This window comes from Phoenix dactylifera, unplaced genomic scaffold (assembly GCF_009389715.1).
Source record: "Phoenix dactylifera cultivar Barhee BC4 unplaced genomic scaffold, palm_55x_up_171113_PBpolish2nd_filt_p 000117F, whole genome shotgun sequence".
Lineage (NCBI taxonomy): Eukaryota > Viridiplantae > Streptophyta > Magnoliopsida > Arecales > Arecaceae > Phoenix > Phoenix dactylifera.
Genome location: NW_024067686.1, coordinates 98,671 through 242,849, shown reverse-complemented (window position 1 = coordinate 242,849; position 144,179 = coordinate 98,671). Strand labels below are relative to the sequence as shown.

The window sequence follows — 144,179 nt, the reverse complement described above, 5'->3', positions numbered from 1 at the left end:
GCCGACCCGAGCTATCTTCTTTCGTCCCCAACAAAAACACAAACTCTAGCCTCCATTTGCTCTCCACCACAAACCGAACCAAAATCTCTCCACATTTCCCTAGATTTCCAATCCATGGCACCTAAGAGAGCTAGACGAACGGGTGGGATGCGTCCTAGAGTAGCGAACGACGACGAGGAACGGAGGGAAGAGCCTTCCGCGCCGTCTCCTCCGGTTGCTCCGCCAACCGTGACCCTCTCCTGTGCAAATCGCACAGTAACCACGGGTAGGTACATTGATTTCCAATTTTTAGCTAGTGAGGGGTTCTCTATTGGAGAGAGACTCCGAGCCCAAGGTTGGGAATACCTATGTTCCCTAAATATGTCAACCTATCCCGGCCTAGTGAGAGAAATATTTAGCAATATGGCCTTAGGGGACTCGGGGTATACCGGATATGTCCGAGGGACATTGATAGAAATCAATGAGGATATCCTATCTAGCTTATTACAAATCCCTAAATACGGTGAGGCTCCGACTGTTGGAATTTGTATCCTAAATGCCAATCGTCAGCATATTGATGATTGAATTTTGTAAATAAATTGACAAATTAATAAAGTGTTATTTGGCATTATTCATCATTTCATTATCAAATGAACTCTTATATGATGAAGTCCTTAGGACTTATGTTATGATAAAGGAGGATTTATCTTTGAGTCCTTAAACTTGTTTGCGACGAAATGATATGTTGTTACTAGGACGACAACATTATCGAGATTAGGTCGTTGTGTGACATATACGTTGGTTGTCCTCTTAACCAAGAAGTGTGGAGACACTGGTATGCCACACAAGTGAAGTGTAGAAGTACATTTCACTAAACGTGACCAATTCCGGAACGCTCTACTGTCGAGAGATGTTCCGAGTGGATATGGGTATAAGTTTGGCCCTCTGACCTGAGACCGTAACCTGTGACTAGCAAGCAACTTACTGTACTTTGGTACCGGACTACCTGAATTTCTAATTCAGTGACGGAAGGTCATTGGGTGCAGTCAAGTACTTGCGTAGTCAGTTGTGAGTCAAGATGGAATTGACCCCTTCTGAAAATAGGAGATAATGTCTTGTGATTAATTTAGCAAAACCTTGGCCAAGGTAATCCCAGTGAGGAGTCACGAGATATCTAAAGTTAATCACATAATGGATGTACTAATTATAGGGTTGACAGTGAGCTCTAAGTCATCCTGGCATTAGGAGTCAAAGGGATTGAATTATACAGTAACCATAGTTCAGGGTTCCAGAATATTTGCTTCGCATATATTCGACCTATCCGGACGTCGGGTACCATTGCTAGATGGTCACATCGATTAGTATAGAAAATTGTTCCTATACTACCGGCTTAGGTTCGAACCTATGAGGTCACACGCATAGAAGATTCCTGATTGATCAAGAAAGCTGATGAATGATTAAGAATCATTCTGGGATAATTTGGTCAATTTGATTGGCAAATTATCTTATAAAATAATTAAAGTAATTATTGAAGGATTAATTAGTAATTAAATTACTAATAAACTCAATTTGATTGAGTAATTGTGCTAAGGATGAGCCAAATTGAATTGGATTCAAGTTTGGGCTCAATCAGGATTTTGACCTGATTGGATTAGGTCAGAACCAAAAAGGACTTAAGCTAATCAAATTAATTTTAAATTAATTTGTTCTTAATTGGGGATTGACCTAATTGAATTAGGTCCAACACAAAGTAATAATTCAATTTGATTGAGTTTGCATGAGCCAAAATTGAATTGGATTCAATTTGAGCTCAATCAAGGTCTGACCTGATTAGATTGGGTTCAACCAAATTGCTTTGTTTTAATTCGGGTTTGACCAAATTTGATTAGGTGCAACCCAAGGGGATTAGGCTCAGATGATGTGGCAATTATTGGTGACATGGAATTGGATTTCATGAATTTTAAATAAACCAAAATTATTGCATGGCACATGGACCCATTGCTTGACACATGGCGACATTGTTTGTTATTTGAATTTAAATTCAAACATTAAGCAATGTGTTAAATGATTTTAATCACTCAAACCATCAGCCAAGGTGGCGTCTGAGTTTTTGAATGGATTAAATTCAAATTTCAAGAGGTGATTTCGAAATTATGAAGTGTTTTACCTTGCCGCATGGATTTCAAATTCCTTCCCTCTTGCACATGTGTTTAAAATTTGAATTTAAATCAGATTTGGTTGAGATCTGATTTGGGTTGTTCCTATTCCTTTGCATGTGCCAACTAAAAGAGGTTTTCTGAAAATAAATTTCGAATTTTGAATGAAAATTTGGAGGCCATTAAAAGGGGTCAAACATGGGCACCAAAAACACATCCATTGCAGCCTTCTTCCTCACCCGCCTCCTCCTCCTCTTCTTCTCCATTTTAGATAGGGTTTTCAGGGTGAATATCTAGAAGATTCAAGATCAGATCTGAGTCCTCTACTTCCCTTACAAACCTCATCTCTATCTGCTTCAAGACGATTGATCAAGAGTTGATTGAATCCCGGCAGGCAGATTTCAGCTTTCAAGTGTTCTGCAGCTGCTAGCACTGTTGCGGAAGAAGATCCTTCAGGACTTCGCGTGTACTTCTCGTAGAGGCCATTCGTGTGCGTGGCTGCGAAGTCAAGAATCAGATTCACAACTTTCATCCATCATAAAAGGTATTAATCTAGCATTAATTATTTATTATGGTGTCAAGGTCTAGGTCTAATTCTCCGAGGTTTTACCCTCTTTTGGGGCTCCTCAAGGAGATATCTCCAGAATCCATTCGATGGATATTCGGAGATTAATTGGAATAGAGTTCTTAAGTTTCAGATCTGATAGTTAATCATGCATAAAAGTTTTAGCATAATTGTTTAAACGATTCCGGCATAATCCTATATGTTCTTAATGTGCTGATTTCTAGATTTGATCTTGTAAGCATGCATGAATTAAATTATTTGATTCGGTTTTTCCGCTGTGTTTTAAAACTTAAAAAGAACTACGTATGGCTTGATCCCCCTTATGAAGGGGTACGTAGGCAACCCGATCAGGTTCAGCCATGGTTTTCAAAAAAAAAAAAATTCAGCATGCTAAACACCGAAGAACCTAGGATTCACTTTCAGTGGTATTAGAGCAAAGGTCCAAGAGTTGTGACCGATCTCCGGAAACTCTCACGCGTGATCGTGTGACGAAGCGTGGCTCTCCGTCCGGAGGTGTATAGAGATGCGTGCTCTGATAGGTATACATGGGTGTCACCCTATTTTTAATAGGACCGAACCCATGTAGGAGTGGAGACTCCCCCTTCAGTGGTATCAGAGCCAGGTTTATGTTTAAACTTTTATGTTTTAATTCTTGCAATTAAATCTGAAATCATTAACATGTTTAGATTAGATCTAAAGTGCTTTTTATGATTGATTTAATTGCTGATTATGCATGATTAAGTAGATCTGAAATTTTGGATGCATATGATGCATGTTTGTGTTAGGATTAGTAACATGAATAAATCTGAAATCATAATATTGTTTAGATTAGATCTAAATAAAGTTTATGATTCATATGATCTTTGATTTTAATGAACAAATCAGATCTGAAAATAAAAGTGAAAAAAAAACAAATACATAAGATGTATGTTGTTTGTATTAATTCATGTTGTTATGTATATGTGCTGCATGAACATAAAACATAATGACTTAAACATGAATTAAATCTGATTACATGTGATTAATTACAAAAACTCAGATCTGAAAATGTGTTTTAAGAACTGAAAGATTGTAATTAATATGTAATTAAAAAGAAATATGCAATGATCAAAACTTTCATAAGTCTAAACTTAATTGAGAATTAAGTGTTATGAAATAGAATTGTAACTCAATTAATTGACATTGCATAATTCTTTGGGCATATGGGTTAGCTTGAATCAAGTTCTTAGGATTGGGTTAGACCTAAGGTTAGAATCAAACATGGTTGGTGCAAAAAATAAAACTGCTCTCCCAAGTGCAGGAGAATCGCACAAGTAATATAACTCAGGAGTCCGAGGTCGATTCCTTAGGGAACGATCTATATATTATTAGCGTAATTTTTAGATGTAATTTTTAGTTGATTTTCAAAATTTAAAAGCAGAGGATTCATAGATAATTAAACAAAGTTCAAGAATATAGAGAAGGCTAGGGATCCGGAATCCTCCTTAACAATATTACTTTCAACAAATAAACTCGGTGATTCTTGATTAAAGATTAATAAGATAGAGTAGTTCTAATCATGGAGTATACAATCTGAAAACATGAATTCAACATCTAAGTATTTATCGTGCCGGTTACGTCTACGACAAATCAAAAATCGAAACAATCCATGCATCAATACCTATATAAACCATAAAAGATCTATCAAATAAATATTCAAGAATTCAAAACATACCAATAGATATAAAACAATTAGAATAAAAGATTAGAGTATACTTGATGAAAGCAACATGACAAGGATTCATCCATCACCCTTTGCCTAAAGAGTTAGCAAGCCATTACAAACATCAACTCCCCTATTTTTTTTTTCCTTTTTCTTTTCCGAAACAGGGCATACCCTGTTTCTTTTTCTTTTTTTTTTTCTTCCCAAACGGCTGGAGCTCCTCCTCTGTTTCCTTCCTTCAACCGCAGCAGCCCCCCCCCCCCGCGCCTCTGTTCTTCCTCTTCTCCTCTGCTTTCGTGAGAGCAGCTTCTTATAACAGCCGAGATGCTCACGAGCGTTGGAAAGGAGGAGGATGCGGATGGCTGGGCGGTGATCGCGGCTGCTGCGGCGCTTCACGGGATCGGGCGTTGATCGCGGAAGGTGGGATGAACTGACGCTGGCCCAGAAGCATGGGATCTCGGTCTCGGGCGGAAGAAGAGGAGGCAGACGGCTAGGAGATCATAGGCTTGCGGACGTCGCGATGCTTCACGGCTGGCTGGGATGGATGGGATGAGTCGTAGATCTGGAAGACGCCTGGAAAGGAGTTGATTGCGGACGGCTAGAGCGGCTGTGAGGCGGGATCACATGCTGAAGAATGGACTCGGAATCTTTGAAACGGTGAGGGAGGCGGATGCTTGGGAGGTGATCGCGGCTGCTGTTCACGGGCTCGGGCGGACGCTGTGGATACGGGATGATGGATCTTGGACGGACGCTGGGAGAAGGAAGCTGAGAGGCGCCTTAAACGGGCGGAAGAGGCGGGCGGACGATGAAGGGAGTTGATCGCGGGTGCTTCGCCGACGCTAGGAGACGCGTGAGGCGGATGAAATTTGGGTGAGCAGAAATAGGGGATGCACGCGTGAGATGCTTGCGAGATGATGGGCTCGACTAGGCCATGGCGAGATCGGGTGCGTACAGCTTGGGCTATGCATCTTCCTGAACCAAATCTGTATCAAATATGCATTTTATTTCTGATTTACGATAACCTATACGAAACAAAAGTATAATATTAACTCGACGAAATTATCATCATCTGTTAACAATAAGACTAATTTAAGTGGTATGTAGATCGCACTTTTGTGCTCTCATCACACCCCCCAACTAGCTTATTGCTAGTCTCTAGCAATTAATGAGCAAATGATAACATGAGAGTACAAAAGATGTTGGTCAATCCTTTGACTTTTTATTAAAGCTAAAGACATAAAACTAAGAAATGTACCCACTTTCGTAGGGCATCACGACTGCACTTAGCACGTGCAACAAGCCGTTAAACCCCTAGGTTACCCTAGTGGACGAGTATTGTCTCGTGAGGATTTTTAGGGATGTTACCCACAAACATCATTCATAAAATGATATACAATGAAATCTAAGTCAATACACATGTGATATATGTTTTTTTTTTTTTTTTTTTTTCAAGCTTAGCAACTATCAAAGCAAGGGGAATACTAAAGTGTAGTATGCATAAACAGAATGACTTTCTTAGAGCACTAATACCTCCACCACAACATGGTACCGCTTGAATTTTAGGTGCACTACTCAAGTTCGCAAGTGTTTACTACAGTTTATTAGAACCTGATCTATCAAATTTTCAGAATATCACATGTTGTCTACATTCGTCAAGAATGGTTCGTATGTAAAGAAAGAGCTATCAATCCCAACTAAGTATCCAAAGTACACAAAGGTCCAATACAATGGAGTCAAACCAGCCATTACCACATGTCACTGGGTTCAGCCCGACCAACCCTATTCATGTTTTTTTTTTTTTTTTTGAAAAAAAACACATATGGTGATTACAATAGTCCAACCCCCTTAGGCTCTAGCAAGGTCCATGTAGCGAGTTTTCGGCCAATGACTCTTGATCCAGTTGGCTCAAGGCATTAGGTGAAAACACCCCTCGGGCTTAATTACTCGAACCAAACTACGCCACGAGGTTAGACTTGTCATCTCCTCATTTATCTATTTATTTAAATTTTTTTTTAAAATAGAGAAGGTAAACTGAACCATATAATGTGACTGCAACGTGACTATAGGTCAACCAAGATCGGAACATAAGGCACTTAGATGATCTAGCCGGGGTATTCAACCTCTATCTTTATGTGAAAACCAAATCAAGAACCTTATAGTACGGACAAGGATACTCGTACTTCTTTTACAGATATGGCTTAATAAAAATGCATTAAACAAATGTGAACTCCTGAGGCCTTCCTATAATCATTAAATACATGTGCGGGGATCTAATAATAGGTCTCTAATCAGTCATAGTACGCATGTATTCCTTGCCTTAATAGTTGCACAAACTCAATATGAAAATACATGTGCATTTGCTTAGAAAAGAATGCAAAAACATTTTTTTTTTTTTTTTTTTGCAAAATACTTCCCTCCCCCCAACTCAAACATTGCATTGTCCTCAATGTAATAGATACAAGAAAATTATAATGAAATACAGTAGAGAAAATAATATTGGAGAGAAGAGGAATACCTTGAGCTGTTGATATCCAAAAAATAAAACCTACAAAACTAAAAAAATAATCCTAACTAATATACACATACCTTTGCCTTCATGTTCAGTCATAAGAAGGCTCCCCCAAGAAAAAGGAGTCTTCTTCATCTGCAAAATTCTCAAGAAAAGGTTTAAATCTGTGTCCATTTACCTTAAAAATTCTACCATCCCGTGGATTCTCAATCTCAACCGCCCCATGTGGAAAAACAGTTTTTATAATATAAGGACCTGTCCATCTCGATCGCAACTTACCAGAAAACAGATGTAAGCGGGAATCATATAAAAGAACTTTTTGCAAAGGTTCAAAAAATTTTTTTAAAATTGATTTATCATGTAAGATCTTCATTCGTTCTTTGCAAATTTTAGCATTGTCATAAGCATCTCTGCGAATCTCATTAAGCTCATTCAATTGCAATTTTCTAGCTAGACCGGCATCTTGTAAATCAAAATTCAATTTTCTAATTGCCCAATACAATTTATGTTCTATTTCTACAGGCAGATGACACGCTTTTCCATAGACTAGACGGTAGGGAGACATGCCAAGAATGGTTTTGTATGCAGTACGATAGGCCCATAATGCATCTGATAGTTTCAAGGACCAATCTTTTCGTGATGGGTTCACCGTTTTCTCTAAAATACGCTTGATCTCCCTATTGGCTAATTCTACTTGGCCACTAGTTTGTGGGTGATATGGGGTAGCAACTTTGTGGGTGACACCATACTTTTTTAATAATGTCTCAAAAGGCTTATTACAAAAGTGTTTTCCACCATCACTAATTATGACCTTAGGCATCCCAAATCGTGAAAAAATATTTTCTTTTAAAAACTTCAGGACGGGTTTGTGATCATTGGTCTTACAAGCAACAGCTTCTACCCATTTGGACACATATTCGACACCGACTAAAATGTACTCATATCCAAAAGACGGTGGGAATGGGCCCATAAAATCGATACCCCAACAATCGAAAATTTCGATAATAGTAATGGGTTGAAGAGGCATCATTTGCCTACGAGTTAGACTTCCAATACGTTGACATGGATCACATGTCTTGCAGAACTCGTGGGCATCTTTGAACATAGTGGGCCAATAGAAACCACATTGCAAAACTTTTGCAACAGTTTTCTTAGAGGCAAAGTGTCCACCGCAAGCATCAGTGTGGCAGAAAGAAAGTACGCTTTGTATATCATGATCCGGTATGCATCGTCTAAAGATTTGATCATTGCAATATTTAAACAAATAGGGTTCGTCATAGTAATAATTCTTTACTTCGCGCAAGAAAATTTTTCTATCTGTCGACCCCCAATGCTCCGGCATCCGGCTAGTAACAAGAAAATTTACAATATCTGCATACCATGGTATACTAGAAAGTGCAAACAACTGCTCTTCAGGGAATGAGTCCTTGATGGAAAATTGTGGCACTGAATTATGAAAAACTAATCGTGATAAATGGTCAGCAACCACATTCTCTACTCCTTTTTTATCTTTGATAGTGATGTCAAATTCTTGGAGTAGAAGTATCCATCGTATTAAGCGTGGTTTGGCCTCTTTCTTATCCAACAAATATTTTAGTGCCGCATGGTCCGTGAAGATAACAATAGGAGCACCAAGGATATAAGAGCGAAATTTATCTAAGGCAAATACTACTGCAAGCAATTCCTTTTCGGTGGTAGTGTAATTCATTTGAGCATCGTTTAAGGTTTTGCTTGCATAGTAAATGACATATGGCTTATTATCCTTGCGTTGTCCTAAGACAGCTCCTATTGCATAGTCGCTAGCGTCGCACATAATCTCAAAAGGTAATGACCAATCAGGTGGTCGAACGATGGGTGCAGTGCTAAGCATAGACTTTAACTTCTCGAATGCATCTTGGCAAGTTTCAGTCCAATTGAACGGTGTATCAAGGGATAGGAGATTACATAATGGTCGAGATATGACACTAAAGTCCTTGATGAATCTCCTATAAAATCCGGCGTGACCCAAAAATAATCTAACATCTCTAACCGTCTTGGGTGCAGGTAGCTTAGCAATTAAATCAGTCTTTGCTCTATCTACTTCCATGCCCTTCGATGAAACAATATGTCCTAAGACAATTCCCTTTGGCACCATGAAGTGGCATTTCTCCCAATTCAGTATCAAATTCTTTTCCATACATCGAGCTAAGACAGCTTGTAAATGTGACAGGCAATCATCAAATGTGTCGCCAAAAACGGAGAAGTCGTCCATGAACACTTCCAAAAATTTCTCATTCATGTCTTCAAAGATGCTGAGCATGCATCTTTGGAATGTTGCAGGTGCATTACACAACCCGAATGGCATTCGTCGGAAAGCAAATGTGCCAAAAGGACAAGTGAAGGTAGTCTTCTCTTGATCTTCCGGTGAAATTTCAATTTGATAATATCCCGAATAGCCATCGAGAAAACAATAGAAATCATGCCCTCAACCCTCTCCAATACTTGGTCTAGGAAGGGTAGAGGAAAGTGATCCTTTCGTGTGACCAAATTCAGCTTTCGGTAGTCAACACACATGCGCCAACTCGTCGGGACACGAGTTGGAACTAGTTCACCTTGTTCATTTTCTACTACCGTCAAACCCGATTTCTTAGGAACGACTTGAGTAGGGCTTACCCACTTGCTGTCGGAAATTGGGTAAATAATACCCACGTCAAGCAACTTGAGGACTTCTGCCTTAACCACATCTCTCATTGTAGGATTTAACCTTCGTTGCATTTGCCTTGTGGTTTTGGCATTGTCCTCCAAATATATCCGGTGCGTGCAAATTAAGGGGCTAATTCCCTTCAAATCGGCAATAGACCACCCTAAGGCTCCTTTATGATTCTTTAAAACATCAATTAATTTTCTTTCTTGGGTATGATCAAGTCCAGACGAGATGATTACAGGAAAAGTATCTTCGGGTCCAAGAAAAGCATACTTAAGTTCCTTTGGTAAGGGTTTCAATTCGAGCTTGGGTGCTTGCTCATGGGATGGTACTATTTTCACCTCTTGAGGCGACAATCCCTCAAATTCTTCTACTTTTGGTCTCCACCCATTGACCATCTTGATATCCTGATTATCCATAATAGGTGTGACTGACAAATCACCATCATTGGTGCCATTAGGACACCAATCAATCAAGCTATCGTTGAATGGGTCGTTAATTGCTTTAGCTAACAAATAATCTTCTGCGATGGTTTCAACCCAATCAACCTCCTTACTCTCTTCGGGATCGTTGGGTTGTTTGCACACATTAAAAATATTCAGTTCTAAGGTCATGTTACCAAAAGAAAGCTTCATGACGCCATTCCTACAATTAATCAATGCATTAGAAGTTGCAAGAAATGGACGTCCTAAAATGACCAGAATCTGAGACTGTGAGTTCGAAGCCGGATGTGTGTCCAATACAATAAAATCGATAGGAAAGTAGAACTTGTCTACTTGGACTAATACATCCTCGATAATCCTCCTTGGAATTTTAACTGATCTGTCAACTAATTGCAAAGTGACGGAGGTTGGCTTCAACTCACCTAAACCAAGTTGCTCATATACAGAATATGGCAACAAATTCACACTCGCCCCTAAATCTAACAATGCTCGCTCTATCCTAAAGTCACCTATGATGCACGAGATGGTTGGGCAACCTGGATCTTTATATTTAGGGAGAATGTTGTGCTGTAAAATAGCACTCACATTTTCAGTTAAAAATGCCTTCTTCTTAATATTTAGTCGGCGCTTAACAGTACACAAGTCCTTCAAAAATTTGGCATATGAGGGTACTTGTTTGATTGCATCAAGAAGAGGTATGTTGATCTTTACTTGTTTAAAAAGTTCAAGAATTTCAGAATTAGGTTCGAGCTTTTGCAACGGCTTTAACCGTTGTGGAAAAGGTGGAGGAAAAGGACATTCAACTTTCTTAGTAGAAGTTGGGACCTCAACTTCTTCTTTGTCCCTTTCATCGACTTTGGGAGCATCAGAATTAGAAGTGACTTGCGGTCTCAATGGGACGGTTTGATCAATGACTTTCCCATTACGCAAAGTCATAATGCTTTTTGCATGCTCTGTATGCGAACTAGAAGGAGCCGTATTATTACTACCGTGCATTTGTGGGTTAGGTTGGGGTTGAGCTGGAAGCTTACCCTTCTCTTGAATACTTAGGACGGTAGTCAACATTGACAATTGGTTCCTTATATCTTCAAAATTTCGAGTATTTTGAGCATTGATATTAGCTTGACCTTGTAGAAAGGTTTGTATGGATTGCAAGGTATCCTCGATATTTGGCTTTTGAGAAGGTGATGGTGCATAAGTAGGATGTGCAGGTGGAGGAGCTGAATGGTGTGACTGTTGAGGATGATCGTTTCTCCACCTAAAGTTTGGATGATTCTTCCAACCAGGGTTATAGGTATTCGAGTATGGATCGTTATAAAGCTTTTGGTAGGAGTTCATAGCATTTGCTTGATCGTGCAAGACTTCTTTGAATGCCGGTATGGTGGGACAATCAGTAGTAGTATGACCCGACATATCGCAGATACCACAACACTCGTTTCTAAGCTCTAAAGTCTTGACAGGTTCAACCTTCCTAAGCTCAATTTCTTCTACCTTCCTAGTGAGGGCTGCCATTTTAGCATGAAGATCATCCTCAGTTCTAAGGTTGTAAAGGCCTCCCTGTACAGAGCTAGTAGGCTTAGGCAAAGACTTATTGTTTCTATCCCCGTTATCCCAAAGTTGGGCAGTCTCAGCAAGGGAATCCAAATACTCCCATGCCTCATCAGGTTGTTTTTCTAAAAATCTACCATTGCACATGGTCTCTACAAATTGTTTCAACTGTGGAGATAAACCTTCATAAAAGAAGCTAATGGTTCTCCAAGTTTCGAATCCGTGATGAGGGCATGAGAGAAGAAGGTCTTTAAATCTTTCCCAACATTCATAAAATGTTTCATTATCTTTTTGTTGGAAATTGCTGATATGTCTTTTCAAAAAGTTAGTCCTTTGTGTGGGGAAGAACTTCTTTAAAAATTCTCTCTGCATATCTTGCCAATTTCTTATTGATCTAGGTCGCAAAGAGTTTAGCCATGTTTTGGCCTTATCCTTTAGAGAGAAAGGAAACAATGTCAACTTGAGGACATCCTCGGTGACATTTGGCACTCTAAATGTAATGCTCAGTTCTTCAAAATCCTTTAAATGAAGATACGGACTCTCGGACTCTAACCCGTGGAACTTGGGCAGTAATTGAATTACTCCGGGTTTGATGTCAAAATGTCCTACATTATCAGGAAAAATTATGCATGAAGGTTGACTAGTCCTAGCCGGTTGTAGGTATTGTCTTAGGGTCATAACATTGGGTTCTCGTTCTCGATTGTGGTGACTTCCCGCATCTTCATTTAAATCAGCCATCTCACAAGGTGTGAGATACTGCGAAGGAATTTCAAGGGTATGTCCTAAGGGATGATCTAAAGTTGTACGACTTAATCGACCGGTGTCGTCCCTATTCCACTTTAGCATGCAAAATACTTTCCTCTTTTTTTTTCTTTTTTTTTTAAAAATAAAAGAAAATAAAAAAATAAATATAAGTACCAACTAAAGTTACCCTAAAACGATATCCTAAAACAAAAATTTTATTCACAATCAAACATGCAACAAAACATTACACCTCAATTTCTAATGTTTTTCTTAAATTTCTAGACAGCTCCTAACTGGTTTGAAGAGGGCACCTAAGCCTCCAATCCGGTCTAATGAACCGAGTTGACCAGGTAAGCTCCCAGGTAAGTGGAGGGGTCACGATGCGTTCGCAAAGGTCCCACTTAAAACCCACTTGCCTCGAACAGATGAACTGTCTCCTTTATAGGGACAAAGCTTGCCTAGACATCAACTAAGCCACAGAGCGAAATTGGTGCAACTTTCGGTGGTCTTCGTCCTATTGAGCTCGAATGTCCTTAGGGGCCAACGTCTAGTTGATTTTAGTTAAGCTTGGGACATTTATGCACTGGGGTGATTTTTGGGCTAAGGACGAGTGATGAAATCCCGACCTTATCTTTTTAAATGGGTTCAGCCCTTAGAATATTTTATGCTGATGCCTTATACTATATGCAACAATCAAGAGATTTTTTTTTTTTAATGTTTTATGACATGACATTAAATTTCATTGAATAGGTGTTCAAGCAAATTATTTATTTATTTTTTTTTAAAATTTTATGAGTTATAGTTTGAAATTTGAATTCTGAAATTTGAAATTTGAAATTTGAAATTTGAAATTTTAGGTTTTCCCTCTTTTTTTTTATTTTTGAATAATCACCCTTGATCTGTTCTTAAGGTTTCTTTTCTTCAATTTTTAATTAGCAACAAGGGTTAATGAGATATAATAACAATATAATTCTGATTCTAAAAAATAAATGCAGAAAATTCAAAACAGAAATCAGCAAGACTTTATATTAATCTAATGGGCTTAAAAGTCTCAGAATGTCAATCAGACCGTTCAGATTATTCAACAATGTGTCATGCACTATCTGACCAAATTTGCGTCAAATCAGACGGCTAATTTCTATGATATCAGAGTTTGATGCAAACTGTGCAGGGAATTAAAAATAGTAGTAAAGATGCATTTTTTTTTTCAAAAGAAAAATACTAACTACTAAGGTAAAAAATTAAATCTAAAATTATGCTAATAACTCAGCCGTTCCCCGGCAACGGCGCCAAAAACTTGGTGCAAAAAATAAAACTGCTCTCCCAAGTGCAGGAGAATCGCACAAGTAATATAACTCAAGAGTCCGAGGTCGATTCCTCAGGGAACGATCTATATATTATTAGCGTAATTTTTAGATGTAATTTTCAGTTGATTTTCAAAATTTAAAAGCAGAGGATTCATAGATAATTAAACAAAGTTCAAGAATATAGAGAAGGCTAGGGATCCGGAATCCTCCTTAACAATATTACTTTCAACAAATAAACTCGGTGATTCTTGATTAAAGATTAATAAGATAGAGTAGTTCTAATCATGGAGTATACAATCTGAAAACATGAATTCAACATCTAAGTATTTATCGTGCCGGTTACGTCTACGACAAATCAAAAATCGAAACAATCCATGCATCAATACCTATATAAACCATAAAAGATCTATCAAATAAATATTCAAGAATTCAAAACATACCAATAGATATAAAACAATTAGAATAAAAGATTAGAGTATACTTGATGAAAGCAACATGACAAGGATTCATCCATCACCCTTTGCCTAAAGAGTTAGCAAGCCATTACAAACATCAACTCCCCTATTTTTTTTCCTTTTTCTTTTCCGAAACAGGGCATACCCTGTTTCTTTTTCTTTTTTTTTTTCTTCCCAAACGGCTGGAGCTCCTCCTCTGTTTCCTTCCTTCAACCGCAGCAGCCCCCCCCCCCCCCCGCGGCTCTGTTCTTCCTCTTCTCCTCTACTTTCGTGAGAGCAGCTTCTTATAACAGTCGAGATGCTCACGAGCGTTGGAAAGGAGGAGGATGCGGATGGCTGGGCGGTGATCGCGGCTGCTGCGGCGCTTCACGGGATCGGGCGTTGATCGCGGAAGGTGGGATGAACTGACGCTGGCCCAGAAGCATGGGATCTCGGTCTCGGGCGGAAGAAGAGGAGGCAGACGGCTGGGAGATCATGGGCTTGCGGACGTCGCGATGCTTCACGGCTGGCTGGGATGGATGGGATGAGTCGTAGATCTGGAAGATGCCTGGAAAGGAGTTGATTGCGGACGGCTAGAGCGGCTGTGAGGCGGGATCACATGCTGAAGAATGGACTCGGAATCTTTGAAACGGTGAGGGAGGCGGATGCTTGGGAGGTGATCGCGGCTGCTGTTCACGGGCTCGGGCGGACGCTGTGGATACGGGATGATGGATCTTGGACGGACGCTGGGAGAAGGAAGCTGAGAGGCGCCTTAAACGGGCGGAAGAGGCGGGCGGACGATGAAGGGAGTTGATCGCGGGTGCTTCGCCGACGCTAGGAGACGCGTGAGGCGGATGAAATTTGGGTGAGCGGAAATAGGGGATGCACGCGTGAGATGCTTGCGAGATGATGGGCTCGACTAGGCCATGGCGAGATCAGGTGCGTACAGCTTGGGCTATGCATCTTCCTGAACCAAATCTGTATCAAATATGTATTTTATTTCTGATTTACGATAACCTATACGAAACAAAAGTATAATATTAACTCGACGAAATTATCATCATCTGTTAACAATAAGACTAATTTAAGTGGTATGTAGATCGCACTTTTGTGCTCTCATCAATGGTCTAATTAGAGTTAATTGATCAAATCTAATTAAGTAGTAACTAGATTAGGTCAAGAAAACTCTAGGTTAAATACAATAGTTGTAGATTGATCAATTCCATGTCTTTGATTAGACAAAGATGGAACTTGATTTAGGCTCAGAGGTGTAGCCCGAGTCATTTGAGTAATCAAATCGAAATTGATTAACCAGTCGGTGTCTAAGGTAAGTTTGGCAGTTTTGACTGGTGGTTTTTAATTGGGAGCTACTCGCACTGATTCGTCTTAGTCGAGTTAATGGCATATCCCTTCCACCGATCTCACTTACCTGGCCGACATGGTCAATCACATTTTGATTGGATCACTTAATGATTCGAGTTAGCCCATGCCTTAAGGAAAATCAGTATGACTGATTTAGGTGTCTCCTTAACTGGTTTGAGTCTAATCTGATTTGGTGAAGTCAGTGGGAGAAATTAGACTAACCGGATCTTCTCATCTATCCTAATTATGAAATCCTCTAAAATTATTAGGTCCTTAAAATGAAATGGTTATGGAGATAACTAGGTCATAGCCTCCCATTAAGTTGAGTGATAATGGGTCCAATATTTTGATAATTATTGGAGGCGCCACACGCCTGGTACTTATCAAGCATTGGAATTGTCATTCAATATATGATGAGTTAAGTGTACCTTCAATAGGCGGTCAGGTGAGCCGAGCCACACTCGGACTTGGTCGTCTATTAATTGATTAGACTTAACCCTATCATTTAATGGTTGGACCTGACTAGGGTATTCGGTGGAGGCGCCACACGCCTGTCGGAAAACCTAGGGCAAAATCATCACTAGAAGTTGCTTGGTGAAGCAATTGGTTAAGAACCTACCAATAGGTGCATATGGGTTGGCCGAGCCACACTCGGGCCTATATGGGATCTATTGGGTTCTAGTGCCCACTAAAGAATTAGGAGTAATTTTTCGAATTAGAGGTAGAGGCTACCAATTTGTATAAAATAGTGGGAATATCTTTAGACTAAAGTCCAAGTCTACTGTGTTTAGTCAATTCATATACTAATAGCCAAATTTTCTTTTTATGCAGAAATGGCCACTAATTTATCACTTCGCTCATTGTTGGACAATGACAAGTTGACTGGTCCAAATTTCAATAATTGGCATAGAAAACTGAAAATAGTGCTAGAGCATGAGAGGATCCTTTATGTGATAACGGATCAAGCACCTGAGCAGCCCGCTGCTAATGCATCAAGATCGGCCAGAGACACTTATCAAAAGTGGCTCAGTGACCGGATCACTGTTCGATGCATCATGTTGGCAGCAATGAGTGATGAGTTTAGTACGCGTTTTGAGAATACGCAGCCGGAAGATATCATTCAAGTGTTGAATGAATCATTCGGCGTTCCTGACGACGTTGAGAGGCACAAAACTAGTTGTGCCATCTTCAGCGCCCGAATGAAAGATGGGACCTCGGTAACTGATCATGTACTGTACATGATTGAGTTGATCGAGCGTCTAAGCTCTCTTGGCTTTCCCCTTCATGATCAATTGGGGAAGGATGCCATACTAAACTCATTACCTGGATCATACCGTCCTTTTCTCACTCATTTTCGTATGACGAAACCTGTAGTGAATTATCACCAATTGTTGGGGTTACTACAGACGTTTGAGAATGATCACCAACTTCTTAAGAAGACGGTGAATTTAGTGGGAGGTTCATCCAAGGGTCGCTCCTTTAAGAAAGGAAAAAAGAAAAATAAAATCCAAAAGAAACAGGTGCACCATGCTCAGCCTAGTCAGAAAAAGAATAAAAAGGCTGATCAGAGCAAGGCGGAGTGCTTCTTCTGCAAGAAGCAAGGACATTGGAAGAGGAACTGTCCTCTTTACATTGCATCCCTCGATCCGAACCGGCCTAAGAAAAGTGGGCAATCAGTTGCCAATCAAGGTACTTATATGATAACACCTTGCAATTTTTCTATTTGTGATAATTCGACCTGGGTATTGGATACCGGTAGTCCTTTTAATATTTGCAATTCGTTGCAGGGGCTACAAGTCAGTAAGAGGTTTGAAGAAGGAGAAAGGTTCCTGAATGTTGGAGATGGAAGACCAATTCCAGTTCTAGCTTTAGAAATTCTTAAACTTGAATTCAGCTCTCATGTAAATGTCCTTAGTGATTGTCACTATTGTCCAAGTTTTCTATTGAATATCATTTCTGTAGGCCTTTTGGCCAAAAATAGTTATGAAATATCAATAAAAAAGGATTATTGCAATGTCAGTTGGAATGGTGTTATTGTAATGAATGGAATTCTGAGTAATGGCATTTACATTTTGTCACAGCCTGTTCATGTAATGTATAAATCCAATAAGCGCCCTAGAATAGATAATGTCACGGATGTCTACCTTTGGCATCATAGGCTAGGTCATACTAACAAGAATAGGATGAACAGGTTAAGTAAAGAGGGAATCCTTGATGTTAATGATTGTGAATCATTGACAACCTGTGAATCATGTCTTCTTGGTAAAATGACCAAATCACCTTTTACCGAAAAAGGTGAACGAGCCAGTGATTTATTGACCCTTGTACATTCTGATGTATGTGGGCCAATGAGCACAGATGCTAGAGGTGGGTATTCATATTTCATTACGTTTACAGACGACCTTTCTAGGTATGGTTATGTCTATTTAATGAGACATAAATCTGAATCATTTGAAATGTTCAAATTATATCGTAATGAAGTAGAAAAACAAACTGGAAAGAGTATTAAAACTCTTCGATCAGATCGAGGAGGTGAATACCTCTCCAGTGAATTTTTGACATATCTAGGAGAAAATGGGATTCTCTCCCAATGGACTCCTCCTGGTACACCACAATATAATGGTGTGTCAGAAAGGAGAAATCGAACTCTGTTAGACATGGTTCGATCCATGATGGGGTTTGCTAATCTGCCCATATCCTTTTGGGGATATGCTCTTGAGTCAGCCTGCTATATTCTAAATAAGGTTCCAAGTAAGTCTGTAAATAAAACACCACATGAGATGTGGACTGGACGTAAGCCGATGCTCTCTCACCTTAGGATTTGGGGGTGTCCGGCGTACGTCAAACGTTTGAAGACAGACAAACTTGAACCCAAGTTTGACAAATGTTTCTTTGTTGGTTACCCTAAAGAAACTAAAGGATATTACTTCTACTTTGCTGAAGAACAAAAGTTGTTCGTAAGCAATAGAGCAATTTTCTTAGAAAAGGAATTTCTTGGTGAAGGAACAAATAGCTCTAATGTTGAGCTTAGAGAAGTTCAACATGTAGAAGATCCGACACCATCTACTGAACCAGTTGAGTCGGATTTGATTAGATCAGATCCAGAACCCATATTAGATGCACCATTAAGGCGATCGGGTAGAGTACCACGTCAGCCGGACAGATACTACGGTTTCTTGGTCCGGGATGGGGATCCTATCGAACTTGATGAAAATGATGAGGATCCGATCACATATATGGATGCAATGCAGAGGTATGACTCTGATAAATGGCTTGGAGCCATGCAATCCGAAATGGAATCCATGAAGGTCAATGATGTTTGGACATTAGTTGACCCACCCGAAGGAATTAAATCCATAGGGTGTAAGTGGATATTCAAAAGGAAACATGGCGCAGACGGAAAGGTAGAGACCTATAAAGTCCGTTTGGTTGCCAAGGGTTATCGTCAACGTTATGGTATTGACTATGACGAGACATTTTCTTCTGTGGCAATGCTCAAGTCCATTCGGATTGTGCTTGCGATAGCAGCACATTTAGACTATGAAATCTGGCAAATGGATGTAAAGACCACATTTCTAAATGGAGATTTATAAGAGGAAGTGTATATGATACAACCTAAATGTTTTACATCTGCAGATGAGTCTAAAGTGTGCAAGCTTCAAAAATCCATTTATGGATTAAAGCAAGCTTCACGGAGTTGGAATATACGTTTTGATAAGGTAATCAAAACATATGGCTTCATTAAGAATGAAGAGGAACCTTGCATTTATAAATGGGCAAATGGTTCAGTTATTATATTCCTTATTTTGTATGTGGATGACATTCTTTTAATCGGGAATGACATTCCTGCATTACAAGGAATAAAGGTTTGGCTATCATCTCAATTTGCCATGAAGGATTTGGGAGAAGCATCTTACATCCTAGGGATGAAGATCTATAGAGATAGATCTAGAAGATTGCTTGGATTATCCCAATCCACATACATTGATACTATACTGAAGAGGTTCAGTATGATTAATTCCAAGAAAGGCTATCTTCCGATGGGCCATGGAATTAACCTCTCTAAAAGGGATTGTCCGACAACCCCTCAAGAAAGAGAGTGTTGCCCAGATAGACAACCCAAGAGGGGGGGTGAATTGGGTTTTAAAATAATTTTAACTATTAAAGCGTTTGTGGGTGACTAATTAATGCTTTTTACAAGATGATTAATTAGTTGCTGTGATGTGTATGAAATGAGAGTAATGGTAAGAGACAAGCAATCACAAACACAAAGCTTTTATAGTGGTTCGGAGCTAACCCTTGCTCCTACGTCCACTCCCCAAGTCTCTCTTGGGAATTCACTATAACCCCTTGGATTACAGCCGGTTGTTTTCCAAGCTCACAACCAAACTTGTTGTTTTACGAGCTCACAACGAACTCGGTCGGTTTTCCCAGGCTCACCGACTAGAACCAACCCCGATTGTTTTTCCGGGATCACAATCGAACCCTTACACGTTGGTTTTACACTCGGCTCACCGACCAACCTCAATACTCTTGATTCAATGCCCCGATTGAACCAAGCAAAGACAAAGGTGTAGATAAAAGAGACAAACAGAAAAATACAGCTTCTCAAAAGCAGATAAATGGCAATATGAACAATAACGAAGTTAAGAGCCCTCAAACGCTTTTAAGTTGGAGAAGAGGAAGGGCTTCTTGAACTTCGGGTCTCCTCTTGAATGTGTAGTCGACTTGAATGCAGGAGGAGCTTCTTTAATTGCTGGGAAGATGTAGGTGGATGCAGTAAATGCAGATCTTCCCTTTTTCTCGTTGAAGAACAAGTTGCAGAGTTGAATGCTTAAATACTTGGAGTGGAATGGTTGTTCTCTGCCTTGCTACAGTCCTCTGTGGCTATTTAAACCAACCCCCACGGAAACTAGCCGTTAGAGAGCTTTTTCTGCCCGTTCTGCACACTCTGTACAGTCTGACAATGTGTTCGTTGGTGGGTTGGAGTCGACTCGCGCGATCAGGAGTCGACTCGTCTGTAGCGGGAGTCGACTCATACTCTTCCGGAGTCGACTCTGCAACTGTTCCAGATTTGAATTAAAGTTGCCTTCGCGACTGGGAGTCGACTCGTCTTGACCCAGAGTCGACTCGCCAACTTCTGGAGCTGACTTGGCTTTCTCGGAGTCGGCTCATCCCATGAAGTCCGTGGACGTATTTTTGAATTTGGTCCACTCGAGTCGACTCGACTGTCCTGGGAGTCGACTCGGCGCTCAGAGCCCGAACTCCCTATCTTCTGTCTTTTGGCTCGTCCAGTCTTGGAGTCGACTCGAGCTTCCTCGGAGTCGACTCGGCTCTCAGTTTCCGAAACTTGGTCTTCTGCCCTTTTGATGTGAAGCTGCCTTGGAGTCGACTCCAGCTGTCTGGGAGTCGACTCGAATCTCAGAGGCAGTAACTTGGTCTTCTGTCTTCTTTGTGGTCGCGGAGTCTCGGAGTCGACTCGCGTAATGCGGGAGTCGACTCGAATCTCAGAGTCCAGAATCTGCCCTCTGACTTTTCTTTGTGTACTGCTGAGAGTCGACTCTTGCTGTCTTTGGAGTCGACCTGCCAACCATCGGAGTCGACTCGCGTTCCACTGGAGTCGACTCGAATCTCACACCCGAAAACTGCTCTCTGACTTTTTCTTTGTATTCCTCTTGGAGTCGACTCTTACTACCCTGGAGTCGACTCGGTGAACATCGGAGTCGACTCGCACACTTCGGGAGTCGACTCGTTGACAGATTCTGAGTTGAAGCTTTCTGTTCGTCTGTCTGTTCTCAGTCGGAGTCGACTCGTACTGATCCGGAGTCGACTCGAGCTCGTGCCAGTGAACTTGATACGCTTGGAGTCGACTCGTGATACTCTGGAGTCGACTCGAGTCTCAGACTTTGGTTCAAGCTGACTTCTTAACTTATCCAAAAATTATGAACCAAGTCTTAAGACACTTAGACAAGATTTTCACTAAAACACTTAATTGAATTCATTAGTAAACAAGAAATATACTCAAATGCTTTGAGCTCATCAAAATCAAATAGGATTTTAATCAATCACTCCACAATCTCCCCCTTTTTGATGATGACAAAACATTGAGTATATGTAAAGTGAATTGCACAATAAACAATGAAATAAGATCCAAAAATGAATTCAAATGTCTGGTAGTTCAATTTATCCAAGCTTGAAAGGAGTGAAACAATAAATTTCGGAGTTAAAGCTCCCCCTTTCATTTGGAATTATATAAGCCTTCATCTCATGCAATCAATTGTTTGGCTTATATATATTTAATGATTTAGCTTTCTTAAAAATTCAGATTCTCCCCCTCAACATATGCATTCTACTTTGTTTTGATTCTTTGAATTTCCTTTTAATGCTTTGAAGTTTTTGAACTGAAATTTTGGTTTTTAGAGGGAAAATCTGTCAATTTGTTCTTGAGTAGGATTCAGCTAATCTCCGAATATCCCTTGAATAGATTCTGGAGATTACTCCATTAGGAGCCCCAAAAGAAAGATAATGAGCCTCGAGGTACCGAATCCACTTAGAACAAATTTGTGTGTTTTAAGAGTTTATCTTTTTATTGATTTCCATTGATTCCTTTTACATATTTTATACATATTTTTTCTTTTACATATTTTATACATATTTCTCCTTTTACATATTTTATACATATTTCTTTCCCTTTTACATATTTTATACATATTTTTCCCCCTTTTTGTCATCATATCAAAAAGGAGGTAAACAGAATACACAATCAAACATAGATCAAAAGGCACATTATTGAAGAAAAATGCGGCTACTCATTGTATTAATTTGTATGTAAGTACATTTCAGAATACAATAAGTAACGTAAAGCAATACATGTCAAAGCAAAATACAAAAAGTAGCTACGGTCTCCTCGAGGATGTAGGTCCTCCTCTCGAGGATGTATCTCCTCCTCTCGAGGATGTGACTCCTCCTCTCGAGGATGTGGCTCCTCCTCTCGAGGATGTATCTCCTCGAGGCATGCGCTCCACGAGTGATTGGACCGCATTGGTCACGTTCTCTAGCTGGCGAATGATGGCCTGGATGGCCCTGCTCTGTGTCATATCCAGCTCGAGTACTGACTTCTGCAGTCCGTCCAGCTTGTCGATGAGCACATTCAACAAGCGCTCGGCCCCTGCGGTGGTGGTGGACATGTCACGGCCGATGTCATCCCGCATCCGTCGAGTGGTGCTCGTGACCTCACTCATGCTGTGGAACTGGGCTTGTATCAAGGTCCTCATGTTGTATATCTCTTGCCGCACCTCAGCCGTCATGTCTGTCACGGCTGTCAGGGAAGGGACCAATGCGGAAGATGTGGGCGCAGGAGAGGGAGTAGGCACCGAACCTCGGAGCTCCCGAAGCAACTCATCCCTCAGATCTCGGACTATCTCCTGCCGCAGCTCCCGGAGCTGCTCAGACGAGATCCGGACCTCCATAGGCTGAGTGGGTGGAGCTGAGGAGGAGGGTCCGGCGGAGGTGGTAGGAGCAGAAGTGGATGGAAAGTCTGGTACGTCGGGAAAGTCAGAATCGGGCTCAGGGCTGGGGGAAGGTCTGGTGGTCTGTGTGGTGAGGGAAGACTTCCTAACCCAGATCCCCTCTCTCTTCCGAAATCCCATCCTGTGTAGGGTCCCTGCACGCGTGCGATCAGTCCATCGCAATGCGCGAAAGGGTTCCCCCTCAGGAATGGGAATCTCATACTCCCTAAACAGAAGAGTGAATAGCATGCCGTATGGGAGGGTGAGCCTAGGTCTATCTAGGGGCTCACACAGATACCTATAGATGAGTTTGGGGAAGTTGATTGGAGTGTCCTGAAGAATATAAAACATCAGAGCTAGGTCTCTCTCATTTACAAAATCAAATCTCCCTGTCTTAGGGAAGATGGACCTAGACAATATACTCAAGAGGATCCGCACCTCAATCGGTAGTGAGCTAGCGGATACCTCGTCTAGAGGTGACTGGGGTGGATGCCCTAGAACGGCCGTAAGGGCCTCAACCCTGTCCTCAGGGTGTGTGGGAGCCACCCCTACTTGTGGAAGGTGGAGGATGTGGGCAATGAGATCCTCCGTAACGAACAGAGGGACACCGGCTACTGTGCCCTCGATACCCCCATCTCCCCGATGGACGGTACCGTAAAACTCTCTAACAAGGCCAGGGTAAGTGGGGAGGTCTAATGTAAGGAAAAACTCTAAGCCCTGGACCCTAAGCCTATCACCTATGGTGAACCCTTCCCGGGAGAGATAGTCGAAGTCGACATATCTCCCGGTGGTGACGGCCTTCCCGGCTAATGGCCTCGCGGGAACCACCCTAGGCGGGGAACGAGCCGGAGGTTGTGGCCTCGCGGGATCGTGCCGAGCCTTGGAGCGCCGCTCGGGACGGGCCTCGGGTTGGGACCTCTTCCGGACTACGGTCTTACGCGGCATAATGACCTAAAATGGAAGAAAAACTTAATGAGCGGTGAAGAACCGACGGGAAAGTCTTGGGGACGACCGGGGACGACCTAGAAAGGGAGGAAAACCCTAAGGGACGGTGAAAGGTCGACGGAAAAGGGCTTGGAGACAATCGGGGACGACCTAGGAGTCGGCTCTAGGGCTTGTGAACAGTGGCGGCTGAGAAAGAAAGTGTTTTCGAAACGACAAAGCTAGGGTTAAAAAGTCGGATCCCGACTGCGAGTCGACTCCACTGAGTCGCGAGTCGACTCGACCTCGAGTCGACTCCAGAATATGCGCGAGTCGACTCTTCTTATGCGCCTGTAGACCTCGAGTCGACTCCCGACTATATGCGAGTCGACTCTCCCTCTGCTGCCATCTTTGCGAGTCGACTCCCGCAAATGCGCGAGTCGACTCCCCCTTAGGAGCCGACTCTGAAACTTACTCGAGTCGTCTCTAACTTTGGCACGCACCTAAAAATCATGCTATGTTCTTGCCGAATGAGGGAAAATCACTAAATTATGATCTGATTTGATGAACATTGAAAAGAAACTCTATTTTAACCACAATCTAATCATCAAAATCAACGAATCTAGTGGAAACTACCACTAGGATGGATCAATCACTCCTAATCCCCTCCTAAGCACACTAAACCTCTCTTCACTTAGGGGTTTTGTAAAAATGTCTGCTAATTGATCATCAGTACAAACAAATTGGAGTGTCACATCACCATTCAATACATGATCTCTTATGAAGTGATGTCTTATCTCAATATGTTTAGTTCTTGAATGCTGAATTGGATTTTTAGTTAGATTAATGGCACTTGTATTATCACAATTAATGGGAATTTTATCTTGTTTAATGCCATAATCTTTTAGTTGTTGTTTAATCCACAAGATTTGAGCACAACAACTCCCGGCTGCAACATATTCAGCTTCAGCAGTAGATAATGCAACCGAGTTTTGTTTCTTGCTAAACCATGAGATAAGGTTTTCTCCTAGAAATTGACACGACCCGCTAGTACTTTTTCTATCAAGCTTACATCCAGCGAAGTCTGAATCTGTGTATCCTATTAAGTTTAGGCTAGATTCTTTAGAGTACCATAGCCCTATATTCTTAGTTCCTATTAAATATTTAAAAATTCTCTTAACTGCAACTAGATGTGATTCTTTAGGATTAGCCTGATATCTAGCACACATGCAAACACTAAACATAATATCAGGTCTACTTGCAGTAAGATACAATAAGGATCCTATCATACCTCGATACAGTTTCTGATCTACAGATTTACCTGATTCATCTTGGTCTAATTTGCATGATGAACTCATGGGGGTGCTGATTGATTTGTTTCCCTCCATATCAAACTTCTTGAGCATCTCCTTGATATATTTGGCTTGATTGATGAAGATGCCTCCTTCAGATTGTTTGATTGGAGTCCAAGGAAGTAAGTCAGCTCTCCCATCATGCTCATCTCAAATTCACTCTGCATCAAGTTAGCAAATTCTTCGCAGAGACGATTGTTAGTAGCACCAAAAATAATATCATCAACATAAATCTGTACTAACAGCATATCTTGGTTTTTCTTTTTCAGAAATAGAGTTGTATCTACATTACCCCTAGAGAACTCATGTTCTAATAGGAATTTGCTAAGTCTCTCATACCATGCTCTAGGTGCTTGTTTCAAACCATAAAGTGCTTTGTTCAATTTATAAACATGATTAGGGTATTGATGATTTTTAAAACCAGGAGGTTGTTCTACATATACCTCCTCATTAATATACCCATTTAAAAATGCACTTTTTACATCCATTTGAAATAGTTTGAAGTCCTTAGAGCATGCATATGCTAATAATAATCTAATAGCCTCAAGTCTAGCTACAGGAGCAAAGGTTTCATCAAAATCTATACCTTCTTCTTGATTATACCCCTTTGCTACTAGTCTAGCCTTATTCCTTATTACGATTCCATTTTCATCTAGTTTATTTTTATAAATCCATTTTGTACCTATAATTGAATATTCAGAAGGTCTCTCAACTAGATTCCACACTTTGTTTCTAGTAAATTGGTTTAATTCTTCTTGCATTGCATTTATCCAATTTACATCATTTTCGGCTTCTTCTATATGTTTGGGCTCAAAGTGTGAGACAAAAGCTAAATGGTTATTTAAATTCCTAAGGGATGCTCTAGTCCTAACCGGTTGAGATGGGTCATCTAGAATTAGTTCCTTAGGATGCCCGTGAGCATACCTCCAAGCTTTAGTTAGCCCATGATCCACAAAAGCCTCTTGGCTTGATGATGCTCCTTCAATCAATTTTTGATTATCATCTTGTAATGTCATTTCATCTATCTTTTCTTCAAGAATTTCAGCATCATCATCAAAGTTAACTTTCTTACTAGAGGAGATATCACTAGAATCATCAAATATAATATGTATAGATTCTTCTATAACTAGGGTTCTTTTATTAAAGACTCTATAGGCTTTACTAGTTGTAGAGTAACCTAAGAATATGCCCTCATCAGATTTAGAGTCAAATTTACCTAGATTATCTTTCCCATTATTATGAACAAAACACCTACATCCAAAAACATGAAAGTAGTTTACCTTTGGTTTTCTGTTTTTCCAAAGTTCATAAGGTGTTTTCTTTATAATGGGTCTTAATAAAACTCTATTTAATATATGACAAGAAGTATTAATGGCTTCTCCCCAAAAGTACTTAGGGAGGTTACTTTCACATAACATAGTTCTAGCCATTTCCTCTAGAGTTCTATTTTTCCTCTCCACAACTCCATTTTGTTGTGGTGTCCTAGGTGCAGAAAAATTATGAGTTATTCCCTTTTTACTACAAAACTCATTGAATAACTGATTTTCAAATTCGGTACCATGGTCACTTCTAATGGCTATTACTGAAGTATCTCTAGCATTGGTTACTTCCTTATGAAACTTTTTAAATACTGAAAAAGCTTGATTTTTATGTGCTAAGAACATAACCCAAGTGTACCTAGAATAATCATCTACAATAACTAGACCATATTTATTTCCACCTAGGCTTGTTGTTCTAGTTGGTCTGAATAGGTCCATGTGTAATAATTCTAGAGGTCTAGAGGTAGAGACACATTTTATGGATTTAAATGAGTTCCTAGATTGTTTGCCAAATTGACATGCTTCACATATTTTGTTCTTTTCAAATTTTAATTTTGGCAAACCTATCACGGAATCTCTTTTAACTAGTTTAGTTATTGTGTCCATGCTTGCATGACCTAACTTACGGTGCCATAACCAACTAGCATCATTATCTTTAGTTTCATTAACAACTAAACATTGGTTATGTTTTGCAAGATCTTCAAGGTCTACAACATATACATTTCCACGTCTAATTCCTTTAAAGACTAAACTATTGTCATTAGGGTTTGTTATAATGCATAGTGATGGTTTAAACATAACATCATACCCTTTATCACATAATTGACTAATGCTTAACAAGTTATGCTTAAGACCATCAACATATCTAACATTATCAATAAAAGTAGAAGGGGTGATTTGAACTTTACCAATACCAATGATGTGACCTTGGTTGTTGTCTCCAAAAGTCACAGCACCTCCCTTCTTAGCTTCAAGGATGAAAAATTGATCCTTATCACCCATCATGTGTCTTGAGCAGCCACTATCCAAATACCAGCAGTTTTTGTTGACCTTGGCTGCAAGACACTCCTACACAAGCAAATCATGTCATCTTAGGTACCCAAGTTTTCTTGGGTCCTTCATGGTTAGTCAAGTTGGTTCCTTTTGGAACCCATACCCTTTTAATTTTTCTTTTTGTTTTACCTTTCCTAAAATTACACACATTTGCTTTATGACCTATAGTTCCACAACAAAAGCAGGTTATTTTCTTAGTTTTACTTTCTCCAGCTTTAACAAAGAAGTTACTAAGAAGTTTTTGTTTATTTCTTGGTTGATATCCTAAACCCGCTTTATTAAATACTGCTCGTTGACTATTTAGTATCATATTCAATTTTTCTGAGCTATATGTAAATTTTTCAACTAAGGGTTTGTATTTGTTAAGTTTTTTGGTTAGTGTTTGATTTTCTGCCTTTAGATCATTTAGTTCTTTTGTGAGATCCTTGTTTAAGATTTGTTTATGGTTTTTAAGTTCTGAGAGTTCCTTAGTTAGTTTTTCATTATCCTTAGTTAAGGTATTAGTCTTTTGAGTTAAAAGTTGGTTGCTTGTCTTAAGGTCTATATTTTCTTTGGTGATTAAACCCTTATCCTTAACTAATGAATCATACTTACGGATATAAGTTTGGTTAGTTACTTTTAATTCTCTGTTTTTAACATTTATAGCCTTATATTCAATCATTAGTTCATTAAAGGCATCATAAAGCTCATCAAAAGTAAAATCTAAAGGCGATTCGAGCGTTACCTCATTTTCATTGGCCATGAAGCAGAAATTGGCCTTTTCCTCTTGTTCCTCATCCGATGAAGAGGATGATGAGTCTGAGTCGGATAGTGTCGTGACAAGAGCCTTCTTCTTCTTGTACTTGCTCCCCTTCTTCAGTAAAGGGCACTCAGCTCTTATGTGACCCGGCTTCTTGCACTCGTAACACCCAATCCCCTCATTTTCCCTTTTCTTACCTTTGTCCTTGCGGTAGGAATTTGAGGGGCCTCTCCTTTGATGATAGGACTTCTTGTGGTTGATGAATTTTCTGAATTTGCGCACAAGAAGTGCCTCACCATCATCATCCTCATGTTCTTCTTCTTCACTGCTGCTACTGCAAGATAAGTCCTTGTTAGATGAAGTAGATTTTAGAGCTATTACCTTTTTCTTATGGGAGGACTCTTCCTCGTTGTGTTGTTTCATGGTTAGCTTGTGCGTCATTAAGGATCCAAGAAGCTCCTCAAGTGGTAATTTGTTCAGGTCCTTGGCTTCTTGGATTGCGGTCACTTTAGCTTCCCATGACCTTGGTAGACACCGAAGGATTTTCCTGACAAGCTCACTGTTAGTATAGTTCTTGCCAAGGCTTTTTAGGCCATTGACAATGTCAGTAAACCTAGTAAACATGCATGTAATTGTTTCATTAGAATCCATTTTAAATAGTTCATATTTATGAACCAAAATATTTATTTTGGATTCTTTGACTTGATTCGTGCCCTCATGGGTCACTTCAAGTCTGTCCCAAATCTCTTTTGCAGAATTGCAAGTAGAGACCCTATTAAATTCATTTCTATCTAAGGCACAATAAAGCACATTCATAGCTTTAGAGTTTAGTTGTGCCTTCCTCATGTCATGTTCATCCCAATCCTTTTCTAGTTTGGGTACCGTGACACCCTCTACATATATGGATGGGATGTATGGCCCATTTACTACAATGGTCCACATCTCATAGTCTTGGGCTTGGATGAATATTCTCATCCTAGCCTTCCAATATGAGTAGTCGGATCCATTAAAGAATGGGGGTCTTTGGGTGGACTGACCCTCAATGTGGGAAGATCCAAATGGGGTTGTCATTTTGATCTTTTACTCTTGGGTGGAAGAGTTTAGGCTCTGATACCACTTGTTGCCCAGATAGACAACCCAAGAGGGGGGGTGAATTGGGTTTTAAAATAATTTTAACTATTAAAGCATTTGTGGGTGACTAATTAATGCTTTTTACAAGATGATTAATTAGTTGCTGTGATGTGTATGAAATGAGAGTAATGGTAAGAGACAAGCAATCACAAACACAAAGCTTTTATAGTGGTTCAGAGCTAACCCTTGCTCCTACGTCCACTCCCCAAGTCTCTCTTGGGAATTCACTATAACCCCTTGGATTACAGCCGGTTGTTTTCCAAGCTCACAACCAAACTTGTTGTTTTACGAGCTCACAACGAACTCGGTCGGTTTTTCCAGGCTCACCGACTAGAACCAACCCCGATTGTTTTCCCGGGATCACAATCGAACCCTTACACGTTGGTTTTACACTCGGCTCACCGACCAACCTCAATACTCTTGATTCAATGCCCCGATTGAACCAAGCAAAGACAAAGGTGTAGATAAAAGAGACAAACAGAAAAATACAGCTTCTCAAAAGCAGATAAATGGCAATATGAACAATAACGAAGTTAAGAGCCCTCAAACGCTTTTAAGTTGGAGAAGAGGAAGGGCTTCTTGAACTTCGGGTCTCCTCTTGAATGTGTAGTCGACTTGAATGCAGGAGGAGCTTCTTTAATTGCTGGGAAGATGTAGGTGGATGCAGTAAATGCAGATCTTCCCTTTTTCTCGTTGAAGAACAAGTTGCAGAGTTGAATGCTTGAATACTTGGAGTGGAATGGTTGTTCTCTGCCTTGCTACAGTCCTCTGTAGCTATTTAAACCAACCCCCACGGAAACTAGCCGTTAGAGAGCTTTTTCTGCTCGTTCTGCACACTCTGTATAGTCTGACAATGTGTCCGTTGGTGGGTTGGAGTCGACTCGCGCGATCAGGAGTCGACTCGTCTGTAGCGGAAGTCGACTCATACTCTTCCGGAGTCGACTCTGCAACTGTTCCAGATTTGAATTAAAGTTGCCTTCGCGACTGGGAGTCGACTCGTCTTGACCCAGAGTCGACTCGCCAACTTCTGGAGCTGACTTGGCTTTCTCGGAGTCGGCTCATCCCATGAAGTCCGTGGACGTATTTTTGAATTTGGTCCACTCGAGTCGACTCGACTGTCCTGGGAGTCGACTCGGCGCTCAGAGCCCGAACTCCCTATCTTCTGTCTTTTGGCTCGTCGAGTCTTGGAGTCGACTCGAGCTTCCTCGGAGTCGACTCGGCTCTCAGTTTCCGAAACTTGGTCTTCTGCCCTTTTGATGTGAAGCTACCTTGGAGTCGACTCTAGCTGTCTGGGAGTCGACTCGAATCTCAGAGGCAGTAACTTGGTCTTCTGTCTTCTTTGTGGTCGCGGAGTCTCGGAGTCGACTCGCGTAATGCGGGAGTCGACTCGAATCTCAGAGTCCAGAATCTGCCCTCTGACTTTTTCTTTGTGTACTGCTGAGAGTCGACTCTTGCTGTCTTTGGAGTCGACCTGCCAACCATCGGAGTCGACTCGCGTTCCACTGGAGTCGACTCGAATCTCAGACCCGAAAACTGCTCTCTGACTTTTTCTTTGTATTCCTCTTGGAGTCGACTCTTACTACCCTGGAGTCGACTCGGTGAACATCGGAGTCGACTCGCACACTTCGGGAGTCGACTCGTTGACAGGTTCTGAGTTGAAGCTTTCTGTTCGTCTGTCTGTTCTCAGTCGGAGTCGACTCGAACTGATCCGGAGTCGACTCGAGCTCGTGCCAGTGAACTTGATACGCTTGGAGTCGACTCGTGATACTCTGGAGTCGACTCGAGTCTCGGACTTTGGTTCAAGCTAACTTCTTAACTTATCCAAAAATTATGAACCAAGTCTTGAGACACTTAGACAAGATTTTCACTGAAACACTTAATTGAATTCATTAGTAAACAAGAAATATACTCAAATGCTTTGAGCTCATCAAAATTAAATAGGGTTTTAATCAATCACTCCACAGAGAGAGTATGGATAGAATTCCATATGCTTCGGCAGTAGGATCTATAATGTATGCCATGACATGTACTAGACCAGACGTGGCATACTCACTAGGAGTAGTGAGCAGATACCAGTCTGATCCAGGTAGCAACCACTGGAAGGTTGTAAAAACCATCCTTAAGTATTTGAGAAATACTAAAGATCAGTGGCTTGTCTATGGTGATTCTGACTTAAAACTTGAGGGATATACTGATTCAAGTTTTCAGTCGGATCAAGATGATAGCAAGAGCGTGTCAGGATATATCTTCACTCTTAAGGGTGGGGCCATCTGCTGGAAGAGTTCCAAGCAGCATACAGTGGCAGATTCTACATGTGAAGCAGAATATATCGCAGCATCTGATGCCGCCAAGGAAGCTGTATGGTTGCGGAAGTTCATCACCGAGCTTGGAGTGACACCCTCCATTGATGGTCCAGTGCCTGTATTTTGTGACAATACTGGGGCCATAGCTCAAGCAAGAGAACCCAAAGCACATCAGCGGACCAAGCATATTCTACGTCGCTACCACCTGGTTCGAGAGATCATCGATCGAGGTGATATTGATCTTCAGAAGATTGACACAAAAAAAAATCTGGCTGACCCATTTACCAAAGTCCTCGGCATCAAAGAGTTCGACGAACACAAGTCGAAGATGGGTATTAGATACTGTGCCGATTGGCATTAGGCTAAGTGGGAGTTGTTGGAATTTGTATCCTAAATGTCAATCGTCAACATATTGATGATTGAATTTTGTAAATGAATTGACAAATTAATAAAGTGTTATTTGGCATTATTCATCATTTCATCTTCAAATGAACTCTTATATGATGAAGTCCTTAGGACTTATGTTATGATAAAGGAGGATTTATCTTTGAGTCCTTAAACTTGTTTGCGACGAAATGATATGTTGTTACTAGGACGACAACATTATCGAGATTAGGTCGTTGTGTGACATATACGTTGGTTGTCCTCTTAACCAAGGAGTGTGGAGACACTGGTATGCCACACAAGTGAAGTGTAGAAGTACATTTCACTAACGTGACCAATTCCGGAACGCTCTACTGTCGAGAGATGTTCCGAGTGGATATGGGTATAAGTTTGGCCCTCTGACCTGAGACCGCAACCTGTGACTAGCAAGCAACTCACTGTACTTTGGTACCGGACTACCTGAATTTCTAATTCAGTGACGGAAGGTCACTGGGTGCAGTCAAGTACTTGCGTAGTCAGTTGTGAGTCAAGATGGAATTGACCCCTTCTGAAAACAGGAGATAATGTCTTGTGATTAATTTAGCAAAACCTTGGCCAGGGTAATCCCAGTGAGGAGTCACGGGATATCTAAAGTTAATCACATAATGGATGTACTAATTATAGGGTTGACAGTGAGCTCTAAGTCATCCTGGCATTAGGAGTCAAAGGGATTGAATTATACAGTAACCATAGTTCAGGGTTCCAGAATATTTGCTTCGCATATATTCGACCTATCCGGACGTCGGGTACCATTGCTAGATGGTCACATCGATTAGTGTAGAAAATTGTTCCTATACTACCGGCTTAGGTTCGAACCTATGAGGTCACACGCATAGAAGATTCCTGATTGATCAAGAAAGCTGATGAATGATTAAGAATCATTCAGGAGTAATTTGGTCAATTTGATTGGCAAATTATTTTATAAAATAATTAAAGTAATTATTGAAGGATTAATTAGTAATTAAATTACTAATAAACTCAATTTGATTGAGTAATTGTGCTAAGGATGAGCCAAATTGAATTGGATTCAAGTTTGGGCTCAATCAGGGTTTTGACCTGATTGGATTAGGTCAGAACCAAAAAGGACTTAAGCTGATCAAATTAATTTTAAATTAATTTGTTCTTAATTAGAGATTGACCTAATTGAATTAGGTCCAACACAAAGTAATAATTCAATTTGATTGAGTTTGCATGAGCCAAAATTGAATTGGATTCAATTTGAGCTCAATCAGGGTCTGACCTGATTAGATTGGGTTCAACCAAATTGCTTTGTTTTAATTCGGGTTTGACCAAATTTGATTAGGTGCAACCCAAGGGGATTAGGCTCAGATGATGTGGCAATTATTGGTGACATGGAATTGGATTTCATGAATTTTAAATAAACCAAAATTATTGCATGGCACATGGACCCATTGCTTGACACATGGTGACATTGTTTGTTATTTGAATTTAAATTCAAACATTAAGCAATGTGTTAAATGATTTTAATCACTCAAACCATCAGCCAAGGTGGCGTCTGAGTTTTTGAATGGATTAAATTCGAATTTCAAGAGGTGATTTCGAAATTATGAAGCGTTTTACCTTGCCGCATGGATTTCAAATTCCTTCCCTCTTGCACATGTGTTTAAAATTTGAATTTAAATCAGATTTGGTTGAGATCTGATTTGGGTTGTTCCTATTCCTTTGCATGTGCCAACTAAAAGAGGTTTTCTGAAAATAAATTTCGAATTTTGAATGAAAATTCGGAGGCCATTAAAAGGGGTCAAACATAGGCACCAAAAACACATCCATTGCAGCCTTCTTCCTCACCCGCCTCCTCCTCCTCTTCTTCTCCATTTTAGATAGGGTTTTCAGGGTGAATATCTAGAAGATTCAAGATCAGATCTGAGTCCTCTACTTCTCTTACAAACCTCATCTCTATCTGCTTCAAGACGATTGATCAAGAGTTGATTGAATCCCGGCGGGCAGATTTCAGCTTTCAAGTGTTCTGCAGCTGCTAGCACTGTTGCGGAAGAAAATCCTTCAGGACTTCGCGTGTACTTCTCGTAGAGGCCATTCGTGTGCGTGGCTGCGAAGTCAAGAATCAGATTCACAACTTTCATCCATCATAAAAGGTATTAATCTAGCATTAATCATTTATTATGGTGTCAAGGTCTAGGTCCAATTCCCCGAGGTTTTACCCTCTTTTGGGGCTCCTCACGGAGATATCTCCAGAATCCATTCGATGGATATTTGGAGATTAATTGGAATAGAGTTCTTAAGTTTCAGATCTGATAGTTAATCATGCATAAAAATTTTAGCATAATTGTTTAAACGATTCCGGCATAATCCTATATGTTCTTAATGTGCTGATTTCTAGATTTGATCTTGTAAGCATGCATGAATTAAATTGTTTGATTCGGTTTTTCCGCTGCATTTTAAAACTTAAAAAGAACTACGTATGGCTTGATCCCCCTTATGAAGGGGTACGTAGGCAACCCGATCAGGTTCAGCCATGGTTTTCAAAAAAAAAAAAAAAAAATCAGCATGCTAAACACCGAAGAACCTAGGATTCACTTTCACCGACCTCACATCCCCAAAGGGAGATTGCCCTAAACCTACATTTAGGAAGAGAGGACTGCGGTCCTCTTGACATAGTTAACTCCCAAGACCTCAATGCCGAAATGAGATTGCTTTTGAGCATAGTTAACCGGGTCTTGTTTCCAAAAACAGGTCGCTTCGATTTCGTTTCAGAGCGAGACTTAGCTATTATGCACCATATCTTGCTAGGGATTCTCCTAAACCTACCTAGGCTCATGTTGAACTACATCTCCATATGTCATAGGTATTCCAGATTTAGCATACCATATGGGATGATTTTTACCCTACTGTTCAAACATTTTAAGGTTCCAATTCCAGAAAATGAGCCGGCAAAACCTTTAAGAAACACTGACTACTACAATGAGAGCACATTACATAGGATGGAGTTTCACAAGAAAAACGGATCTTGGGTTAAGGCCCCTAAAAGAAAATTCCAAACCATAGAGCCTGAGATCCCACATCAGGAGCCTGACCACCTCTCACCTCCACATAGTCCCATGGCTTTTCCTGATGTACCTTCCAGCTCGGCTGGACCATCCACCTCAGTGCCTCCTCCTCCAGTCAGTGGGTCATTCACTCTATCAGATAAGCAGATGCACACCCTAGCATCTGTGATATGCCAGCGGATGAGGGAAGAGATGAGATCAATAGTCTCTGCTGAGTTGGCTCCCATCCGTACCTCACATGAAGCACTTCTACAAGAATTGAAGGAAATCAAAGTTCAGATAGAAGCTACAGCATCAGAATTGGTTCATGTGGGAACAAGTCAAACTTTAAGATCAATTGAGATACAGGCTGACTTGAAGAACATATCAGATGGTCTTCAAGAGTTGACGAGCCCTGGAGGCAATGTGGGCACTGTGGTTGCCCAACTTAGAGGAAAAATTGAAAGGGCAAGTCTTGAGTTTGAAGCACTAGTGGCAGCCTTCCATCAATCTCAGGGAGATCAGTTTAGAACTCTACTGGATTCAATAAATGGATTTATAGAGGCAGCTGCTAGGGCTATTGAGCAACGTCGCCGGTGAAGGACATTTTGTAGACATCTAGGGTTCATCTTTTTGTAAAACCCTAGGCTTATTTGAAACTTCTTTTGTATTAGCAATCAATACTTGTAATGGTTTCCTTTTCAAACTTGTAATGACTTCAAATGATTGCAATGATATATGAATTTCATACACTTCCTTTTGAAACTTTGTGTATGCTTCTAATTCTGTAGTATCAAACTTTGTGTATGCTGCTAATTCTGTGATGTGCCATAAAAATATCATAACATACTTTAAGTGTTCAAATTTGACACTATCCTGCCAACTTATCAATGCATATGAAACAGGGGGAGCACAACTTGTGATAACTGCTTTCAAAAAGTCTGAAATGAATTCCAAACCAAAGGGGGAGTAAAATGAATGCTGAATTCATGGATGGCAATAACTTGGAAATCATTGATTGCTTTATCATAATATGAATGCTGAATTCTAATAAGAATTGCGTTTTAGGTACTTAAGAAAAATTTGTCCCCTTCATTGTTGATGACAAAAAGGGGGAGTAGAACCTAGAACCAATATATGGAAACCAATATATGGAAACCAATATATGGATATATGGAATGCAAAATACAAAATTTACACTCATACTTAAAAGTTGAATTAGAAAAGATAAAATTGAAGAATATTGGCTTTAAGATAATTGCCCTTCTGGAAAAGAAAGGGGGAGTCAAAAAGTATTTAGCTTTCAATTGTCTTTAGCATCAATATTTCATCAATTTACATTTTAACTTGATTCAAATTCAGTTGATATGCTAAAATTGCTCAAGAGCTACTAAGATCAATACTTATGCATAAGGATAGAACTGAAAGTTGACTATTTTGAATTATGCACACTGTGTCTAGCTCTAACCAAAACACAACACTTGTACATCTGATCAAATACTGTGTATATGTTTAAATTTCGAATTTTGCATATACTCAGTGTTTTGTCATCATCAAAAAGGGGGAGATTGTTGACCCTCTAATGGATTTTGATGAATACAAAACACTAGAGTATAATTTCCTTTATCTTAACAATTTATTTGAGGATTTCAGGTGTTTAATTAAGAATATTGTTAAGAAATGTCTAGGCAAGTTCCCATATTTTTCAAGGATTTATTGAAGAATTTTTGAGATGAAGAAAACAGATCAGGGACAGCCGAGACGTCTCCGGTTTGTCCCAGAGACGTCTCTGGCACGAACAGAAAGAATTGGCACGTCTGGAGACGTCTCCGGCACCTGGCGAGGCGTCTCGCAGGGTCGGAGTCGACTCCCGACTTTGCGGAGTCGACTCTCTCAGAGGCGGCAGAAAGACCAATTTCAAGGGATGCGCGCAAGTCGTCTCCGAAGGACGCGGAGTCGTCCCCACGCATAAAAAGCAAACTTCCCGAGACGTCCCCAGAAAGCGCGGAGTCGACTCTCTCAGGAAATTCCAGAGGACTTGTTTTTCGGTGATAAAACTACGGAGTCGTCCCCGACGTCGCGGAGTCGTCCCCATGCAAAAAGCGCAAACATCCCGAGACGTCCCCGTAAAGTACCGAGCCGACTCTCTCAGAAAAACAGAAAAACAAGCATTCAAGCTGCTCTTCTTCAGAGACGTCCTCGTAAAGCGCCGAGTCGACTCCAAACAACGTCAAAAGAAATTTTATACAGCCGAGACGTCTCGCGTTCAAGCGGAGACGTCTCCGGAGCGCCTGGGACGCGACTGACACACTTTTGCAGGTTTGTTTACATTTCAAACGTTCATATTTTTGTGTCTAATGGATCTATTGCTTTTTGGGCTATAAAAGGGAGCTTTTAAGTGCCTTCCAACAACTTCTCACCAACCAAACACAAGATCATTCAAGAGAGAAGAAAGAGAAAGAGGTTCAAGGGAGTTAGTGCTTTCAAGAGGAGAAATCAAGTGCATTCAAGCTTTCCCATCTGATTTCGTGCTCAACTACTCACTCCCACTCGGCATTCAAAGCTCACATTCAATCCAACGCGATCCACATCGGAAGAACCACCATTACCCACGCTTCCAACGGCAAAAAGGGTTCTTCCGGGTTTTGTTATTTCTCATTGATATATTTGCCTTCTTAAGAGCTTTCAAATCTTTGTGAAACACTCGTTTATTGTGCTTGTTCCAGTCAAGGGACTTGGAACAAGGGATAGGCGTCCCAAGCCTAGGTTAAATTGGGGGATTGTAGGGTTCGTTGTTAGCCCGGTGTAAAACAACGAGTTAGGTAGTGCACTCGCAAAACTACCGGACTGTAATCGCGAATTATAGTGAAATTCCCAAAGGTATTTGGGGAGTGGATGTAGGAGCAGTGGAAGCTCCGAACCACTATAAATCTTCGTGTTTGCGATTGACTGTGCTTATAGCTTTATCTTTACTTTAGCGCATACACTTGTGTGTTTTGTTTTTAATTAGACAAAAAGTTTAAAACACCCAATTCACCCCCCTCTTGGGTGACCATCTCTGGGCAACACCTCTCCCACCTCTCCTCCCTGAAGCGCGATGCTGTCGATGCCATTATCTCCCAGGCCATCGATCTCTGCCCTCTCGAGCATGTTGTAGCCCTCAACACCTCCCACCTCTCCGACTCCTCTCTCCTCCCCAATGACCTCAAATCCTGCTTCCGAAAGCTCAAATCTTTTCTTGGAGCCAATCCCCAGCATCCGCAGCAGCAGTCAAGAATCCCTCCTCGACATCTCGATCAAGGGAAGGAGAACATACCCCGAACCTTGAACCATTGCAAGAGCGTCCCCAACCCATCAATCGATTCCGACGAGCTAGAGGAGAAGAAGCCGAAGCCGAGACCTCTTCTTCTCCTCCTCTGAAACTAGAGGCCAAGAAGGATTCAGAAAAGCCGGAGCCAACAACTAGGCTTGCTTCGTCGCCTTCGATATCGCTTGCTTCTCCGAGAGACTCTCCGTCGCCGAAGAGGGTGCATAGGAGGGTGCAAAGGAGAAAGGGGAAGGGTGCAGAGGAGAAAGGGGAAAGGTGCTGCTTCGTGTTGTCGCCGAAGAGGGTGCAGAGAAGAAAGCCAGAAAGGAGAAAGGTGGGGCTCGAGCTTAGGCTCGGGCTCGGGCTCGGGTTCGTAATTGAAACAGGCTTTACGAGCTCAAACTCGAGCTTTTGCTTTGTCAAGCAAGTCCAAGCTCGAGCCCAATACAGAGCTCGGTACCGAGCTCGAACCTAAAATTTTGTAAAACGAGCCGAGCCGAGCTCAAGAAGGTTCGGGCTCGGCTCGGCTCGTTAACGGGCCTAGCTTTCACTAAACAGGGATGGCAATTTTCATTAAAAAAATCAGAAATATTTGGCAAATTGGCGCCTTTCTTTTTTCTTTTTCCTTCCGTTAATCTATTCAGGCGCGTTCTCGCGGCTTTTTAGCTCATCCTCTCCCCTCGTACTCCTCGTCGAGTTTCGGAGCCCGGCCACGAAAAATAAATCAGAAAAAGATCGTGTGGGGGAGGGCTCGCAACTCCGGCGATGAGATGACCGCCCTCGTCGCCGACTCGCCCCCGCTCGAGCTGGCTCCCATCGACTATCCTTAGCCCCACCTCCTTCGCTCTGCAGCCCGGTCACCCTCACCGGAGCGGTGAGCTGCCAGACAGCTTCGCCGGAGAGGTCGCTTAAGGTTCCGCGGCGAGATCTCCGAGGTAACATGCAATGCGTGCCTCTTCTTTCCCCCTTCCCCCCTTTTTTTGTTTGTTTTTTTCTAATACGCGTTTTCTTGCTCCTTTTTTTGGAATTTTTTGGTAAGTTTTGAAATTTTCCGTCAAGTTCTCCGTTTGGTTTCTTACCATCTTTATCATCGCATTCGAAGCTAATTTTGATCGATTCCTTTTTTAATTTGCTGTACTTTACTGAGTTTCTTTAAATGCCGCTTTATTCGTGGACCTTTCCGAAATCGTGATCCCCGCTTTATTTATCTGCGCCAGATATCAAGAAGCCCATTTCGTTCTTAAAAATATTGTTTGGATGGAAAGAAATGCGTTCTTGATGTTGTTATAAATCTATTCTTTTTGTGTCCATAGATTGAAAGGTGACGCGGTGAGGTAATGCGGGGATTGTGGTGAAGGGGAGGTGGGTTCCGCCAGCATACAGGGGAAGATGTTTGCAAGTCCTCTTCCACATCCTATTTCTGATTCGAATCGGAAGATCATCGAGACAAATGGTCCACACAAGCGGTTGTATCAAGTCTGGAAAGGAAGCAACGTGAGGAAACTTTAGGCTAATGCACTTCGTCATTGTTGTTCTGTAGCACCACCATAAATGCTAGTTTTATTGCATTCCTGCAGTCTTGTGTTTGCTGCTTCCTTAGTTACTTGATCCTTGCCTTAATTTACTGAATTTCTTGACGTAAAAGGACTGAACTTATGATAAACTTGGGAAGGTGGTTTGAAAGAGGTGTGAGTGGAGCTTAATAATCATTATCTGCAACAATTTATATCCCTGTTTAAACAACAACCGTTAACCAAAGCATGCACACGCACACGCACACGCACAGAGTACTTTGGTTTGACTTCCAAGTAGGAATTTCCTCATATAACAACTTCTGCCCTAGTTGCTTGAAGGTAGCTTGTTTTAAATAGATCCTTGTTATCATATGTAATGTAAAAGTTCATTACATTTACACTTTTCAAATTACTTAGAAAGGTCGGAGTGAATGATCGTTTTCATCTCCATGATTAATACCATGCAAGATGCAAATACAGTTGTAAATAGGGCTATATTGCTGGGTGTGGAACACGATTATCTCCTTCATCATCATCGTTGTTATCATCATCATCATCATACACTCCAAATCAAATCGATATTTCAAGCAGGTCGAATATTTGAACTCAAGTCTAATCCATCTTCCCTCAGTTGGGTCGGTTTAAGAATTATTTTATTTATCTACTAGGGTTTTGGGGTCAAATTAGGTCAATAACACTAGAGCTGAAACCATATTAAATATGTATAAATTGGTTATTTAGTTTTTTTCAAAACACTTTATGCAATTAAACAATTAAACATTAACAGGCAGCCATTATCTGCAAACCATGCCACAGTTTCAATCTGTATTCAGAAGGGGTCATGTTCTTAACAACTTTATCCAAATAACTTCTGTTTGGATTTCAATGGGTTATTTTTGAGTCGATCGTGGATCAGAAGTGAGTCAGTCCAATCCTCCTGCAGCCTTACTCAGCGACCAAAGCCCTTAGGTTTGAATAACTTTTGTAAGACATGTTAGGTTTTCATTTTTAAATTTCTCTTTTGCACAGTTAGGCTTCGGATCCTTCATCTCCTTTGCAGCTCCTTCAAGCTGGATTATTGAATAGTGGATTTATTTTCTTATGAAGGCTTTGGTAAGCAATAAATTAGTCAATTCAATTCTGTCAGCCCTCAAATCTGCATTGGTTGAATGAAGCAGTGAACTATCTTTCACTATATTGAGTGATGACAAGTCAGGTATGCCCTTATTTCTTCTGGTTGATAACTATCACGGGCTGTTCCCATACATATCATTGATGTAGAGTGGAGTAAGATGCATTTCGGCAACTGTACTGATGAGTCATGGAGGTTGAGACCTTGAGCAGCAATCTTGGATATATTTATTTTGAGAAGCTGGGATGCCATCACCATGTTTCAAACCCTGCTCTTAGACAAGTCTTGATACATAAGCAGTATCTGATTCAATGTTATTCTCATTTCGAAGTATGAATCTTTCTTGACCTTTTTTCTCCAAGAAATAACATAACTTAAATCTGGGTGACATCATCTCTTTGAGGACATAATTGCCATGCTTAGCTACAGTTTTTGAGACTTGTGTTTGTTGCATCATCTTGGCTTGCATAGGTCTGATATCTCTGCGCTGCATAGTGTGTTAAACGAGATGTTGTTGTCTGATTGTTGAATTTCTTCATGTTTTTGCGGTCAAATTATCTGCATCGTGCATTTGACTGGAAGTGAATTGATTACATCTTCTTAAAATTTTGCAGAGATTCTTCCTTGGAGGCAGGCTTATATTTGGTCCAGATGTGAGGTCACTGGTGTTGACAATATTTCTAATTGTAACTCCAGTAATCCTGTTTGCAGTGTTTGTTTCGCAAAGACTGGTTGATGAGTTCAAGCACCATCTTGGTCATATCATTGTAGCTATAGCTATTTCCTTAGCGGCATATGTGAGTTTCTTTTTTCTTATACTTTGTATTTGCCATGTTGTATTGCTTCGAGCGTATTTCAGACAGTTTATACATTTTTTAGTAATTATAACTAATTCTATAGAAATAATGGACACAAGCATAACCATAATGACTTGTTTTTCCTGAACAATTTTTTTAAAAAAAAACTATTTGAAGTCAGCATTCCTTAAACTTCAAAGATAAAAATTGCTGATATCAGGTTGAGAAATGTTCAAGCAACCTTTTTGGGACATAATGTTGATGAGCTTTCTACGTATAAGATTTCATTGCGAGAAGCAATTATAAGCTTGTGGTAGAAACATAAAATGAAGGATTTTATACTTGTCTTTTTGTTATAATCTCTTGCAATTTCATATAATATGAGTAACATGCCAAAGGAATTCATAATAAGAAATGGATTCAGAATACTGATTTTCATTCTAGCATCTTTTTGCTATACCCACCTTTTTCTCTTAATTAATTGGAGAATCTTGTTGATGAAAAGAGATGTTGATACAAGATACAGAATATAGCACGAATCAAGATATAAGTGCATGCTCAGTGATATCATATAATTCAAAGTCATCAGTTATTAAATAACTGTTGTATATATTAGGATAAGCCATTGCTAATAGAACTTAGGAAAGTATGAGGCTTTGGAACATGGGCTTATTCATTAAATTTTCATTAGCTGAATGATTCTCCAGACATTTCATTTGTTTCCTTTTAAATGCAAAGTTGGGGTTTCCACCTTCTGGTTTGATCCTGGAATTTCTTCCCAGTGCATGCACTTAGGAGAGGAGTGTGAACAGGTGGACCCCAGTCCCATTGGCAATTCTCCAGATATTTCTTGAATAGTCAAATTATTTGTGAGATGTTTTATGATTCATGCTAATCATTCATGAAACTGTACTCATGGATCGGTAGTAAAAGATGTGCCATCTACTGTTTTTGGAGGTGGTGATGCTACTTTTGCTATTGTTTTTTGGCCTCTTCCAAGCATTTTTTTCATGAATCAGTGATATAATACATACATGCGTGTGCACATATATACATACATATACATGTGCATGTATGTATATATACATATATGTAGTTTCATTTTTGTATGTAGACTAATGAGTATTTGGATGGACAAACTCAACATGTTAGGGTTGAAAATGGATCGAATATGGATTGGATATTGGTAATATCTATATTTGAACCCATTTTTTCAGCGAATATGGGTACAAATACAAATACTAAATGGATACCAAAATTGGTATGCATAATTTTTCTAAATAGATATGATACAAATCAGATAATAGTTATATCCATACCTTTTTCCTTATTTGAATACGGATATAGGTTGGATATTATTTGGGTATAATTTGGATCTTGGGCAGAATTCAACAATGAAAATTAACATAGATGACATAATCATAAAAGATGGCAATGGGAATGGAATCCATTAACCAAATCATACACAATGCACGGATAACTACATAAGCATCTAAAGCATAGTTATTAAACCTGCATGAAGGCCTACCCGGCCAAGGGCTCAGATCACTAGTCCATCTACATTAGTATTTAAATACTAAAAAATAAATTTAATTAATGCAAAATTATAATATAAAATATTAATAAATTTAATAATTTTTCTACATCAAATACCATTGTTACTCTTTGATTGCAACATATATAAAAGATAATCATGAATTATCCATTTATTATAGAGCTTGGAAAAATATTTATATGTAAATGTAGAAATTTATAGAAGCTACTGATTTTTTATGTATTTCTATAAAAAAATCAAAATATTGTAAAATGTATATTCATTCTCATTTTTATCAATGGAAAAGATTGATTTTCTATAAATATAATTAATTATTAAAATATAAAATATTATAACATACACTAAATAACTCCATTTAATGGCGTGAAGGTTTAAACAAGTAAAATGAACCATCATAATAAAACAGATTTGAAGATTGTAGTCTGGTGGTTAAGTGCTTGCTATCCAAATAACATGTCACTAATTCAATTCTAGTTATGGGAGCAAAATTATTTGGAGATGATTTTTTACTGGATATCTAGATCTGGATTTGAAAAAATTTTAAAATCTGAACCCATATCCGGCAAAAAATATGTGTGTAGGTATCCAGATCTAGCAAAATTGGATGTGTAGGTATCGGGATCCGGTTGGTACCCGAATTTCTGAATCTGATCGGAGCCGGATATGGAACCAGATTTGGTCGGATACTATCCAACCTGTTTTCAGCCCTACAACACATAAAAATTTTAGATTTTTGTAAAAAAAGATTTACTGATTCAAAAATCAAAGATGTATTATTCAAATTGGAGATCATATCATTGATGATGTTCTACACAAGAAAACAAATGCCTAGAAACTGGAATTTGTAGTTCTTGGTGGTCTCTTGCTACACATCAAGTGGGTGAAAAAACATATGGCCGTAATGGCATGATGCAATGTTCTGCTATGATTGAAGCATTAAAACTTATAATATTCTAATCTTTAAAAGATGTGTATATCATGATCAGTGGAGTGTTTTTTATTTTTGATTTCTATGCCCACGTGATCCTTTTAGAACATTGGCAAAATTACTATCAATTTTTAAACCACTTGACACAATGGTAAGAGATCGCCGAAACCTATGAGAATTTGTTTCTAGTAATTTTGATAGTATAGGACATGATTAATGCTGTGGATCTTTTGTTTAGGTGGCGTATCATAGTAAGAGATCGCTGAAACCTATGAATGTTTAATGCTTCATACGTAGTCTAACCCATTCGAAGATATTCTTCTTACTTATATTTGGCAGTGTCTATCACTATTGTCCATTATGAAATATGTATTTCAGGCCTTCATTTCTTAGAAACATAACACATTTGAATAGGAAATAAGAGGGTTAAGCAGGGGAAGCTTGTGGTATTTTGTCATGGCTTTAACAAGAATTCAGCATCTTTTGACTTCTAACTTGATCCACTGCTGGAATTTAACCACAATAGTTTCTCAGCTTCTCAACAATGAACAGTGTGTTATTTCTACCGAAAAAAGTGAACAATGTGCCATCATTTTCTGCAGAAACATACTGTGCCAAAACATAAACAAATTTATTTTCTTAAAAAATAAAAATTAATTTAATAGGTGCTATTTCGACCCATGCTGGGTGTCGGTACTAGGATAGCTCTGCAAGCACTTGAAACCATGAATTGAACACAAGCTTCAAGTCCAACTGAAACTCCTGTTCAAAATACTTATTTGGCAAAACAAAGTGTTGTATCATTCTTAAACTAAAATTTGTAGCTGCTCATGGCAGGTCTAGGAACAAGGGTTAGCCTTCATGTGTGGGGCCTTTCTTCAAGCCCAACATTTTTTTTTCTTCTTTTCCTTGAACCTATATGATCCGATAAATTCAGAGAGATGTCAGCCAATTATTTGGGCCCATTTTTCTGTTCTAACTTCAAAGACTACTGATATAAAAAATTGCTGGCTGCTCCATTCAGACTTTTGGGTGGCTTGTGACCTCTTATAATGTAACTATATTTTCTGTCATCAATCTTTTTCAGTTGCTGTCATCTAGGTTTATTGGCACGTAAATGACAAAAGCTGCTTCATTTTCACTGGTAGAAATAATAATTCTTTGATTTCTTTTGACCGGCTTTCTGGTTTCCAAGGCACAGGTAAAACAATGCATAAACTCTCATGACATATGGATTGTAGTATCTGTATAATGGGACTTTAGGAAGTTCTGATGCATGTTGGAATCCAATATCATGTATAGGGAAATCAATGATACTATCATGATGATATGGGTCCCATCCCATTCATTTCTTGCAAGATTATTTCTAAATAAGCAAAGGTTTCTTATCCGTGCAGGATATTTTTCTCCTCTTTCTTACTTCTGGCAGAGATCCAGGCATTATTCCTCGAAATGCGCACCCTCCAGAACCTGAAGATGATGATGGTGTCTCAGACTGGGGGGGAGGTCAGGGCGGTGTCTCAACTTTGCCACCCACCAAAGATATTATTGTGAACAACATTGTTGTCAAGGTCAAATATTGCCATACATGCATGCTATATCGCCCCCCTCGATGTTCCCACTGCTCAATCTGCAATAACTGTGTGGAACGTTTTGATCATCATTGTCCCTGGGTTGGCCAGTGTATTGGAAAGGTATGCTTTTGCTTTGCCTGCTCTCTTCACCATGCACTATTTGTCCTATCATTATCAAATCGAATTCATGAATTATGTCAAAAGCTAGAGAAAAAAAAGCGAAAGTCCTTTTTGAAACTATAGCTTATTTTGTTAGCATGAGCCAGAGCACGTACGATTCTTGAGAATTTATGAAACCAATAATAGATGTACATAAGGTTTGCCATCTCGGTACCGGCCCTCGTCTTGGTACCATTCTATTATAGTGTCAGCATGTGGTATGGTATGAGACGGCGAGATGTACTGAGTGTTGGTACGGTACGAGACTGCGTAGCAGTTTGGTACTGATAGGGTATGGTATGTCTGGTACTGTACGGTATCGGTCGGGTACTGTAAAACTTGGATGCACATATACTTGTGCATCAGAAATGTTGTATTCATGTAATCGAAGCATTTAAATTATCCTACCATAGACCTCTGAAAGTCCAAGTTTTCTCCTTCCGAGGATAAATAAAACTTTTTCTATGGCTGTACCGTTTGATGCTTTACTGCTTTGTTAACCAGGAAAAGAACATTAACTTTGTCATGTTCACAGCATAAGCATAATCATAAACTTTATATTTGAAGACTACCTACAATATTTGAATATTTTTCATAGTCTTGTTTTTTTTTTTTTTTTTTTTTTTGTGCCATGTGAATAATCTTATGTTCATTCCTGTTAAAGATGATCTTAAAAAGTCATTCTTGTTGCATTCTTCCTATATCCGATTAACCTCTGCTATATCATCGAAGATTATCATGCTTTGTGGTTAGCTTTAGTCATTCACTTATTCAAAATAATGTGGAATAATATTATTAAGCAACAACTTATAGGCTCCTAAAAAGAAAGAAATCAATAAACTACTCGAGCAATATTTCATTTTTTTCTATCACATGTGAATTATTTCTGATTGGTTTTGTTTATGCAGAGGAATTATCGCTTCTTTTTTATGTTTGTGTCCTCCACAACCGTCCTATGTCTTTATGTGTTTGCCTTCTGCTGGGTCAACCTCACAAAGATCATGGAAGTATATGAATGTAATCTGTGGAATGCAGTTATAAAATCACCAGTTTCTGGTGTTCTCATTATATATACATTCATAGCAACCTGGTTTGTTGGAGGGCTAACAGCCTTTCACCTTTACTTAATTTGCACCAATCAGGTCAGATTTGTTTTCACTGAAGCCATTACCGTGCTGTATTTTACGTATCCAACTTGTGCCAGGTCTTGTTTAAAACTCATTCTGCTTGCAGACCACATATGAGAACTTTCGATATCGCTATGATAGGAATAAGAATCCCTATAACCGTGGATGTGCCCGAAATGTCTTCGAGATCTTCTTCTCAAGGATTCCGGAGTCCAAGAATGATTTTCGAGCTAAAGTGAAAGAAGATTCAGCCACATTCACCTCTTCACACTCTCTAAGGCGCATGATGAGCCCAGCTAAAATGAGCTTCGACTTGGAGATGGGTGGGAAACGACAGGCTGTGGTTGCAGAGGAGTTCGAAGATATACAGGGCCAGCTTGAGAGTGTGAGGGTGTTGGAAAGATGTGACACCGAACCACTACATTCAAACTGGGGCAGTCACAAGGGCAACTGGGAAATAACTCACGATATAGATGCATTGGCTGCGGAGTTTGGAATAGAATATGAATTCACTGACAGAGGAAAGATTCAAGGAAATCCTCTAGATGACATTTGAAAGGCTTCTCTCTCTGGAATTGCTGTTGCTGATCCAGCGAACTGGAAATCAACCCAGGAGTTATGAAAACCAGGATGGAGGCTTGGTTCTGAATCCTGCAAGTGGGAGGGAGGTGTCACTTGTTATTTAACTCTTAGTGAATGGCTTTTAATGTTTAGTAGTTATATCATGTAAGGATGCACTAAACACAAGCAGTTGCTTATCATGCTGGAGAAATTTGTAAATGTCTTGAAGGAGATAAATGTTGTTCCTGTGGTAACTTGTGGTTTGTGTACCGATTTGCTTATTAACCAGCTAAAGTTGAGAGCACCTCTTACCGAATCTTAATTTATGGGTTTTGATTTGTGCAACGGAACGGTTGGATGTTGCCAGATATTGCAAACTGGGAAATTATTGGAGGAGATAGCTCACGGTTCCAGAATAAACGAGCAGACATACTCCCTATTAAAAGGCTGTTTTAGTGTAAAGAAACGTATCTTTTTTGAATTTATTGAATTGTTAAATATGTTTTATATATATGGATTTCTTCTACTTTGGTCATCAAGAGATTAGCTAAATCACCCTATCTTCAATGTAGTAATGTGGTCAACTTATATTTGGCATCATATCTTCTACCTTTATTCACATTATGCTCTTCAAGGCCAGAGGCAATTTGGTTTGCTTTCAGTACTTCAATGTCCTTCACAGATTCCAGTTTCTTTGAGGCCACGCAGTAGCAGCAATGTGTTCTCACTGAATTCTGTGTCATATACTCGGACTAGGTAGAGCTGGCAGGATCCTTGACGTTACATTGTGAACTACTAGTATGGGCTTTTTCCTATGTATCTCATGATTTCTTTTTGTTTTCCTCTTCTGCGTTGTCCTTGACCTTATTCTTGGCTCACAGTCCTAGGAGGAGCAGTGTAAGAGAGCTTGAGCCCTAATCTGTTTTCTTAATAGATAGCTCCAGGTCTAGGAAGACGGTATGGATTCCTGCCCTGGATTATCCGAGAGGTGCACTTTTAGAAAAATCCACTGACTGAATGTCTGAATGGAGTCTAATAAATTTGGCCGATCACCAACATAAGTTGTATCTTTTCTCTACCATTCCCTGCTTCCTCTACATGCAGATTAAGATGCGTTCTCTCTCGACCTCCCTCCCTAGTTTGCTGATTGAAATGATTAAAGATCCAGGACTTATATGCTAAAGTTGATGAGGGGAAAATTAAATAGTAAGCCTTTTTTGTTGCTATTTTTGAAGATACAAGAAGAGAAAGAATCTAACAATGTGGGTATCGAAGGAAATATCAATCATACTTGGACTAGCATTCGGGCTAGTACAGTAACAATGGTAAATATGCTTGGAACTATTAACAGAGGCAAACATCATGTGCACGATCGCGTGCTACTATATATCTCGCTACATCTTCTAAGACTTCCATGCATTCTTGGCTGGACGGCGGAAGATGATTGGTCTAGGGTGGTGAGTTCCGTTCTTAATGTGCCCTACTACTATGATGCAAGAAAAATGTCTAAGGTGGCCATGCATGAGATCCCTCCACAAAGTTGCCCATTTATCACTAGCGTATAGATCTCCATTTGAACCTATCTTGTGTGTTAAGCTCCAAGTAGAAGTTAAAGGCCAATGGGTGGCCATGCACCCTACACTTGTTCCAATGCATGCATCCGGCACCTTTATTGAGAGGCACAACTAGTAAGATATGAGATTTAACCACTGTTTCAGACGATAGAAACTCCCTATAGTTTCTTTAAAATAAAGATAGTTCCTCTAGATGGGTGTGAAGGACTGGTCGCTGGCCATCTGTAATGTGATATGGGTCAAGCCATGAATTGAGCAAACTTGGCTACTACTTGCACATGGAATTTAGATGGGGCGGCTAAAATGTTTGAACGAACCCAATTCTTGCAATTGCTCAGGATACCCTCTTTTAGCTTCTAGGTCTATTTCTTAGTTCAAGATCCCTCTTACTAACTGGAATAAAAGAATTAGTAGATCTGTTCCGCCCAAAATGGGAGGGAATGGGCTGGGGTTATGAACTTATAATCATGGAATCGACTCGATCATCAGATTATAAGTTCATTCCATACCGGACCAGACCGGAATAGGGTTATTTACATTCTTATTATGAGAAGGGGTCATTCGAGCGTATGTAAATAGATACGGGAGAGAAAAGAAAATAGTGATTTGCTGTTAGGGAAAAGGAAAAGAAAGAGAAGAAAAGAAAAAGGGAATTTCTGTTCTTCTAGGGTCCCTTTTGTAAAAGGTGTTTTGCACGAATATCAAAGTCATCCTACCTTCCTACGAAGCTCGACGTGCGTGCGAAGTAGAGGGCCTGCAGATCCAGGCCTCGCAAAGCTACCTTCAGGGATCCAGTTCCGGCATACCTTATCCAACTTCTGCTGGAGGATCGAGGTATGTTTTACATATTAGTATGTTTAATATTTATAATTGTTATAAATAAAAATTTTAAAACTAATTTTTCATGCCTGGCGTCCAATTTTATCGGACAACTCGGAAAATTCTCCCTTCAACCGGTATCAGAGCCAGGTTAGCCGATGGAATTGGCCTATAATATCTAGAATTATGCATGATTTAATTTTTAAATTTAGATTAGATCTAGATTTAATGATAAAATATCAATCCTGTGCTGAATTATAAGGTTGTCCTGCTATAAGATTAACCCCTTATAGTGAAAAGGTTATCCTAGCAAAAGATTGAGATTAATTTGTATCATAAAATAAATAGTTTATTTTTGTGAAATTATTCATAATTGATGTTTATGAAATTTCAGTTTTAAATTTATTATGACCACAAAAATTAAATATAAATTGTTTATGATGGCGACCTTCCCTGGAGGAGGATGGGACATCCTCTCCTCAGGCCCCGGGAGCGTAATGTTGCAGGCTTCGGGAAGGTGGTACCGGGCCACGAACCTATCTAGGTCGGATTGCTGGATCAAGGGGCAGCCGTAGTCTTCCTGGGCGCGCGTGCCGGTCACGTGGGGCATGGTGGCTAAGTTCCCCCGTAACAGTTTATATTTGGAATATATTGATACCTTGAATCCATGATCATAATACATTTAATTAAGAATTAAATGTTGAATTTAAAATTTAAAATTTGAATTTCAAATAAAGATTTAAAATTCAAAATTTGAAATTCGAATTAAAATTTAAATTTTGAACATGGGATTTGGGGCATGGGTTAGCACAATCAGATTAGTTGAGTAGGTTAGACCTAATCATGAAATCAAATTGAAATGGACTAACTTAAGAAACATGATTTAATCTAATCAATAGTTGAACTAGACTAATCAAGGTTTATAAAATGATCAAACTCAATAGTTGTAGTTTATCATATCCAAACATTTCAATTGGACCTGATTGTGGCTCAGTGGTCGAGCCCGAGTTTTCAAGGATAACCTAAATCAACTTGATAAACCAATTGGTGTCTAAGGTAAGTCGGCATTTGATCATGGTTTTTAATTGGGGCTACCTCTTACCTGGCCAACATAGTTGGTGTCTAGGAAAGAGGTTAATGGCGTAACCCTCCCATGATCTCTCTTACCTGGCCAATTTGATCGATCAAGTTTTGATTAAGGTACCTTGAGACTTGGCACTCACCCATGCCATTAAGAAAAATCAGTGTGACTGATTTAGGTGTCTAATAGACCAATAAGAGCTAGTCCTCTGTATGACTTGGTGAAGTCAGTGGGAGGATTTAGAATTATCGGTCAGTGTCACATATCAATTAAAATCTTCTAAATTATTAAGTCCTTAAAATGATAAAGTTATATAGATAACTAGATCATAGCCTCCCATTAAGGTGAATGATAATGGGTCCAATATTACAGTTGAATATGCAGGACGCTTCCGTCTGGTGTTCCTCTGAATACTGGAATTATCCTTCATTATATGATAACTTTTTGAGCTATCTAATTGTGATTAGGTTGGCCGAGCCCTCCTCGGGCCTGATCATATATTAGGTAGTGTCATCGAGTTAGTTCATTAATGGTTGGACCTAACCAGAATATTCAGTGGAGGCCTTCACCTACTGATTACCACCTGGGGCAAAATTGATTACTAAAAATTGTTTAGAGAAACAATTAGTAATGTACCTACTCTTAGATGCATATGGGTTGGCCGAGCCTTCCTCGGGCCCGTATGCAGTCTATGCGGATTCTAGTACCCACTAGGAAATTAAAGTAATTCTTCGACTTAATGGTAGAGGCTATTAATTCGATTAACATAGTGGGAGAAAACTTTAGACTAAAGTCTAAGTCTTTAGGATTAAATAAATCATATATTGATTAGTTGGGTTTTCCTTTATTTTTCAGATATGGCTAACTCATTGTCCCTCCGAACACTATTAGACAATGATAAGCTTAATGGACCTAACTTTGATAGCTGGTATCGAAAGTTGAAAATAGTATTAGAGCATGAGCAGATCCTGTATATGGTATCGGATCCTGCACCTGAGGAACCTGCAGCCAATGCACCACGCGCAATCAGAGACGCTTATCAGAAGTGGCTCAACAATCGCACTACAGTGCGCCGCATCATGAGGGCCTCGATGAATGACGAGTTTAGTCGTAAATTCGAGGAAGCGCAGCCAGTGGAAATCCTCCAAATGTTGAAGGAGTCTTTCGGCCCACCTGATGATGTCGAACGACATAAGACCTCCTGCACTATATTCAATGCCCGCATGAGGGAAGGGGCATCGGTCACCGATCATGTATTGTACCGAACAAATTGATCACCTGAGTAAACTTGGCTTTCCTTTGCATGAGCAAATGGGCAAGGACGCCATTTTGAACTCACTTTCCAAATCCTACCTGACCTTCCTTAGTCATTATAGAAAGACTAAACCTGAAGTATCCTATCATGGTTTGCTAGGTTTACTGCAGACCTATGAGAAGGATCACCAACTCAAAAAGGAGTCGGTGAATGTGGTAGGTGGGACTTTTGTAGGACTTTCTTCCTTTAAGAAAGGAAAGAAGAAGAAGGTGCAGAAAGCTCGTGCTGGATCTCTAAGCCCAGCCAGACTAAGAAGCATAAAGCCGATAAGAGCAAGACAGAGTGCTTCTTCTGTAAGAAGATAGGTCATTGGAAGCGGAACTGTCCGGCTTACATAGCATCCCTTGATCCAAACAGGCCCAAGAAGAAAAAGTAGCAAACAGTTGCTGCACAAGGTAATTATATGATAACACTTTGTAATTTTTCTGTTTATAATTCTACTACTTGGGTATTGGATACCGAAAGTCCAATTAATATTTGCAATTCGTTGCAGGGATTTCAAGTTAGTAGAAGTTCAAGAATGGCGAAAGATTCCTGAACGTTGGAGATGGAAGATCAGTTCCAGTCCTAGCTTTAGGAGTCATTAAGCTTGTTTTTGAATCTAGAGTAGTCATATTAGATGATTGTCATTATTGTCCAGCATTTTTTATGAATGTCATCTCTGTAGGCTTTTTGGCAAAAAATAGTTATTGTTTATCAATAAAAGAAAATTTTTGTGATATCATTTTGAATGGTATTAAAATTTTTCATGGACAATTGACACATGACATGTATACTCTATCACTGCCTGTGAATGTAATGTACACTTCTAATAAATGCCCTAAGTTAGATAATGTCTATGAAGCCTATTTGTGGCATTGTCGGCTAGGTTACATAAATAAAAACAGAATAAACAGGTTAGCCAACAGGGCATTTTAAAAAATCAATGATTGTGAATCACTGCCAACTTGTAAATCCTGTCTTCTGGGTAAGATGACCAAGTCACTTTTTTCTAAAAAAGGTGAACGAGCCAGCGATGTTCTTGGCCTCATACATACTGATGTATGTGGACCTATAAACATAAGTGCCAAAGGTGGTTTTATGCCTACTTCATAACCTTCACAGATGACATATCCAGGTATGGGTATGTCTATCTGATGAAGCATAAGTCGGAATCGTTTGAAATGTTCAAACGATTTCGTAATGAAGTAAAAAAATAGATTGGAAAGAGTATTAAGATCCTTCGGTCAGACCGAGGAGGAGAATATCTTTCCGGTGATTTCTTGACTTATCTAGAGGAGAATGGGATCTCTCATAGTGGATCCCTCCAGGAACACCTCAGCACTATGGTGTATCCGAAAGGAGAAATTGAACTCTGTTAGACATGGTTCGATCCATAATGGGGTTTACTAGTCTGCCTCTATCTTTTTGGGGTTATGCTTTAGAGTCTGCGTGTATAATACTAAATAAGGTTTCAAGTAAGTCTGTTGAGAAGACTCCATATGAGATATGGACTGGGTGTAAGCCGACACTTTCATACCTTAGGGTTTGGGGATGTCCGGCTTATGTTAAACATTCTCAAATTGACAAACTTGGTCCTAGATCCGATAAGTGTTATTTTGTAGCGTACCCCAAGGAAACTAGGGGTTATTACTTCTACCTTCCTAATGAGAGTACCACGTCAAGTGGACGGATACTACGGTTTCTTGGTCCAAGACGCAGATCCCATTGAGCTCGATGAGAACAACGAGGATCCGATCACCTATATGGATGCTATGCAGAGGTCTGACTCTGAGTTATGGCTTAACGCCATGAGATCCGAAATGGAATCCATGGAAATCAATAGTATATGGACACTAGTTGATCCACCCGAAGGGATAAAATCCAAAGGGTGCAAATGGATCTTCAAAAGAAAGAGAGGCGCGGACAGAAAGATGGAGACCTATAAAGCCCGTCTGGTTGCCAAGGGGTATCGTCACATTATGGTATCGACTATGATGAGACTTTTTTTTCTGTGGCAATGCTAAAATCTATTCGGATCATGCTTGCTATAGCAGTATATATGGATTATAAAATCTGACAAATGGATGTGAAAACAGCTTTTCTAAATGGAGAGCTGGAAGAAGAGGTGTATATGATACAACCTGAGGGTTTCACATCCACAGACGAGTCCAAAGTATGCAAGCTACATAAGTCCATTTATGGACTTAAGCAAGCTTCTCGAAGTTGGAACATTCGTTTCGATAAAACTATCAAAACGAATGGCTTCGTTAAGAACGAAAAAGAACCTTATGTCTACAAGTGGGCTAATGGTTCAGTGATCACATTTCTTGTTTTGTATGTGGATGACATTCTCTTAATTGGGAATGACATCCCTGCATTACAAAATGTGAAACTTTGGCTGTCATCACAGTTCTCCATGAAGGATCTGGGAGAAGCATCCTACATCCTAGGGATAAAGATCTATAAAGATAGATCTAAGAGGTTACTAGGATTGTCCCAATCCACGTACATCGATACTATGTTGAAGCGGTTCAACATGGAGAATTCCAAGAAGAGCTATCTTCCGATAGGCCAAGGAATTTCTCTCTCTAAGAAAGATTGTCCGACAACTTCCAAAGAGAGAGAGCGTATGAGTAGAATTCCGTATGCTTCTGCAGTGGGATCTATCATGTACGCCATGACATGTACGAGACTGATAGTCAACTTTAAAGACCACGCAATAGCACGTATCTGGTAGGATAGTGATTACGGATATCGATCCACAGGGATTGGGGTACAGTTGTTTTTCTTTAAAAATAAAAATATTTAAAAGAAAGAGTTTGTGAAGAAAATTAAACTAAGGAATTTAATAAAAAAATTGCAAGTAAAATGATATCAGTTTGAGGGAACCTAGGGTAAGAAATTCACCACTAACATTGGAACAAGGATTAATCGTATTTTAATTTATTCTTGGATTAACATGCAAATTGACTACAAGTCTGATAAGCATTCAAATAAAAATCTCATAAAAGTAACTTAGGAACATCCATCTTCGATCGGCATGAAATGTCTACCCTAAACTAATGTGGTAGGACATTGCATCTTTCCTAAGCATGGGTGATCTTCTATTAACTTAGTGATCATTAAGAACAGTTGTATAAACATCATATTTAAAATCACAGAAATTAAATATGAGATAAAATGAAATATTCACTAAGAGTAAAATAAAGTTTATACAACTCCAAGAATAAAAATCAAAAATACAAAATCCTTAGCCCTTTGTTAGGGCTGCATCTGGCCCTAGAGAGGAGATCAGCCTTCCATGAAGTCGTAGGCGACAGTAGCAGTGGCACAGCAGCGGGCTCCCATTTCTTCTTTTCTTCCTCCCTTCCCTGGATCTCTCCTTCCTTCTCTAGCAATTCATTATTTTTTTCCTTTTGAGAAGGCATTCCCGAAAAGACCCAAAGTATTCTCTCCCTTCTTACTTTGGTGGAAGCTCAACCTGAGAAGAGATGATTCAGCTCCCGATGGGGAAGAAGGAAGAATGGGAGCAGTCCCCGGTGGTGAAGATGGAACGAATCGACTCCCTTTTTATAGCCTGCCCACTTCTCTTTCCTCCCCTCTTTCGAATCAAAGATAAGGATGCAGAGGATGGCGTGGATGCTCACGGTTGAGAGAGATAATCCGGAAACAGGGGATGTGGGAGGATCTTGGAAGCAAGACTTCATCTGTGGACGGCTGAACTTGATCATATCCCGGAATGGATGCGGCTGCAACTGGATTGGAGCTTATCTGTGGGAGATGATCCGAAGAAGCTGGTGCTGATGAAGATGAGCTGGACGCGTGGAAGAAGCGGAAAGAGATGAGCGGAAAAAGAAGCGACTGGGTTGTTGTTCGGGATGCTATCCTGGCTGGCCGCGGGATATCCGGATGGCTTCTTTTTTTTTTCAGTTAGATCCATGGGTGAGCAGCTGGGAGGATGGAGTCGGATCCATGCGGAAAATGGATGGATGCTGCTGGTTTGGATTTGTTTCGGCTGTGATCCACGAAATGGGAAGAGGACACTATGTTCTGTTTCCGAAACAGGGGATAGTTGTGACAGATGTGGATGATGGAGTCAATCCAAACGGGATGAGGAAGAAATGGATGCACTTGGGATGAGCGTGGAAAACAAGGGATTCGGAAGAAGCTGGGGTGCTGTTCACGGCTTAGATGAGGTGCCGGAAGAATCGGAAAGATAAAGATGAATCGAGGGAGAAGGAGATTGCTCTGTTTCGACGCATGAGAAAATAGTGGGTTTGAGAGGATCTCGGAGGCTCTGGGAAGAACTCACGGACGCTGGGATGAATCCATGGATAAGGATGAACTCGGGAGCTTGGAACGGCTGAAAGGAGATCTTGCTAATGAAAATAATCCGGAGAAGATGGGATCTGGGATGCAGGGGATGCGGATAGAGCTTATCCGAAACTTTGTTCCGAAGCAAGGTAGTGTGTTTGGATGCCGTGAAGCTCGTAAGGATGAAGCTGCGGACGTGGAGCAGGGGATTCGGATGGATGTGGGATGAAGATGGATCACGAATATGATCCGGAGAGAGGCTGGGACGTACTTTGTTCGTGGAGGTTTGGATTTGTTCTTTGGACGGCCGAAGATGTGGGCGCTGGAGAATGTGGATACGGAAAGCATGAAAATTTGGTTAGATACGGAAATCACTCGAGGTTGGCTGGCAGCTGGGATTGGAGTTGCCTGGGATTTTGTGGAAGGAGGGAACGTATCCATTTGGCTGGGAAGCTTGTGAATAAGGATGAACTCGGAACAGGGGAAAATGATGTGGAATTTGTTGGACTTGGAGCTATGGATAGACTCGGGAGGAATCCGTCGCGGGTGATACTCACGACCGTGTGGAATGTCGGAAGAGTTGGGGAATGACTTTGTTTTGAAGCTAAAATAGAGAAGGCTTGGACATGGGGTTATGTCTGTGACGAAGAGAATGGGTGCCTGGGACTTGGATGTGGGTGTATGAGGGGCTTATCCCGCCTGAGAAAGGAACTTGAGGGAACTCTAATACGTGGAAAGATTAGATGGATAATTTGTTTGCAAAGTAATCATGCCATTCAAGTGTTCATGATCTTCCTTTTGAAATTCCATGTACTTTGGCACATAGGCATGTGTCACTCGGGATAGCTGCCACGTGTGCTCTAGTGTGATCAGTCTTCATGGTTATGAGCCAGATGAATGATGGGTTCGACCCGACCTGCATACGTTGAATTCAACTCAAAATCAAACAAACCTAAATTACTTCTAATAAATTATTAGAATGCAAAGTTGAAGGAAAATATAATTTTTTTATGTTTAAACTTAAAATATATGTAAAAAAAATAATGATAAGTGCTATGAGTAAGATATTAATTCATACATTATTTAGCACTTATCACACCTCCAAACCTACATTTTGCTAGTCCTCGAGCAAAATAAAGCTAACTCACTTTCGCAGGAATCGCGATTGCATTTACCATATGCAATATGGCTTTAAACCCCTAGGTGGCCCTAGTGGACGAGTTTTGTCTCGTGAGGGTTTCCGGCTCAGATACCCACAAACTGCGATCTCTAATTTATTTTATTGTTTTATAAAATATAATTTCAAATGCATACGTGCCAAAAATTTCAAAAGCACACAAAGTTTTAATTACTAAGTCAGCCCAAATCCTAGGTCAGTACGCAACTTAAGTTGATGTTATTAAGTTTCCGTTAGGGAGTTGTAAGGCTTATTTATACTTGGGTGCTCGGTCATATCTGGACCATACACAAGCTAAGGCTTTAGATTCTCCAAAATACTGTTAAAGCTAGTAGTTTCCAAGAATTGGTCAGATAAGACCTAATCATTGATTCAAAATCATCCTATCTTGCAAGATTTCGAGAGTTGTGGATGTTTACTTTAATACCTCATGGGCTTTATCTGTAATATTCCAGTTTACTCGAATTTTTACAACGACGGCTTTCACACTATCGTCTTTTTCAAGGTCAATATTATTTTCTCTTTCTCTATTTTTTTTCTCCTTTTTTTTGTATTTATAAATAAATTATGCACTTTTACTCTTGTAATGATTCCTCCATGTAGCGATAATTCAGTCAACAACTCTCACACCAGATGGCATAAGGTGTTGGGCATCAAGACTCCCCTATGGACCTATGCTCAGGTTTATCATCACAAGCCCGCTAACCTTTATCGATAGGTAGCCCTTTTCGATGTACTTGACTAAATTCACCTCTTTTTTTTTGAGATAAAAGTGAATTAGATAAGTATGATTCATCAGAACTCAAGGTTGCTACCAGACTTAACAACATAATGTTTAACCTAATCCTTAGAAGTGCAGGCCATGTGTGTTGTGAAATTCCAAAGTAAAAATTATCTTACAACTCGCTAAAAGAACTTTTAATAAAAAGAACTCAAATTGTCTTACTCCTGACTAGTCATTGGGCTTTTTTTTTAGATTTTATATACTTCGTGTGTTTATCATTTCAGCACTAAGCATAGAAATTAGGATTTTTTTTCGAAAAATTTATTCAAAAATACGAAAATGCGAAATTTTTTTTCAAAAATTCGAATCCTATACCCCCAACCGAGATCAGACATTGTCCTCAATGTTTTTTTTAATATTATATTATTATAATTTTTTTTATTTTTTGTTATTTTATTTTGGATGAAAATATGATGCATATGGAGGATAGAAGCATTGTACCTTAGTTGCATCAGTAATATGAGGACAACTGAAAAAAATGCGACAAAAAAATGTGCAAAAATAACATATAAAAATTGGGTTGCCTCCCAACAAGCGCTAAGTTTAACGTCTTCAGCCAGACGCAGCACATCCTTATCAAATCATACCGGGTTCATGTCGAGTTCTCCAAAGAAAAAAATTTGTAGGAAACTGATTGTCAAGCAAGGAGTTGACTGCTTTTGTGGCCTTTTCTATAGCAACGTCAAAATAGGTCAAGCATGTTTTCAGAGGGTCATCTTCCAAAATATAGGAAAGGGCTTCTTCTACAAGATCATCCATATTGTCTATTAGGAAGCACTCAACTTCCCTCGTGGGTTGGTCGGCCGTATTGAACACATTTAATTTTACCTTTATATTTCCAAATGATATGTTCATTACCCCCGTTCTATAATTGATGCATGCATTGGCTGTTGCTAAAAAGGGGCGCCCAAGGATCACGGAGATTTGTTTCTTAGGATTAGGCTCACGTTCCATATCAAGGACGATAAAATCTACTGGAAAATAGAATTTGTCTACCTTCACAAGAACATCTTCAATTATCCCACGTGGTGTTTTTACAGATCGATCAGCCAATTGAAGGGATATCGAGGTTGGTTTTAACTCACCTAACCCAAGTTTCTCATAAACTGAGTAAGGTAAAAGGTTGACACTTGCCCCTAGATCTAAGAGTGCTCGATCAATGAAATTATTTTCTAAGACACAGGAGAAGGTGGGAGCACTAGGACCTTTGAATTTTAGAGGAGTGTTGTGTTGGAGAATAGAACTCACTTGCTCAGTTAGGAAGACCTTTTTAGGCACATGTGTCCTAGATTTTCGCTTTTGAGTACAAAGGTCTTTGAGAAATTTGGCATAGGAGGAAACTTGTCTAATAGCATCAAGAAGCGGGAGGTTGATTTTAACTTGTCTGAAAACCTCCATCATTCCCTCTAGTGAAGTTCCCTTTTTGCTAAAGGGAGAGGGTGAATTAAGAGCGTCAGGAAATGGGACTTGTGGAATGTGAGTTTTGGCAGAAGGTGAACTAGTTGAAGAAGAAGAAGAAGGTTTTAGATTTTCATGTGATACATTTCGCTCCTCTTCTTTACCTTCCTTGTTGTTTTTCTCCCCAATCTTATTGTCTACTACACGTCCACTCCTTAGGGTAGTCAAAGCATTGGCTTGTTTATGATGAATTGTATTTAGTTGATTTTCTTGAGCCATGTATTGTCCCCTAGGATTACTCACTGGTTGGCTTGGAAGCTTTCCTTCCTCTCGCTTGTTCAGTGCATTAGCTAGTTGCCCCATTTGGGATTCTAGCTTGGCGATGGATTGCGTGTGAGAATGCACCAATTGTGCAATGGTTTCCAAACCTTGAAGGGCGGTCAACACTTTCTCCTTAAAGGCTGTGTTTCTATGGGGTGGAGGAGGAGTGTGTTGAAATTGAGTCGAAGGACGGTAGGGATGAATATTTTGTGGGGTTTGAAAATTCTGAGGGTTTTGAAAATTTTGGGAGTAAGGTTGGGCAGTATTCGAAGCTTGCTGCTTCCAAGAAAAGTTTGGATGATTCCGCCATCCCGAGTTGTAAGTGGTAGAATATGGATCATTACCCGATCGGGATTGTGTTTGGGCAGCATTTACTTGTTCTTGCACAAATTCAGGGAATTGAGCTGCCGAAGGACATTCATGAATAGGGTGAGATGGGCTAGAGCAAAGAGCACAAACTTGTGCTTGGGGAAAGTTTGGAAACTGTTCTCTAGACATTAGCTGGTCCAACTTGCGGGATAGTGCATCTACTTTGTCAGATAGACCTATGGACTGGCTAACTTCATATATGGTCCCTTTTCTTTGAGAACTCGGGGGTGCTTGACGAGCGGAGGAGGCATGGTGGAGAGAATTTTCATTAAGGTTTTCAAACATCTGCCATGCCTTATGCTCACTTTTAAGCATGAAAGTTTCCCCACAAGAAGCATCAACCATTTGACGATTTCGTTTAGATAATCCGTCATAAAAGCATTGTACTAATTGCCACTTGGGTATTTGATGATGCAGGCATTTTCGAAGTAAATCTCTAAATTTCTTCCTGGTTTCATAAAATTCTTCCCCGTCAGATTGGGAGAAGCTCGTGATAGCACGCCTAAATTGGTTTGTTCTTCCTATGGAAAATATTTTTTTAGAAATTCATGTTGCATTTGGGCCCATGAAAGAATGGAATTAGCTTCCAATGAATGGAGCCACTGCTTAGCTCTATCCTTAAGGGAGAAAGGGAACAACCTAAGTTTCAGAGCATCATCAGTGAAGTTCTGAATTTTGACAGTGGTGCAAATCTCAAGGAACTCATCTAAATATTTGTATGGGTCTTCATTGTTAAGTCCATAAAAAGAGAGAAGCATTTGGATAACACTAGACTTAATTTCAAATTGTACAGCAGCAGTGGTATCAGGTAGTCGGATACAAGATGGAGAGGTATAAATGGAAGGAGTAAAGTACTCCTTTAACAGCTTGGGTTGTTCTTCAGTCATCTCGACAGGTGGAGTAGATCCTATGATTTTATAGGTACGGATTTTGGCTCGAAGGGTCCTAATAGAATGCTCTATTTCAGGGTCAAAAGGTACTAATTCAGGAGATCTGGAATGACACCCTAGCATACACTAAAGCTCTTCTGATCAGTCAAGTACAGTCAAACATGCACTAAAAAGAAAAACACATCAAATCCTTGTGTTTGCCCTAAAATCACTAGACAGCTCCTAACTGGTTTGAAGAGGGCCCCTAAGCCTCCAATCCGGTCTAATGAACTGAGTTGACCAGGTAAGCTTCCAGGTAAGTGGGGGGGTTACGATGCATTCGCAAAGGTTTCACTTAAAAACCACTTGCCTCGAACAGATGAACTGTCTCTCTTAAAGGGACAAAGCTTGCCCAGACATCAACTGAGCTATAGATCGAAATTGGTGCAACTTTCGGTGATCTTCGTCCTATTGAGCTCGAATGTCCCTAGGGGCAACGTCTAATTGATTTTAATTAAAGTGATAACAATGTGAGAATTGATTGACCTAATTTGGGCAAGAATCTGGTGATGAAATCCAGTTCTTATCTTGTTGGGGTGATTGCCCTTACTATGTGCGGATTAATTGGTATATGTGTATCAAGCATGCATTCATACTTTGGCTAAAATTAAAATCAAACAATCACCACAAAATTTCAAGTTAATTGGGAATTAATTTAAATAAGAAAAGTTTAGAGGTTACCAAAGAAAATTTTTCCAGCAATTTTTTTTATTTTTAGGCAAACCTCTACAGCATTCCTTTTCCAGCAGTTCCCTTTTTGATCTTCTCAAATTTTCTCTTTGATTCCTGATCGAATAATACCAAAAGAAAAATCAAAAATTAGTAAGAGAGAAAAAGGGGATAAGTAAAGTAAAAAAAATATTTTTATTTTATTTTAGATATATATGTATATATTTTTTAAAGAGTTTTTTTTATATATGAAAAGAAAAATAACTATGCTAGCAATTCCCGGCAACGGCGCTAAAAATTGATAGTCAACTTTAAAGACCACGCAATAGCACGTATCTGGTAGGATAGTGATTATGGATATCGATCCATAGGGATTGGGGTACAGTTGTTTTTCTTTAAAAATAAAAATATTTAAAAGAAAGAGTTTGTGAAGAAAATTAAACTAAGGAATTTAATAAAAAAATTGCAATTAAAATGATATCAGTTTGAGGGAACCTAGGGCAAGGAATTCACCACTAACATTGGAACAAGGATTAATCGTATTTTAATTTATTTTTGGATTAACATGCAAATTGACTACAAGTCTGATAAGCATTCAAATAAAAATCTCATAAAAGTAATTTAGGAACATCCATCTTCGATCGGCATGAAATGTCTACCCTAAACTAATGTGGCAGGACACTGCATCTTCCCTAAGCATGGGTGATCTTCTATTAACTTAGTAATCATTAAGAACAATTGTATAAATGTTATATTTAAAATCACAGAAATTAAATATGAGATGAAATAAAATATTCATTAAGAGCAAAATAAAGTTTTATACAACTCCAAGAGTAAAAATCAAAAATACCAAACCCTTAGCCCTTTGTTAGGGCTGCATCTGGCCCTAGAAAGAAGATCAGCCTTCCATGGAGTCGTGGGCGACAGCAGCAGTGGCACAGCAGCGGGCTCCCATTTCTTCTTTTCTTCCTCCCTTCCTTGGATCTCTCCTTCCTTCTCTAGCAATTCATTATTTTTTTCTTTTGAGAAGGCATTCCCGAAAAGATCCAAAGTATTCTCTCCCTTCTTACTTTGGTGGAAGCTCAACCTGAGAAGAGATGATTCAGCTCCCGATGGGGAAGAAGGAAGAATGGGAGCAGTCCCCGGTGGTGAAGATGGAATGAATCGACTCCCTTTTTATAGCCTGCCCACTTCTCTTTCCTCCGCTCTTTCGAATCAAAGATAAGGATGCAGAGGATGGCGTGGATGCTCACGGTTGAGAGAAATAATCCAGAAACAGGGGATGTGGGAGGATCTTGGAAGCAAGACTTCATCTGTGGACGGCTGAACTTGATCATATCCCGGAATGGATGCGGCTGCAACTGGATTGGAGCTTATCCGTGGGAGATGATCCGAAGAAGCTGGTGCTGATGAAGATGAGCTGGACGCGTGGAAGAAGCGGAAAGAGATGAGCGGAAAAAGAAGCGACTGGGTGGTTGTTCGGGATGCTATCCTGGCTGGCCGCGGGATATCCGGATGGCTTCTTCTTTTTTTTTGAGTTAGATCCATGGGTGAGCAGCTGGGAGGATGGAGTCGGATCCATGCGGAAATGGATGGATGCTGCTGGTTTGGATTTGTTTCGGCTATGATCCACGAAATGGGAAGAGGACACTATGTTCTGTTTCCGAAACAGGGGATAGTTGTGACAGATGTGGATGATGGAGTCAATCCAAACGGGATGAGGAAGAAATGGATGCACTTGGGATGAGCGTGGAAAACAAGGGATTCGGAAGAAGCTGGGGTGCTGTTCACGGCTTAGATGAGGTGCCGGAAGAATCGGAAAGATAAAGATGAATCGAGGGAGAAGGAGATTGCTCTGTTTCGACGCATGAGAAAACAGTGGGTTTGAGAGGATCTCGGAGGCTCTGGGAAGAACTCACGGACGCTGGGATGAATCCATGGATAAGGATGAACTCGGGAGCTTGGAACGGCTGAAAGGAGATCTTGCTAATGAAAATAATCCGGAGAAGATGGGATCTGGGATGCAGGGGATGCGGATAGAGCTTATCCGAAACTTTGTTCCGAAGCAAGGTAGTGTGTTTGGATGCCGTGAAGCTCGTGAGGATGAAGCTGCGGACGTGGAGCAGGGGATTCGGATGGATGTGGGATGAAGATGGATCACGAATATGATCCGGAGAGAGGCTGGGACGTACTCTGTTCGTGGAGGTTTGGATTTGTTCTTTGGACGGCCGAAGATGTGGGCGCTGGAGAATGTGGATACGGAAAGCATGAAAATTTGGTTAGATACGGAAATCACTCGAGGTTGGCTGGCAGCTGGGATTGGAGTTGCCTGGGATTTTGTGGAAGGAGGGAACGTATCCATTTGGCTGGGAAGCTTGTGAATAAGGATGAACTCGGAACAGGGAAAAATGATGTGGAATTTGTTGGACTTGGAGCTATGGATAGACTCGGGAGGAATCCGTCGCGGGTGATACTCACGACCGTGTGGAATGTCGGAAGAGTTGGGGAATGACTTTGTTTTGAAGCTAAAATAGAGAAGGCTTGGGCACGGGGTTATGTCTGTGACGAAGAGAATGGGTGCCTGGGACTTGGATGTGGGTGTATGAGGGGCTTATCCTGCCTAAGAAAGGAACTTGAGGGAACTCTAATACGTGGAAAGATTAGATGGATAATTTGTTTGCAAAGTAATCCTGCCATTCAAGTGTTCATGATCCTCCTTTTGAAATCCCATGTACTTTGGCACATAGGCATGTGTCACTCGGGATAGCTGCCACATGTGCTCTAGTGTGATCAGTCTTCATGGTTATGAGCCAGATAAATGATGGGTTCGACCCGACCTGTATACGTTGAATTCAACTCAAAATCAAACAAACCTGAATCACTTCTGATAAATTATTAGAATGCAATGTTGAAGGAAAATATATTTTTTTTGTTTAAATTTAAAATATATGCGAAAAAAATAATGATAAGTGTTCTGAGTAAGATATTAATTCATGCATTATTTAGCACTTATCAGAGACCGGATGTTGCTTACTCATTAGTAGTAGCGAGTAGGTATCAGTCTGATCCGGATGAGAACCATTGGAAGGTGGTGAAAGTCATCCTTAAGTATTTGAGAAATACTAAGTACCAATGGTTAATCTATGAAGAATCTGACTTAAAAATTGTGGAGTTTACAGACTCCAGTTTTCAGTCAGATCATGATGACAGTAAGAGTATGTCAGGATTTGTGTTTACCCTGAATGGAGGAGCAGTCTGCTGGAAATGTTCCAAGCAGCATTCAGTAGCCGATTCCGTATGCGAGCAGAGTATGTTGCTGCATCAGATGCGGCAAAGGAAACTGTTTGGATCAAAAAGTTTGTAAATCAACTTGGTGTTGCTCCCGGTCTAGTTCTTTTGTATTGTGACAACACTGGAGCCATTGCACAAGCGAAGGAGCCAAAGTCTCACCATAGGACCAAGCACATTCTGCGTCGCTACCATCTTGTACGAGAGATCGTGGAAAAGAAAAACCTAGCTGACCCATTCACTAAAGCCCTTTCTGTAAAGGAGTTCGATTATCACAAATCGAAGACGGGTATAAGATACTGTACAAATTAGCTTTAGTCCAAGTAGGAGTTGTTGGGAATTGTGTCCCAAAGCTAATTTTTTAATTGTAAGAAATTGGTGTATGTATATATTTTATTAAAATGAATAAAAATTATTCTGACATTTTTCTATTTATTACAAGTGTTACATCTTTAAATTGACTCCTGTGTATTGTGATGAAGTCCTTAGGACTAATTTAGTAGATAAAAAAGATTTTATCATTTAGTCTTTAACTAGTTCGCGACCAAATGATGAGCTGCTAATTGGACGATAGCTATGTCAAGTATAGGTCGTTGTGTGCCATTTAGTTAGTTGTCCTCTTAAATCAAGAAGTGTGGAGACACTGTATGGCATACAGGTGAGATGTAGGAGTACATCGTTACTGAACAGTGACTCACCTGCGTAGAACTCCACTGTCGGAAGTTAGCTAGCAAAGCGTATGGGCATAAGTACCCCTTAGACCTGAGACTGTCACGGTGACTTGCAAACAACTCACTGTACTTAAGCACTGGACGATCTGAATTTCTAATCAGGGATCGGAAGGATGCTGGGTGCAGTCAAGTATTCGCGAAGTCTGTGTATGAGTCAAGATGGGATTGACCGCTCCAGATTATAGGAGTTGATGTCTCGCTGTATTTCAATTCAGTAAAACCTTGGCCAGGGTAAACCAAGTGATAGGTCACTTGATTTGATTATTTGAAATACACTATGGATGACCGGACCCAGAGTTCGACAGTCCACTCTGAGGTCATCTTGAACATCGATGGTCATAGGGATGAATTATGCAATAACCATACGTATAGGTTCTTGAATGTTGCTTTGCATATTCGACCTATCCGGACGTCGGGTATCATTGCTAGATGGTCACCTCGATTAGTGTATGGAGTAGTCCATGTACTACCGGCTTAGTGTTCGAACCTATCGGAGTCACGCACATTAGTCAAGCTAAGTAGGAAGGTCTTGATCTAATTTAATTAAGAATTAAATTATAGGTCATTTGGAATTTGGTTCTGTCTATGCTCAACTAGCACTGAACATGAGGTACATGCTAAATTTTACGGATGAACAACTAATTAAGTCCGTATTCAGGGTCAATCAAGTTTCATTTACTGTAATTGAACTTGATCAGGACTCAATTATTGAGATTGGGTTTGATTGGGTCTCAATTAGAGTAATTGGGCTCGATCATGATTTAATTAGAATTTAATTTCGTATTTGTTTTGATCTAAGTCGGACTTGGATCGAGTCGAGACTGGACCCAATTGAACCTTCCATGAGTCGGACTCATGTGGAATTTTTTTTGGGTCAAAAATCATTCAATTGGGCCATCAATTTGGTTTAGAACCAAGTAGGCTAACCTAATTGATTGAACTGTTGACCCAATCCCAATTTAAATAACCCATGGACCCGTGGACCCTTAGGCTCCCATGGACCCTTAAGCATCCCCTATGAACCGCAATGGATAAAAGCTATGGACCCTTAAAAAGTGTCCTGTGAGCCGCGATGAGAGAAAGCCTAGGAGAAAACAGAGGACTTTCTACCAATGCTTCAAAGCCACGCCATGTCTCCATCCAGACTCCATTTGGATTGCCGTTTGGACTGGAATGTCCGGTTTTGAACCGGCTACATTTTAGTTCAATTTGATTTTTGAAATATGGCAGTTATTGGCATTAATCACTATTTTTTCCCCATAATTGTTTTTGAAACAAACGTTATGAAATTCATTCATATTAGATAACGAATGAATACAATAACGCTTGGCCATTTACGCCTCTTAACTCCTCTCAGCATTGGCCTATTTGTAGGCCACCATTTCCTCAAAGAAGAAGATGAAGAGAGAATTTTTTTCTTTGGAAAGAAAACGTCAGACAGAGAGAGGTAGTCTTGATTCAGTGAAGAAGAAGAAGAGAGAGGAAGAAGTTCTCTCTCTCTCTGGTGGTACGGAGTCCGGCTCAGATCCGGCGTTCTTTCCTGCCTTCCCTCTTCCTCTGTGATCGGGATCAAACTCAGGCGTCACTGCTCTCGGGCGTGCCGTGAAGAAACGGGAGAGAAATGGAAACAGTGATTTGCTGTTAGGGAAAAAAAAGAAAGAGAAAAAAAGAAAAAAAGAATTTATGTTCTTCTAGGGTCCCATTTGCAAAAAGTGTTTTGCATGAATATCAAAGTCATCCTACCTTCCTATGAAGCTCGACGTGCGTGCGAAGTAGAGGGCCTGCAGATCCAAGCCTCGCAGAGCTACCTTCAGGGATCCAGATCCATATCCAGATCCGGCATACCTCATCCAACTTCCGCTGCGGGATCGAGGTATGTTTTACATATTAGTATGTTTAATATTTATAATTGTTATAAATAAAAATTTTAAAACAAATTTTTCATGCCTGGCGTCCGATTTTATCGGACAACTTGGAAAATTCTCCCTTTAGTCTCAACCTTGATTGATTAGGACATTCCATCTTTAGTTGCTGGTGACTTCAACTGCATTGATGAGCCTCAGGAGAGAGGGTAAGCCCTTCTCGGACAAAGTTGGGACTAGGCAATTTTGAGAATTTATCATGGTGAATGACTTGATTGACCTCGGCTTTTCTAGGCCTAGGTTCACCTGGTACAACAACCATCTGAGTAGCACTAGAGTTTGGGAGCAGATTGATAGGGCTTTCGCTACGACCAACTGAATTCAGCAATTTTCCAACCATTAGGTGCGTCATCTTTCTCGAATTGCTTCTGACCACTGGTCGATCCTTATTTACACCGAGTCTGCCCCATCCGGTTCTAGAAGTTTTGGCTCTCTTACACCCAATATTGAAATATCGCTGTAAGGTTTCTAGAGGACCCCGATGCATGGTGATGCCATGTATTGGGTGACACGCATATTGGAACTCACCAAGCAGAGGCTCCATCGATGAAACTGGGTGGAGGTGGGCAACATCTTTAGAAAGCTGGATGAGATCGAGGCCTCTATTCTGATCTCTAGTTGAGGGAACACCACGATGGTGGGCTCTCGCAGGCAGAGCTTCGGAGGAAGCTATCTACTCGCAAGTCCCCACTCCTTACTTCGGTAGATGGAGGTGCTGTGGAAGTAAAAGTCGAGGGTCCAATGGATTAGGAAGGGAGATAGGAACAGTAGATTCTTCCACCTATTTATGATCATCAGAAAGTATTGAAACTAGATCTATGGCCTCAGAAGCACTAGTGGGTAGTGGGTGGACAGTGAGGAGAAGATTAGACATGAGATCCTTTACTTCTTTAGATCGAGGTGGACAGCTAGGCTGGGGGGATGGGTCCTTCTCTTGCCCCCTCCCAACGTGTCGGTTCTACCTTGGAGAATGGCTTCCTGATTATTGAGGCATCAGCAAAGAATGTTTGAAGGCATTCTAGTCCATGGCGGAGGACGAAGCACTCAAGACAGATGGCTTCCCTCCCATGTTCTTCAGGAGATACTAGCCCATCATCCATCATGAGGTGGCGGCGGCCATCTAGCAGTTCTTTGTCATGGGGAGTATACTGAATTCTTGGAAGAGGACTTTCATCACTCTAATACCGAAGAGGTTTGACACTTTCGAACCCAAGCACTTCAGGTCAATTAGCTTATGTACAACCTGTATACGGCTGTGGCCAAGATCATGGTGTCTAGACTGAAGCCCATGTTCCTACACGTTTTTAGCTTGGAGTAGGGGTGTTGGTGGGTGGTCACAGCATCTCCGATAAAATTCTTATTGCTTAGGAGTTTCTGTATGATTTGTAGAGAGCCTTGATTCACTGCAATCTCATGGCTATCAAGCTTGATATGGAGAGGCCCTACGATTGGCTGCAATGGGACTTCTTTTGGCTCTCACTGGAGATCATGGATTCCATGGCACGTGGATTAGTTGGACCCTTGATTGTATTTGTGCTCCATCCTTCACCATTTTGGTCAATGGCACCTTGACGGACTTCTTCCACTCCTCCATGGGTCTTCACCATGGGTGCCCCCTTTCCCCTTATCGTTTTAACATTTGTGCCGATGCTTTGCCCCAAGTAATCTGGGCTATGATCCTGTATTGAGGCCTTGAGGCTTATACACTAGTTTAGGGCCCCAGCCGGTTTTGTACTTACTTTTTGCAGATGATTACCTCCTGTTGGGTCAGACATTTGTGTAGAATGCTGCACTCTTCATGAGGATCTAGAGGGATACTGTTCAGCATGGGGCTAGAAGGTGAACCTTTGCAACTCTATAATCCTATTTAGCTCAAAGGCCAAGCCTCAAGTCAAGCATGCCATCAGGGATTGTTTGGGGATCATAGAACATAGTGGATCTTGGAGCTACCTTGGCATACCTGACAGGGGGGGAGGTTCTGACGTACCAAGTGCATGGCAGTGGAGCAGAGGATTCCAGACCGGTTGGAGGGGTGGTAGTGCAGATCTTTATCTATGATGGGCAGAATGACTTTGGTCAGGTCGATCCTTAGTTCTATACTAATCTACCTCCTGTCTTACACTATCCTGCCGAAAAGCCCTACTCCTAAAGTTGGAGCAGATATTTAGAAGATTCTTGTGGGGTTCGCACACTAGTGGGAGACGAGTGCACCTGGTGGTGTGGGAAATTGTTAGCTAGCCTCTCCACGATGGAGGTCTGGGCATTTAGCCCCTGACTACTAGGAGTGAGATGATGTTGGCCAAACATGTTGCTTGATTTATCCTTGAGCTGGAGTGCCTTTGGAGCTCTATGATGAGGGCCAAGTATGGCCCGTGGACCCACGGTGCTGAGATCTGAGCTAGATAGAGTTGCTCAATATGTGGAGGGCGATTTGCTCCCATGCCTTGCTGGTGATGGCCAACGTTAGGTGGCTAATTGGGATGGTCGTTCAATGGTTGTGATGGAGGATGTGTGGCTAGCGGACCTCCCTCTCAGCTCATGGCCTACTACGGTCAGTACGAAGGTTGCGGTGGGCTTGCATGCCTATGATCTTTTCCACCATGGCAAGAGGAGATAGAATAATGAGTTGGTTACTCGCCTTTTTGGAGGGAGGTTGGCAGACTTGATTCTCTCCCTTCCGATCCTAGCTGATGACTGCTTTGACATGCGAGTCTGGAGATCCTCCTACAGGCTGAAGATGAGGGCAAGAGACCTCTATGGTTTGGTCGGGGGCAACTTGCCTAGAGTCTAGATGGTGCTTGGATTTGGAGATTGGGGGTCCACCTTAGGGTCAACCTCTTCATCTGAAAGGTGGCCTGGAGTCGCCTGCCCACCAGGGATGTGTTGAGTGGCTGGGGTTTGATCATCACCCTGACCTGCTCCTTTTTTGACTTAGAGGAGGAGACGGTGGATCTGTTAGATGTATGCCCTAGAAGCCAATCTGGCGGACACATTATTAATTCTAGGACATAAATTTGTACTTGACTTTATTATTATTGAATAATAAATGGGCATCTTTTCATTCATATTATTTATGTGTCTATGAATCGTCTAAGGAATTAATAAGATAATGATACATATTCTCAAGAGTTGAGAATTTGAGCCATGTATCATTGGTGATTAATTTCTAAATGCTCCTGATCAATGGATCATCACGAGGACGGTGATCGATCCGATCAGTGCACAGATCACTTTTCTTCTGGATGGACGAGACTTGAGTCCACAGTGTAGGGACACTGAAGTGATAGTGCAGGTGCTTGTTAGAGAACAAGGGTACTGAGCGTGACCAAGACAAGAAGTCACTTAGATGTCTATCCACTCGTCAGTGACTTACTTGATGTTGCAGTAGTATGACTGGTCCTTTGACATACGGTGCTTTGGCTACTCACAGTGAGGTTATTGTAGTTTGACTACATGTATACATGGTCTCTAGCCATATAGGTCCTTGTAGTGTAGATTGGCTGCAGTAAGTTCACTGTAGGAGTAGGGTATGCACTTACATGGAATCTATCGACCTTGATAGAAGAGGAGTGATCCTATGTGATTTATTAGACTAAGTTCTAAGACCTTGGCTAGGGCAGTAATATAAAGTGGAGAAAGATTTTTTCACTATCGAACTCAAGTCGAATAAATCTAGACATATGACAGACGACGGGGTTTGACGAGTTATCCATGACCTCCGGTCTGTAGGGATCCACGATAGAAGGACTGTATCATACGATAACTGCACCTAGAGGTTCATCATTCTATTCTGCTGGGTAGCCACTACATACTGCTAGGTGTCACTGGTGGATGGTGAGACTCACAGGGATCATCTCGATGGTCGATAATCTTTGGTGAGTTGAGTTGGAATTGTTTCAACCCATTGAAAGGAGTTTTCAATAATATTGTGATAAAGATCACAATATATCTCACTACCAGTCAGAATGGAACCTATGGGGTCACACACATTAGAAATATTGACCGATCCGATGGTTGAATTGTGATTAAGAATCACATATGATCAATTAGATTGATAAATGGTTAACCCGCTAAGAGTTAGTGGTTAGAAGAAGGAATAATTGCAATCGGATTGCAATTTAATTTAATTAATTGGATTTAATTAATTGGACTTGATCATGAGTCCTACTTGGAGTGGGATTTATGAAGTCCTAATTGAATTAGGATTTCAAATTAAATTAGAGTCCTACTTGGAATAGGATTTCTAAAGTCCTAATTGTCTTAGGGCTGAAATTTGAATAAGTCCTAATTAGATTAAGATTTTCTCAAGTCCTAATTAATTTTAATTTTAATATAATTAATTAAATAACTCCTAATTGGATTAGGATTGAAGAGTTCAATTGAGTCATGGTTCAATTAAATTCTAATTAGATTAGGATTTGGAGGAATTAAATTGGGTGCACTTAGTCCTATTTTGAATAAGATTGGACCTAGAACTAGTCCTAACCCAATCCCCGCGTAATTTGATTAAGTGGGGCTAACCAAATGGGAGAAGAGGGAGGGGCCTACACCCCTCCCTTGGCTGGTGGCGTGAAGGAAAAAGGAGGGGCCACCCCCCTCCTAATTTGAATTCACAAAGGGATAAAGATGAGCTCCTAAAATTTAGGAGCTCATCTCTATCCACACACCGTAAAAGAGGGGTTCAAAGGGGCTACGAATTTTTCATGGTTTTTCTTGGGATTTTTGGCAGCAAGGAACCATCTCCCATTCCTCCATTCAGCCACAAGAGCAAGGGAAGAAAATAAAGGTGGCGTCATCTCCTTTCTCTTCTTCTTTTGGTTCTAGCGCAAGGGAAAGTAAAAGGCTGCGAAGAGCCTTTGTTTCTTCTTTCTTGGCATTTCCTTCTTCTTCCTCCTCTCAAGCCAATCAAAGGTTGATTCAAAGGAGAGGACTTCAGCCATCCATAGCCATCTTTGCAAGGGAGCTAGCACCCCGGTGAGATCCAAAGGCTTCGATCGAGTCAGTACTTCGTGTGGATACCTATAGAGGCCGGACGCGTATGCGGCTTCCCTTGAACCCTCATCAAATACCACGTAAATCAGATTTGCAGAGACCATCTACTCGCACAAGGTTAAGATCTGATCTTCTTAATGATTTTAAAATGATTTAAAATAATTTAATTCTAATCTATCTACAAACGAAAGGTTTTAAAATACGTTCATGCAATGAACGGATCCCGCATATGTTTTTCCGCTGCAATCTGAAAATTATTTCGAAATTTTCATGGCATATGAGGGATGCTAACAGGATCATGTTTTGTTTGAGTGCCAGAAAGTGGTGCATATGTAGAACCCAACCGGTCTCTTCTTGCCAGTTCTCTGATCAACAACTCCCACCCGAACCTTTCTGAAGTTCCTTCAGGAGAGTTCTGACAGCAAGTCTTCTAGGTTGTGAGGTATCATGGCTGCTTATATTATCTATCATATCTGGCTCACTAGGAACGGCCATCTTTTTGAGGGCAGCACACATGCGGTGTGGCTTGTATTGGAGAGGGCACTGGTGCAAGCTACTGAGGTCTCCTCTCCCTCCACAGCCGAAGAGATTGAGAAAGCTTGGGACATCTAGGACTCTCTTTCTGCTCATGCAGTGACTTAGTTGGTTTTAAGGCTACAAATGGGTCGGGCTGACCTCTCACCTGACCCAACCCGACCCGGTTCAACTCGACCCGGACCTGAATTGGAGAACTCGCGGGGCCGGGTCGCGTCCTAAAATTAGACCTGTTCTATTTTTAGGTCGAGTCTGAATTTACTGAATTTAGACCTAACTCGACCCAAGTGACCTATATATTGATTTTGTCGTAGAAAAAATCTTAAGAAAAAGATTTTAAAATTTTATTATTATAGGAGCTGAGCGCTTATGCCTGCAGCCAACAAGAGGGAGAAACAGAGGCTTAAGGTAGCCATTTGCGATGAAATAATGGTGGTTGGCTCTTGTTATAAGGTTATTTATAGCACATAAAAGTGCACATACTATCTTATATCTTTATGCATGACATTGCCATCTTGCATGAGCATGGTTTTGCTTGTCTTGGACTCTTGTTGCTCTAGAGTTTGCTCTATTGGACCATTGGCCTTTGGCTTGTATATGAGAGAAGTCTATTACTGCCCTAGATGGCTCATGGCTTTAAGGGATACCCTTTTGTCTTTCTCTGCCTCAACGACATTCTTTTTTTATTCTTTTCTATTTTTCTCTTGTCTCTTATTAGTTTCCAATTGTGATTTGTCCTGTTGGAAAGTACAGACAATGTGACTTTAGTTTCTTTTTTTGTTTTGTTTTCGATTTTTGAAGCAAATGAACGGCTCATTGAACAATTGACCCTCGTGACCATCTGACCTGTTACTCAGGGGAATAGGTTATTCCATAGGAATCCGAAAGGGACTTTCTTGGTGTGATCTTTTTTGGTGCTCGTCGCACTTGCCTACCGAAGTTGGAATGATGATTAGATAGAAAATACTAGATTGAAGGATGAGTTCTTCTGTTTGCGTGTTGTGAATATGGAGATAAGTGCACGACTGGGGTTGGCTAGGGTGGCAAAAAAAAAAAAAAAGACTGAGGATTGAGTGATGCATCGGACCCGAACAAGTGGATCCAAACTAGACCCCTTTTTTTTGGGTTGGGACCGAGTTATATATAGACCTGACCCGACCCGAATGACTCGTTGGGTCTATTGTGGACCCGACCCTGCCCGATCTTTAACCGGATCGGGTTTGGATTCAAAATTAGGATCCGAGCAAGAAACTGGTTGGGTCGGCGTCACTCAGGACCCGACCCAACCCGACCCATTTGCAGTCCTAGTTGGTTTACGTCACCTTGGGAGTGCCCACCCCTGAGCTTCCTCAAGGTCAACTTTGATGATAGTGTGGCGGATGATGATAGTAGAGGCGAAGCTAGGTTCATGATCTGGGGTCCGAACTTCAGGCTAGTTGTAGCGGGTGGGTCATTGATCTTTGATACCTCAATTTCGGGAGCTAAGCTGAGAGCGACCTAGAAGGGATTACCTACATGAGGCAGGTTTTGAGGCTGACCATTTGGTTATCTAGGGGTATTCAACGATGGTGATCGACTGGATCCATAGTTAGACATTGTTCGCTATTGCCCATCTGCTCCTGGTTGATAGTTGGAGGAGTGTGAGAGTGTTCTCTAGGTAGCCAAGCATGTCTACCATGAAGCGAACAATGCTGCGGACTAGATTGCCTCCTTTGTGGTGGAGAACTCTAGAGAGGTTCTTTGGACTAACTTTTTGGCTATTCCGACCACGTTGTGCAATATTTTCATTTCTAATTTTCTTGGATATATTCATACTAGACATGTAGGGCTAAAAGAGCATCAAATTATATCCAACCATATCCATTTTCATGGTTGATTTGAATTAGATTCAAATACTATTTTTTTTGGTCTAATTGGATTCGAACACAGATTTGGATAGTCAGTTCAAAAATCTCTTGGATATAGATACAAATGTGGATACTTCCGTTTTTTCTAGATTCGGATCTGGATCCGGATATCCATATAGTAGGGGAACCAATTAAGTGATTAACCAAACCTAAACTAAAAGAAATTTAGATATGGGATGACCGTCACTTAAGATAGTAACTTGAATCGGAATACCCGATGAATAAAATCCTCTGAATCACCCTGCATGTCTGAAAGGCTCAAATTTTTCATTCGTCCATTTCATCCCTCTTTCATCTTTGTCGTCTTTAAGCAACTAGAGTTTCAAAGGTCTTATCCATTCTCTAGTTTCCACCCAGCAATTACAACCGATGATGATCGTGAGAGCTTTGGAGGTGCCATAGATCCCGTCTACTTTGGTGAGGAGTAATCTTGAGCAGTATATCCTTTATAAAATTATTAATTTTTATTATTGGTGAATGCTTGCTAATATTATATTTTTAATTAAATATTTTTTATGATTACATTATTATTGCTATTTTTATCATTAAATTTTTCTCAAATTTTGATTAGTATGTCAAAAAAATATCTCATTTATGTTTGCATTTAGATAAAAAATATAGATATATTTAATATCTGATTTGTATTCGTATTTGTTTATAACAAAAATATATATATATATATATAATATTTAATTTATATTTCTATTTAGAACAAATATAAATATTAATTTTAATATCTTTATTAATAATAGATGCTAATTAACAATATAAATATAAATATAATTATATTAATATTTAATCCATATCCAATCTATTCCTGCTCCGACACGGTTGACCCATGCCACTTGTAAGAAAAAAATATAATATATTTGTATTGATGGAGGTGTCGCTCACGACAATTTAATTTCTCGCACTGGTTTAAATGTCTGACAACCCACTGAACATAAATAAATATTAAAGATGAGTACTTCTAAATGCTAAAATTGCTATTCCTTACTCGTCGCATATTATTGTCTATGCATGCTTTGCCTCACCCCTTCCCTCCTTTTTCTTTCCCCGAGGCTTCAAACTGTTCGCTTTTCCCTTCCTCCTCCGCCACTTTCGGCACCCGGCGGGAATCTTCTCGCCTTTTCTTCCTCTCTCTCCGCTTTTTTAGTTTCTTTCCAAAATTAGTGATAGCAACTAACATCATCAAGGAAAAGATTTATTAACTTTTCCTTTTCTTCTTCGGTGTTTCTTAGATACCAAACTTGTTCTTAATCCGACGAGAAAAATGGGGTCGGAGGAGAACATGGATTCGTGTGCCCCAGCTCCCGAGCCGGCTGTGGGGGTGTTCCGGGAAGAGCCAAAAAGTCCCCAAAGTACCCCCGACCGAGCCTGCTACCAGAAAAACGTCTGCTTTGGCTGCAACCAAGAGGGGCACTGGGTGCGGGACTGCCCTTTGAGGGCAAGGCCGAGCCCCGGGTCTCCCGGTTCCGCCGCCGCCGGCATCGGGGCGCCGGGTGGCCGGGGGTACCCGGAGAGGCAGTGCCCCTGTGGGCGGGGGCCTTGCATCGTGCTGACATCGAGGACTGAACGCAATCCCAACAGGGATTTCTACCGTTGCCCCGTGAAATCGGTGATTTGTGTTTCATCCATCTTTTTTTTTTTGCCGTTTTTGATTACATTATCTGACTTCTCATATGATAAAGATCTCCTTTTGATATGTTTAGACTCGAGTTAGATGCGTCAAAATTGGATTTTTGATTGAATCATATGGGATTTCTAATCTTATTTACTTGAATCTTACTCTGGTTGTGAGCATGTAGGCAGAAAGATCTTATTTTTAGTCTTTTACTTGAAATCTACTTAAAAAATAGAAAAAAAATTATATTTTTTAGTTCAGGTCCGGGAGACTGGGACTTGAACTTCTTTGTTTTGTATGCTTGTACATTTTTCAGATAAAATCAGTAATAACATGCCCGGTGTAGTTGTTCAACTGCTTATTAAACGATTCTTTAAATTTTTTACTTTCTGATTTTACTGCAAGATTGGCAAGAAGTTCTCTCCACTTATGGATTTATTTTTGGCTTAGTATCCGTTCATGAATGTGTACATATATCTTTGTTTTATTTTGGCAATCTACTAGAACTACAATCTGCAATTTTGGTGGATTTTTCTTTCCCTAATTGTATATATATTTTTGAAAATTTAGCTTAAATTCTTCCTTTAAATTCTAGGCCACTGAGAAGTGCAAATTTTTCCTTTGGTGCGACACGGCAAGTCCTAATCAGCAGCATGGTTACAGCAGCCCTACAAAACCCTTTCAACAACGTGGTGCCAAAATCCCTGCAAAGCCTGATCTGCAGCATGGTGCGGGCGAGTCTTCATATCCGACATGCTCTTGTGGTGCTGGAAGATGCAGAGTCCTAACAATGACAGATGGGGAGAATGCTGGTCGTAAATATTTCGCCTGCCGGATAAAGAAGGTAGTGCTGGCTAGCATAAATTCATCCTTATCTTGGAATTGATAGTTAATTGAATACATTGAGATTGCTTTGGGCGTTCAATGTAGTGCAATGATTTGGGTGGACTAGGTGTTGCAATGGTGGGCAGGATCGGATTAGAATGAGTAGATGTAGATGAAGGATAAGGGTTTGCAATTAAGGTAGGATAAAGATTATTCAACTCGATGGGTTGTGAAGGAATGGATGTGAATGGGGATGAGTAGAAAGAGTATGGTTTGGAAGCAAAGTTGGTGAGGGGTTTGTAGGAGGAAGATTAGATTGGGTATCAAGGAATTTTGGAAGAGATTGTTCTAAAGTGGTATTGATGGAAGCAATGATTTTGTTAGTTTTTGATGAAATTTGGAGGCTCAATTAGCGATATGAATTGCGGGTCTAATGAGGATGATTTTGCATGATTGGTTGAGTGAAAGATGGATCTTGGGTCATGGGAACCTGGTTAAGCCACGATTGAACTTGGGAAAGATAAATGACTTGAGCTGGCTCAAAATACGAACGTGATGAGAAGTGGAGTGCATACATCTACCACAATTAGGGATTGAAACTAGTTGGAGAATGATGCAAATGATCCCTTTTACTAGGAAAAACAAAGTTTGAATTCAGTTGGACCTAAAACAAATTGTAAAAAAAAAAATCAAAAACATTACCTTTTGCTGACTGGCGTGGCTAATAGTTTTCTATTAGCAGAAAATTTAAATTGGGCTAAATCAAGCTCAATTACACAATTATTTGGTTAAATCAACTTATTGTAAGTGATCTATGTGATTGTTTTTCGTGTCAAATTGATGGGGGCCAATCGTCGAACTGATGCCCTGATAAGCCCACATCCAGCCCTGAGTTAGTTACTTGTGCTAATCGGCATCACTGTTAGTCATGTCAGTTATGCACAGATTGGCCCAAGCCTAAAGTAAACTATCTTGAACCAAAGGGATCGGGTTGCAGTTGCCCTGTCATGCCAGCTCGACTGTTAGTCGCGCCCCTTGGCCAAACTGCTGCTTTTATGCAAATTGTGGGGATTGGGCTTGCCCTAAGTGCTTAGTCATGCACTGGGGTGTGGTAGACTAAATACAGGAGGTTTCGGCTTGGCTTCGAAAAGAAGATTGAGGCTTTAGGTGCCTTTCCTTGGTTCTAGAAACAAAAGAGCACACCTTACTCGTCTCAAGGGTTTGTTAAAGAAGATAGAAATGCAAGAGTATGATGCAAGACCTTAGGTTTTATTTTATTTTTGGTTTAGATAATAAAGCAAACAAACTACAAACCAAGCAAGCAAAATATGAGCTAGACAAAAGAAGCATGCATCATTTTGCTAAGGTATAAATAACTAAATGAAAGTATGTATTAAATAAATAAACCCAGAAGGAAACATGCTTGCAATCACCCTATCATGCTAGTAGCCAAACAAGTCCTACTACTTATCATGCATTTCTAATCAACGAAGCATGAATAAACATGTGAACAAGTATCTCATAAAGCTAAGCATAGACTAAACTGGGCAAGTATGATGCTATGAATATAAACTATCAGGTATGGTGCTATGGAACCTAACTAAGCAAGTACCTTGCTATGAATATTAAACAAGCATCATGCCGTGCAAGACCTATCAGTTAATTATGCATAAAGAAGTATTTTATCATGCACCTAAACTACCAAACATGAAGCATAGATTAGCACTACAAGTGGGATTGGAAATTACCTCCTTTTTCCTTCTTTGATGCTTCTCCTAAACTCCTCAAAGCAAAGAAAAGTGAGATAAACAAAGGAAACAAAGCAACAAAACAAAAACTTAATGCTGCTACAAGAAATGAAACTGCTAATCTAATTAGTAGGAAGAGATGCAAGAGATCTATTTTACCACTTAGATGCAATTATTTCTTAGTGGAACCCTATGGGTGTGGGAGTGGCCACTAGGCTTCTAGGTTAGCTAGAACGTAATGAGGAATAAGAGTATAGGTTTCTTTTGGATCTAGGTTAATGGTGGGGAAGGGCCAAAAGGCACACCTGACCACCCCTTCTTGGAGGAGGTCCTAAGGGTAAAAAGGGTGTCTTATCTCTAATAGACTAGGGTTTCATGCATGTATGATGGAAGTAAAAGAAAACAGGAAGAGAGGGAGAGAGGAGAAGGATGTGGCACCCAAAGCTCTTGTTCTTGCTCCTGCAGTGGTTGCAATAGGCTATGCAGGTATACAGATTCAGGTTTCTTATGGGTGGATGAAGGTAGGAGAAGGCATGGGAAGATTATTAGGGTTTCAAGACAAAATTGTGGTAGTCTCCATGTACTTTCTATTTTCTCCCCAATTCCTCCCCTGATTTTAGGGTAGAATAGAGGGTATTTATAGAGGGAGAAGGGTGGTTTAAGGGTTAGGATTGAATGAGGGATAGGATATCCTTAGACCAAAGTGTTGTTATGAAGTGCTAAATGTCCTGATCCCATTGGCTAGAGTGTAAAGAAAGGGACTGATGTTGTGCCTATGCTCAAGGGCTAGGATTTAGTATGAGTGTGTTTCTTGTTTTCCTTTGAGATTCAAGGTCTAGAATTTAGGATTAGATCTCTTTGGATCTAGTGGTTAGGGTTGATGTGAGATGGCATGCTCTTATTGGCTAGAGAGGCGAAGATGAGGATTATAGAGGTGTAGGGCTAAGATTTAAGGAGATTGCATTTCTCTAAATGGATGAGATGAAGGATAGAGGGGAGGGCTAGGATGAGGAGAGAGCATAATGCAAGTATGGAGAGGGATGCTAGATGGAAGAAGAGATAGGCCAATCCCCTCTTCTCCTGGATTGATGATGTTGAGAGGGAATGATCGAGATTTTCTAAAACGGAAGAATAAGATCCAATGGAGGAGGTTAGAACGGCATAGTTGTGTTTTTACTAGATTCAAAGAGGGTTTAAAAGGCTAAATAGGTCATTAGACAAGGGTATGATCACCAAACACACTATACGAAATTTAGTCCAAGGCATGCCATGAAAATGGTATTGAGAGGGGAAGTTTGTTATGTATAACATGTTGCCTTTGTGCATTAGTGGGATTGGGATTTGGTGCAAAAGTGGTAGCATGGGAGAATGGTGTTTGGAAAAATATATGATATTAGAGGTGAGTGTGAGAGATTTGAGTTAGATCTAGGGAGTCATGAAAAAAATTAGGTCCGCCGTTGTACACACACAAAAAAAAAAATGAGTGGAGGTTTATTAAGGTGTCAATTATCACACTAAGTAGTCTAAGGGAGAGGATGATGAAGGCTAAAAAAAGGGTGTTTTAAGCTAGGTGCAGACATTCATGAGATGGAATCTTGTTCATGGTGTGCACCTATGCTATATGAGAGAGGGTAAGGATATCATGGTTGTGGTCATGACAATTGGGTATAGTGTAAGCCTACATTGGGTTCATCTTGGGTCTAAATTTAGATGCGAGTGTGTAGGTTTTAGGCTCTTTAGGTGCATGAGTTGTGCTTGGTCCTTAGGGTTGGGTCAATTGTGCTCGAATTAGGCTGAGTATGATGGGGGTAGGATGAGGTCTAGTCAGACATGATTGGGTTTGATTGGGTCTGATTGGGTTTGATTGAGCAAGATTGGGTATGATCGAGAATGATGGTGTAGGATTGGGTGTCATTGGGTCATCGAGTGTGATTGGGTAGATTGGCTATGATTGGGTGTGATTGGTTTGATTGAGTATAACATTGCGGCGAGGCTTAAGTTCAATAGGATCAGATTAGCTCAGACTCGGTAGATTGGGACTGACATTGTGTGCGTGGGTGGGAATAGGTCGGATTGGCTGGGAATGGGTTGCATTGGGTTAGATGCAACCAAGCAAGTAGATTATTCACCCTGCTACATTTGGGGGTGTCTACACTTTTCTATAATTCCAAAGTCGGATAATGAGTCTATCGGGTTGTAAGTCGGTGATTTGATAATCAATAGTTAAGTAATAGCGTTTGCTTTGGTGTCTGTTTTACATACTGGCAGTTGCAATCACAAATTTATCATTAGTACTACAAAAGTATGGATGATGAGTTATTTTCTGATTATGAATCTCAAGAAATCTTGAAAGCAGACTCCATAAGCTATCCCGTTAACTTCTTTAACCCATGTTTAAGTCTTCCTTAGAAGAAATGATTCATGTCTAGGAATAGCGTGCTTGCTCTCTTGTTCTTTTTCTTTGCAAGGGCAACAGTTTCCTACTCTAATGTCAATTTTTGTTTATTAAAGTTTTTGCATGGCGAAAGAAAACTGGTGATTCATGATCTCAGTGTCGGTCATCATTTGTAAATAGCTCATACCCATCTTGTGCTAGTTAGGTTCTGATCTCACTGGTGGTTTAATAGTCTAGCCATGTCGATAAACATTTGTGCATGTTTCACAATGCACATTCACTATTTTACCTTTCCCTTTTTATGCACAAAGAGCAACAGCAACTAATCCTTGATAAGTGGCTGACGAGCAGAACTATAGGATAGCCTTAGAAAAGGTTTGCGCAGAACTTAGCCCCTCTTTTTAATGAATCCAGTCAAAACTTTAGTTTGCTTTGCCTTCAGGTTTTGAAACACTTCTCATGTGGCCTTGTTAGACTGCTCTGTGTAAAGCAACTCATTCTGCAGGTGATGCATACTGAATTCAACTATTAATTTTTGCTGTACACTATCTTCTCTGATCATTATGAATTTGTCATGCTTAAGATTTCTTTTTTCCCTTCCTCTTCTACTTCACTCTTTCAGTAGTCAATAAGAAAATTGCGATCGGTGCTCGTTTTCCAGGGTCAAGGAGAGTGCAATCACTTTCAATGGGTTGATGGTCCAGATTTTAGCCTTGCACATGAGGAGCCCAAGAAACGAGCAATGGACAGTGGCACTAAGAACAACGCTTTAGGTGAAAATGGGCATCCAAATTTCATTCTGGTGCCTGAGCCGAAGGAACCCAGAACAAATGATGGTGGAGCAGGTGAGGCAGTGAATGAAGACAAACAGGAGGATATGTTAGAGATGTTACCTGAGGCATCAATTGTTCCAGAATCACCGCCATTATCGCCAAAGAGGCAGAATCAACCTAACATCATGGCAGAACTATCAGGAATTAAAAGACTCAGTTTACATGGTGAGAGCCCAGGTGCATCAAAGCCAGGAAAATGCTGTAGATTTGGTAAAGAGGGGCACTGGATGAGTGAGCGTGTCGGATCTCCCAATTCTCCTTGTTTCAAGTGTGGCAGGTTTGGGCACTGGAAGAAAGATTGCACGGGGTAAACCAGATGGATGATTCCAAAACTGAAATGCCTTTGTCTGGGTTACAAGCTGGTGACTGCACTTGTTCAGTTATATCTAAACTGGGACTATTTCTACACCAATCTGATGTGTCATATCTTTTTATAAGAACTGATCAGGAGTGGCCATCATCATAAGTTGTCCTGTATATATTTATGCGACAAGTAGTTGCCATCCTCTGTTTAGCAGCTTTAGCTTATGTTTCGGAATTAATTAGTAATAGATCCTATTATGTGAAAACTATTAACCTACTTTCTTCCTATCTTGTTATATATGGTTGCAAGGTTTGGCATCAACTGGCCTTTGGTGTATATGGCATCAGATTTCTGAAAGTCATCCATAATGTAGAAAGGCATTTGTTCTAGACTGAAGCTATTTTTACTTGCCTAATAATGCTTATCTACTGACCAGGTTTATTATTGTTGGTGGGGTGTTTACCCACCTTTATAATGCAGGGTTGTGATTATATATACATTACCTTAGAGTGATTTTCCAGTTTGTCGGAGATACCAAGGCCTGCCTGATTGGCTGAAATTCGCTTCTTGCCATCTATGGAGATATCACCCTCTCCCTCTAGGCTGCTTGCTTTTGTTGTTCTTTCTATCTAATTAAGCTGTTGAACCAAGCCTTAGGTAGCTCTTTCGATCTTTTTTTTTTTTGGCTGGGAAGAAAAGGCAGTTAAAGTGATTTCCCTTTTCTTTTTACCCCTCTCTCTTCAAGGTTTCAAACCTGTTTTCTAGTTGGGAAACACCTTCTCAAATGGATTGCATTTGCATGGGAGAAAAGAAGACAATACAATTGGCTTACCTAACTATCCAAAGCCAAAGATGACCATAGTTTACAATAATTACATATGGTAAACTTGCTAGGTTATGTTTAACTATGAATTTCTTTAGATTCTATGTTGCTATGGGTAATAAAAGAAGTACTGAAACAAAAGATTGGAAAATATTTATTAATTTCATGTTGAGTGCAGTTTTTTTCTTTTTGGTGCAAGAGCAGTCAGTGGAGATTTTCAATGACGAGAAAGCCACAAGGGAAATGCGATTACCTTTTCGACTCATGTTCGGCCCAAATATAATGGGCCACCTTGTATTGTAATGATGAGGGATATCAACCAAACATTTCATTCGCGGCCATCAAAAGTTTTTGTCAACAAAGCAAGAAAGTAGCAAATTTTCACCATCTTTTAGGTAAGTGCAACTCTCATCATCACCTAGTTAACTACTCACCATGCTTAAATTTAAAAGATACATGAATTCAACGGCTCTGATCAAATCAACCACCATTACATGGATCCAACGGCTCTCATTTATCCAACCATTCAGTTGGATCACTCCATGCGATTTCACACGTGTAGCTCCACATCAGCTTCAAGATCAATCCCGTGATCGACACGCATCCTCTTGTGAATGCACCACATGTCTACCGGTGGGGCCATCTCGCCAAACCGCCATTACCATTTGCGCCAAGATCTCCACTGATTTAGAGAAACCCAGACCTTATTCATCTCACGAAGGGTCAAGATATCCAATTCTACATCTGATGGATAATATTTGTCCATCTCCAAGATAAAAGGCCATCTCGAGAAAGTTTATAAACCCGCTTTGCCGCCGCCGGTGAGATCGTGGTCGAGAAAGATAGACGGAGCCAAATCTAGGGTTTTGGAGCGCTTCTAGGTTTCGAGGAAATGGTAGTTCTCCGACCTCTCAGCCTTTGATCTCGATCTCTTTGCTTGTTAGGGTTTATGGTTTTAGTATCATAGGGGGCTTTTTCGTGGATCGATTCCTTTGTGCGTCATGTTTGATCGTTATAATGTAATGATTGTCCTTTTAGGGCTTGTAATTCATTAGGTTTTTGTGTTTTATTTCTCTAATTCGGTTTAGGGCTTCAATCGAACTGAAATTCTGTTTGGGCTGTGTTAATTTGCTGATTTTTTTTTTTTTTGGCGTATAAAGTTTAAAGTTTTATTGGATCTCCTTTTTCTTTACATCGGGGATTAAATTCGGATGTTCTTCCGTCAGTTTTTTTTTTTTTTGGGGGGGGGGTGGTGGGGGTTGGGTTGGGGGATTCTTTGATTCGATTCTTTTCTTTCTTTGTTTCTCTGTTTGATTTTGTTATTTCTTTGCTAAAATATTTAATTCTGTTGCCAATGATTAGGTTCTTTCAAACGATATTGATCTGCTGAATCCCCCGGCCGAGCTTGAGAAGAGGAGGCACAAGCTCAAGCGGCTTGTGCAATCCCCTAATTCATTCTTCATGGTAATTTTTTTTTGGGGTACCAAAATTTTCATTTTTTTTTCATTAATTTATTAATTAATAATTAATAATTCTGACCATTATTTTTCGTTTTGATTTGTCTTATTGAAGGATGTCAAGTGCCAAGGATGCTTCAACCAAGGCCGGCCCGACCCTTAGGCGAGATAGGCGGCCGCCTAAGGCCTCGGGCCGAAGAAGGCCCCCGCATTAGAAATAAAGCTACAGTGAAGTAACAGCTACGGCTATGGCTATGAGCTATCCTCCTTCAACTTCAAGCCTTCAAGACGATACGACTGAAAAGTAAGCCTCTGCCGACTGCCGCCCCGCGACTGCAAGCCTGCGACGCTGCCTCTCAGACGTGCACAATCCCATCGCAGCCAGGGCCAAGGTCCAAGGAACAGAGTCTTCTCTGTTCCTTGTTCGCTGTAAAGCAAATTCCAACACTCGTACCAAAAAACAAAAGAAAATCCCAACAGGCAGCAGTCTTCTCCCCTTTTCTCGCCGAGTCACCATCTCTCCCAGCCTCTTTCTCTCTCAGAGCCTGAGTTCTCTCCTCTCCAGAGAAAGAAGGGAAGCCACCGAGCCAGAGTGGTAGAGTCCGAGTCCGACGCCTGTCGGCCTGTGCTTCCCTGGGGACCAACGGACCGCAGCGTCTGAGCTTCGCCGGAGACTTGTGTTTCGCTGAGAACCGTCGGCGGACGAACATCCAGGAACCCAAGTTTCGCTTTGGGCTAAGTGGACAAGCACTCCATTGCTGTTGGAAGCCAGGTAAATCTCTGATTAGGTGTATAAATCTTGAATGTTACTTTGATCTATTCTTTGTTCATTTGTAATTTGTCAAAGCCTGGACCAAGGAAGCAAGCCAGGCTTCCTGGACTTGTGAGGCACCAAACAGTAGACAATAGTGTACAAAGGAGAAGAGAAAGAAAGAAAGAAAGGAGAAACATTTGAAGAGCCAAATTCAAAATTTTTCATCCAATTCTGTGAGGGCAAAACCTGGGGAAGAAGTGATTCACCAAGTGCTAGAATTGTGGGTGGATGGGCCGATGGGATCAGTACATAGCATCAGTAGAAGAAAATAGAAGAAAGGAAAGATATATCTGGATGCTGGTGAAGGAGTGGTGTGTGATCAAAAAAAAAATCACATGGGGTGTTTTTGTGTTTGGAGTTGTTCTGTTTCTGGATCTATCCAGTTTCCCATATATCTCCCATTCTCCTACAGGCTGTTGGGTTAATGGACTACCTGTAATCCCTTTCTCATTTCTAATATTTTAACCATTTTTCTTTCTACTTAAGTGGTGTCGATGTCCTCAGCTTCCTCATCTCCTCTTTCTTGCATGTGTGGAAAGCAGTAGTTTTCTGTAGCCATTACTATTTGTTTCTTCCAGCATAGTTTATTTTCTTATGCTTCTATAGGATGGAACTGTCCGTCTGACCCACCAATAACATACATTGGCTTGTTTATAATTTTTAGATAACAAAGATATCCTCGTGGAAATTATTAGAGCAACCTTATCCTTCTTCCTTTATCTTAAGTATTTCAATTACTTGACAACTCAGTCATCACCAAGTTTTTGAATTCAGGATTATTTTGCTTCTCGAGATTTCAGCTATTCAGGTGTGTTCTTGTTGCAACTTCGGCCTCTTCTCCAACTCCATCCGTCAGTCTCCGGCACCGCTTCTCGTCATCGAGTTCGGCACCGCTCGTCAGAACTTGAGTTTGTTTCTCTGGACATAATCAAGTTTTATCATTTTCAACTTTTTTATATTTGATAATATTATTTTTAGAATCTTGAGTACAAACGTTTGATTAGTAATTTTGTATCTCAAAAAGCTAGACAAATTATTTTTAAATAAATTTTTAAAGTATTTTACATTAATTAAAAAATTTATTATTAAAAAAATAAAAAAGGCCTTTTTTTAGAAAGTTCGCCTTAGGCCCCCAAATGCATTGGGCCGCCCTGGCTTCAACATGTAAGATTTTTCTTATATTTGCTGGTTTTGTTTATCCAGAGTAACTCATGTTGAAGGCATTAACTCTTGCTGGGTTTCTGAGATCTATTCGCCAATTCTAATTGTATATCTTTGTGTTGGGTGCTGCAGCACTACTGTGTTCAGCCCCTCGCAGACCGTTGTGGTCTGTGGGAACTGTCAGACTGTGCTTTGCCAGCCGACTGGGGGACGTGCGAGGCTGACCGAGGGTTGCTCCTTCCGGCGGAAGGGGGATTGAGGATGGTGTATTCTCCCTCTTACTTTCTCTTTACTGTAAGGAAGTTTGATGTGGAAAATGAGGTTGGATGAGTTTTTTAGGTCTCAAGGTGTCCTTTTTTCTGTTGTTTTCAGAATATGTCTGGGCTGGTATCTCTAATGTAGGTTTCTGATTTTGCTGTTCTGGAAACTAATATTATCATTAATTGCTACAAGTATATTGTAATCCATAAAGTTTTGCTTGGTTTTGCTCGGTTGCATTCCATTTTTATTTTTATTTTTCCTGTTTCTTCTTGAGCATTATGTGACTAACACAAGATACATGAGACCATATAAGTTAGGTTAGAAGCTGAGTCTGTATTTTTGAAGTATGATGATTGAATAACTGAATGCGCCAATGTCCTTGTGAAAACAAGGTGCTGTGTCGTGGAGGATAGCTTCTGTTTATATTGATATACACACAGATAAATAGTGTGTGAGGACTAGAACTAGCGGCAGCTTGTTTTGATTGCAGCTTATGGCATTTGTTTGAGTGTAGGATGTAATGGTGAAGCCAGGCAGAGAACAGTAGAACATTATGTAAGAGGAAAGTCTGCTAAATGTTGGTTGTGGTACCATCTATTTAGAAGCGTTAATGGCTTAATACTTCAGTGGAGCAGTGAATACAATGTTAAGGGCTTGGTGCTTTAGCTGATGCTGAACTCAAGCATCAGTGGATGCCAGTCCTACCTTCATCTTGATCTTTTGCATGCATGCTTGATTTCCCCCCTCATCTTGAAGGAGTATGTTTTTGGTTGTTTGATGTTTCTAAGAAGTAAAACTCTCCTTATTTTATTTGTTGAAATAGAAGAATAAGAGAAGAGAATTATATTTCTGCCGGTCAATTACAATGTATAGGAGTAGCCTTTATATAGAACTAGGAGCCGCCTAAGTTTGGTACAATCAATCACAAATCAATCAAGATGAAGTTTGGTAAGGCCGACTAAGTTTGGCATAATCAGCTTTTATGAAGACTAATTATGTTTGGCACAATCAATGGTCCTACAATAATTCTAATATCCCTCCTTAAACTCAAGTGGGTAAAGTGGACACTAACTAGAGGTTGGAAACAATATATCGAAAGATACTAAGAGGATGAGCTTTGGTGAAGACGTCCGCGGCGAGGATAGATCTCAGAGAGAAGATAATTGACATTCAACGATTTTTGTAGATGAAAGCACCATAAAAGAAGAGTAAGAGACCTTGAACTGGATGATGGAGCCAGAGGCAACAAATAAAGCCGGAGATTGAGGACTGGGGCGATGCCATGCAGATGTATACCTCCATGATCGATAGCAGGACCACGCTTGCCAAGTTTACCTGCCAAGCTTCTGACGGTATGGTGTGGCGCGATGCTGTTGGGATTTGGAGCGGGGTCGCGCCTGCCAAGTTTATTTGCTAAGCTTCTGACGGTACGGTATGGCGCGATGCTGCTGAAATTTGGAGCAGGGTCGTGCTTGCCAAGTTTATTCTCTAAGCTTCCGACGGTATGGTGTGGCACTGCTGCTGCTGAGGTTTGGAGCGGAATCGTGCATGCCAAGTTTACTCACCAAGCTTGTGACGGTACGGTGTGGCGCGCTGCTGCTGGGGTTTAGAGCAGGACCGTGCCTGCCAAGTTTATCCGCTAAGCTTCTGACGTTACGATGTGGCGCACTGCTGCTGGAGTTTGGAACGGGACCGCGCTTGCCAATTTTACCTTCGTCAAGTTTCTGACGGTACGGTATGGCGCACATCACTGTCGCCTCCATGGAGGAACAGGAATACCGAAAGAGGGTACTCTAGAAGCTTAACTCCCTCATCTCTAGAGGAACAAGAGCACCAGAAGCAGGTGCTTGAGGAGCTTAACTTTCTCAACTTTGAAGGAAGAGGAGCACCGAAAGCGGGTGCTCGAGGAGCTTAACTCAATCATCTCTGGAGGAACAGGAATTCTTGAAAAGGCGTTTTGGCATCCATCGGCGATCCATCATTGACAGCGGAAGAAGAGAGATTCTGGCTAAGATCAGGGGACTCGGGGGGCCTTCTCCCACCGAAAAGGGTGAGGATTTGTTGGTGTTCATGAAGGAGATAAAGGAGGTGGTGGTCATGAGGGATAGGACCACAAGTAATTGCTAGGGTTTCGGGTTCGTCCAATTTTTTTTTTTTTGATTCGGAGGCGGTGGAGAGGGTTCTTTGGGAAAAGGAGAAGTACACGATTCTTGGGAGAACCGTAGAAGTGAAGAAAGCCATGCCCATGGAAACAAGTTGTTGCCCAGAAGACAACCCAAGAGGGAGGGTAAATTGGGTCTTTAAAAAAAATAAGCTAGTCAAATTTTAATAAGGAAAGCTTTCTTGACTTTAAGCAGAAGCAACTAAAGCAGTTATAGAAAAGCTGTAAAGAAAGGAAGAGTAATAAACCATAACACAAACATACAAAATTTATAGTGGTTCAGAGCTAACTCTTACTCCTACGTCTACTCCCCAAGCTCATTTGAGAGTTCACTATAATCCTCAGATTACAGTCTGATTGTTTTATGAGTTCACAACCCAACTTGTTGTTTTTCCGAGATCACAACGAACCCAGTTGGTTTTTTCTGAATTACCAACTAGAATCAAACCCCAACCAAACTTGGTTGAACACAGTCCAATTCATAGGCTTGGACAATGCCTTAATTCTTTGATTCAATCCTCTGATTGAATCAAGTTACAAGATATGAAAAGATTGTTTTAAATAAGTACAAGCTTCTTTACATAAGCATATATAACAATCTAAATAACAGGAGTAAAGAAAAGAAGTCCTGCAAACAAGGATCGTGCTCTGAAGGTAGCGTCTCACGCTCTGAAGGAGGCGTCTCGCGATCTGATTGGAGAAAAGAGCTAAACTGGTGTGGGAGACGGCTCGCGCTCTGCTGGAGACGTCTTGTGCACTAAAATATTGAGACAGTCTTTTGTCTTTCTGCAGGAGTCAACACTTCTTAGTCATGAGTCGGCTCGCGGGTGTGCCAGATCACTTTCTAAGTGCTAGAGACGTCTCGTCCACTGTGGGAGACATCTCGTCCACTGTCCAAGTGCAGATAAGGTTCAAACTAAATGTTTAACTCATCTTAATTCCTTTGAATCTTTTTCTAATGGATTTCTCTTAAGTTTTTATGTATTTTCTTCTGAAACACTTACTTAAATTCATTAGTACAATAAGAAATGTACTCATGTGTTTTGGGCTCATCAAAATCAAATAGGAGGTCAACAATCTCTTTCTTTTTGATGATGACAAAATACTGAGCATATCCAAGTAAATTTACACATACAAAGTATTAAGTCAAAACTGATAGATGTCAAAAAAAATCAAATAGAATGCACATGACTGAAATTATGCATTCGATTTATGAAAGGTGTATTCAATAAGCTTTTAAGCTTTAAACTCCCCCTTTCATTTAGAATTGTACAAACATTTTTAAGCTTTATACTCTTCCCTTTAGTAATTTACAAGTACTTCTCCCCCTTTTTGTCATTAGCAAAAAGTGAGTTAAAAAACACATAAGGGAGGAATTTTCATTCAACTAAAGCAAAGAAGATACACAATAATTGCATTGCAAAAAAAAATACTATCATTTCATATCATCAAAAATTTGATTACATCAGTGATTACAAAAGTGAGTACATATCACTAAATACATCAAATACATTGGCATATATCAAAAATTCATTACAAGATACATCAAAATACATCATAAGTCAAAATGCTCAGAGTCTGATTCTAGTCTGATGGAAGCTCAACAATGTAAGGGTCACTCGTGGATCCTAAGCCACGAGAAGGTGGCACTGATCTAGAGGTGGAAGGCTATGCAGAAGTCCTTCTAGACTGAGTAGGTCCACCATGCTGCTGCTCCATCCGCCTAGTCAAGCGCTCCAAGGAGGATAAGATGTTTAGGAAATGGCATCCTTGGATCGAACAAAAATCATTCATGGATGTTTCAAACTGAGCAGGTGACATCTCAATCCTCCTCCTGAGGGAGGCAACCTCTCGAGCAAAAGCAGATATATCTACCAGGCCCGAGACCTACACAACCGAAAGCTGCTCTGCAATCGTCACCAGCTCGTCCATCAGGGGTCGAAGCTGCCGAGGTAAACCGCGCTCCAAAGTCAACAAATGGTAAGATAGCTCATCAATCGAGGATGTTAGTCTGGATAGCTCCTCACGACTCACTCCACTGGACTGGCCTCGGGAGGCCATCTCATCAGCCAACATGGAGGCTAACCTCCGCAACTGGTCATCAGTCAGATTGAGTGGAGTGGACTGATCAACAGAAGAAGAGGCAGGATGAGCCGGTCTGGGAGAACGTAGTCTAGGTGAAGATGACTCCGGAAAAGATGTAGGAAGATCAGTAGTGGGTGCTTCAGTAGGAGGAGAAGAAGGTGGGGCTCTAGTAGGTGCAGTCTCCTCTACATGGTCAGATTTTTTGACCCACTAGCCATCTACCTTATGAAAGCCCATCCTCTGAAGGGTTTTATCATTGTAATAATCAGTGTGCCTCAGAGGTCTGGAAGGCTCATCTTCGGATATGGGGACACCAAACTCTCTAAAAATGAGTGTAAAGACCATCCCATAAGGCAAACTGGTTTTAGACTTGGTTGCTGCTTCCCCTATATAAGAAATCATCATTCTAGGTAAATTAAGGGGAAGACCCTCTATAACACAGTGCATTACTACCAAGTCTCTCTCAGATATAAAGCCAAAACGGCCACTCTTGGGAAAGAGGACCCTACCAACAATACTAAGAAGTAGTCTCATCTCTACTAATAGTTGATTGGCAAAGACTTTTTCTAAAGTATTGACAATGTCTCTACCTAAAATGACTCTAAGAGCTCCCTCTCTATTGGAATGGGCAGTGGGGGCTGGTCCTTCCCTAGGGAGACTCAACAAATCGGCTAGAAACTCCTCGGTTAGGTTATCCTAATGTCTGTAATAGTGCTAGCTAGACCTTCTGCTCCCTTACCTACATAACTGAAAAATTCTCTCATCAAACTAGAGTAAGTAGGTAAATCTAAAGAACACAAGTACTCCCACCTTAGGGCTTTTATCTTCTCTCCTAGGGTAAACTCTTCTCGCGCAAGGAAGTGAAAATCCACTTTCCTTCCTGTGGTAACCGTTCTACCCACACAAGAGATTGAAACAGTGGGCCTTAGGGGAGGATGAACAGTCGACTCTTCCCGAGTCGGCTCATTCCTCGCCTTTGTCCTCCGTTTCGAACCACTTGACACAAGTGGACATTTTCCACAGGGCGTGGATGTCCTTCTAGACGCCATTAGGAGGAAATCAAGGGAAAGGAAGAGGGAAAAAGGTCAATGGAGGAATCCTAAGCATGGGAGAAAGGTTTCTAGGACTATAGAAATGGAAAGAAGAGAGAGAGGAGACGACTCAGTTAGGTTAAAAAGCTGTCGTCCCGACCTCGAGACATCTCACCTATCTGCGCGAGACGACTCGAGCGCGAGTCGACTTGGGTTTTACTCGAGTCAGCTCGAGTCCTGTCTCGCCCAAAGATATTCAGTTCTTTTGGGTCAAAACTAGTTCCAAAAAGAGTCTAGGTGATATCAAATGAAAAGATTTGTCAAAAAGAAAGAAGCTCAAATCAAATTGAATTTCAAGATAAGAAGAGAAAAATAGTAGGAGTAAGGAAATTCTATTGGAAAGGATCAAACACTCCTATATCTACAAAACCTATCCGCACTCAAGGGTTTGGTAAAAATATCAGCTAATTGTCTATCAATACATACAAACTCAAGCATTATATCATCATTCAATACATAATCTCTTATGAAATGATGTCTTATCTTAATGTGCTTAGTTCTAGAATGTTATATAGAATTTTTAGTTAAGTTTATGGCACTAGTATTATCACATTTTATGAAAATTTTAAATTGCTTAATGCCATAATCCTCTAGTTACTGCTTAATCCATAGAATCTGCATACAACAACTTCCGGCCGTAATGTATTCGGCTTCCGCCGTAGACAGTGCAACAGAATTTTGCTTCTTGCTAAACCTTGAAATTAAGTTTTCACCGAGGAATTGACATGAACCATTGGTGCTTTTTCTATCTAATTTACTTTCAGCAAAGTCAGCATCAGTGTATCCTATTAATTCTATGTTTGATTCTTTTGAGTACCATAAGTCTACATTGTTTGTTCTAATTAAATATCTAAATATTCTTTTAACAACAAGTAAATGTGATTATTTAGAATTTGACTGATATCTAGCACACATGCAGACAGTAAACATGATATCAGGTTTACTAGCAGCAAGATAAAGAAGTGATCCAATCATACCTCTGTAAAGCTTTTGCTGGATGTTTCAAACTGAGCAGGTGACATCTCAATCCTCCTCCTAAGGGAGGCAACCTCTCGAGCGAAAGCAGATATATCTGCCAGGCCCGAGACCTCCACAACCGAAAGCCGCTTTGCATTCGTCGCCAGCTCGTCCATCAGGGGTCGAATCTGCCGAGGTAAACTGCGCTCCAAAGTCAGCAAATGGTAAGATAGCTCATCAATCGAGGATGTTAGTCTGGAGAGCTCCTCATGACTCACTCCACTGGACTAGCCTCGGGAGGCCATCTCATCAGCCAGCATGGAGGCTAACCTCCGCAACTGATCGTCAGTCAGATTGAGTGGAGTGGATTGATCAACAGAAGAAGAGGCAGGATGAGCCGGTCTGGGAGAAGGTAGTCTAGGTGAAGATGAATCAGGAAAAGATGTAGGAAGATCAGTAGTGGGTGCATCAGTAGGAGGAGAAGAAAGTGGGGCTCTAGTAGGTGCAGTCTCCTCTACATGGTCAGATTTTTTGACCCACTGGCCATCTACCTTATGAAAGCCCATCCTCTGAAGGGTTTTATCATTGTAATAATCAGTGTGCCTCAGAGGTTTGGAGGGCTCATCTTCGGATATGTGAACACCAAACTCTCTAAAAATGAGTGTAAAGACCATCCCATAAGGCAAACTGGTTTTAGACTTGGTTGCTGCTTCCCCTATATAAGAAATCATCATTCTAGGTAAATTAAGGGGAAGACCCTCTATAACACAGTGCATTACTACCAAGTCTCTCTCAGATATAAAGCCAAAACGGCCACTCTTGGGAAAGAGGACCCTACCAACAATACTAAGAAGTAGTCTCATCTCTACTGATAGTTGATTGGCAAAGACTTTTTCTAAAGTATTGACAATGTCTCTACCTAAAATGACTCTAAGAGCTCCCTCTCTATTGGAATGGGCAGTGGGGGCTGGTCCTTCCCTAGGGAGACTCAACAAATCGGCTAGAAACTCCTCGGTTAGGTTATCCTAATGTCTGTAATAGTGCTAGCTAGACCTTCTGCTCCCTTACCTACATAACTGAAAAATTCTCTCATCAAACTAGAGTAAGTAGGTAAATCTAAAGAACACAAGTACTCCCACCTTAGGGCTTTTATCTTCTCTACTAGGGTAAACTCTTCTCGCGCAAGGAAGTGAAAATCCACTTTCCTTCCTGTGGTAACCGTTCTACCCACACAAGAGATTGAAACAGTGGGCCTTAGGGGAGGATGAACAGTCGACTCTTCCCGAGTCGGCTCATTCCTCGCCTTTGTCCTCCGTTTCGAACCACTTGACACAAGTGGACATTTTCCACGGCGTGGATGTCCTTCTAGACGCCATTAGGAGGAAATCAAGGGAAAGGAAGAGGGAAAAAGGTCAATGGAGGAATCCTAAGCATGGGAGAAAGGTTTCTAGGACTATAGAAATGGAAAGAAGAGAGAGAGGAGACGACTCAGTTAGGTTAAAAAGCTGTCGTCCCGACCTCGAGACATCTCACCTATCTGCGCGAGACGACTCGAGCGCGAGTCGACTTGGGTTTTACTCGAGTCAGCTCGAGTCCTGTCTCGCCCAAAGATATTCAGTTCTTTTGGGTCAAAACTAGTTCCAAAAAGAGTCTAGGTGATATCAAATGAAAAGATTTGTCAAAAAGAAAGAAGCTCAAATCAAATTGAATTTCAAGATAAGAAGAGAAAAATAGTAGGAGTAAGGAAATTCTATTGGAAAGGATCAAACACTCCTATATCTACAAAACCTATCCGCACTCAAGGGTTTGGTAAAAATATCAGCTAATTGTCTATCAATACATACAAACTCAAGCATTATATCATCATTCAATACATAATCTCTTATGAAATGATGTCTTATCTTAATGTGCTTAGTTCTAGAATGTTATATAGGATTTTTAGTTAAGTTTATGGCTCTAGTATTATCACATTTTATGAAAATTTTAAATTGCTTAATGCCATAATCCTCTAGTTACTGCTTAATCCATAGAATTTGCATACAACAACTTCCGGCCGTAATGTATTCGGCTTCCGCCGTAGACAGTGCAACAGAATTTTGCTTCTTGCTAAACCTTGAAATTAAGTTTTCACCGAGGAATTGACATGAACCATTGGTGCTTTTTCTATCTAATTTACTTCCAGCAAAGTCAGCATCAGTGTATCCTATTAATTCTATGTTTGATTCTTTTGAGTACCATAAGTCTACATTGTTTGTTCTAATTAAATATCTAAATATTCTTTTAACAACAAGTAAATGTGATTATTTAGAATTTGACTGATATCTAGCACACATGCAGACAGTAAACATGATATCAGGTTTACTAGCAGCAAGATAAAGAAGTGATCCAATCATACCTCTGTAAAGCTTTTGCTGGATGTTTCAAACTGAGCAGGTGACATCTCAATCCTCCTCCTAAGGGAGGCAACCTCTCGAGCGAAAGCAGATATATCTGCCAGGCCCGAGACCTCCACAACCGAAAGCCGCTTTGCATTCGTCGCCAGCTCGTCCATCAGGGGTCGAATCTGCCGAGGTAAACTGCACTCCAAAGTCAGCAAATGGTAAGATAGCTCATCAATCGAGGATGTTAGTCTGGAGAGCTCCTCATGACTCACTCCACTGGACTAGCCTCGGGAGGCCATCTCATCAGCCAGCATGGAGGCTAACCTCCGCAACTGATCGTCAGTCAGATTGAGTGGAGTGGATTGATCAACAGAAGAAGAGGCAGGATGAGCCGGTCTGGGAGAAGGTAGTCTAGGTGAAGATGAATCAGGAAAAGATGTAGGAAGATCAGTAGTGGGTGCATCAGTAGGAGGAGAAGAAAGTGGGGCTCTAGTAGGTGCAGTCTCCTCTACATGGTCAGATTTTTTGACCCACTGGCCATCTACCTTATGAAAGCCCATCCTCTGAAGGGTTTTATCATTGTAATAATCAGTGTGCCTCAGAGGTTTGGAGGGCTCATCTTCGGATATGTGAACACCAAACTCTCTAAAAATGAGTGTAAAGACCATCCCATAAGGCAAACTGGTTTTAGACTTGGTTGCTGCTTCCCCTATATAAGAAATCATCATTCTAGGTAAATTAAGGGGAAGACCCTCTATAACACAGTGCATTACTACCAAGTCTCTCTCAGATATAAAGTCAAAACAGCCACTCTTGGGAAAGAGGACCATACCAACAATACTAAGAAGTAGTCTCCTCTCTACTGATAGTTGATTGGCAAAGACTTTTTCTAAAGGATTGACAATGTCTCTACCTAAAATGACTCTAAGAGCTCCCTCTCTATTGGAATGGGCAGTGGGGGCTGGTCCTTCCCTAGGGAGACTCAACAAATCGGCTAGAAACTCCTCGGTTAGGGTTATCCTAATGTCTCTAATAGTGCTAGCTAGGCCTCTTGCTCCCTTACCTACAGAACTGAAAAATTCTCTCATCAAACTAGAGTAAGTAAATCTAAAGAACACAAGTACTCCCACCTTTGGGCTTTTATCTTCTCTCCTAGGGTAAACCCTTCTCGCGCAAGGAAGTGAAAATCCACTTTCCTTCCTGTGGTAACCGTTCTACCCGCACAAGAGATTGAAACAGTGGGCCTCAGGGGAGGATGAACAGTTGACTCTTCTCGAGTCGGCTCATTCCTCGCCTTTGTCCTCTGTTCCGAACTACTTGACACAAGTGGAAGTTTTCCACGGGACATGGATGTCCTTCTAGACGCCATTAGGAGGAAATCAAGGGAAAGGAAGAGGGAAAAAGGTCAATGGAGGAATCCTAAGCACGGGAGAAAGGTTTCTAGGACTATAGAAATGGAAAGAAGAGAGAGAGGAGACGACTCGGCTAGGTTAAAAAGTTGTCATCTCGACCTCGAGACATCTCGCCTATCTGCGCGAGTCGACTCGGGTTTTACTCGATTCAGCTCGAGCTCTATCTCGCCCAAAGATATTCAATTCTTTTGGGTCAAAACTAGTTCCAAAAAGAGTCTAGGTGATATCAAATGAAAAGATTTGTCAAAAAAAAGGAAGCTCAAATCAAATTGAATTTCAAGATAAGAAGAGAAAAACAGTAGGAGTAAGGAAATTCTATTGGAAAGGATCAAACACTCCTAAATCTTTTCTAAGACTACAAAACTTATCCTCACTCAAGGGTTTGGTAAAAATATCAGCTAATTGTCTATCAGTACATACAAACTCAAGCATTATATCATCATTCAATACATAATCTTTTATGAAATGATGTCTTATCTCAATGTGCTTAGTTCTAGAGTGTTGTATAGGATTTTTAGTTAAGTTTATGGCACTAATATTATCACATTTTATGAAAATTTTAGATTGCTTAATGCCATAATCCTCTAGTTGCTGCTTAATCCATAGAATCTGCGCACAACAACTTCCGACCGTAATGTATTCGGCTTCCGCCGTAGACAGTGCAACAGAATTTTGCTTCTTGCTAACATTGAAATTAAATTTTCACCGAGAAATTGACATGAACCATTGGTACTTTTTCTATCTAATTTACATCCAGCAAAGTCAGCATCAGTGTATCCTATTAGTTCTATATTTGATTCTTTTGAGTACCATAAGTCTACATTTTTTGTTCCAATTAAATATCTAAATATTCTTTTAACAGCAACTAAATGTGATTCTTTAGGATTAGACTGATATCTAGCATACATGCAGACAGTAAACATGATATCAGGGTTAATAGCAGTAAGGTAAAGAAGTGATCCAATCATATCTCTGTAAAGCTTTTGATCAACATTCTTACCTGATTCATCTTTATCCAATTTGCATAAGGAGCTCATGGGTGTGCCAATTAAATTGTTGATCTCCATCCCCAGCTTCTTAAGCATTTCTTTGATGTACTTTGTTTGGTTGATGAAGATCCCTTTCTTCAGTTCACCCATCATGCTCATCTCAAATTCTTTCTGCATCAGCTCAACAAAATCTTGATAAAGATTATTATTGGTAGCACCAAATATGATGTCATCTACATAGATTTTTGCTCTTTTGATTAATTCAGATAAAAGATCCATGCTAGCATGACCTAATCTACGGTGCCATAGCCAACTAGCCTCATTAACTTTAGCACCGGTGACTACTAAGCAGTGGCTACTCTTAGAAAGATCATCTAGATCTATCATGTAAACATTGTCACGTCTTAGTCCATTAAATACAATGCTATTGCCAATAGGATTAGTTATTATACAAAGTGATGATTTAAAAGAAACATTGTATCCCTTATCACATAATTGACTAATGCTAATAAGATTATACTTTAAACCACTAATATACAATACATTATCTATAAAAGTAGAAGTAATTTGAATTTTACTAATGCCGATTATACGACCTTGGCCATTATCACTAAAAATCACTACTCCTTCTTTTACTTCAAGGGTGAAGAATTGATCTTTGTCACCCGTCATTTATCTTGAGCAGCCACTATCAAGATACCAGCTCCTTTTAGTTTCCTTGGCCACAAGACAAACCTACAAACACAAATCAAGTGGATTTAGGTACCCAAGTCTTGGGTCTTTTTAGGTTAGTTAAGATGGATCCTTTTGGCACCCAAACTTTTTTTACTTTCTTATTTTTAAGAGCTTTTCTGAAGTTACAAGTATATGATTTGTGTTCAGATTTTTCACAACAAGAACATGTTACTTCTTCATATTTAGTTTCAGTTGCTTTAACAAAAAAGTTTTTAAAAAGCTTCTGTTTGTTATTTAGCCTATAACCTAAACCAGCTTTGTTAAAAATAGCTCTTTGATTACTTAAAATCATTTTCATTTTTTTTGAGCTATAAGTAAACTTTTCTACAATAGGTTTATATTTTTTACTTCTTTCTTAAGCTTCTAATTTTCATTAAACAGTGAATCTGTCTTTAATCAAACCTTCTTCCTGATTTTCTAAAGTTTGATTGACTGTTTTTAGTTTAGAAACTTTGTTAATTAAGCTCTCTTTTTTCTTCATTAAGTTTTCAGTTTGATGCATAAGAAATTGATTAGATGTTTTCAGTTCTTTATTCTTTAAGCCTAGCTTTCTATAGTCATTCATCAATTCACTGAAGGAATCATAAAGTTCATCAAAAGTAAAACTTAATGGAATTTCAGAGGATACCTCACTATCATCTGCCATAAGGCAAATGTTGGCTTTTTCTTGGGGTTCTTCCTCTGATGAATACTCCTCGCTGTCGCTCCATGTTGCGACAAACGCCTTCTTCTCCTTCTTTGCGAATTTCTTCAATTGAGGGCAGTCGGTCCTGAAATGACCGGGGCCTTTTACATTCGTAATAAATCACTGCCTCTATTTCTTTCTCTTTTTCTTTTTTTTTTATCCTTTTCAATTTCTTTGGGAGTGGGCCTTTTCTTGAAGTATGGCTTCTTCTTCCTCATAAACTTCTTGAATTTCCTTACAAGAAGGGTCACATCTTCATCTTCTTCTTCAGTGCTATATTCACAGTCCTTGTGTGCAGTGGCTTTTAATGCAATCACTTTCTTTCTTTGTGTTTCTTCCTCGTGCTGCTTAATGGTAAGCTCATATGTCATCAATGATCCGAGAAGCTCTTTGAGTGGAAGCATGCTGAGATCTTTCGCTTCTTAAATTGTAGTTACTTTGGCTTTCCATGACCGAAGTAGAGACCGAAGAATTTTTCTGATAAGTTTAGAGTTAGGATAAGATTTTTCCAAATTTTTTAAACCATTGATTATGTCAGTGAATCTAGTAAATATGGCAGTGATGGATTCAGTTAGTTCCATCTTAAACAATTCATATTTGTGTACAAATATGTTTATTTTAGATTCTTTTACTTGGTTGGTATCCTCATGGGTAACCTCAAGTCTATTCCATAATTCTGTAGCAGAAATACAAGTAGAAATCCTGTTAAATTCATTAGCATCTAAAGCATAATATAAAACTTTCATAGCCTTCGCATTAAGTTGGGCCAATTTCCTATCATTGTCATTCCAATCTCTTTCTGATTTGGGGACAACAATGTTATCTATTATGTGTGTAGGGATGTGTGGTCTATTAATGATTATGCTCCAAATGTCATAATCTTGTGCTTGAATGAAAATTCTCATTCTTGCCTTCCAATAGGTATAATTTGTTCCATTGAACAAATGGGGCCTATTGGTGGATTGGCCTTTAGCTAGAGAAGATCCAAAAGGAGTTGCCATTTGATCTTTGGCTTTTGATGGTTAGGTTAACAATTAATATGAGAGCACCTGCTCTAATACTACTTGTTGCCCAAAAGACAACCCAAGAGGAGGGTGAATTGGGTCCTTAAAAAAAAATAAGCTGCTCAAATTTTACTAAGAAAAGCTTTCTTGATTTTAAGCAGAAGCAACTAAAGCAGTTATAGAAAAGCTGTAAAGGAAGGAAGAGTAATAAACCATAACACAAACACACAAGATTTATGGTGGTTCAGAGCTAACTCTTGTTCTTACGTCCACTCCCCAAGCTCACTTGGGAGTTCACTATAATCCTCAGATTGCAGCCTGGTTGTTTTACGAGTTCACAACCTAACTCGTTATTTTTCCGAGATCACAACGAACCCAGTTGGTTTTTCCTGGATTACCAACTAGAACCAAATCCTAACCAAACTTGGTTGAACATAGTCCAATTCACAGACTTGGATAATGCCTTAATCCCTTGATTCAATCCCCTGATTAAATCAAGTTACAAGATATGAAAAGATTGTTTTAAACAAGTATAAGCTTCTTTACATAAGCAGATATAACAATCTAAATAACAGGAGTAAAGAAAAGAAGTCTTGTAAACAAGGACTGCTACTGGAAGAACTTTGGCTTCTACTTTACTTGACCCTCTTCTGTTTGCACAGAAAGTTGAGGATCACTGAGGCAGCATTAATTGGGGAGGAAGCTTTGGAATTTACTCAAGATGCTTTTCTTCTCTCTCTTTTTCTTTGAATGGCTCTTGAATGCTCGTTTAAGGTGTTTCTCTTAAATGCTCTTTATGATCACTAAGTTTCTTTTGAAAAATTGTTAAACACCCCTTCTTATAGTCTTCTACCAGAAAAATAGCCGTTCGAGGATAAAATATAACCGTTCTGCCACTTCTGGAAGTTTTGATAAACTACCTGTTGGAGTGCCAGCAGATTTGGAGACGTCTCGCCCATTCTGTGAGTCGGCTCGTCTCAGGTTGGAGACGTCTCTAGTTTGTTTGGAGTCGACTCGAGATCGGGCTCTTCAAAAGTGAGTTTCTGTTAATCCTGCGGGAGACTGCTCGAGTAAGTCGGAAGTCGGCTCGCGCTCTATTTCTTCTAATTTGTTCTTTCGGAAGACAACTCGCAACAGTCTGGAGTTGGCTCACGCTCTGCCTTATTAAAACTGAGTCTCTGCTTTCATCTGCGGGAGACGGCTCACGCTCTGTAGGAGTCAGCTCTCGCACAGCTTGCAAAACATACTCTTCTGTCTTTTCTTTGAAGGAGATGGCTCGAGCTATGAAGAAGGCTTCTTGCGTTCTGACCGAAGAAAAGAGCTAAACTATTCTTCACTGCGGGAGACGGCTCGCGCTCTGTTAAAAACGTCTCGTGCACTGGCACATTAAGATAGTCTTCTGTCTTTCTGCGGGAGTCGACTCTCCTTAATCATGAGTCGGCTCAAGGGTATGCCAGACTACTTTCTAAGTGCCAGAGACGTCTCGTCCACTGTGGGAGACGTCTCATGGACTGTCCAAGTGCAAATAAGGTTCAAACTAAATGTTTAACTCATCTTAATTCCTTCGAATCTTTTTCTAATAGATTTTTCTTATGTATTTTCTCCTAAAATACTCACTTAAATTCATTAGTACAATAAGAAATATACTCAGGTGTTTTAGGCTCATCAAAATCAAATAGGAGGTCAACATAGGTTCACAGAATGGGCTTGTGGTTCCAGGCACGTGGACCTGCGCCACTCCTGTGTGGTCCAGAGGGCGGGGGTGGTGGCGGCAGAGCCGTCAGCGATGCGGATGAAGGCGGCGGGGCCGGCAGCACCGACAATGCTGAGGCCATCGTCGGGGGACGAGAGGGTGCAGAAGTCGCCAGATGTGCAGAGCCCACTGTAGACGGTGACGATGTAGACGAAGCGGAGGAGGACGAAGACGCCGAAGAGCAGTTGGTGTCTAAATGGATTCGATGACGATGGCAGAGGACAGCGGCGGCGGGGGCGACCACGAATGGCGGCGCGACGTGGGATCAAGGCCGTGGACGAAGGAGGACACGAGGACAGCAGGAAGAAAAAGAGTTTCGAGGCGGCGACAGCAGTGCGCGACTGAGATCCTTCTCCCCCATGCCTTGGGAGCCGCTAGATACCAGAGAACACCGGGAAGAACAAAGGAACCAACAGGAAGAAGAGGGTCTCTTTTGCAAGTGCTTGCCTGGAGCGCCGGTTGAAGGGTCCCACCACTCGGTTGTGGGCGTAGGTGGAGAAAGAGAAGAAGAGAGAGAGGAAGAGAGACGGGGAAGAAAATGATTTTTCTTGAAGTTTTATCTTGGCAGTCTCTTGATGAGGTGCTTCTTTTATGTTAAATTTCTCATTAAGATCTCTCTTTCTTGTATTTTCCATGATTTGCTTCTCTCGGCAAACTTTTTCTTTCTTCTCTGGTTTCGTCTTGAGAAGAAAACCGCCTGAGAACCCCCACGTGATGGAGCGCCCACGGGGAAGAGAATTCTCTTTTAGCTTTGGGAAGAAGAATAGCACGAATAAACCCCTGGAGCTCCAATGCGAAGCAACACCCACGTGAAGAGGGAGAAAATGCTATAGCCACCCCTCTCCACGTGAAGCACAGAACCCCACGACAGTCCAATTTTTAATTTATTTATTTACAGTAACTTCTTAGCATCCAAGTGGGCCGACATCACTTTCCGAAAGTCAAAAATAATAGAAAAATAAAAAAATAATTAAAGAGAAAAAAAGGTTAGGGTTTTATCGAGATCTCCATGAGAAAAATGGGGCTTTCAAAGCTGACGGGGCCGTAGTCCCAACTACCCTCAAACGACGCAGGAGAAACAGAGGATCTGCGAGCGACGACGACGACCACAGCAAAGGCGGAATAGAGGACGGCGGCAGGTTACGTGATCGGTGGCGTTGATGCCATGTTGAAATAGAAGAATGAAAAAAGAGAATTGTATTTCTGCCTGTCAAATTACAATATACAAGAGCAGCCTTTATATAGAAATAGAAGGCTGACGAAGTTTGGTAGGGCCGGCTAAGTTTGGTATAATTAATCATAAATCAATCAAGGTGAAGTTTGGTAAGGCCGATTAAGTTTGGCACAATCAGTTTTTATGGAGATCGACTAAGTTTGGTACAATCAGCTTTTATGGAGATCGACTAAGTTTGGCACAATTAGTCACAAATCAATCAAGGTGAAGTTTGGTGAGGCCGACTAAGTTTGGCACAATCAGCTTTTATAAAGACCGACTATGTTTGGCACAATCAATATTCCTACAATAATTGTAACATTATTTATTCCACTTGTATTTTTATTTCTTCTTTTTTTTTTCTGCTATTGGGTATGAAAGTTCAGAAGCATTGTTTCATGGTCATGGTAGTATTTTCATTGAGGGTTCATCTTGGTCTTTCAAAGTTAATTTTAGGCATGTTAAAAGGATGCCATTGGTTATGTTTTGATGAGCCAGCTTGGTGAGTTTCAACCAAGTCAAACGAGTTTTATTTCGAGTATGAGCTATTTTAAAGTGAGTGCTTATTTGAAAATCTTTTTGGATAGGAACTTTTTTTGTTCTGATGGCTGCTTACTCTCAGATGGTTTTCAAGATCTATCAGTACAGACGATGGACGAGTGGATCCTTTGGGGATCTTATCTTGTGTAAACCTACCTTGTTATCCTGCCTTTTGGAAAATTGGTCTACATAACATATTAATAAGATAGTGGGTAATTTATACAATCAAAATATTGATTATGGAACTTATTGTGTATCTCAGTATATTCAGAGCCCGGACCTTCAATCAAAATGAAGATAGGTTGAATTACGTGAGGCATCTACTGCATTGTGTTCTGGCAAAATATGGTTTATGTACTAGAAGAAAATTGATGATGTGTAGGCTGATAATTACCACACTGACTTAGGCATTAGATGGTTCTTCGTTGAATACGTTCTAGTTCGAGGACTTTCTTGTTCTGTGCCGTTTCAGGTCAGAGTGCTGCCATTCGATGAGGATTTCTGCTGCAGCGGCTGAGCATCGCTCGTTCTCTCCAATTCTGACTATAGCAGCAGATCATCGAGCTCTCTAGCATTGTCGGACTTCTCGCCACAATGCCTAGGATCAGTTAGTTCTCAGCGGCACCAAACTGGCTACAGCTCATTAGAAGGTCCCACCAATTAAAACATGCCATGAAGCTAACACGTGATGGATCAGAAGCGGCCACTGGGCGAGCTCAACTCCATATCGTCAAGCTTGCATATTAAGAACTTTCTATAGTTGGCTGCATCCTAACCGGAGGATTCAGTGATTATCGAAATCCCACCAATACGATAGATATGACGTCATTCGAGCTGATGTCCAAGCCGTACTCAAGCCATACCAAAAAATTCAACCAATTAAAACGTGCCACAGAGCCAACATGTGTTGGATCAGAAGCAGCCACTGGGCGGGCCCAGCGCCATGTCACCGAGCTTGCATTTTAGGAGCTCCGCACAGTTAGCCGCATCCTACCAGAGGATCTAGTGATTATCAAGATCCTGTCGATGTAATAGGTAGGATGTCATCCGGATGCGAAGCATCTACGTCATATCTAGGTCATACTCAAGTGAGTTACTTCTGGTTGATCCACATGCTCTAATCCTCTGGTAGTAGATAGGCTCCTCTACTAAACATACCCAAAAAGGAAGGGTAGAAGAGGTAAAAAAAGAAGAGTGTCCTAATAGTCTGAAAGACAACCTCCTCCTGTTCTTTGATTATCATACTGACTTAGGCATCAAAGGGTCTCTGCCGGATACGTTCCAGCCTAAGGACGTCCAGGTTTTGTGCTATTTTAGGATGGAGTGCTGCTATTTGATGAGAATTTCGGCTGCAGCGGCCGAGCGCCGCTCGTCCTCTTCAATTTTGACCAGAGTAGCCGACAATCGAGCTCTCTAGCGTTGTCGGACTTCTCATTGTAGTGTCTAAGATCAGTTAGTTTTCAGCGGCCACAACACCAAAGGTGGAATGTGTATTCGAAATAATCTTGAACTTGAGATCCATGACTAGGCATTCTAGGTTTGTATTGCAGGTGTAGCAGAGGTACCTGTGGCTTTTTGGGGGTTGTGCATCATGAATGAGTTGTTTTTTCCTCCTATTTTTTACCTTTTTACTGTTTGAACATCTTTATGAATGGTCTAATAAGGTTTGCTAACATGGAACAGTGATTTTGTCATATATGGTGATATCACCAATTTTGTGATATTGCTGTCTAGTGAGAATTGGTGGAGTGCAGGCCCTATCTCAGTGGACTTAATTTTTGGCTGGCGGATGGTCCTTGCCTGTTGAGTGGTAGGTGCCAGTGGTTCAGATGCTTTTAGCAGGCATATCTTGAAAGGTTGAATGGTAGTTGGAGGATTGTTGTCAAACAAGAATATTGGCAAGGTTTCTGTCTGAATAATTGAGATGTTCGGTTGTTATTTTGCACTAGGATTTTCTTTAGGGAAGTTTGCCTTTTAGCTTGCTGATGATGTATGTTATGTGGTTTGGGCCTTTTCTTTTGGTCCAAGCCCATGGAACCTCTTAAGTCATTTTAAGCCCAACTTTAAAGCCTGGGTGCTGTTTTTTCTAGATATAAAAACAGAAGCACGAAAATCAGAGCTCTTTGTGAGGGAAGACGGCTAGGGTTTGGGAAGAGCTTGTGTGTCCTACTCCCATATCCATTGATACTCATTGAAGCTTGTATTTTCAAGGATGTAGTTTCTTCCAACAAGTTGTTTGGAAGATTTTGTGTTGGAGTTGGCTTGTTCATGTTCATGAGGTACCCTTATCTTTCTCCTCTTTTTGGATTGTGTTGGCTCAAGTAATATATGTTGATACTTGAATAGAAATCACTGTAATTTATTTATTATAGTAGAAGTTTGATCGGAGCATGACCCGTAGATGTAGGCTATATGCCGACCACATTAAATCTTGTGTCTCTTGTGTATGCCTTCTATGTATTTGATGTTTTGCCACTTAGAATCAGTCCATACATTTTGCTTGCCTAGCATTGGTATTTGTGGTGACTAGCTTCGATAGACTTTGTATTCATAAACTTACACGTAGTTGGCCATATTTGGTTGAGTTTGTGATCTCACAAAGTGAATGAGTGTTTTTTTCCTACAAATTCTTGGTTCCACGGAACAATGGCGGAAGAGTACATTTTACCTTTCTTTTCTTTCAAAAAAGTTGTAAGAGCATTTAACCACATTCTATGCTTTCCATGGGAGCAAGCCATTTTATCAAGAGAACGGTTGCAAGAACTCGGAAAGAAGAATTAAAACCGTCTCCCAATGTTTACTGTGAAAAACTTTGTGAAATGTTTGTGAGAGTGCGGAAATCACCTTCGATGATTAAACAACAAATCTGACAGTAACTACTAAAAGAACCTCATTAATAGCTTGTGCTTCTGCTAACAAAAGATCCATGGGCTAGGATGGTTTAAGCACCTTCAATCGGAAGTTTTGGAATTCTGAAAAACAAAATCAAGGTCGGCCCAACCCTTAAGCGACTTAGGCAGTCGTCTAAGGTCCCAGCCCAAAGAAGGTTCGCCGCAGGAAAGATCTCAAAGATAAAATAGAAAGAAAAAAGGTTCCTCTGTGAGTTCACCTTAGGCCGGTCCACTGCAGGAAATGTCTCAAAGATAAAATGGCTTTAGGCTTCCAAATATATTGGGCCGCTCCTGCAGTAAGGCGGTATTGATTCATAAAGTCAGGTCCGACAATGTAATGGGTAAATAACTTCATGATTTGAATTTGGATTTGAATACCGCTTTTAGAAATTATGTGATTTTCTACATAATTCGGACTCTGGCTTGGCTTGGCTTGGCTTGATCGACAAATTGAAAACCAATAAATTTGAATTGCCTGTAAGTCTTTATCATTTACCTCCTTGCTGTATTTGGTTTTGTATACGAACGTTATCTGTTTGTAAACTGAACTCTCAAGTAATTTTTTCTCGATGATATTAATCGTAACATTTTTTTTCAGTTCATTCTGCTTGTTGCACGTGTCTTTGTTAATCTTGATACCAAACAATGAGTGGTATATATTTTTTTCATGTCTTGCGGTCGATTGGGACATTGACACGATTTTGAATATATTGGAGTAGATTTAGGTCAATCTTGATTTGGCCTACCCCAACCACTCAGCTAGTTATTGTCAGGAGTCTAATCATTATCATTACTATGATGTTAACCTTGACAAGGTAGCTAGAGTAGCAATCTGGTCGTGTCAGCTTAGGTCCGTACAAAAGTTTTTAGACGCAGCGGGTGAATCTGGTCAGGGTGGCGTCAATTATGACGTGGACCTCATTTAAAATATTTAGATTTGGGTTAAAATTGGGTTGAGTTGGACTTCCAATTGCATCAAAAATTTAGCTATTATTTTATAGCTAAAGTATGGCAATTAATAGCTAAACACGAAACTACGAAAATAAAACCAAAAAAGAGCTGTATTTTCATTCAAAAAGTTAATTTTATGAAGGTAAATTAATCAATTTTAAGTTTAGATACTAAGATTCTTAATATATATATATATATATATATATATATATATATATATACACAATGAAAAATGAATATTAAATGTGATTAAGTGAAATAGAATAGAAGAAATGTAGTTGTTAAGATGAAAAGAGAGGAATTAGTTTAAATAAAAAATTATTTAATAAATTGGAAAAGATATTTAGAATTAAGAAGAATAAGGCTTATATAATTCGGATTTTGGGGTTGACTTGGATCGACTCGGATCAGGTCAAGCTCTTTTTTGTTGATCCAAATTAGACATGGATGGTATATAGGTCAAGTTAGGATAAACAAAATAAGACCTAGCCTATATTTTAGATTAGGTTCAATTTTTGATCCCACCTATAGATCTTCGAATATGGGTCGGGTTGGATCATGGGTCGAAACCAACTCATTTATAGCCCTAAATATAGATATCTAATATATAGTTATAGTGCATATTTGCTATCCTTTTAAGACCCTACATGATAATTGAAATGGCTCGGATTTGCTATCCCTAAAAACTCTTCTGACAGTTTAGCCCATCAACTAGACAATGATAAATCCTGCAGAATTTATAGCAGATTAATCTCCAAACAATCAACACAATCAATCTAAAGTGCCCCATTTTGCCGCACCAGAAAAAGAATATTTTAACTAGCTCGATTAGTGGATAAGAGCTCAGCTGCTTGTCTGCGAATTGTATGATCTTAGCTGCCTAGGTTGGCACCCTCTTCTCTATTAATACCAAGCATGAAGATCCCCTATGCATGAGAAAATTTGGACTCTATACTCTCTCTTTCATCTCTCTTGTTTCTCTTGAAATTCTGCCTGACTTAAACATCAGAGGATCCCCAATTAGACATGTTCTGGTAGCCCTTTGATCATATTATTTTATTGCAAATCAGATCCAATTCGATGCAACACTCCTCCAATCCAACTAAGTAGAGCCGCGTTGCTCGTCAGCTCGCCTACCCATCAGGTCGGATTTTGAGTGGCAACACACGGAACAGTTCGACTGTAAGCTGAATACCGAGCCAAAAGGGACAAAAGGCTAATAATAATATGCCACATTAGGAACCAATTGGGTGGACACATTAGAAACTATAGTGAAGGACTAAAAGGGAGAGAAGAAGAAGTCTCAACCTAACCTTCAGAGTCTCCTTGTAAAGGCTGACTTGGGCGTGATAGTAGACATTTGCCCTCCCCTTAGCCCTAGGAAGCTAATCTGGAATATGATAGCTGATCCAAAATCTAAGTCGTCTTGGTCCAAAATGCACTCTTCAGGCCGAGAACAAAGGAGGTCTCTGGCTCGGTACCGTTAGAGTGTTGGAACGTTGGGATGAAGCTACCTTAGTCGGCCAACTAGTAGAGAGTCCACCATCGGACGAAGCGACCCTAGTAGCCAAAGGAGATGGAGAAAGAAGAAAGGAGAAAGTACCACCCTACAAGGGTTTGGTGGAAAGAGCAACCAACGATAGGACACTGGAGAAAGGAAGGTGAAGAAACTCGAAGCTTCCACTAGATGGAGAACACCAATAGACGGAGGAGCACTCACACTATTAGAGGAACTAACTCGGGCTTCCGCCTCTTAAATAGAGCTATGATGGTGGTGATCTCAATGCCTATCCGGTCGGCCACTCATCGATCGCCACGTGTAATCTCGGCATTCGACGCCATTAGCTCCCATGGATCAAAAACCTCATCAGAACCACGAGAAGAAATGGCTGTAATGGTAAAAATCCTGCTCGTATGCACGACGCTTCAAAAATGGAACCAAGTTCATGGAAATAATGCTAGTCATTAAATGCAGCTTCTAGAATTGTTCGATGCTGATATGACAGCTCGACTTAGTCTTGGTTGGCTCACCCGATGAAAGATTAGTTGTTTCTGTCACTCGAGTTGAGCAAACACAACTTAGGCTCAAAAATGGGAGGCAAGTGATACGGCTTGGATTCACCATATCTAAAATCTTAATTAACAGATTAGCTCGCCAACTAGATGATAACATGTGTTCCACAAAATTAATAGCCTATCAAATCTCCGAACAATCAGTACAATTGGTCATAGTTTGGTGCGATTTCAGCATACCCGAAAAGCAGTGTCGTAATGAACCAAATTGAAAGAATAGAAATGCGTCTCATTCTAGTGCATCTGAAAAGGAATATCTTAACTGCCCCAATTAGCGAATAAGGAAAGAGATCAACTGTTCGTCTAGATCCTAACCGTGCAAATTAACACCCTTTTCCTTATAAATACCAAGCACAGGGACCCTCAAGGTATAAAAGAATTTGGACGCTACATTCTCGTTCTTTAATCTCTCTTTCATCTCTTCTATTTTCTTTCCGAACTCCGCCTAACTTAAGCATCACAGGACCCTTAGCCGGATATATTTTTGCAACCCTCCGATCATTTTCTCTGATTGTGGATCAGATCCAGCACGGTGCAGCGCTCCTCCAGCCGAATCGAGCAGAACAGCATTGCTATTGGATTATCTATTTGAGCTGCAAAAATAACTGTGGCAATATTTAATGAACGGCTATTGATGTCCAGAAGATATTTTACCCTAGTATCTATCCTTGGTGAAAACTTAATCCTAGTTGGACTGAAAACATATGGCATTGGACCTGGATGGGGAACCACTGCACTGAAGTACCTTCGAGCGCATGCGGACTATTTGACGTGGCACGACACCTTCCGGTGGTGCCAACGTCAGCAGTGGGCCCCACGATAGTCAGCCTGCTCCTAGCCACGTGGCCTCTCCTGACACGTTAGAGAAACCTTACATCCCACCTACCGACGTGTAGATGCCCCGTTGGTTACACGGTCACCGCCAAACACGGCGGGGCCCACACAATCCACAGCCGGCTATGCATGAAGCCCATCCATCAGACCATCACCGTCGTGATGTGGGTCCCACGGGGGCACGAGGTTGGACCTCTGTGCTCGCTCCACGTCAGCACGGGGACGGATGGGCACAAATGAGATGGAGAGGACAAAAGAGCACCGCCTTTCTGCGTCGTTTTCTTCGTCGTTTTGTCGTGGAGAGTAGAAAACAGACAGCTTCCTCTTTCCATCTCCATGTTACGTTACCAGACAAAGGGCATGGACCCGAGTAAACGTTTACGAAGGTGTGTGGCTCTAAATTATAGGCCAGGGACCACGCAGCACGCTAGCCAGTTCTGGCCATGTCCCTTTTGTTCCCTTTCGCAACAAGATAGACATTGGATGACCTCCCCCACGTCACGCCGGGCCCTTCTTGTCACCACATGCAGCACGTACCTAGTTCAATGATTGCGGCTGGAATCATTGAGCCATCCCCTAAGTAGGGTGTAAAGATTCCGCGTTGGTTTAGTTCAACATTAGTTGTTTTACGAGATAAATTTTAAATATTTATATATAATTATAAAATTTAAATAATACTTTTTAGTTTGATTTTTTGAATGCAGTTCTAAGTTGTGACAAATAGTATCAAAATAGGCCCGGTCCATAATCCATGTGGACTAAAAGACATTGCAGCATGGGGTTGACCACAGGCTGATCGTAGTGTTTGTGATTGGATTTAAACGAGAAGAGTATATGAGGTATATTTAGTTCCATATCGGTTATTTGCTAGATTGATTTTAAATATTTATACAGGATCGAAGAACTGATCAAATAATATCTTCAGACTAGCCTTTTCAATGAAACCCTGGGTTGTGATATAGCGTCATTTGGGTTTTATCAGAAATCAATTGGGGGTGTTTCTAAGTATCAACGGTTTGGTTAAATGTATTTTATAAGAATTAAGTGCGTTATTTTTGCTTTGGTTTTGTTTTTTGTAGCTGGGACTTGGCTTGGGACTGTCCTCCAAGATCCGAGCCATCTTGATGGAGCATTTAGACTGAATGAACTCAAGGTTCCAATCTTGTTGCATGACTATGCGTCCGAGAGGATGGTGGTTTGTTGCAGTTGGTGCATATGCGATAAAAGGTGTGGGAGGAAAATAATTACATGCTAGGAGCTAAAGCAAGTTCTTTCTTTACCCATTCAGGAAGCTTGTGGGAAGAAGAGGCATGCATGTTGCATTTGTTCTGTTGTTAGCACCGAACGAAGCTACTACATGTGGCGCAGGTTTGAACATTGACATTATGAAATATAGACTCTTTCTTTGTGTAAGTATCGCAAAATAATTTAAGGTAGATAACTGTTTTCTTCGGTGGAGATGGAGACTTTGTGTGAGGATACATTCTTGAACTCTTAAAATATCATCAAGTTATCGAAAATTTAGAAGAACGATAGGCTCGAAGGAAGCGTCAAAGAACAATTCCAATTCAGGGGATACGAAAAGATGCTTAATTTTCTTACAACGATGTAGAGTGTGGTGAAAGGACTGGTTATAGATTTGGAGTCATTTTTAGAGTACATGGATGCTATGAAATATGTAACCCAAAAGGCCGAAATGGATTTGCTATGGGGACAATGCCATAGGTTTACATGAGCAGTTTTTGGACTTTAGTGTAGTTGCTCCCCTCATTTGTATATGTTGTGGGCTTTGAAAATATGCATATATAATACTTTATCCGAAAAATAAGTAGCATAGTAGTTTCCTACAAACATCCAAAAAGACTCTACAATCATGCATAAAGAAAACAATCGTTATTCGTGTTCATTTGAGTACTCTATGCATGACTTATAAATGATTGCATGCAAACAACTTTATGCTGCAATCCAAAGGTAATAGTATAGTACAATAAATTAATCGTAATGTTTCTGCCTTCTAATGTAATTGGACATTTAGGTGTGTGACTCATGCCTCCTGGATTAGCTAAGCATAGTGTATGCCTCTTGAGTAGTAGTGCAGCAGCTCAGGATCTCAATCAAAATAGTTAGCTAGAAGATATTTTTTGAGTTCTTTAGCTCTGTATAAGTACCCAAAATTTTTTCGGCGAAAAACTAATATGAGATTAAACACATGCCCGCACGAGTTCTCACAAATAGTGATATTATTTTTTTTCTTTTTCAAAAGTATTGATGAACATTTTGGATGTTACACTTTCAATTATGTTTTAAGCAAGTGGACTCTTTTGAATGTGCATGGATACCCACCTATGGTAGACCTGTCATTCATCCCTTTTGTAGGATATTACAAAATACTATTTTTGATGGATTCTATCTTATAGGTTCAAAAATTGCAAATTCCTTCCTCTACTTATTCTTTTTCTTATTTCCGTTTGCAATTAATTCTAGTAACCATATCATGAAAATGGTATCCCTAGATGAGCAATAATGCTAAAACACCATGCTAATGAAAAACCTTCCATTCATGCATCTCATTTCCCATTGGATCCTCATCGATGACTCATAAAATTGGAAAATTATTGGAAATCAATTACTAGTGCAATTCATGAGGAATGGTTGATCATCATTCAATTAATGGAGATTGAGATTGACATAATCGAAGGATTTAGTCGACTTGGGTGTATACTAGACATATCCATAATCCCTCAAGACTTGTAGGTTGTGACCTCTTAATTGGTGTACAAAAAATATACAACTCATTTATTTCATAAAAATAAGCAGTATGTAAACATCGGCAAAGAATACTGCAATTATAACACACATGGGACCATAAAAAAGGTTTATCACTTACAAACCATGATAGATTGCGATCATCTTGTTACATTCAACCAGTTCCAATAGTCACTATCATCAATACTTTGATGCATTGACTATTAGTTTCGCACAAGTGTAGTTAATCAATTACTGATTAATAAGTTATGTTATTTTAGTTTAACAAATGGTGGATGAACCAATGGGACTATAACAAGTATTTGTTATTTTTGTCAAAATATTAGGGTATTTCAGAGAATCTATGGTCATTTTGGTAAACAAACCGATCTCTATGTAGCTTAGTAGACAAATTCAAAATAATTAGATAAATGAACTGTAGATTAAAATGCAATTTATTCAATACATGTGGATGGAAGGACTTTGAGATATATATATAACACCCATTTCCCATGTCAACATAATCGGCCTAGTTTGCCGCACGACATTCTTTTCATAAAGTTTGAATTTTTTTTGATATAATTTTAAATTTTAATTTAGGTTATATTTGATTGGAAGGAGTTGATTTTAAAATGGAAATGAGTGACTCATATTCTAACCATTTGGTTGCGGGAGTCATATTTTCATTCTAATTCCAGAAAAAATGGAAATGCTCCAATCCTCCAAAATTCAATTTCTACTCTTAACTAGTATTCAAATTCCATTCTGATTTTGATTCCGATCACGAACCAGACGCCCTCTTAAAGTTGGAAAACCTTGTCCAGCCAAAATAGTGATTGCTCTTAACATAATTAAGTTGTGGTTGTTTTCTATATAATTCTCCCTTCCATGTCTTGTCCTACGAAGGCTTCTTAAATTAGGATTAGTGAGTCATTTTGCAAAAGCTGTCTATCACCTTAGTTTCTGTCCCGATATTTCACATGATAAGTGTTAACTAATAAAGAATCACTCCATGAGTTGAGCTTGAGTTGAGTTTATCAAGTAAGCTAAATATGGTTACAAGTCAAGCTGAATTAGTACCTAGTAGTGCAATTCTACACAATTGAGCTTATGTTGTTTGATACTAATTACAAACTCAATTACGACTGCCATTTTTTTTCTCTCTAAAGTTTAACACATGCACTAGCTTAGCCATATATTTTGAGATGAACTAAAGGCAAGACTTGGTCAGCAGAATTAGCTTGACTATTTACACCATGAGCAGATACCTTATGTTGGTATTTTAGTTGTTATAGGGCGCTTATCACTAGATCTTATAAGGATATAGACATTTGAACTGACTAGTCTAACATTCCAATGCTTGTTGAAACATTGGGTTATTTTTGTCTTGTCAATTAAGGTTAGGCGCCATAATTACTGTTTATGACCCTTACCTGAAGGAGTAAAGAGCTCTCCTATGGCGTTTGAATCTTTGGATTTTAGTTTACTGGTTGTAATCTATTCTGATGTTTAGCAAGTACCATACGATATTAGTTTGTCTAGAAGATGGCAGTCTTTTGCAAGTAAATGATGTAAAGATGCAATTTAGTAGGTGATGGAGTTGAAAGTTTGTCTACAACCAAAGTTTAGTACCACAATCCAACAACCAAATCTTCTTCGATATAGACTTGTTTGATGTTCTCAATAACTCTTATTGTATAATTAACTAGAGCAACGGTATATTTCTTTCATAACAAAATCATTTAGCAACTTGGTTTCTCCATTGAGCTCTGACAAAAAATTAGTTATTATGTTGCATATACACATGTCAACTCCAACAGTTCTTTTAAAAGTAGCTGGTTTGTATCTTAAAATTGTTTTATGTAGCATTTGCTGTGAACTAGGAGCTTGCTTGGCATCATTGTATTTTTGTTTCCGGAAAATTAGTACAATCATATATAAAGATTAATGTTAACAATATGTACACAAAACTTTGATTTTTCTTGATTATATTTTACATTCTTTTTTAAAAGCAATAAATTTTTGATTCTAAAAGCTCTAAAGACTTTACAAATGATTCTGAAAAAAAAGTCTCATTATACATGTTACTCAATCTACTTTATTTTCCTGATGGAAAAACAAAAGCAATATGGAGAGGGCACTAAACTTTCATTTTTATTTTTTATCCTTTTTTTTTCTTTTATTAGCCAGCAAAACTAATCTACTCCCATCCTGAGCTAGAATTTAAGAACTAAGAAAGCAATTTAGCTTAATAACTTACCTAATTAAAAGTTTTAAAGTAAAATAACGAATTATATACGATCCCTAAGATTTAGCAAAAGGATATAAAAGATAAAAGTAAAGAATAGTTGTTTCATCTATATTTTGCTTATCTTTTAACCAAACATGTATTGCATGTATCATGTCAATTAATGACCGAGATAATGTAGCACCATCAGATTTGTCCGGCTCATAACCCATATGGTAATCCGGGCATCCAAAAATTTGCCAAGGCAATCTAGTTAGGACCTTGATCCGACCTGAAAGCTAAGATAAGCAGACTAGAAATAGTCGACCTCCAAAGCTGAAGTCTCTCATCTCAAGACCTTGGCAACTAATTCAATTTGATTGGAACCCCCTCATGGCAGAAGCAACTCAACCCCTTCAACCAGATGTTGGAAACCCGCCCACGCCGCTGATATTTCAAAAATTTTCATATGGCAGCGGAATCGGCATGCACGGGTTCGACGTTCATCGCATGAACGTTGTTTCGAGACCTTTCGTAATTAGGTAAGAATTAAAACTTTTAAAACTATTAGGAAGATCAAATCTTCACCTTGCGCGGGTAGATGATCACCGCAAATCTGAATTCGTGGTTTTGGAAGAGGGTTCGCTTGAAGCCGTTCAAACGTCCGGCCTCTACGGGTATCCACACGAAGCAGGAACCGATCCAAGCTTTCTATCTCACCGGGGTGCTAGCTCCCTTGCAGAGATAGCTTTGATGGCTGATCTCCTCTCTTTCAATCAACCCTTGATTGTGCTTGAGTGGAGGAGGAAGAAGAAGGGATCTTGAAGAAGAACAAGAAGGCTAGATGCAACCTTTGCTTTCCCTTGCTTCGAATCCCAAACGAAGGAGGAAGAAGAGGACCGCCAAGAGATCTTTCTTGCTCCCTTGCTTTCGGTTGAAGACCAAGGAGGAAGAGGAGGAGGCCACGGCTGCAAGGAGAGGGATGGATTCCTCTAGGGCGCCGGCCCTAGCCTCCTTTTAAAGGGAGTGGAGCTCCTAACAATTAGGAGCTCCAAGACAACTTGCCAAAGAGGGGGCGCCGGCCCCCTCTCTTCATGTCGCCCTAGCCAAGTGGAGAGGGGCTGATGCCCCTCTTACTTGGTTAACCTAATCCTCTTTCATGGTTTAGGTGCCTCTCTCATGGTTTAATCCTAATCTAATTAGGATTAGCCAATTTTGGGTTCAATCTATGCTAGTCCTAATCCAATTAGGACTTGAGTGAACCATGACTCAATTGAACTCTTCAATCCTAATCCAATTAGGAGTCATTTTGATTCATTAGATTAATAATTAATTTAGACTTAAGGAATCCTAATCCAATTAGGATGTATTTAATTTTAGTCCTATCCAATTAGGACTCTAATTTGAATCCAAAGTCCTAATCCAATTAGGATTTCTAGGAATCCTACTCCAAGTAGGAATCCAATTTTGATTCAAAACTCCTAATCTCATTAGGATTGAGGAATCCTATTCCAAGTAGGAATCCCAGTCCTACTCCAACTAGGATTCCCAGTCCTAATCCAATTAGGACTCTAGGAATCCTACCCGAAGTAGGATTTGTGTTTAAGTCCAATTAATTAATTCCCTTTGTTCCTTCTTCAACTTCTTATCAATCAAATTGATTTCTTGTGATTCCTAATCACGATTTCAACCATCGGATCGGTCAATACTTCTATTGTGTGTGACCCCATAGGTTCTATTCTGACTGGTAGTGAGATATATTGTGATCTCTATCTCAATATCATTGAAAACTCCTTTCAATGGGTTGGAACGATTCCAACTCAACTCATTAGGGTTTATCGATCATCAAGATAATCCCTATGAGTCCCACCATCCACCAGTGACACCTAGCAGCATGTAGTGGCTACCCAGCAGAATGGAATGATGAACCTCTAGGTGCAGTTAACGTGTGATACAGTCCTACTATCGTGGATCCCTACAGGACGGAGGTCATGGACAACTCGTCAAACCCCATCGTCTGTCATATGTCAAGATTTATTCGACTTGAGTTCGATAGTGGAAAACTCCTTTTCCACTTTATATTACCGCCCTGGCCAAGGTCTTAGAACTCAGTCTAACAAATCACATAGGATCACTCCTCTTCTATCAAGGTCGATAGATTCCTTATAGGTGCATACCCTACTCCTACAGTGAGCCTACTGCAGCCAATCTACACTGCATGGACCCATATGGCTAGAGACCATGTATGTGTGCAGTCAAACTACAATAACCTCACTGTGAGTAGCCGAAGCACCGCAGGTCAAAGGACCAGTCACACTACTGCAACATCAAGCAAGTCACTGACGAGTGGATAGACATCCAAGTGACTTCTTGTCTTGGTCACGCTCAGTACCCTTGTTCTCTAACAAGCACCTGCACTATCACTTCAGTGTCCCTACACTGTGGACTCAAGTCTCGTCCATCCAGAAGGAAAGTGATCTGTGCACTGATCGGATCGATCACCGTCCTCGTGATGATCCATTGATCAGGAGCATTTAGAAATTAATCACCAATGATACATGGCTCAAATTCTCAACTCTTGAGAATATGTATCATCATCTTATTAATTTCTTGGACGATTCATAGACACATAAACAATATGAATGAAAAGATGCCTTTTATTTATTCAATAATAAATAGTCAAGTACAAAATTATGTCCCTAGAATCAACAATGTGTCAGCCAAATTGGCTTCTAGGGCATACATCTAACAATCTCCCACTTGCACTAAAGCCAATTGGTCATATATCTTAGGCCCATCTTCTCAAGGTGGGCTTCAGTCTTTTGCTGACTCAGCTGCTTAGTGAACGGGTCTGCCACGTTATCCGCGGAGTCTACTCTCTGCACCTCTACATATTTCTTCTCCACATAGTCGCGTATGAGGTGAAAGCGCCGCTCTATATGCTTAGACTTCTGATGAGACCTTGGCTCCTTAGCAAGGGCTATGGCGCCATTATTATCGCAGTAGAGTGTTATGGCATCCGATGTCATCACATCCAACTCTGCAATGAATTTCTTGAACCAGAAGCCTTCCTTAGCAGCTTCAGAGGCGGCGATGTATTCAGCTTCCATAGTAGAATCAGCAATGATCGGTTGTTTAGAACTCTTCCAATTCACCGCACCACCATTGCACAAGAACACGTATCCAGATGTTGACTTCCTGTCATCGACATCAGTCATGAAGTCTGAATCTGTGTACCCTTCTACCTTTAACTCTGATGATCCTCCAAAAACCAAGAATAAATCTTTAGTTCTTCTCAAGTACTTAAGAATATTCTTCACAGCTGTCCAGTGTTCTTCACCTGGATTCGACTGATATCTGCTTGTGACACTCACAGCAAGAGCTATATCAGGTCATGTACATAGCATGGCATACATGAGGCTTCCTATTGCCGATGCATAAGGAATCTTGCTCATGCGTTGAATCTCTTCAGATGTGTTGGGGCACATCTTCTTGGAGAGATGAATTCCATGCCTTAGGGGTAAGAGACCCCTCTTGGAGTTTTCCATGTTGAACCTCTTCAGTACCTCCTCTATGTACATTTTCTGTGACAGGCCAAGCATCCGTTTAGATCTATCTCTATAGACCTTTATTCCCAAAATATAGGATGCTTCCCCAAGATCTTTCATGGAGAATTCTTTCGACAACCAGACCTTGACCGAGGTTAGCATGGGAATATCATTCCCAATCAGGAGAATGTCATCTACGTACAGTACGAGAAAAACGACAGCACTCCCACTAATCTTTTTGTAAACACATGGTTCCTCTTCGTTTTTGATGAAATCAAATATTTTGATTGCGTCATCGAAACGAGTGTTCCAACTCCGAGAGGCTTGCTTTAGTCCATAGATGGACCTTTGCAGCTTGCAGACCTTGTGATCTCCATCACTGGAAGTGAAACCCAAAGGCTGTTCCATATAGATATCTTCATCAAGATGTCCATTCAGGAAAGCAGTTTTCACATCCATCTGCCAGATTTCATAATCATGAAATGCTGCAATGGCAAGCAATGTTCGGATGGATTTTAGCATGGCTACAGGTGAAAAGGTCTCCTGATAGTCAATGCCTTCGCGCTGACTATACCCTTTCGCCACAAGCCTTGCCTTATAGGTCTCTACCTCTCCATCCGAACCTATCTTCCTTTTATAGATTCATTTGCATTCAATAGGTACAATACCTTCTGGTGGGTCTACTAAGGTCCAGACTTGGTTGGAACGCATGGAGTCTAACTCTGACTTCATTGCTTCCAGCCATTTCTCGGAATCGATATCAGATATCGCCTCATTGTAGGTTTTGGGATCCTGTATGTGATCCCTATCTCCCACTAGGAACATTTCCTCGGTATCCTCTTCTAGTATACCTAAGTATCTATCGGGAGGATGGGAGACCCTACTAGATCTACGAGGTGGTCGAGGGACATCGTGTACTGGCTCTGTATGAATGGGTTCAATAGGATCCATGACTCGTTGCTTTTCAAAGACTTTCTCTTCAAGCTCAATTTTCCTCCCACTGCCTCTATCAAGGATAAACTGATTTTCCAAGAAGATGGCATGACGGCTCACAAACACATTGTGATCCTCTGAGACGTAAAAGTTGTATCCTAATGACTCTTTAGGATATCCTATAAAACGAGCACTTATGGTCCTAGCCTCTAACTTGTCCGCCTGTAGTCTCTTGACATGGGCCGGACATCTCCAAATCTTGAGATGACCCAGACTTGGTTTCTTACCATGCCATATCTCATACGGTGTGGTAGGAACGGATTTAGAGGGAACTCTATTCAATAAATAAATCGTTGTGAGTAAGGCATCTCCCCAAAGGAACATAGGTAAATCAGTGAAGCTCATCATGGACCTGACCATGTCCAACAGGGTCCGATTCCTCCTCTCTGACACCCCGTTGAGTTGAGGTGTACCCGGAGGTGTCCATTGTGAGACTATGCCGTTTTCTTTGAGATAGTCCCGGAATTCTCCACTAAGGTATTCTCCTCCTCGATCTGATCGAAGAGCCTTAAGAGGTTTTCCAGTTTGTTTTTCTACTTCATTCTTGAACTCTTTGAACTTTTCAAAAGATTCAGACTTGTGTCTCATAAGATACACATACCCATACCGTGAATAATCATCGGTAAAGGTAACGAAGTAAGAATAACGTCCCCTGGCTAGCACATCGAATGGGCCACATACATCTGTATGTATTAGGGTAAGTATTTCAGTGGTCCTCTCCCCATGTCCTACAAAAGGGCAGTCTTGCCATTTTTTCTTGAAGACAGGACTCGCAAACTGGATATGACTCGGAAGTCAATGAGCCTAAAAGCCCATCTTTATCCATTTTGTTCATTCTGTCCTCTCCAATATGGCCAAGCCTGAGGTGCCACAAATATCTTTGGTTTATCTCATCTCTGGATCTTTTGGATCCTTTGGCACTCACATCTTGCTCGGTAACATTCACAGATACATCCATATGTAAATGATAGAGACTGTCGATCATGAAACCACGTGCGACTATTTTATTTCTCAAATAAATAGAACAGCAGTCTTTGTCAAATGTAAAAACATGACCTTCCTGTGCTAGACATGAAACAGAAATCAAATTTCTGCTAGCAACAGGTACATAATAGCAGTCTCTAAGTATTAAACTAAATCCAGACGGTAGTCGCAGATGGTAGGTGCCCACAGCCACAGCAGCAACTTTTGCCCTGTTGCCAACCCGAAGGGTTACCGCACCTTCCGCCAGCCTTCTACTTTCCTTTAGACCCTGCATGGTAGTGCACAAATGAGCACTAGAACCAGAATCTATAACCCAACTAGAAGTAGAAGAAACCGTTAGATTAGTTTCAATTATGAGCAAGTCTATACCTTCTGAAGGTGTGTCACCTTTCTTGTTCTTTAGGCTCTCGAGGTATGAAGGACAGTTTCTCTTCCAGTGGCCTTCGACATTGCAGTGGAAACATTTTCCTTTGTCGTTAGCCTTTTTCTTTTGAACTTCCTTCTTTTGCTTCTTGTCTTTCTTCTGCTTCTTTGCAGGCTTCTTTTTATTCCAAATAGACTTTCTCTTGGAACCAGAAGTCAACTCAGCAGCAAGGACATTGCCCCTTGAACCTTTCAAGGCTCCCTCAGCAGTTACCAACATGTTGATTAGTTCAGTCTTAGTGCATTCAATCTTATTCATGTGGTAGTTTACTATAAACTGACCAAATGAATCAGGAAGTGACTGTAGGATCAAATCCACTTGCAATTCCTTGTGCATGTCCATACCGAGCTTCTCAAGCTCCTCTAGGTCCTTGATCATGGTCAGACCGTGATCATGGACAGACTGTCCTTCGTGCATCTTCGCTTTGAAAAGCCTCTTGGACACTTCAAAACGAGCTGTGCGACTCTGCTCACCATACAACTCTTGCAGGTGTGCCAGTATCTCCCTAGCAGTCTTTATATTTTCATGCTGGCATTGGAGTTCATTAGACATGGATGCCATCATATAGCATTTTACTCTAATGTCATCATCCAACCACTTTTTATGCATCTCACGCTGAACATCAGTAGGACGTGCTGGTAGTGTGGGGATATCTGAATCGAGTATATAGCCTATTTTCTCACAGTCCAAAACAATTTTGAGATTTCTAAGCCAGTCTTTGTAATTGGTTCCGGTCAGTCGGTTGGTCTCAAGAATACGGGTCAAAGGGTTTGAAGCTGACATTGTATCTGCAGAGAGTAAAGATTCTAGTTAGACTTTTGTACTTGATCCTAATCTGTTCTAAGGTCTTTTAGAACAAATGTAACTCCCACTATTTTCTCGAATCCCTCACACTCCTCTGGTAGGAAAACGGAAATCCCACACGACTAGGGTTTCTAGTGGGTACTGCGGTCCCACCGATTTACATGCCACCTCACCTAACAGTTATTGGTGACACATAGATGGATGAGTGTACAACTCTTGTACAATGCTTCTCAAGCATGTTGCAGTGTTACTTGGTCTCTAAGCCATGAAGACCTCACCTAACAGTTATTGGTCCCATTTCTTAGTTAAGTCAGACCCACCGTATAACCGTAGGAATAAAGTCGTCATTGGGTCCTCACCTAACAGTTATTGGTGCCCAACCCCACCTTTACCCTACAACATCTCATGTCTATAGAGAGGTCCAGCCCCCCGATGCAACTTGACCACTGTGTCCAGCCGAGACAAATCAACATCAGAAAGGCCTTAGCAGCTCTACTACAGTGGAAGACCTATTGACTTAATATTGGTTAATCAGGTCTTAGTGTTTGTAACTTGAGCCCTTCATAAGAGGTAATCGAACAATTGGCCAGGTAAGCAGGTGGGAGGCTCCCCTTACTCAGAGAGTAAGGTCCTAATTAAGTAACCACCTTTCATGCTTTCCTAGACACCAATTAGATCAATTAATCTAATATGACTTGCTCATGTCGGTTCACTCTCGACTTGATTGAGGAGGTTTTGATTTAGGTCTCAATTGGGTTTGCTACATCACATGTAAACCTATCTACCCGACTCGCATTCACATCTCATGCAAACGGTACATCACAGGCAGTTATAATCGCAGCATCAAATAAAGTTAAACTTTAAATAGGTGATGATCATGGATTCTAATTAGGTCGTATTACAAGCACATGCACATCAATCGATCAAGTGGTCTTCAACTCTTGAATTGGTTCTAAGCCTCCTTGATTCGATCCTTGATCAACTCTTGATCCCATCGCCATCAACCGCTTAGATCACCTTTCATCTCATGCCTTTGCTTCAACTTGATCGTTGATGTACATCACATCACAGAAATACAACCAGATGTAAAATAAAAATAAAAATAAATTACATCTCCTTTTAGGAGGCACGCAGGCCTCTCAAAACATCAAATAAGATGCATGCAAGCATCTGAAAAATTACATGACATCGCAGATCACATCGCAGGTCATTACATTTGATACCAAAAGGGGTTGAATCCTATGATCATCACCGTATGCAACAATTATAATTTTCAGATCTGAAAACTAACTGATTGTATCATGACATAGGTCGCTGATCATGCTAATCATGATTCTAAACTTTGTAATCCCATTAACAATGCATTTAGAATCATCTTTTTATCACATAAAAATCAGCATGCAAAAAACAGCACCCCTAAAAAATCTGCATGCAGAATTTTTCAGCATGCATGATCATTCAATTTTCAGATCTAGTATGCCTTTAGATATTTAATTCTTACCTTAATCTACGAAGCCTAGGCTCTGATACCACTGTTGGGAACCCGCCCACGCCGCTGATATTTCAAAAATTTTCAGATGGCAGCGGAATAGGCATGCACGGGTTCGACGTTCATCGCATGAACGTTGTTTCGAGACCTTTCGTAATTAGGTAAGAATTAAAATTTTTAAAACTATTAGGAAGATCAAATCTTCACCTTGCGCGGGTAGATGATCACCGCAAATCTGAATTCGTGGTTTTGGAAGAGGGTTCGCTTGAAGCCGTTCAAACATCCGGCCTCTACGGGTATCCACACGAAGCAGGAACCGATCCAAGCTTTCTATCTCACCGGGGTGCTAGCTCCCTTGCAGAGATAACTTTGATGGCTGATCTCCTCTCTTTCAATCAACCCTTGATTGTGCTTGAGTGGAGGAGGAAGAAGAAGGGATCTTGAAGAAGAACAAGAAGGCTAGATGCAACCTTTGCTTTCCCTTGCTTCGAATCCCAAACGAAGGAGGAAGAAGAGGACCGCCAAGAGATCTTTCTTGCTCCCTTGCTTTCGGTTGAAGACCAAGGAGGAAGAGGAGGAGGCCACGGCTGCAAGGAGAGGGATGGATTCCTCTAGGGCTCCGGCCCTAGCCTCCTTTTAAAGGGAGTGGAGCTCCTAACAATTAGGAGCTCCAAGACAACTTGCCAAAGAGGGGGCGCCGGCCCCCTCTCTTCATGTCGCCCTAGCCAAGTGGAGAGGGGCTGATGCCCCTCTTACTTGGTTAACCTAATCCTCTTTCAAAGAGGATTAGGTTCCTCTCTCATGGTTTAATCCTAATCTAATTAGGATTAGCCAATTTTGGGTTCAATCTATGCTAGTCCTAATCCAATTAGGACTTGAGTGAACCATGACTCAATTGAACTCTTCAATCCTAATCCAATTAGGAGTCATGTTGATTCATTAGATTAATAATTAATTTAGACTTAAGGAATCCTAATCCAATTAGGATGTATTTAATTTTAGTCCTATCCAATTAGGACTCTAATTTGAATCCAAAGTCCTAATCCAATTAGGATTTCTAGGAATCCTACTCCAAGTAGGAATCCAATTTTGATTCAAAACTCCTAATCTCATTTAGGTGTGTGACTCATGCCTCCTGGATTAGCTAAGCATAGTGTATGCCTCTTGAGTAGTAGTGCAGCAGCTCAGGATCTCAATCAAAATAGTTAGCTAGAAGATATTTTTTGAGTTCTTTAGCTCTGTATAAGTACCCAAAATTTTTTCGGCGAAAAACTAATATGAGATTAAACACATGCCCGCACGAGTTCTCACAAATAGTGATATTATTTTTTTTCTTTTTCAAAAGTATTGATGAACATTTTGGATGTTACACTTTCAATTATGTTTTAAGCAAGTGGACTCTTTTGAATGTGCATGGATACCCACCTATGGTAGACCTGTCATTCATCCCTTTTGTAGGATATTACAAAATACTATTTTTGATGGATTCTATCTTATAGGTTCAAAAATTGCAAATTCCTTCCTCTACTTATTCTTTTTCTTATTTCCGTTTGCAATTAATTCTAGTAACCATATCATGAAAATGGTATCCCTAGATGAGCAATAATGCTAAAACACCATGCTAATGAAAAACCTTCCATTCATGCATCTCATTTCCCATTGGATCCTCATCGATGACTCATAAAATTGGAAAATTATTGGAAATCAATTACTAGTGCAATTCATGAGCAATGGTTGATCATCATTCAATTAATGGAGATTGAGATTGACATAATCGAAGGATTTAGTCGACTTGGGTGTATACTAGACATATCCATAATCCCTCAAGACTTGTAGGTTGTGACCTCTTAATTGGTGTACAAAAAATATACAACTCATTTATTTCATAAAAATAAGCAGTATGTAAACATCGGCAAAGAATACTGCAATTATAACACACATGGGACCATAAAAAAGGTTTATCACTTACAAACCATGATAGATTGCGATCATCTTGTTACATTCAACCAGTTCCAATAGTCACTATCATCAATACTTTGATGCATTGACTATTAGTTTCGCACAAGTGTAGTTAATCAATTACTGATTAATAAGTTATGTTATTTTAGTTTAACAAATGGTGGATGAACCAATGGGACTATAACAAGTATTTGTTATTTTTGTCAAAATATTAGGGTATTTCAGAGAATCTATGGTCATTTTGGTAAACAAACCGATCTCTATGTAGCTTAGTAGACAAATTCAAAATAATTAGATAAATGAACTGTAGATTAAAATGCAATTTATTCAATACATGTGGATGGAAGGACTTTGAGATATATATATAACACCCATTTCCCATGTCAACATAATCGGCCTAGTTTGCCGCACGACATTCTTTTCATAAAGTTTGAATTTTTTTTGATATAATTTTAAATTTTAATTTAGGTTATATTTGATTGGAAGGAGTTGATTTTAAAATGGAAATGAGTGACTCATATTCTAACCATTTGGTTGCGGGAGTCATATTTTCATTCTAATTCCAGAAAAAATGGGAATGCTCCAATCCTCCAAAATTCAATTTCTACTCTTAACTAGTATTCAAATTCCATTCTGATTTTGATTCCGATCACGAACCAGACGCCCTCTTAAAGTTGGAAAACCTTGTCCAGCCAAAATAGTGATTGCTCTTAACATAATTAAGTTGTGGTTGTTTTCTATATAATTCTCCCTTCCATGTCTTGTCCTACGAAGGCTTCTTAAATTAGGATTAGTGAGTCATTTTGCAAAAGCTGTCTATCACCTTAGTTTCTGTCCCGATATTTCACATGATAAGTGTTAACTAATAAAGAATCACTCCATGAGTTGAGCTTGAGTTGAGTTTATCAAGTAAGCTAAATATGGTTACAAGTCAAGCTGAATTAGTACCTAGTAGTGCAATTCTACACAATTGAGCTTATGTTGTTTGATACTAATTACAAACTCAATTACGACTGCCATTTTTTTTCTCTCTAAAGTTTAACACATGCACTAGCTTAGCCATATATTTTGAGATGAACTAAAGGCAAGACTTGGTCAGCAGAATTAGCTTGACTATTTACACCATGAGCAGATACCTTATGTTGGTATTTTAGTTGTTATAGGGCGCTTATCACTAGATCTTATAAGGATATAGACATTTGAACTGACTAGTCTAACATTCCAATGCTTGTTGAAACATTGGGTTATTTTTGTCTTGTCAATTAAGGTTAGGCGCCATAATTACTGTTTATGACCCTTACCTGAAGGAGTAAAGAGCTCTCCTATGGCGTTTGAATCTTTGGATTTTAGTTTACTGGTTGTAATCTATTCTGATGTTTAGCAAGTACCATACGATATTAGTTTGTCTAGAAGATGGCAGTCTTTTGCAAGTAAATGATGTAAAGATGCAATTTAGTAGGTGATGGAGTTGAAAGTTTGTCTACAACCAAAGTTTAGTACCACAATCCAACAACCAAATCTTCTTCGATATAGACTTGTTTGATGTTCTCAATAACTCTTATTGTATAATTAACTAGAGCAACGGTATATTTCTTTCATAACAAAATCATTTAGCAACTTGGTTTCTCCATTGAGCTCTGACAAAAAATTAGTTATTATGTTGCATATACACATGTCAACTCCAACAGTTCTTTTAAAAGTAGCTAGTTTGTATCTTAAAATTGTTTTATGTAGCATTTGCTGTGAACTAGGAGCTTGCTTGGCATCATTGTATTTTTGTTTCCGGAAAATTAGTACAATCATATATAAAGATTAATGTTAACAATATGTACACAAAACTTTGATTTTTCTTGATTATATTTTACATTCTTTTTTAAAAGCAATAAATTTTTGATTCTAAAAGCTCTAAAGACTTTACAAATGATTCTGAAAAAAAAGTCTCATTATACATGTTACTCAATCTACTTTATTTTCCTGATGGAAAAACAAAAGCAATATGGAGAGGGCACTAAACTTTCATTTTTATTTTTTATCCTTTTTTTTTTCTTTTATTAGCCAGCAAAACTAATCTACTCCCATCCTGAGCTAGAATTTAAGAACTAAGAAAGCAATTTAGCTTAATAACTTACCTAATTAAAAGTTTTAAAGTAAAATAACGAATTATATACGATCCCTAAGATTTAGCAAAAGGATATAAAAGATAAAAGTAAAGAATAGTTGTTTCATCTATATTTTGCTTATCTTTTAACCAAACATGTATTGCATGTATCATGTCAATTAATGACCGAGATAATGTAGCACCATCAGATTTGTCCGGCTCATAACCCATATGGTAATCCGGGCATCCAAAAATTTGCCAAGGCAATCTAGTTAGGACCTTGATCCGACCTGAAAGCTAAGATAAGCAGACTAGAAATAGTCGACCTCCAAAGCTGAAGTCTCTCATCTCAAGACCTTGGCAACTAATTCAATTTGATTGGAACCCCCTCATGGCAGAAGCAACTCAACCCCTTCAACCAGATGTTGGGAACCCGCCCACGCCGCTGATATTTCAAAAATTTTCATATGGCAGCGGAATCGGCATGCACGGGTTCGACGTTCATCGCATGAACGTTGTTTCGAGACCTTTCGTAATTAGGTAAGAATTAAAACTTTTAAAACTATTAGGAAGATCAAATCTTCACCTTGCGCGGGTAGATGATCACCGCAAATCTGAATTCGTGGTTTTGGAAGAGGGTTCGCTTGAAGCCGTTCAAACGTCCGGCCTCTACGGGTATCCACACGAAGCAGGAACCGATCCAAGCTTTCTATCTCACCGGGGTGCTAGCTCCCTTGCAGAGATAGCTTTGATGGCTGATCTCCTCTCTTTCAATCAACCCTTGATTGTGCTTGAGTGGAGGAGGAAGAAGAAGGGATCTTGAAGAAGAACAAGAAGGCTAGATGCAACCTTTGCTTTCCCTTGCTTCGAATCCCAAACGAAGGAGGAAGAAGAGGACCGCCAAGAGATCTTTCTTGCTCCCTTGCTTTCGGTTGAAGACCAAGGAGGAAGAGGAGGAGGCCACGGCTGCAAGGAGAGGGATGGATTCCTCTAGGGCGCCGGCCCTAGCCTCCTTTTAAAGGGAGTGGAGCTCCTAACAATTAGGAGCTCCAAGACAACTTGCCAAAGAGGGGGCGCCGGCCCCCTCTCTTCATGTCGCCCTAGCCAAGTGGAGAGGGGCTGATGCCCCTCTTACTTGGTTAACCTAATCCTCTTTCATGGTTTAGGTGCCTCTCTCATGGTTTAATCCTAATCTAATTAGGATTAGCCAATTTTGGGTTCAATCTATGCTAGTCCTAATCCAATTAGGACTTGAGTGAACCATGACTCAATTGAACTCTTCAATCCTAATCTAATTAGGAGTCATTTTGATTCATTAGATTAATAATTAATTTAGACTTAAGGAATCCTAATCCAATTAGGATGTATTTAATTTTAGTCCTATCCAATTAGGACTCTAATTTGAATCCAAAGTCCTAATCCAATTAGGATTTCTAGGAATCCTACTCCAAGTAGGAATCCAATTTTGATTCAAAACTCCTAATCTCATTAGGATTGAGGAATCCTATTCCAAGTAGGAATCCCAGTCCTACTCCAACTAGGATTCCCAGTCCTAATCCAATTAGGACTCTAGGAATCCTACCCGAAGTAGGATTTGTGTTTAAGTCCAATTAATTAATTCCCTTTGTTCCTTCTTCAACTTCTTATCAATCAAATTGATTTCTTGTGATTCCTAATCACGATTTCAACCATCGGATCGGTCAATACTTCTATTGTGTGTGACCCCATAGGTTCTATTCTGACTGGTAGTGAGATATATTGTGATCTCTATCTCAATATCATTGAAAACTCCTTTCAATGGGTTGGAACGATTCCAACTCAACTCATTAGGGTTTATCGATCATCAAGATAATCCCTATGAGTCCCACCATCCACCAGTGACACCTAGCAGCATGTAGTGGCTACCCAGCAGAATGGAATGATGAACCTCTAGGTGCAGTTAACGTGTGATACAGTCCTACTATCGTGGATCCCTACAGGACGGAGGTCATGGACAACTCGTCAAACCCCATCGTCTGTCATATGTCAAGATTTATTCGACTTGAGTTCGATAGTGGAAAACTCCTTTTCCACTTTATATTACCGCCCTGGCCAAGGTCTTAGAACTCAGTCTAACAAATCACATAGGATCACTCCTCTTCTATCAAGGTCGATAGATTCCTTATAGGTGCATACCCTACTCCTACAGTGAGCCTACTGCAGCCAATCTACACTGCATGGACCCATATGGCTAGAGACCATGTATGTGTGCAGTCAAACTACAATAACCTCACTGTGAGTAGCCGAAGCACCGCAGGTCAAAGGACCAGTCACACTACTGCAACATCAAGCAAGTCACTGACGAGTGGATAGACATCCAAGTGACTTCTTGTCTTGGTCACACTCAGTACCCTTGTTCTCTAACAAGCACCTGCACTATCACTTCAGTGTCCCTACACTGTGGACTCAAGTCTCGTCCATCCAGAAGGAAAGTGATCTGTGCACTGATCGGATCGATCACCGTCCTCGTGATGATCCATTGATCAGGAGCATTTAGAAATTAATCACCAATGATACATGGCTCAAATTCTCAACTCTTGAGAATATGTATCATCATCTTATTAATTTCTTGGACGATTCATAGACACATAAACAATATGAATAAAAAGATCCTTTTATTTATTCAATAATAAATAGTCAAGTACAAAATTATGTCCCTAGAATCAACAATGTGTCAGCCAAATTGGCTTCTAGGGCATACATCTAACACCAGATGCACACAAGGTCTTGGCAATTCTAGCACATGCCAGACGGTTACAGCACATCTCAAAGCAATTACACCATGTTAGCGGGTTGTTACAGCACGATCCTAAGTTTGTTGGGATACGATTCACCGAAAATTTGGAATTCTAGCTACAAATAGGCTCAGAAGTCCTCTAAAAATTTTAGAATGCTTCATTCCCTAAGCTCTCTATTTCCTACCAACATCATCCACCTTGCTTCTTCCTTAAGGACCGTTTGGATGATTGGACAGAAAATTCTTGGATTTGTGGGTTGGGTCAGTACAACTAGCAAAATCATAGGATTATAGGCTCAGTAGGTCTATAATTAGAAATATCTAGGTATAGCTTTGGTGTGGGCCAACCAGAATCACATAGGGAGAAAAAAAAGATCTACTTCGACTTAAATATTAGAGGTCCTGGCTAGAGCCAATACAACAAGCTCTTAGATCCTTGTCTATTATCTCACAGGTCCATGAAGGTGGTGCACATTGTGTCCCAGGATTGACGGTAACAGATTGGCACCATCCATGGAAAATAAGGAAGGAAAACCATGAAGTAAAGAAGCAACCACCAAGGAGTTGTTTAGCCGGAGTCTAATGTTTCCCAGCATAGCACCCCAAGGTCTTAGTCTCCTCAACTGGCCACTAAGGCCGCCGATGCCGAGTAGCTTGGCTTGCTTGTCTAGTAGGTGTAGGCCCTTATAGCAATGATGCAAGATCTGCAACAATGAGTCATCCCTCCCTTAGTTAGCCAAGCAGACCATCGGGACAATCTAGCTCAAGGCAACAACCATCATCATTCTAAAGGTCTTGGGTGGGGGGAAAAAGTGAGGTTTCTCCCCTTCTCCCTCTAGAGCTTGTTCCAACTTTGGTAGTCTCTCTTTGCATCTGCTAGGAAGAGTCTCTAGAAGGGAGATTGACCTTGATCACAAGATGAAGGAGATGAGCAATCAGATTAAGGTCTTGCAAGGATGGAAGACTAAAGCAAGGGATGATTTTGAGATGATGGGGCTTCCTTCAGCAAAGACATTATAGAGAAGCCTTGATTAAGGAGTTCAAAATACCTCATTTCAAGCTCTATGATGGTACCACAGATCCGATAGACTATCTTGAGAGCTTCAAAGATCTCATATTGCTGCAACGAGCTTCGAAATCCATAATGTGCTGAGCTTTTTTGGCTATGCTTAGAAAGGTGTCTCGACTCTGATACTCAAACCTCGACCAGGCTCAATTCGCTCCTTTAACTAGCTCAGTTGCTAGTTCGTCAGCCACTTCATCGGCAGTAGAAGATGGAGGAAAGCCTTTGCTTTTCTGTTCACTATCAAATAGAGGGAAGATGAGCCCCTCCGCAACTACATATGCCGATTTAGTGCTAAGGCATTGAGGGTGTGCAAGTTAGATCACTCCAAGCCGCAGTGATGAACAGGCTGATGAACTCACACTTAAGCTTCTCACTCAAAGCCCTCAAAGAACTTGGCTAAGCTCTTACTTCGAGTACACAAGTACATCAACACTGAGAAGACCATCGCTACCCGGAAGGAAGCATTGAGAAAGGGTGACAAAAATATGCTCTTCTTATTTCCCCGAGAAGCCAAATCTTGATAGAGATCCAAGATCGAGGCTATCGATGTTGGCCCCAGAAGATAAAAACTCCTGTTGAGAAGAGGGACACATGCAAGTACTGCCAATTTTTATAAAGATTATGGGCACGATATAGAGAAGCGTATGCAACTAAAAGAGAAGATCGAGATCCTCATTTGACAAGGGCATCTCAGCCTATACATGGATTAAAGGAAAGTTAGCGAGGATGGAAGAACCTCCAAAAGGCAAGATGAGGACCACCCACTTGCCGAGGTGACTGCCACTATCTCTAGAGGTCTCATCACTAAAAGATCCAGCCCTTCAACCTGCAAGTAGGCTGTGCGAGCTGAAGAACTAGTTCCCTAAAGAGACACAACCGAGCTCAAGAAGCTCTTACCCTGATAATGTTGGGTGTGCAATAAGTGAGATTCATAATTTTGAATTTTTGTACTTCTTGTCACTAACCATCGATGGAAATATATTCAAATTTCCCTCTAGAGAGATTGAAGTATTGCAGGTCGTATCATTTTATAGAAGCTACTGACCTTGAAGGCGAAGATGCTCGGTCTAGGAGGTACTTTCGGCCTAATCACTTAACGTGTTCGCGAAAAAGACCCATTTGGCTCATTGAGGTTTGATGACTCTCGTCTCAACCTCGGATTGGTACAATGGAGAAAGGTCCACTTGTCCCACTAAGGTTTGATGACTCCGGAATTGAACTAGGATGGGTACAATAGCACAAGGCCCACTTGGCCTGCCATGGTTCAATGACTCCGATCTCAACCTCGAATAGGTACAATGTAGTAAGGCCTACTTGGCCTACTGAAGACCGAGGAGGCCCGTCTGGCCACTAGCTCATCCTTAGTTAAATTTCTCTCTCAAGGCTCAAAGGCTTGAGATGGACTATATAATATTCCAATAAGGCGATCTCAATACTTCTTGTATATGCTAATAGTATTCTCGTCGATCTTGGGCATTTTATGGAATTTGGGTTTTCACTATCTAATATATGTACATGGAATGTATTCTAATTTATCTCTTCAATCATGATGGTTCTTCTCTTATAGAATTCTATTTATATTTCAGTCTGGCTCTGGAGGCATTATCAACATTCCAATTAGTTCCTATGGAATTCTTGGATTTATTTCATCTCAACCTATTCTACTGTGATCTCATCTTAGTATTTTCTCATTGTCTTCTTTCCATCTCGACTAGGCTCTCAAGGCATCATAATGATATCATTCAGCTGATCTCAAGCATTTGAGTTGATTACGACTTTATCTTGACATTTTTATCATCTGCTTTTATTCAGCCGATCTCGAAAACTTATACATCTCTAGCTTGGTATGGCCCATCTCGGCATCCTTAAGATGACCTTGAGCAAGCATTCAGATAACAAGAAAATGCTTGAAGATAATTTTATTTCATTAACAACATGTGATTATATAGCATGTGAAAGACCAAACTAGACTACTCCATTACAAAAGAAGTTTAGGCTTGGCCAAGCTCCAATTTTGCAAGATTGATGACTCCAGCAAGGTCACCTAGCTTAGGAGACCATCCTTTATCTCATCCTGCACTTATGAGGTGGTGTCGAGGAGCACAAAAGAAAGGCCTGTAGAAGCCTATTGCCTGAGGCTCGATGGTTCCTCTGCTTCGCTATTGTTGTCTTGCTCTTCAAACTCGGTGCTACTATTTGTAGCTAGGTTGAAGCCATTGAGGTCAGCCTAGGGGAAGAGCCTCGACACCTGACTTCTACATTCATCAAAGCCCTTTATGAAGGATTCAATCGTAGTGAGGGTGAACCACGTAAGGCAGCTCCTTGACACCTTGAACTTCTCTATGGCTTGGGAAGCTTTTTTCTCAGCCTGGACGACCTAAAACCGACCGATTTTCAATTCGTCTTCTGCCACAGCTGCCTCAAGATGGGCCGCTTTGGTCAATCCTTCTCGACTACTAGCATTCTCTTGAGGGACCTAGTTTGGCATTCGCTTCAGTCGCTTTCTTCCTGGCCTCTCGTAAGGCCCACTGAAGCATCTCCATGCAATGTTGAAGACATCTTTCTTGTGGAGACTCTATTCTGCAAAGAAGAGAAAAGACGATCAGCAATTGGGCTCATATATTCAAAGGAAAGGAAGGAGGAGCAGTTACAGAACCACCACCCAAGTATGATTTTAGGCGATTCAGCAGGCTGGATTTGCAAGAATATCTTAGAGAAACAAAATGGACACTCAGAACCTCTCCAGAAGTAATGGATTTGTAGAGGCTATCTCCCTCTTTTTATAGAGTCTCGGATGGCTCAGATAAATCCATCTGATCATCTCCCCGACAAGTTTAGTGGACGCATGTTGCATCCTCTTTGCTCCTTATGGTCAACATTCTCTCGGAAGACCAAAAGTTAGGACTCGTCCTTCGGGGGACCACCACCTAAGAGTTAATTTCCTCCTTAAAGTGGCATAGAGTCTAGCACAAATGGGGACTTCCTTCACTCAAACCGAGGAAGACACTTTGGACATGGATGTTGGAGGGGGACAGTGTTGTGGCAATCAATGATCAAGATGATGTGGCACGGTCAAATTCGGATGCACTCAAATTTTCTACAATGTATTCTGGTTAGGACCCCTAAGCTGAACTCAAAGTTGGGACAAACAGACCAGAAGCTAACAATCTTTCTAGTTGAAGTCTCTCAGCTCAGCTCGGTGACCTTGGCAACCAATCCAAACAGAGCAGAACCTCCTCATGCCAAATGCTGATCAACTCCCTTGCCCAAATGCGTATAAGGTCCTGGCAATTCTATCACGTGCCAGGTAGTTACTGTATATTCTAGGGTTATATTACACCACGTCAGCAGGTTGTTACAGCACAATTCCAAATTTGTTGAGATATTATTCGCCAAAGATTTGGAATCTTAACTATAAATAGGCTTGAAAACTCTCTAAAAAGGTAGATGCTCTATTCCCTGATCTTTTGATTTCTTACCAGCATCATCCACTTGCTTCTTCCTTATTTTTTTACTAAAAAACCTTCTCTGACTTAAGCATGAGAGAGCCAACCGAAACCAATCCGGCAAGCTCTCTGACCCCTGTCTGTAGCCTCATAGATCCATAGAGGCGGTTCGTGTCAGCATCCTGGGATCATTGGCAGCAACATGTATTTATTTGTTAGTAGTCATAACTATCATATAATTACTTTAAAGTATTTGGGTAGAGAGAGAGAGATTAATCAATTTCTTGAAAGGAAATTAAGGATAAAAATAATAATAGACTATTTATTATTAGATAAATAGACTTAGAATACATGTCAACATCATATCTATGTTTATTTATGGCTTCTAATTTGTTGCTTCTATCTGATTCTAGGCACCATCTGACCATTATTCTTGTCGCCAAAACAGCCAAATATGTTTTAGAAGAACATCAACCGTTGGAACATAAAGTGAAAGGATAATCTAATGGCAGCGGAGCCCCAATCATTGCACGAGACCATGATGCAGACTATAACAATTGATATGAGACTCCAATCAGGCTTGGGCCAAGTGGGACTAAGGATGACAATTTATGAATCGATTTATCAGCTTGATCTACAAACAATCCGTTTTTAGCAGGTTTGGATTTGATATAAATAGGTTTAGATCATAAATAGTCAGCCTGTCTTAAGCTATTTATTAAATGGGTTGGATGTAGGTTTAGACATTTGACTCATTTAACCCGTTTAACCCATTTAACTCATTTAATAATTTGATTAGATAATGACCCGATCTATTTAACCTGTTTCAGACCTATTTAACCTGTTTAAAATCTACTTAACTAGCTTCTGTCATATTTAATCCGACCCACTTAATCAGTTTATCCTGTTTAAATCTATTTAATCTGTTAAAAATCTACTTATTTATTATTTGTTCAATAAATTGATTATATTTAATATATAGGTCGGATTTGAATTTGAATTTTTCTATATATTTAATTACTAGGTTAGATTCGGGTTACCACCGGCTTCCATACGTTGGAGACCAACCTGAGACCAACCTGATTGCTACCTCCAAGAGGACCATCTATGTTAACACATTTGCCAAAATACCCCTTATGAAATACCAAACTACCCTCCCAAGGAGAATATGAGCGACCAGTCCGAGTCTCCGAGATGGGAACCGTTGACGCGGAGAAATTTAGTGTCAGTATAAAATAAATCAATTATTATTTTAATCAGGCTATTGGAATTTTTACAAAAGAACCACTCCAATCCACTGAACTTACATATAAATTTTTTATTTCTCAATATTTGCATCTTGACCCTCAAAATTTCCAGACTTGGCGCTGTGAATGAGTTAAGCCTGGCCGAGCAAAGCTTGGCACTGTTTTAGCTTGAACTGTTATGTTGGAGAGGTATATTAAAGTTTGAGCTGTGCTTACAGACATGCATGTTTTAATATTAGATTTCATCCCATAATAAGAACCTTAGCTATCTATTAAGTTTCGAGTCATTGTCAATTTATCATTGCCCAAGAAGAACTTTGGATTCCTTTGTTGGCCCAACTTGTTTAAGCCAGACTCTTTAGAAACCTAGATAGAAGTTTGATTTGTTTCTAATCTGAATGAGATACTCAACAAGCTAAACTTGCTCAATTTTAAAAAAAATATGCTCATTGCATATTTTCCACGATGTTTCATTAATAAATAGTTATTTGTAAATAACATTGTTTTATAGAAAGCCCTGTTACGAACAAAATAATATTAGAAAAATAAAAATTCTGAATTTGTATAAGTAAAAAAAATAAAATAAGATAGTTTTACTATATCCTTGATGTAGAAATCTAAACCAAAATTAATGCATCAAGTAAGATAAATAAATATCAAAGATGAGAATTTTGCCATGCAAAATGGTAGTCGGAGAGGGAGTAAATAATTAAAGAATTGATAAAAGAGCAGAAGATCCATGCTATAAAAATAAAAAAGATAGATCCTATTTGTATAATATAGAAAGCCATTTTTTTCAGCATGACCCCTATATATGGTTGGGGTCATGAGAGCGAGGATGGATAAGCTTGAAAGGATTCCCCCCCCCCCCCCCCCCCCAATCTATGAATCTATGATCGGATTCAAAAAAAAATTAGAAATGATGGATAAAAAAAAGGATTGTCCATCCATCCTGGCTCACCAATTTGCATCATTCCAAATTGGATGGATGGAGCATATGAAAGGTAGATTTCTATATTGACAAAAATTTTTTAATTACTTTTTTGATTAAAAAACAAGAGTCCTATCCTATCTTTTTTTTAACAAAAAATACTTTAGTAAAAATGTCATACAATTATCATCTCTTATTTTTTTATTTATATTATACCAAACATAAAAGTAAATCATTCCCACCCATACTTCCATATTTTGAACCAAACATATAGATGGATCTATCCTTCTTTGATCCATCTATCCTCTCCCTCATCCATTCTTCCTCTTCTATTGATTCTTTCACCAATCCATCCTTTATACCTAACTGAAGGGTCATTGCAATCCCTACATGGTCAAAAGGGATTGATATGTAAAAAATGATCATTGGAAGTTAATGCATGAATACAGTACATGTTAGGGTTATATATGCAAGAAAGTTGTAAACGGATAAAATATGTGGAAAAATCAGAGATCGGGAAGTATAATAATGGTATGGAAACTCTCTCCATCTCCCTAATCATCATCGAACCAAACGAAGAAAGGGGAAAAAAAATTATCCCAAATAATAACTTATTCCCCCCTTCGGCCTTCGCTTGGTGAGAGTTGAATTGGTCCCGCCGGAAATTTCTGTGTGCGTGTCTTGAGGTTGAGGGCGATGGAGCCGCGGCTTCTGTGAAGGATCCGACTACCCAATTGTGGGTTGTTGCCATATAATCCAAGTCTTCCCTTCTTTGGCTCCGATTCCGTTTCCATCTTCTCCCACTCCTCGGGGTCTCCTCGCTTTGTCGGTGTTTGGGTTTGGGTTTGGGCTTCCGAATTTAATACAAAGTGCGGTTTTTTATTCGGGAAGTGGGGTGGGGAGGAGCTCCGGGTGGTTCCATTGACTCGAGAAGCATTAAATTCGCCGGAAGCGCGGTCGTCGGCTTAAGGAAGCCGTCTCTTCTGTATTTTCTTTCTCTCTCTCTCGCCTTTGCTTGAGATTTGTGATTCGCCAATCTCTCTGCTTCTCTCTCGCTCTCTCTGTTCTCTTCTTTACTTGGAATGCCGTTTAAAAGGAGAAAGGTGTGATCTTTTTGAGGAAAGAGAGTGTTTGGTTGGTTTCCAAGAGGGAATGGGCCTCAGGATTGTGGGGTGGAGATCATGAGAGGTTGTTGCTCTCTTTCTGGAATTCGAGAGTTGGTGATAACTCAGGTGAAACAGAGCTTCTCTCTCGTTATTATACTAGGATTCGTGATCTTTTAGTCTCTTCTCATATCTTTCTATCCGTTTGCTGCTTTGCTTCTCTAAAGTTCGCAGCTTTTTTTGTCGCAAGAGTATGTCGTCGGTTGTGCTAGCTCGGACGGGGCGCCACCGGCAGCGTTACCAAGATCATTTCCGGCTTGTTGCTGGGTATTATGCTTTTCAACCTTTGTTTATTCCTTCAAACTCTTAATTTTTATTGGATTTTTGTCGCAGTATCTTGCTTTGCATTTGATGTCTATGAACCCATCGGGCTAATATCTGAAGACAGGAGAAGTGGATATTTGCATCTCCATTTGATGATTGCACAGTAGAATTCCGAAAATAACCAGATGGGTATGATGTAAATGGTGATGCTAGAAATTTACCAGACAAGCTTATGTTGTAAATTCTTATCTCCTGATGTGCTGGCATGGGAAGCCTGCACAGCAGACTGCATAAGCCACAGTAGAGGTAGCAATAATTCAAAAGCTAAGGACCTCTTGTTTGCTTTTGACATGTTGTGGTCCTTCCTACTTTCTCTTTAGGGTGTTTCATGAGTAAATTTTTGGGACAGATCCATATGTGTGCTGTGTTGTAAGGAATTTTTCAGCCCTGCTCATATCTAACCAAATGCAACTTAGGATATTGGTGCAGGAAAGAATAGCTTGATGCCTAAGAAAATTAATGGTGTCTTCGATCTAAACCAGTGGCACCAAGTATCTGCAATCAAATAGACATTCTTGATCTATTGACTATAGCAAGGATGCGATATATCTTTTTTTAGTTGTACGTCAGGTGAAAGATGTTATAAAGTGTAGATCTATAACACGTAAATTGCCAATCTAAGCTTTAGAAAAAAACTTGATAGTGCTTTTTGCCTTTTCTAGAATAACTGTCCAAAAATTAACTTTCTCATTCATTTTCTTACATTTTGTTCATGTGGTGAAAGCAGATGCATTCCCTATAAGCAAAAGGCGAACACAGAGAATCACAGCGACGATTTGATAGATTGTCTGGAAGTCCTCATGATTTCTTCACCAAATCGAGTTGATCTTGTCTTCCCAAAGGTGTGACTGCTGTGCCGTTTGGTTCTGGATGTTTGATTTGGAAGTTTTTCATTTTCTCTAAGTTTGTTCTAGAGTTGATGATCTTTTGGCCGTCAGGGTGGATGGGAGAATGACGAGACTGTACATGATGCAGCATGTCGCGAAGCCCTGGAGGAAGCAGGTGTCAGGGGAATTATAAATGTTGGTATTTGATCTTACATCTATTGTTTGATGACATGGGACGATCGGTTTTGTTAGAGTTACTGGAGCTTTTTCTAGTTGAATTTCTTTTCCTATTTGCATAAGAAAACATGCCTGAGTTGCATGTACCATGAGGATTTTGATTTCCTAACAACCAAGAGAAATAAAAAAATCAGATAGCTAAGTAAATGCTTTGTATCTAAATGAATGATGGTCCTGATGAAGTGAATCCTCGATCTCAATTGGTCAAAAGTAAAACTTATCATGGAAAAGTCTAAAGTGTCATGCCAAGGGTTAATAGAATACTGTGCGTGAAGGTTGTTCCATATACTGTAAAATATGTAAAATACAAAAATAACACTTAAAAGATCATAGTTCTAAAATTTAAATATCACTTGATATGGTTTTAATTGCAAATTCACATTTATAAAATGAGTTTAATTATTCCTCTGTATTCATGCAAACAGTAAGAGAGCCTTATAGCAAATGATACTATGAAATATCTGATCAGTTGCTTCACTGTTGCATATAGTTTTTACATCTAGAATCTCATTTGGGAATTTTTGTTTTAAGAAAAATATGACAGTAATCTTCCCCACTGGCAGGATTGACATCCAGAAAACTTGTCTGAATACTGTGTATTCATTATGAAAGCCAAACGTTTAGTTTAACACATTTAACATGCTTGTCAACCTTGTGGTGCTCATCACTTGTATATTAAGGTTGTTATATTGCTTTCATTTTCAACCACCCATTTCTCAAGCATTTTTTTTGTAAGGCATCATGTCTTAAGTGAATTTAATATGATTGGTCTGCCACCTTACCCGGCTAATACGCATGTGATATGTTTGCCGCTTGCCTAACTCATAGTGGCCTGTCTGTTGGTGATGATGTTCTCATAACTTGTGCAAGTTAACCGCTCAGGTTTACAGTTTTGTGAAAATAGTTCTGCTTTTTTAGACTTCAGTGCTTCACTTCTTAAAGCATTGTGTAAGATCAGAAATGGGAGAAGCATATCTTAGTATTTAAAGAGATGTAGTTCATGTTGGTTTAATCGTTCGCGCTTTGGTTATTGTTGTTAACATATCATGCTTTAAACCTAGCTGTCAGCAAGGTCAAGTGATAATTTTTGGCTTGTTGCTAGTTCTCAGTGATATCTCTTATTAAAACGCGGATATGTAAGAATGCTATGGACTTGAGTCTGGATTACACAATGAGGGGACAAGAAGGTAAAAAGGAGAAACATTTCCATTGTCTCCTTTAATTTTTTTTACTTTAGAACGTAGGTAGCATGTTTGGTAACTGAGATGAAAAGGATTCCTACAGAGTCATAATGTTGTCCTTCATAGCATTTGCTTTCTGATTTCCGGGGCTTCCTATCTGCAATTGCTCCCCTTTCTGAATTTTTTTTATTGATATCCAAAAAATGGTTCTACGATCAAGGTGATTAATTTATCTTCTGCATGCTGAGAAAACCATCACTGTTAACGTTCAACCAAAATTTTGAGGACATTCTATCTCATGCTTATTTATCTTTTGGAAAGGCTCTATCTTTTTACTCCCTTCGAAAGATTTATCTGGTTAAAAAGGTTTAAGTGCCCTTCATGAATAGATTGGGATTTGCCCAATTTTTCCTCCAAAAAGGGTTTAAGCGACTGTTTCTCTCGTGCTTAATAACTGCTAACAACAGTTGTGCTTGACATAAAAATTCCGATTTCTTCACCATTAGTCCAAGTGTTGTGATGATCGTTATCTGTTTTGGTCTTCAGGAAAAATCACTGGGTATATGGACTTTTAGAAGCAAGAACAGACAGAATAGTTGCAGCCTTGAAGGAACTTGCAAAGGTTACATGTTTGCCTTGGAGGTTACCGAAGAGCTACAGTGCTGGCCAGAGCAGGCGAGCCACGAAAGGAAATGGGTCCGTATCTAATTGTACTCCTTTTCTATAGTACACGAACCAACCACATTGTTTGAGAGCTCCCAGCTCCCTCTTTCTAACATTACTCTTCTTTGATCAGGTATCCGTGAGGGATGCATTCAAACTTTGTCGGTATGAGTGGATGCGTGATGCTCTTAATTCATTTATACAACTTATCAGGCAAAACTATGTCACCTCTAAAGCACCTGGCCACCCAGCTTCGTCATTGTGAAGCCTACGACAGTTGAGCATGCCTTGGCATTATGCTGATGGTTTCTGGCCACAGCTTTGACGATCTGAGATTTGATAAACCAGTCTTATGCTCTTCCTCTCATTCTTTAATCAGAGGAGTTGGGGCTTGGATGTGTATCGTGACACTAATGGAGTTGCTTGTTCTACTGGTTCTTAGTGAAAGCAGGGCTAGTTTAGTTTGCATCAAAAACTATTTGAGTGGAGTCCCAATTACAGGCATTCTTTCAATTGGCATCGGTCCACTGGCAGGGCAAGTCCTGATCCTGATAACATTTTGATCGATCCAATGGTTGTCATTGAGAATCCATGCTGGTTTTTGATTAGGTATGTATGTATGTCAATGTTTTGATCGATCTAATGGCTGAATTGGAAATCCATGCTGCTTTCAATATTGCATGTATGCCGTTGAGAAACCATGTTGGTTTTCAATGTGGTATGTATATATGTATGACCTGATCTTGACAACATTTTGATCGATCCAATGGCTCTAATTGAGAATCCATGCTGGTTTTCAATGTAGTATATATGCCATCATGAATCCATGTTGGTTTTCAATGTAGTATGTATGTCTTGATCCTGACAATATTTTAATCGATTCAATGGCTGAATTGGGAATCCATGCTGGTTTTCAATGTGCTATGTATGTCATTGAGAGAATCCAAGCTGGTTTTCAATGTAGTATGTACTTATATATGTATGTCCTAATCCTGACAACGTTTTGTTCGATCCAATGGCTCTAATTGAGAATCCATGCTGGTTTTCAATGTAGTATGTAGGTCACTAGGAATCCATGTTGGTTTTCAATATAGTATGTAT

At 40.2% G+C, this 144,179-nt stretch overlaps 4 protein-coding genes, 1 long non-coding RNA gene and 1 other non-coding gene across 8 annotated transcripts; 5 read left to right on the top strand and 1 right to left on the bottom strand.

Annotated features, from left to right (window-relative positions):
• Window positions 1-11,802: 11,802 nt before the first annotated feature.
• Window positions 11,803-11,911, top strand: LOC120104824. The gene has a single exon (XR_005507187.1). It is a non-coding gene; the product is annotated as a small nucleolar RNA R71 (small nucleolar RNA).
• A 27,229-nt stretch (window positions 11,912-39,140) lies between these two features.
• LOC103698219 (probable protein S-acyltransferase 7) lies at window positions 39,141-48,156 on the top strand. Its single transcript, XM_008780210.3, has 6 exons — window positions 39,141-39,428; window positions 39,807-39,987; window positions 41,754-41,936; window positions 45,817-46,113; window positions 47,061-47,294; window positions 47,386-48,156. The coding sequence occupies exons 2-6, from the start codon at window positions 39,883-39,885 to the stop codon at window positions 47,833-47,835; spliced, it is 1,269 nt and encodes a 422-aa protein (XP_008778432.2). The 5' UTR covers window positions 39,141-39,428; window positions 39,807-39,882; the 3' UTR covers window positions 47,836-48,156.
• A 7,619-nt stretch (window positions 48,157-55,775) lies between these two features.
• LOC113461595 lies at window positions 55,776-62,643 on the bottom strand. The gene is made up of 2 exons (XR_005507179.1): window positions 62,585-62,643; window positions 55,776-57,841 (listed from the first exon to the last, which is right to left on the bottom strand). It is a non-coding gene; the product is annotated as an uncharacterized LOC113461595 (long non-coding RNA).
• Window positions 62,644-76,751: 14,108 nt separating this feature from the next.
• Window positions 76,752-84,072, top strand: LOC103723908. The gene is made up of 3 exons (XM_039116629.1): window positions 76,752-77,564; window positions 78,166-78,414; window positions 83,200-84,072. The coding sequence occupies exons 1-3, from the start codon at window positions 77,220-77,222 to the stop codon at window positions 83,680-83,682; spliced, it is 1,077 nt and encodes a 358-aa protein (XP_038972557.1). The 5' UTR covers window positions 76,752-77,219; the 3' UTR covers window positions 83,683-84,072.
• A 1,082-nt stretch (window positions 84,073-85,154) lies between these two features.
• LOC113460948 (40S ribosomal protein S27-2-like) lies at window positions 85,155-88,417 on the top strand. The gene is made up of 4 exons (XM_039116628.1): window positions 85,155-85,393; window positions 85,861-85,962; window positions 86,071-86,096; window positions 88,060-88,417. Exons 1-4 carry the CDS (start codon window positions 85,391-85,393, stop codon window positions 88,187-88,189), a joined length of 261 nt encoding a protein of 86 aa, XP_038972556.1. The 5' UTR covers window positions 85,155-85,390; the 3' UTR covers window positions 88,190-88,417.
• A 50,827-nt stretch (window positions 88,418-139,244) lies between these two features.
• LOC120103679 (nudix hydrolase 12, mitochondrial-like) lies at window positions 139,245-143,980 on the top strand. 3 transcript variants are annotated; one of them, XM_039116624.1, is made up of 6 exons: window positions 139,245-139,915; window positions 140,037-140,113; window positions 140,898-141,012; window positions 141,109-141,192; window positions 142,962-143,111; window positions 143,212-143,980. In XM_039116624.1, the coding sequence occupies exons 1-6, from the start codon at window positions 139,865-139,867 to the stop codon at window positions 143,341-143,343; spliced, it is 609 nt and encodes a 202-aa protein (XP_038972552.1). In that variant the 5' UTR covers window positions 139,245-139,864; the 3' UTR covers window positions 143,344-143,980. The 3 variants fall into 3 exon arrangements, with proteins under 3 accessions (XP_038972552.1, XP_038972554.1, XP_038972553.1); XM_039116626.1 differs by having other exon boundaries at window positions 139,247-139,915; window positions 140,021-140,113; XM_039116625.1 differs by having other exon boundaries at window positions 139,248-139,915; window positions 140,014-140,113.
• Window positions 143,981-144,179: the final 199 nt, after the last annotated feature.

Bases quoted from the DNA above. Each gene is read 5' to 3' on its own strand.
- LOC103698219 (XM_008780210.3), top strand. From the start codon at position 39,883: ATGTTTGCAAGTCCTCTTCCACATCCTATTTCTGATTCGAATCGGAAG. The intron at 39,988-41,753 runs GTGAGGAAACTT...AAAATTTTGCAG, and splicing joins AAGTCTGGAAAGGAAGCAAC to AGATTCTTCCTTGGAGGCAG. The intron at 41,937-45,816 runs GTGAGTTTCTTT...TTATCCGTGCAG, and splicing joins CTATTTCCTTAGCGGCATAT to GATATTTTTCTCCTCTTTCT.
- LOC103723908 (XM_039116629.1), top strand. From the start codon at position 77,220: ATGGGGTCGGAGGAGAACATGGATTCGTGTGCCCCAGCTCCCGAGCCG. The intron at 77,565-78,165 runs GTGATTTGTGTT...TTTAAATTCTAG, and splicing joins ACCGTTGCCCCGTGAAATCG to GCCACTGAGAAGTGCAAATT. The intron at 78,415-83,199 runs GTAGTGCTGGCT...CTCGTTTTCCAG, and splicing joins TCGCCTGCCGGATAAAGAAG to GGTCAAGGAGAGTGCAATCA.
- LOC120103679 (XM_039116624.1), top strand. From the start codon at position 139,865: ATGAGAGGTTGTTGCTCTCTTTCTGGAATTCGAGAGTTGGTGATAACT. The intron at 140,114-140,897 runs GTATTATGCTTT...TGGTGAAAGCAG, and splicing joins CATTTCCGGCTTGTTGCTGG to ATGCATTCCCTATAAGCAAA. The intron at 141,013-141,108 runs GTGTGACTGCTG...TTTGGCCGTCAG, and splicing joins TTGATCTTGTCTTCCCAAAG to GGTGGATGGGAGAATGACGA.
- LOC113460948 (XM_039116628.1), top strand. The intron at 85,963-86,070 runs GTAATTTTTTTT...GTCTTATTGAAG, and splicing joins CCCCTAATTCATTCTTCATG to GATGTCAAGTGCCAAGGATG. The intron at 86,097-88,059 runs CCAAGGCCGGCC...TGTTGGGTGCTG, and splicing joins AAGTGCCAAGGATGCTTCAA to CAGCACTACTGTGTTCAGCC.